The following is a 144,179-nucleotide window of genomic DNA, read 5'->3' as shown; positions in this document are numbered from 1 at the left end:
AGAGGTACATGCTTACACCATCTATACAATATAATCAGAACACATTGTGGGATAAGAGGTAAGTAGAAAAGGGGGATGAGTGAAAACCAGGATAAGTAAGAAAAGGTAAGAGTTGTGAACATCCTTTCATTGTCCATGTCACTGCACCATAAGTACTGGCCAAGGACTCTGTAGCCATTTCTCTTCCAGGCTTTCAGATGTTCAAGCTAAAACTTGTCTCCTGCAGTTTGGAATTTTGATGCTGATTTTCTGATGTATTCTACTTTGATACAAATGGTGTTAATGTATACATTGCAACACTGGATGCTCAAGTCTCACTTGGCAATGAGATGTAGATGTAAATCTTGAAGCAGTGGTGGTGAGAGAGTATGGTGGGCCATTTGAAGTTAGGTACAAATCCTGATTGATGAGATTGTTGATAGGTGAATGAAGGAGATGCATTGCCCCTTGTGAGGTGATAGGCACTATATTGGGAGATGGGATTTGAAGTGTATTCACTGACCATACCCATCAGGGTCAGATCACTGAATATTTTCTTGTACAAAATCTATCTGCTTAGGGCTTAACTCCTTACAATGAGCTTGATTGTTGTCCTCCTACCTCTGCCTTAACTCCAGATGAAGCAGGAATGTGCTTTTCTTAGTTGTATCTTCTCAGTTAGGCCCACTTTTAAGTTGAATCAAATAAGTACCAAATTTTTTAAAAATGGACTAACCTGGCATTTGATGCAAACTGGCATTGTAATTCCAGGCTCATGGTCTCATATTGTGCAATAGAAATCATGGAAAAGAAAATGAAAATGTTTGACACAAGAAATAAAAGAAAAGCAGTAATTTAAAATGCACAATGAGAATAGACTCTTAAATTTTCACAGGCTGTGAGGGCTAAAACCATGACATGGATACTGGTGAAAGTCTTTTCAAATAAAGTATTTATGCAAGAAACAAAAATTAAAAAATCGAAAGGAATATTTCCTCATGACGGAAAGATATCTACTCCTCTTAAAAATGAGTTCTAAATGAAAAGTTTCTTGGGAGGAAAAGATTGGTTAAGATCCAGTTACTCCAATTCCAATTGGTTGCAATAAATTGTTATGATCAAGGCTTCTTCTTGTATTGACTTTTTATCACTTTGCTTGGATGCAGCTTTAAAACATGATATTGGTTGCATCATGAGTCCTGGTTAATAATCAGCTTTTGAGATATATTCATGTTCCAGGTTTGGCATCAAGAACTGGAAATTTTGCCAATTCACACCCAGCTCAAGAGCTGGTAGTCACTGAACTCTCTGTCAGATATATCATCCTATCATTTTACTTTCCCTGATCGACAATGAGGAAAGCCCTTCGAACACATATATTGATATAAAAATAGGAAGTCTGAAAATCTTTTCTCAGGGAGAAGATTATTAAAAAATCTTTCTCTTTCCAGAGAAGTTCTGTATACTTTCCATAGTCCCACAATATTATTCCTCTTGAAGTTATTATTATTTGCTTTGCTTCAGCAGGGAGTAAAGTCCTGAAAACCTGAGTCTATATTCACAACACTCGTTACAAGACTCAAGCAAAGTCATTACATGTAAGGTCGCATTTGGAGTATTGTGTACAGTTCTGGTTGCTCTGCTATAGAAGGAATGTCATTGAACTGGAAAAGGTGCAAAAAAGATTTATGAGGATATGACCAGGAATGGGGGGTTTGAGTTATAAGGAGAGACTGGATAGGCTAGGACTGTTATCCCTTGACCATAGGAGGCTGAGGTTTATAAAATCACAAGGGGCATAGATAAGGTGAATAGCCACAGGCTTTTCCCCCAGGGTAGGGGAATACAAAACTCAAGGGCTGAGGCTTAAGGTGAGAGGGGAAAGATACAAAAGAGATCCGAAGGTCAACATTTTCACACAGTGGGTGATGTGTATATGGAACGAGCTGCTAGAGGAAGTTGTAGAGGTGGGTACAATTATGACATTTAAAAGACACTTGGACAGCTTCAGGGATAGGAAAGGTTGAGAGGGATATGTGCCAAATGCAGGGAAATGGGACTAGCTGAATTAGGCAACTTGGTCAGCATGGACGTTGGGCCGAAGGGCCTGCTTTCCATGCATATATCTCTATGACTCAATGACTCTGCAACCACCCAAAAAAAATTATATAACTGAATATGGTGAGAGCTACTCCAGCTGTAGTGAATTAACTTGTTATTTTCATATTTGTTTGTCATTCCAGACAAGGTCACTGTGTTTGCACTTTGTTCTTTATTACTTTGATGGTTAATTCTAAGCACCAAATGCAGTTTCAAAAACATATACAAGCAGTTCATTGTTCACTTAAATTACTTCATCAACAGTTGTAGAACCGCCTCTCCCCAAAAAATACTTAAAATTGCAGAATGGCTTATACCATGTCAAAATTCCATTTTATTTTAGAAAAAACTGTTTCTGTTTCCTTTCCCGATTTTTCTTAACTGCTGACACTCAAAGGCTGATGCCTATTTGTGCATGCTTTGAAAAGGAGAATAACGTTACACCTGTGCGAATCCCCACAGCATCCAGTGACCCTGTGATCTCTGGCTTGGAGGCTGATGTTAGAATATCCTTCAAGAGGTTGAACCTTCGCAAGGTGTCAGACCCTGATGGTACACCTGGCTGGGTACTAAAAACCTGTGCCGACCAACTAGATGGAGAATTCAAGGACATCTTCAACCTCTCACCACTGCAATCTGAGGTTCCCACTTGCTTCAAAAGGGCATCAATCATACCAGTGCCCAAGAAGAGCAGGTGAGCTGCCTTAATGACTATTGCCCGGTAGCACTCACATCTACCATAATGAAGTGCTTCAAGAGGTTGGTTATGGATAGAATTAACTCCTGCCTGAGCAACGACCTGGACCTGCTGCATTTCACCTACCGCCACAACAGGTCTACAGCAGATGCAATATCACTGGCTCTCCACTCTGCTTTGGAACACCTAACTGCAAAACATCCCTCATCGCCTCTGTACTAATCACCAAGCTTCAAAACCTGGGCCTCTGTACGTCCCACTGCAACTGGATCCTCGACTTACTTTTAGGGTCATAGTTAAGTGTGGATCGCTAATAACATCTCCTCCTCACTGACAGTCAACACAGGTGCACATCAAGGATGTGTGCTTAGCCCGCTGCTCTACTCTCTCTACTCTCATGAATGTGTGGCTAAAGCACAGCTCAAACACCATCTATAAATTCGCAGATGACACCACCGTTGTTGGCAGAATCTCAGATGGCAACAAGGAGGCATACAGGAGTGAGATGGATCGGCTGGTTGAGTGGTGTTGCAACAACAACCTCGCACTCAATGTCAGCAAGACCAAGGAATTGATTGTGAACTTCAGAAAGAGGTAGTCAGGACAACACACACCAGTCCTCATTGAGGGGTCAGTGGTGGAAAGGGTGAGTAACTTCAAGTTCCTGGATGTCAACATCCTGGATGTATCCTGGGCCCAACACATTAATGCAATCATGAAGGAAGGATGCCAGCAGCTCTACTTCATAAGGAGTTTGAGGAGATTTGGTCACCAAAGACTCTTACAAAATGCTACAGATGTACGGTGGAGAGCATTCTGACTGGTTGCATCACTGCCTGGTATGGAAGCTCCAATGCACAGGATCGAAAGAGGCTGCAGAGGGTTGTAGACTCAGCCAGCTCCATCACGGGCACAACCCTCCCTGCCATCGAGGACATCTTCAAGATGCAGTGCCTCCTGAAGGTGGCATCCATCTCTAAGGACCCTCATCGTCCAGGCCATGCCCTCCTCTTGTTACTACCATCAGGGAGGAGGTGCGAGCCTGAAAAGCCAGATTCAACAATTCAGAAACAGCTTCTTCCCTTCCGCCATCAGATTTCTGAACAGTCCACAAATCCATGAACACTACCTCATAATTATTTTGTCTTGCACTATTTATTTATTTTTGTAATTTATAGTATTTTATTTCCTCATACTGTACTACTGCTGCTAAACAACATACTTCACGTCACCTAAGTCAGTGATAATAAATCTGATTCTGATTCTGATTTACTCCTTTTTACCTTAATGATCCCTATTGTGAGGTTCCACAGTGACTGCATGGAACATTGTTGCTGACTCCAACCCTCCACTCTCTTGGCTTCCACAGTCACATTCAGCAGAGATTGTTCGACAACAATCAACGGCAGTAAGCTTTGCCAGTTTTCCTCTTCTTAGCTTTAGGTTGCAAAGACCATTAGTCGTATGTTGATCACTGCCTCGGGTGAGATTGGCTAAAGCAGCAGGGACTCACAAGTAAACCAGACAACTTCATATTTTGTTAAGACACAAGGGACTGCAGATGCTGGAACCTGGAGGAACAAATATATTTTGTGAAGCTCAATTTTGCAAAACTGAATAAACTTATTGAGTCATTAGTGAAGGGCCTTTATTTATTCATTTGTCTGCCTGCTAGAAACAGCATTGCTCACCATCATGTTTTTCTTCAATCTCAAAATAAAAATTGCTGTTATTTATAAGATTAAGAGCAGCACAATGTGTGGTTTCAATCAAACATAATGAGTGAAATAGCTGTACCAAGAATCCATTGCTATAAATGGGATCAGAAAGTAAAGTATATTAGAATATCATGCAGAGATATTATTAAATTTAAAATGTACTTTACATAACCAGAAAGGAGTTCCAGTTGCACTTTTGTGGAAGCTGAAGCCCTAGAGGGATTTGCTCATTCTGCAACTAATTGCTTTCAGGAAATTGGCCTTTTAAATTTGAGATATTTCCCCTGATACACTGAATATCCTTGAACCCATGTAAATACAGGTATGATGCACTCATCTATTGTTAACAAAACTAATGGCAGGCAGAAAAATGGCAATAGCTTGGTGTTTTGGAATGGAAATCCAAATTCCACTGCACCCCGACCACAATTATTTGCAGCACCAGAGCCATTTCCATTCATTGTTTATTTCTGGTCTGCACAGTGAGTGTTCTTGGACTAATAAATTGGCAACATCAGCTAACTAGTTAATCCTTTTGATTTCCTGTTTATTTGATTGTAGTTTTGGTCCAGTTCAGCATGTTACTTTAGAGATGATACCCAGGAGATTAAAAAAAATCAAAGAACTACAAATACTGGAAATCTGAACTAAAAATAGAAATTGCCAGAAACACTCAGCAAGTTAGGCTGTATCTGTTGGAAGAGTTTCAGATTAAGGACCCCTACATCAGAAACAGGAAACAGAGAAAATATGTTAGTTTTAAATTGTACAGAGGGTGAGGGAATGAATAGAACAAAGGGAATATCTCTGACAGGGTGAGAGCACAGTTGCCAAGGTGATTCCAATCCTTATGGAGTTGATTGATTAATAGATAATTGAAGCTAGTTAAAGAGAGAAGAAGAGAGGGAAAACAAAAAGTGGCATGATAAAGCTGTGAAATGCAGGTCAGAGCTGAAACATGAAATCAAAAGGAGAACGCTGGAAATGCCCAGCATATCAGGCAGTGTCTGTGGAGAGAGAAAAACTGAATTAATGTTATAGATGGATAATCTTACAATGATAAGCAGGAAAGGCAAGTTATGTGAAATTATTGAATTCAATATTGCGGCCCAGAAGGAAAATGAATTTCTGTTCCTCAAGTTTACATTGATCTATATTACGAGAGTGCAGGAAGCAACAAACTGAGAGGTCAGAGTGGAATTGAGATGGAAAATTAAAGAGACAGGAAACTGGAATTTTAGGACCACCCCTGCAGACTGAACAGAGGTATTTTGCATAACAGTTTCCTAAACTGAGTTCAGTTTCTTCAATGTAAAGGAGACCCCACCATGAGCACTGAATGGAATACACTAAATTGAAAAAGGTTCTGGTGAATTGCTGTTTCATCTGGAAGGACTGTTTGGGTTCATGGATGGTGGCACAGGAAAAGGTAAAAAAGCAGGTGTTACATCTCTTGAGGTTGCAAAGTGGAGATGGATGAGCAAACCAGGAAGTCATGGAGAGAGCAGTTCCTCCAAAATGATGAAACAGGAGGGGAGGAGAGTGCAGGAATCAGAATCAGAATCAGGTTTATTATCACTGACATATGTCGCGAAATTTGTTGTTTTGCAGCAGCAGGACAATACAAGACATAAAAACATAAAAATTACTATAGGTTACAAAAATAAACAAATAGTGCAAAAGAGGAATAACGAGGTAGTGTTCATGGGTTCATGGACCGTTAAGAAATTTGATAGCAGAGGAGAAGAAGCTATTCCTGAAATGTTGAGTGTGGGTCTTCAAACTCCTGTACCTCCTCACCAATGGTAGTAACATGAAGAGGGCATGTCCTGAGTGGTGAGGGTCCTTAATGATGGATGCTGTCTTCTTGAGGCACGGCCTCTTGAAGATGTCCTTGATGGCAGGGAGGGTTGTGCCCATGATGGATCTGGCTGAGTCTAAAACCCACTGCAGCCTTTTCCAATCCTGTACATTGGAGCCTCCATACCAGGCGGTGATGCAACCAGTCACAATGCTCTCCACCATACATTTGTAGAAATTTGCAATGACGTATCTGGTGCTGAAAGCTCATTAAAGGTGGTGGAAATTGCAAAGGATGATCCATTGGATGCAGAGACTGATGAGGTGGGAGGTGAAGAGCCGTGGAATTCTATCCTTACTCTGGTTGGGAGGGGAGGGGGTGAGGTCAGAAATGAGGTAAATAGAGGAGATGCAGTGGTGAGCTCTGAAAACTGTGATAGAGGGGAAGCAACCGATAAGGAAAAAAGGAAGTCATTTCAGAAACATCTGTGTGGAAAGTCTCATCAGAGCAGATATGTTGGAGACAGAGTAACGGGGAGAATGGAATGGAGTCCTTATAGGAAGCAGGGTGGGAGGAACAAACACAGCACACTAGAAGGACTTGCCGGTTCATGCAGCATCAGTGGAGGCAAAAGGTGTAAGTTGACATTTTGGGTTGAGACCCTGCATCAGGAGTGAAGGGGAGCAGAAAAGATAGTTCATTGCATGACATAGAGGGGTGGGACAGAGCCTGCTGGTGGATCCAGATGGGGAAGTGATGGTGGGTAGATGGAACTAGGATGGGGTGGGGGTTGGGACAGAGATTGGTAGGTGATAGGTGGAGCCAGATGGGGAGGGGATGATGGACAAATATAACCAAGTGGGCAGAAGGGATGGGAGGGATGAACAAAGGGAGAGGAAATCTAGGTGGATAGGTGGGTGGGTGTGGGAGGAGGGCACTGAGGGCGTGGATTACTGAAACTGAAAAGTTAAATGTTCGTACCATTGGATTGTAAGATACCCAAGCAGAGTATGAGACGTTGCTCTTCCAATTTGAACTTGGCCAGTCTGTAGCAATGGAGAAGGCCAAGGATGGACAGGTCAGTGGGGGAGTGGGAAGGAAAGTTAAAATGACCTGCCTTTGGAAACTTGAGATGACCATAGCAAACAGAACAACGGTGCTCTGCAAAACGGTTGCCTAGTCTGTTCTTTGGTTCACTAATATTGAGGAGGCCACTGTTGGCCAGGAAAGAGCTAAATCTGTGAGTCAAAGACAATAATTATGTTAAATCTCTGAGAAAGTTAACTGGGTTCAGTCAAAGACAATAAGTTTGTTAAATCTACAGGACAGTTAGCTGGATTAAATCAAAGACAGTGAGTATGGAACAAGCACCGGCTGCTATGTGAAAGGAGAATAAAACAGCATTTCATTCTTTGTTCTTTATTCACCACTTGGATGAATGATTGGGAAAAATATAAGCAGCTGAAGAGTCCCAATATTCAGCAATAACTCTGGAGAATAACAGTCATGAAGAGGATCCTCAAGCTTGGGGCTGAGAGAAGAAGGATTGACTGTCTGGCCAATGAGAGATCACCTTGGTTGAACAACTGGCATGAATTGGAGTGGTAAGTCAGGTGGGTACCAGTACAAGAGAGAGACACACTAATGTTAGGAATGTTAAGATTACTTTATCCTAATACAAAAAAGAGTTACTTTTTAGAATTAGCTGAGTTTCATGTGGTAAATTGCCTAGCCTGCGTTGCCCTGTGTTTAACATGTGGTCAACACCATATTGCAAGCACTGATAAGATAAGATAAGATTTCTTTATTACTCACACGTACATCGAAACACACAGTGAAATGCATTTTTTTTGACAAGAGTGTTCTGGGGGCAGCCCGCAAGTGTTGCCACACTTTCAGCACCAACATAGCATGCCCACAACTTCCTAAACCGTACGTCTTTGGAACGTGGGAGGAAACCGGAGCACCCAGAGGAAACCCACACAGACACGGGGAGAACGTACAAGCTCCTTACAGACAGCGGCTGGAATTGAACCCGGGTTGCTGGTGCTGTATTAGCTTTACACCTACCGCTACACTACCGTGCATGCCTTTCAGTTTGATGGCAGTTCATGGCCATTCAGTTAACTCAGTTGAATGCAGTTGAATGCAGTGGACCATGTTTGAAGAGGTGCAGGTGAAACACCCGGAAGGGCTGTTTATGTTCTTGAATGGTGGTAAGATTGGGGGGTGGGTAGATAGATGTTACACCTCCTGTGGTTGCTAGGGAAAGTGCCCGGGAATGGGGAATGGTGGGTGGAGGAGGATGAGCAGACTGGAGAGTGGTCTGCCCATCCTGCCACATCAAAGAGAATGGTCCCTGCTGAAAGCAGAGAGGTGGGGGGTGAGGGGGGAGGGGGAGGAGGGGATGGTGGGATTGCATTGGATCTGGCGGGAAGATCATGTGTTGAATTTGGAGACTGGTGAGGTGAAAGGCAAAGACCAGGGGAACTCTATTGCTGTTCTGCCTGGGGGGAATGGAGGGGGAGGGGGGAAGTAACAGCAGGATGGGAAGAAATTTAGTTGAGACAGCTGTTGGAGCCTTTGAGCTTGTAATGGATATTAGTTGCTAACCTAATCAATTAACTCTGCAGATTCATTTCTGTTTGTCCAAGAGAATAGTCTGGTCTCCATCGGTAGCTAAGGGTATAAAGCAATCCTGTTCTCCTATAATTTATAACTAAAAACAAATTGTTTCATTTCATTGTCTCAAGTTTCAGTCGTGATATCACTTCCTCTAAAAAAGACAACTTGAAAATAAAATAGTTGTTTGCCAACTTACAAATCTGGACTCCAGATGAAAAGCTGCTTTGCAGTATTTGCAACAGCAAAATGTTCCTTGAAAAATGATCAAACAATAATTTATAAGGATCACTAAATTCCAAATGATTTCACGGGGTCCACGACCAGGCATTCCTGAGCATGGGATGAAAGGGGGCGGGTATGCAAAAGGCCTCAGCCAGAGGAACCACAAGCAAAACCAGAAGGGTGGGGGGAGGTGGTAGTTGTCACTCAACCCCAAAAGTTAAGAAGTTAAGTTTGTTAGGCCACTTGTAACTGACAAAAGTTGAATACATTATTGACCTCGATTGAAACACTGGGCCCCTAGAGTAAAATTCCACTCCCACTCCCTCTCTCTCCTGACATGAGAAGCTAGATCCGTCATTGAAGGCAACAGCGAGCTTGTATGGATTGTAACAATTGACCTTGTTACTGAGATAGGGAGGGGGAAGTCCATAATACAACTTCAATATAAGAATTATTATTTTTTTAATTTGAAGCGCTGCAGTACCGTGAGCTAATTTAGGTCAATGGTCACACATGTAATAGTTGATGGAGACTCAGTGTAGTTTAAGATGCATGCAGGTTTTGGATGAGCTGGAGTTCACACAAGGCATGGAGGATGGGAGGCCAGCCAAGAGAGCATTGGAAATAAAAGTTTCAGCAGCACATGGGCTGGGATTCAAGCACATAATGTCATGGTGATGGGGAAACAGTTCTTTGCTCCAGAAAGGATATGTGGCTGGAACTTTGAATAGGATATCAAGGTTGTGACATTCCAACCTAGGGCATGTTAAGGGGAGGGGAATAGAACCAATGCCAAGAATACAAAGTCCTTGATGGTAGTTTATGTCTTCTCCATGTTTAAATGGAGGAAATTCCAGCTCATCAAGGAAAATATCAGAAAAAAAGTATTGTCATATTGTCAGTGGAGGACTCACCACAAGCAATGAAAGGTTATTGATGTTGAAGAGTTAAAATATCAAATAGTCAGCTGATGTTGCCAACTGACAGTCCAAGAATTCCCAATTTGCAGGCCAGAAAGAAACAAAATTGTTGTTAGACTAGAAACGATATTGCATGACTTGTTATTCATGAGATTGGCCAATGAATGAATAGATTTTTATTTTCATCTTAATCCATGCAGATGATTTTTATTCCTGTTGCACAACCTTTCCCTCTTTGTTTACTAGTCAAGATTAACGCCATTCTCTTTGCAAAACAAAAAGCTGGAAGCTTTTAGTGAAAGAACATCATGTCTTGGTTGAATGTTTTAGTTTAGTATGGTGTGAATCTTTGTATTTCTGAACGCTTCTGAAAAGTTCATGACACTGTGTGGGATGTTCCATAAGGTTACTCAGTTAGTAAAGCTGAACATGGAGCAAACTTTACTCAGTCTGCAAAGTCTTGTGTTTGACCTACCTCTCAAAATTACAATCTGGAGGAAAATGGCATCAAAACCTGCCAAGGAATTTTGTGCATCACGTGGTTGTAATATGACTGTAGCTAAAAAAATGAGGTGGATGAAGAATTAGGCAAGATAACAATGTCATCAAAAGGAGTCAACACAACTGGGAAAATTCAATAGTGGTAGAAACCAAGGCTTACAGGATGTTTAGATAATATGGTGACTATAAAGTAACCCTCATTCAGGCAGTTGATGTTGACTTGCAAGGTTGTTACATGGAATTGACAGAAGTCAAGTTCTTCATTAAGTCAGCTTCACCTCATCTTGAATATGTCATGATGATTAAGGAAAATGGGTGACCAAGAACAGGAGCTGGTGCAAGCCAGGTTACAGGTGGCAAATTTTAGATGAACTCAGTTTACAGAGGATGGGAGGGGCAAGTAAGGTGGAAGAAAATTTGAATAATTGAGCCTCTGGGAAACAAAAGTAGCAGGTGGGCAGAGACAATATTGGAGAGACTAATATTAAATACGTAGACAGAGATGGTCTTACTGATGAGGTAAAAGCTCAGCTCAGATTCCACCAAAATACCACGCTGGTGAATTGTCAAGTTCAGCCTGAGACAGTGGACAGGGATGAGGAGGAATGTAGTTTCTGGTGGAACAGCGCTCTAGGTGTTAAAAATAAAAGTTCAGAAAATAAAACATGTAACTCTGCGCTTTGGATGCAAACAAACATTTTCTAACTTTCCTTGATCTTAAATAATCACTTTGCCAACTCACATGAGGTTCCAAAACATTTTTCAGAAAGTTATGTCTGAAATCCCACACACTTGGACAGTGACAGATGAAGGCAATCCACCTTTAATTCTTCGACATCCTGTTCCAAATTCTCCAGATGTTTAGAGTCATAGAATGATATTTGCAGAAGGAGGCCTTTTATTCAATTGTTCAGTTAACCTCTTTTGCAATAACCAAGCAAAATTCCCCCAAGTATTTATCAATTTTCCTTTGGAAAATTATAACTGAATCTGCTTCCATAATACTTTTGCAGTGTTTTTAAGAGCATAAAATGCAGCATAAAAACATCCTGAAAAGGACAGCATCGAAGAAAGACATCTTGCCTTTTATGACAATACCGGATATTTTGAAGAGCAATCCAACAAATTCCACTTCCCTACCCTATATCATAACCCTATAACTTTTGGCCCAGATTTTGTAAGGAAATGTGCAAATGCCCTTGGGTTCAGGATTCATGTGAATAATACAGAAGTGCCCAATTTACTAGCAACTCCTCGACAACCTTATCCTGACTAATTTAATACTTCTTGGATAGATAAGGGGAACCATTAAATTATTTACATTGTTTTGAGTTAATTGAGTTTAACTGATGGTTTTTAATTGTTTGTAAGTGTTCTTAAGTTCTTCAGTTTTTTTATGTTTTACATTTTAATAATTTTTCAAACACTTCATTACTTGATTGGTTTTTGATAGTTTTTGAATGTCCCTAAAAGAAGTAAAAATACTTGAAATTAATTGACTATTTCCCATCAAAGGCTTGGCTAAGCTTAGCTGGCTGTCAATGTCTATTGTTCCAGTTGTCTAGTGAGTGGGACTTGTTCTGGCCCTTCTCCTTCATCCTCTCAAGTGATGCCATTAAGATTCACAAAATTCTGTCACTGTGCAAGCTCATTCCACAGAGTATTGGGTTACTGCAGTTGGAAACTTGACACTGGCAGTTCTGCAAAAAATTATACTTTTGTTGTGATCAATGTGAGTGTGGGTAGCTTGCTGCAATTCGGAAGTCCTGGCCCAATGAATTTTATTTTTGAATGCTACTAAGGATTTTCTTTTATTTCATGCTTTCTGAGGACATGGTAACAAAATGGTTAAATTATGGCTTTAGCACTAAAATGCTTCAAGTCTTGATTCAGAAATATGAAATCAAATTCCACCATGACAAATGGAGAATTTAAATTCAATAATTAAATACACCTGGAACAAAAAAGCAGTATCAGTAATGGCAATCAGGAAACTACTAGATTGCGATTAAGTACTCACCTGGATCAGCACTATCCTTGGGGAAGGAAATCTATTGCCTTACCGATTCTGACAATACCTGACTCCAGACACAAAAATCACTCAGTTCAAGGGCCGGTTAAGTGTAGTCAATAAATGCCACATTTTCAGTATCCTGTCAGTAAACAATGAACAAATGCGTTCCAGGTCACAGTGACTCACTATGTAAAAATTCATTTACTCATGTCACCTCTGCATTTACTGCCAGATGCTGTAAGTATGAGTCCTCAGGTCATGACCCTTTTGTCACAAGAAATAGTTTATTAGAGCATCACAATTAAACTTCCTCAACACACCTCAAGGATGTACACAGTAAATGGTAGGGCACTGAGGAGTGCAGAGGAACGAAGGGATCTGGGAGCTCAGATACGTAATTCCCTGAAAGTGGTGTCGCAGGTAGACAGGGTTGTAAAGAAGGCTTTTAGCATCCTGGCATTCATAAATCAAAGTATTGAGTATAGGAGTTGGGATGTTATGGTGAGGTTGTATAAGACATTGGTGAGGCCAAATTTGGAGTATTGTGTACAGTTCTGGTCACCTACCTATAGGAAGGATATTTGTAAGATTGAAAGAGTGCAGAGGAGATTTACTAGAATGTTGCCGGGTCTTCAGGAGTTGAGTTACAGGGAAAGATTGAACAGTTTAGAACTTTATTCCTTGGAGCGTAGAAGAATAAGGGGAGATTTGATAGAGGTTTACAAAATGATGAGGAGTATAGACAGAATTAATGCGAGTAGGTTCTTTCCACCTAGATTAGGAGAGATAAGTATGAGAGGACATGACTTTAGGGTGAAAGGGGAAAAGTTTAGGGGGAACATTAGGGGGAACTTCTTCACTCAAAGAGTGGTGGGACTATGGAACGGGCTGCCATCTGATGTAGTAAATGTGGGCTCACTCTTGAGTATTAAGAATAAATTGGATAGATACATGGATGGGAGAGGTCTGGAGGGTTATGGACTCGGTGCAGGTAAATGGGACTAGTGGAATACCATTTCGGCACAGACTAGAAGGGCCGAATGGCCTGTTTTCTGTGTTGTAGTGTTCTGTGGTTCTATGGATGTGTGCTTAGCCCACTGCTCTACTCTCTCTACACTCATGACTATGTGGCTAAGTACAGCTCAAATGCCATTTATAAATTTGCAGACAACACCGCTGTTGTTGGTAGAATCTCAGATGGTGACCGGTAGGCGTACAGGAGTGAGATAGATCGGCTGGTTGAGTAGTGTTGCTACAACAACCTCGCACTCAACATCAGCAAGACCAAGGAATTGATTGTGGACTTCAGGAAGGGGAAGTCAGGACAACACACACCAGTCCTCATTGAGGGGTCAGTGGTGGAAAGGGTGAGTAACTTCAAGTTCCTGGGCATCAACATCTCGGCGGATCTATCAGGACTGATGCAGGGTTTTGACCCGAAACGTTGACAATTCCGTTACCCCCACAGATTAAAAATTGATTTTAGCTTTGAATACATTCAAAAACTCAGCTCCATTGTTCTCTAAAGTAGAGAATTCCAGAGATTATTTCCCTCTGACAGAAGAAACTCCTGCTCATCTCTGTCCTGAATGGATGACCCATTATTGTGAAACTAAGCCCCTAGTTCTATATTCTGCCATGAAGGGAAATATGTTCTCAGCCTCTCAGAATCTAATATGCTTCAATAAGATCTCCTCTCATTCTTCTGAACTCCTCTAAGCTTAGGATCAACCTGCTCAACCTTTCCATTATAAGTCAATCCCTTTGTTAAAGGAATCAACCTAGTGAACATTCTCTGAACTGCCTCTAATGCAAATATAACCCTTCTTAAACAAGGAAACCAAAGTTATACGCAGTACTCCAGGAATGCTCTCGCCAACACCCTGCATATCTTTATGCACCCTGCATAAAGAAATTTGGCATGTCCCCATTGACCCTTTCCAATTTTCATCCCATCTGGATACATCATGGCTTGGTATGGCAACTGCTCTGCCCATGAATGCAAGAAACTGCAGAGAGTTGTGGACACAGCTCAGCACATCATGGAAACCAACCTCCCTTCCATGGACGTTGTCTACACTTCTCGCTGCCTCGGCGAAGCAGCCAGCATGATCAAAGACCCCACCCAGCCCGGACATTTTCCCTTCTCCCCTCTCCCATCAGGCAGAAGATATAAAAGCCTGAAAGCATGTATCACCAGGCTCAAGAACAGCTTCTATCCTGCTGTTATAAGACTATTGAACGATTCCCTAGCATGATAAAATGGACTCTTGACCTCATAATCTATCTCGTTATGACCTTGCACCTTATTGTCTGCCTGCACTGCACTTTCTCTGTAACTGTTACAATTTATTTTGCATTCTGTATTGTTTTACCCTGTACTACCTCAATGCACTGTGTAATGAATTAATCTGTATGAACAGTATGCAAGACAAGTTTTTCACTGTACCTCAGTACAAGTGACAACAATAAACTAATTCCAATTCCATGTTTTGTAGGCATGCTTCACCACATTTATTATCCATTCCATTTGTAATAAAAGCCAACATTCAATTTGCCTTCCTAGTTACATGTGGTACCTGCATGCTAATTTTCCATGTCTCTTTTACAAGACACCGCAATCCCTCTGTTGCCTCTCTCCACTTAAACATCACTCTTTCTGCTCTTCATGCCAAAGTGAATAACTTCACATTTCCCTGCATTATGCTTTATTTTCACTCATTCACTTAATCTAGCTCTACTGCTTTACAGACGCTTTTGATTTCTCTTCACAATTTGCTTTCCTCCCTATCTTTCTTCTGTTAACAAAAATGCACACATTTTGGGCCCTTTGTCTGTCACTAATATAGACGGCAAAAGTTTTGGCCCCAGCATTTTGCTCTTTAACATACCAATGGTTACAGCCTGCAATCTGAAAATGATCCAATTATCCTGACCTCTGTTTTCTGTGTCTTTTGCCATGGCCAATCTTCACAGCTAAAACATTACTCCCAATGCCACGAGCTCATCTTGCATAGTAACCCTTGATGTGACAACTTCAATGGCTTCTGGAGTTCCAAATACACTGCATTGTAGTGTAGCGGTTAGCATAATGCTATTACAGTGCCAGCGAGCCGGGTTCAATTCTGGCCGCTGTCCGTAAGAAGTTTGTACGTTCTCCCCGTGTCTGTGTGGGTTTCCTCCATGTGCTCTGGTTTCCTCCCACATTACAAAGACGTACAGGTTAGAAAGTTGTGGGCATGCTATGTTGGTGCCAGAAGCGTGGCGACACTTGCGGGCTGCCCCCAGAACACTCTACGCAAAAGATGCATTTCACAGTGTGTTTTGATGTACATGTGACTAATAAAGATATCTTGTCTTATTTACTGATCGCCATTTATCCACCTGGCCTATTACATTCTCAATAGAAAAACTGTAATAAATTTATCAAATACAATTTCTCTTTCATGTAACTATGATGCCTCTGTGTGATTGTCTTATAATTTTTTAAATGTTCTGCCACTATTTCCCAAAATAATGATCATTTTTCATTCCTCATCTTTTATCTTGTGATTTTCTCCTTTTATTGGTGCTTTCTGCCTTGGATAAATACAAAATAATTGTTCAAAGATTCTGCTGTTTCCTTATTTTCCATTATCTAAAATGTTCCCTATGTATGGCCTACCATAATCTTCACAACATTATATGCTCTTTTCTTTCAATTTTATTCGATCATTAAATTCCTCAGTTAGCCCTGAATGAAATATCCTTATCTGTGTCTTTGTTTCTCTATGGGATACAACTTCATTAAGAATCATGAAATAATTCCTTGGATGTCTGCCACTGCTTATCTACTAACTTAAGATTTAATGTATTTTCCCAATTCACTTTAACCAACTCTGCCTTCATAACAAAAGAATCCCTTGAGTCTCATTTATTCTTTTTGCGTCACATCCATAAAGTGCCCCAGTGCTGATCACACATTCAAACCCAAGGTCTGACAATTCTGTGAGCATTTGGCTTTGCCACAGATAAAATCATTACCTTGAGGGCAGAATCACAGAATCACTCTCATCACCTCTTTGCCAAAAGTTTGACTGGATCTTCATACCCTAGAAAAAATGATTCTGAGATCACTTTGAAATCTCTCTCATGGTGTGCACCAGCCATTCCATTCAACCATTCATAGATTCTCTTTCTGCCATTATGCAGTGCAGTCTCAAACACTTCCAGAATTTCTCTGCATTGTGTCAAGTTTTCCTTCCTCACTTATTATAATACATTCAGGGATTGCTCTTTGACTCCTCTTTATCCTTATTTGAATGCCCAATCACCACATTATTTTCTTTGTCTTTTAGAATGCTTCAAGTTACTACCTTTGAGGAAAAGTGCTATGAAATTGTAAGAGCTGAAATCAACACTGGAATTATTTTACAACTATTCCATGGTATAGAGCCATCCAGTGGTGAAAATACAGTAGAATCATAATATACAAAATTATGTTAATCCCTGCTTGATTGTCTTCGTTAATTCTGCTGGAATGATGTTCATTCTTTTTTATATGCAGGAGACCTCCCTGAAAAGTTCTGCATGAAAGCAGCCAGCTTAATCATTTATGTTTACTGCATGATTTCAGTGGCATGGAAACAGAAAGTGTTCTCACAGCAACCGTGCTGCCAACAATGTATCTATTAAAACACACAAACCTGAGATACCTAATTCAAACAGAGCCTGCAGCTGCAGTAAGAACAATTACACAAACTTGTGAAACTCCATCAGTTTCCAAAAACTGATAGACCGAAAGACATACACATATGCAGAGCTAATGATCACACATGGCAAAATCTGTTACTTAAATTGAGAAATGTGTAAAAAGGGCATTAATAACACATTTTTAAAGAAGGAAAAATAAAGCGGTAAAACACTGTTAACATGTTAATTGTTATCAGTTTGCATGAAATTGGCTAGCACAAATGCAAGAAATATCTAGTGGGGTATTGCAAGAATCAGTGCTTGGGCCCCAGCTATTTACAACAATTATTTGGATGAGGGAACTGAATTCAATATTTTTAAGTTTTCCCATACCACCAAATTGGATGGGGTTGAGAGGGGGATGCAAAGAGTCTTAAAGGTGACTTAGACAAGTTGAGTGAGGGGGCAAATACAATATAACATGGATAAATGTGAAGTTATCCATCTTGGTGAGAAAAAAATCTTAGGATATGTTGATGTAATAAAGATCTAGGTGCCCTTGGACACCAGTCCCCGAAAGCAAACATACAAGTGCAGCAAGCAGTTAAGAAGGCAAATGGTATTTTAGTTTTCACTGCAAGAGTCTTTGAGCAAGGATGACCTTGTTGAGACCACATCTCAGCTATTGGGTGCAGTTTGGTCTCCTTACCTAAGAAAAGATGTACTTGCCATAGAGAGTGTGCAATAAAAAATCATCAGACTGATTGTTGGTATTGCTCGTACTGTCATAGGAGAAGTGATTGGGTTAACCAGGCCTATGTTCACTGGAGTTTAGAAGAATTAGAGGAGACCTCATTGAAATGTTAAAAATTCTGATAGAGCTGACAGGCTCGATGCAGGGACAAGGTTTTTCCTGGCTGAGCAGTGCAGATACGGGGGTCACAGACTTTGGTTACAAGTTAAGAACTAAGAGGAAGAAAAATTTCTTTATTCAGGGGGTGATGAATCCATGGAATCCTTTACCACAGAAGGCTTTGGAGGCCAAGTCACTGAATATATTCAAGACAGAGATGGATAGACTTCTAGACAGAAAACAACAAGGTCAATGTGGAGAGAGCAGGAATATGGTATTGACATGGAGGATCAGCCATGACTCGACTGAGTAATGGAGCAGGCTCGAAGGACTGAATATCCTATTCCTGCTCCTATTTTTCTATGTTTCTATGAAAGCTTCAAAATTAGAGGAATATGTCCATGTGGGCAGAGAAATCGTTAGGGGGCAAAGATGAAGAAATACATCTGGGACTAAAATATATACAGAATGATTTTTCTTTGGAAACCTGCTGGGTTTGTATTTCTTTGTAATGCATACATAAAAGATACCAGTTTATCGATGGAAGGAATGAAAGAAATGAGCCAATGAAACCAAATGAGATAGGATGGAGCACATTATGGCAAGGATAGTGAAAGACTGAAGTCGGAGGTAGATAAATTAACAGAATGCATAGGTAGATACAGAGAGATTTGAATATATTTCAAAATGAGAAATGAAAAAAAATGATAATTACATGCATTTCTATCTTTAATGACTAGACCGATGAAGAGCCATCAGATATGGAAAAACACACATAAAGCAATGAATTTGGAAAACAAAATGTTAAGTTTTCTGTCTAAAGGTGTGGATTATATCAACAACAAGGACAACATCACAGATACAAATCTTAAAACATGTTAAAGGTGGCACTTTTTGTTAAAAGAACTTGAACTAGGATTAATTTCAAGTTTCTGCCATCCTAGTACGGAAGGTATTATAGTTATGAGCAGAGAATTCAAAAGTTGGAGTATATTTTACTGGAGGTATGCCTGAGTGGTAGAGGACTTAAAGGTTATCAACATTTTGCACTACTTGTGGAGACTGCAACTAGAAAATATAAACATAGAATAGTAACAAAAATATGGTATAGAGGTTAGAAGATGGTAGGAAATTGAAATTCTCTGCTGAAAATTAGTCAGGTTCAAAAACCACAAAGAATAGAGTTAAATGGTTATTTGAAAAAGAGGAATATTTAAAGTATGGAGTCGATGAAGGAAAATTGGTCTAAATCTAAATTAGGTTACCTGAAGGAAATTGGAAAATGCAGATCTGATGGATCAGAGAACTCATTTCCATACTGGATTCATTTGATGGTTTTACATCTCTAATAGGATTCCCTTTTTCAAAACTCATTAAAACCCAACAGCAACTCCAAACTTGCACAGTAAGATTCCTTCCACGTATTTCTCTGGATCAGAACACTTCATTTCCACAAGTTTTCTGCCTTCCAAACATTTCTTCTCCAGTTTTTGAATGCTTCCTTCTCAAGTCAATGGATCAATCTTTTATAATGCTTTCTCAGTGTCATTGAATTGTAGCAGATTTTGACCAGGAACTTTATAAAGTGTCGTCTTTTCAGCTGATTGATTATTGAACACACCACAAATGGCAATGTAAAAGGCCATCACCTCTGCTTCCAGGAATTTATTGGATGAAGACATTATAATTTATTATTTTATTGCACCAAGGAAGGGTTGTTCAGTTGTATCACTTAACAGTTGTTTTGTGAGTTTGTATTCTACTTGCTTTAATAAAATTTTTGTAATCTGAGTGTTGTTTGAAACTTAAAATTTCTAACTTGTATGATACCTTTTCTGTCCATTCAGAATATGTTGGAGCAACTACACATAATTGTTATTTTATTTCAATTGCAATATGATATCTAAATGAGACACCTATAAACTTAAACAGGAATATTAAAATATTAGTGTGGGTTAAAATAATACCTTTATTGCTATTTTGTTTGCTGGAAATCTTGTATCCTGAAGAAACCTTCTAATTCGACTTCAATCTTGTAATTTTTGATTGCTTAGATTGTCAACATTGTTTCACATGTGATTATATAAAACTGATTTTTATCTTGTAGGGTGTTATTATATACAATAGAAAATAATATTTCTATTTTAGTACTCTCTTTGAAGCTTACAGACTTGACCTCAAAAGTGAAATAGATTTGTTTCTTCATTTGGCAAAATAAATATCATCATTGAAGTTATTTTTATATCTGCTTCCCTCTTGTGTTCTGGCAACACATTCCAGACCATAACAATTCCATGTGTGAAAGCTCAGTACCTCAGTAGTTGAGCTGCAGTATGCGGATGACACGCTGGTTTTTGTGCGTGCTTAGAGGCTGAGCTCTAAGCATTGTATCAGTTTTTACTGAAGCATATGAGAGGATGGGTTTTACTCTCAACATTAACAAGACAAAGGTCCCTTACGAACCTGTCCATGCTGCACTACACTGGCCTTTCACATTAATGGTACCCAGTGAGACCTGTGCACGTGGACCACTTCCCATATCTCAGGAGCCACCATTTGGTGAATGCAAACATAGATGTTGAAACTTGTCTTCAATGTGCCAGTGCAGCCTTTGATTGATTCTAGTGAAGGATATTTGAAGATCAAGGCCTCAGATCAAGGCAGTGATCCTTTTCTCCTATACTTTTCTCAACGCACTGGAAAATACCACCAATGATATCTCCAACGGGTCTACATCAAAATTGACTTCTGGTACTGTCCTTTCTGCCACTGGAAAACTTCTCTCCTTATTTGCTTTATCCTTCATGATTTTAACACCTCTATTAAATATCCAAGAATCACCAGAGAATCATGGAATGATTATAGCACATAAGGAGGCCATTTTTCTCAATGTGTCCGAGCTGGCTCATTACCAGAACAACTCACTGGTTCTCCATCCCCTTCTCTGTAGCCTTGCTAATTTTTCCTCATCATATATTTATCCAATTTCCCCTCTTGAAGACCATATTGCCACCTGCCTCCATCACATCTGCAGGCAGTGCATTCCAGATCTCAATCACATATTACATAAACAGATTTTCCTCACATCAAAATTAATTCTCTTCCCTTTTGTTTTGTAACTGTGATCTCCAATTAACAAGGCAAGCATTAAGAAGGCAAATAGCATGTTGGCCTTTATTGTGAATGGGTTTATGTTTAAGAATAAAAAGATTTTGTTAGAGTTGTACACGCATTGGTAAGGTTACACCTGCAATAGTGTGCACAGTTTTGGTCTCCTTACCTAAAAAATATAGTAGCATTGGAGGCAATCTAAAGGAGGTTCACCAGGCTAATTCCTGGGATGAGACGGCTGTCCTATCAAGAGAGGCTAGACAGTTTGGGTCTGTATTCTTCGGAGTTCAGAAGAATAAGCGGTGATCTTATTCAAACATATAAGGTCCCTAAGGGGGGCTTGTTAGGGGAGAAGTTGATAGCAAGTTGATAGAGAAGTTGATAGGGGAGAAGTTGTCGACTGCTTATTTCCCTCCATAGATGCTGCCTGACCTGCTGAGTTCCTCCAGCATTTCGTGTGTATTGCTCCAGATTCCAGCATCTGCAGAACCTCTTGTGTCTCAGGAGAGAAGCTGAGATGTTTTCACTACTGGGAGAGTCGTGAACAAGGAGACATAGCTACAAAATAGGGGGCTGGTCACTTAAACCTTGGGTGCGTAGAAATTTCTTTTCTCAGAGGGTAGTGAATCTCTGGAATTCTCTGACCCCGAGGGTGGTGGAGGCCTGATCATTAGGTATATTTAAGGTGGAGGTTGACATATATTTGGAAGATTGAGGAATTGAGGGTTATGGGGACCTGGCACAGAAGAGGCCAGCATAGATCAACCATGATCCTATTGAATGGTGGGACAGGCTTGTGAGGCCTGGTGGCCTACTCCTGCTCCTCTTTTCTTGAGTTCTAGTTCTTAGCCCATCCACCAACAGGAACAACCTTACAGTATCCCCTCTGTCCACACCTCTCATCCTTTTATAAATTTCTATTAGATCTCTCCTCAGACTTCCTTCTTCAAAGAAAATAGTCTGAGCATTTCTAATCTTTCTTTGTAACTGTGTCCTTCATCTGAGGAATCATTCTTAGAAACTTTATTTGGGACCTACTCTACATTCTTCCAATAATGAAATACAATACCTGAATTGAGTCTGGACCAGTGTTTTCTAAAGGTTCAGCAGTGCTTCCCTGCATTTATACTCTGTGCCTCTAAGGATAAAATCCAGAATTGTGTATTCCTTATTAATCACTTTCTCAACCTGCCCTGCCACCTACAATGACTCATGTCCCCATATTTTTGGTCCCAGTGTTCTTTCTTTTACATTGTTTCTCCTCATTCTTCCAACCAAATGCATCATCTTATTTTTCTCTACATTAAACTTCATCTGCCATGCATTTGACCATTTCACCAGCTCGCTTATATCCTACTGTAATTCATCAACATCCGCTTCACAGTTCACCATGTTGCTAAGATTTGTGTCACGTGCAAATTTAGAAATTGTGGTTTTCATCTCTCATATTAAGACATTAATGTAGGTAAAAACAAAAGCAGTGGCCCTCACATTGATTCTGAATGCCAGCATTTGTCTTCCCCCAGTCTAAAAAACTACTCACCACCACCCTTGTCTGTTATTTAACCCACTTTGAAGCAGGAGGTGCCTGACGTGAAGAGCTATGCTCCTTCTATCATTTCCATAGGGCTTCTTTGTGCTGCTGATGCATTGAATCAAGATTCCGAATACCATCCTGAAAGGTCCTTCTTCACTTTGAGCAGTCATGGGGTAGAGTTACTGGAGATGTTGTATTTTAATAGGGAGACTTATAATAAGGAATCTTTCCTCTATCCACTTGGTAATTCCCATCCTCCAACTAACCTCAGAATAGACTGTCTGTTTTGGGAGTCTCACTTTGGGCATGTGAACAATATAGCCTGCCCAATGGAGCCTGGGAGAGGACATAGACATTGGTTTAATCATCCTTTCAATGGCTTTGGAGGATTTTGTGGAGACAAGAGTGGTGGTATCTTTCAAGTTTCTGAAGTGCCTGCTCAGGTAGATCAAGTATCAGAAGTATATAGGAGGGCAGACCTTATTCTTCAAATACCCTTTCCTTAACTGACCAAAGACTGTGTTGGTGCATTGAAATACAAGGTTGTGGCTCTTGAAGTGCACATCCAAGTGCTTTTAACTGTTTATTTTCATATCATGGTAGTTTTAAGTATTTCATTTAATATTCCTGTTTCTTCTGGACATCTTGGAAGATCTATCCTGGGCCCAACACATTGATGCAATCATGAAGAAAGCATGCCAGTTAGGAGTTTGAGGAGATTTGGTATATCACCAAAGATCCTTGCAAATTTCTATAGATATATGGTGCAAAGCATTCTGACTGGTTGCACCACAGCGTAGTATGGAGGCTCTAATGCACAGGATCGCAAGAGGTTGCAGAGGGTTGTCGACTCAGCCAGCTCTATCATGGGCACAACCCTCCCCACCATCAAGGACATCTTCAAGAGGCAGTGCCTCAAGAAGGCCCTCACCAGCCGTGACATATCCTCTTCTGGTTACCACAGGAACAGGAGCCTGGAGACCTACACTCATTGATTTAGGAACAGCTTCTTCCCCTCTGCCATAAGGTTTCCGAACAGTCCATGAACACAACCTCGTTATTCTATTTATTTCACATTATTTATTTATTTTTGTGATTTTATAGTAACTTTTATGTCTTTGCACTGTACTGCTGTTGCAAATTTCATGTCATATAAATCAGTGATAATAAATCTGATTCTGATATTCAGCATTTTCAATGGTGTTAATTCTCTCTTCCCCCCCACCCCCTTTCCATCAGGCAGAAGGTACAAAAGATTGAAAGCACACACTCAAGGACCAGGCTCAAGGACAGCTTCTAAACCGCTATTATAAGAATATTGAACGGAGCTCTTGTACGACAAAGATGAACTCGACCTCACAATCTACCCTGTCATGGCCTTTGCGCTTTATTATCTCCCTGCATTGCACTTTCTCTGTAACACCGTAGTCTGCATTCTGTTATTGCTTTTCCCTTGTACTGCCTTGTTGTAGTTATGTTTTGAACTGATCTGTATGGATGGTACGCAAAACAAAGTTTTTCACTGTATCTCAGTACATGTGACAATAATAAACCAATTACATGAGAAGCATAACAGCTACCCTTGATTTGAAAATAACCTATTTTGTCAAGATATAAATCAAAAATTCAGTTTGATACAAAAATAATCAAGTTCAAGTTACTTTATCGTCATTCACCCATATGCTATAAACACACGATCGAAATGTCGTTTCCCCCAGACTCACACAACAGAAGACAAACATAAAACAGAAGACCTACAATAAACACAGACAAAAAATTGTGCAAGTACAAATAGTGCAAAAGACAGTATATACAGAATACAATTTAGTGCAAAACCGAGTTAGACGAAGAAAATACAGAACTCAGTGTGTTACACTAATTGTATAAACATGTTCAGCAGCAGCCAAAGTTCTTGTACGCCGTTGTGCAAACCAGGGCTTTTGACGCGGCATTTGTCTGAAGCTGTCTCCAGGGTATTCAGGAGCCTGACAGCCTGGGGGAATGAACTGTTGTACAGTCTCATAGTTCTGGCCCGGATGCTCCGGTACCGCTTACCAGACGGCAGTGGGACAAATAGGTGGTGGGAGGGATGAGCCTGTGGACTTTGTTTCGTGTATTACACAGGACTCAGTATCCAGTGTGTAAAGGTTTTTTTTAAATAATCGCCACTATAAAGCACACTATCAGTATTCCGCTAGAAACAAAGCGACATTTACTGGCACCAAGCGCCGGAGCAACTCAGCGGGTCGGGCAGCATCTGTGGAGGGAAATGGACGGTCTTGAGTCCAGATGAAGGGTCTCGACCCGAAACGTCGGACCGTCCGTTTCCCTCCACGGATGCTGCCCAACCCGCTGAGTTGCTCCAGCGGACTGTGTGTTGCTCCAGATCGCAGCACCTGCGGTCTCCTGTCCCTCCGTTTCCTGGCTCACCACCAGGTCACAACAGGACACCGGCGCCCCGCAGCCGGGGCGGGGCGGAGACCGGACCAGCGCTGCGGCCGACAGCCCGACCCCGGCACCCGGAAGGAAAACGCGGAGGCACCCGCGGTTGATGCCGCCGGCGGGCGGAGGGATTGCGTTTGTTGGGTCTTGCGGTGCGTAACTTCCGGTGCCATCGCCATGGTTTCAGTAACGGCTCGCGAGGGCTGTTAGCGCTGCGCGCGGGAGTGCGGGAAAGGGCGCGAGCGCCGATTCCGTTGGTGAGGCGCCGGCGCGCGCCACCCCCCCCCCCCCCGCGGCACCGTCACCGCCGCCCCCGCCCCCGCGGTCCGGCCGCCCCCCTCCCGCTCCCGCGGTCCGGCCGCCCCCCTCCCGCTCCCGCGGTCCGGCCGCACTGAGCGCTCCGGCTCCTCCGAGGTGAGCCTCTTTTCTCTTTATAACTTGCGCTTCTGCTTCCTCTCCATCCAGGCTGGACGGTGGGCCCGGCCCCGGGACCTCGGGTGGGTGTCCAGCCGGGTTGGTGGTCTGAAGGCTGGCGGAGCTGGGGCATTTCCTCCGATCCCTTTCTCCCTCCCTCTGTCGGTCCGTCCGATCCACCGACCAGTGAAAGTAAACAGTGTGTCCTGGGGGGAGGAGCTCCCACCCTTCCTTCAGCCGGGGTTGGGGGGGGGGGAGCTCCCACCCTTCCTTCAGCCGGGGTTGGGGGGGGGGGAGCTCCCACCCTTCCTTCAGCCGGGGTTGGGGGGGGGGGGAGCTCCCACCCTTCCTTCAGCCGGGGTTGGGGGGGGGGAGCTCCCACCCTTCCTTCAGCCGGGGTTGGGGGGGGGGGAGCTCCCACCCTTCCTTCAAGCCAGGGTTGGGGGGAGCTCCCACCCTTCCTTCAGCCGGGGTTGGGGGGGGGAGCTCCCACCCTTCCTTCAGCTGGGGTTGGGGGCACTGGGTCAGGTGAGTTCACCCACTCGTGTGAACGAACAAAACCTATTTCCTGGGGCAGGAGATCGCAGGATTTCTTCTGGCTTTTGAAGGTTGGATTCCTTCATTCGGCACAAGCCCTTGATTAAAAGTATATCACTTGCTGGAAAATTCTTGTTTAATTTGGAAAATCATCTTTTTTTTGATCTGTCAAATTTGTGAACTAAAATGCTTTTGTTTAATTAGTTTCTTAGATATTTGTCAACTGTTTTGCATTGTGTGAGAAGATTATATATATTTACTTGTGTTTGTTGGGTTCTTTCGTACAGCATTTTTTCGCCCCCTAATCTTGGCTGTGAGCAGTTATGAACTGCTTCACTACTGTTGTAATTTAGGCAGCATAGCAACCAACATAATAACTGAAATGTCTAAGAGCAATAGTGCTTCAGGCATAAATGTGGCATTTCTTTATGTTGTGCCTAGTGAAAGTTTACATCTTCTGAAAGGATTCTTTGCCCTGCTATCAAAATTGCACCCGCAGCTAGGCAGATGTGTATGAGAATCTTGATCGAACTTTTGTGTTCAGATCTCTAGATATTTTTAGGTAAATAATTAAATTAAACGATGATCTTCAAGTGCTGTGCAAACAAAAACTTAAACTTGCTTTGTCTCTAGTACTTGAAGATGGCAACCGGTGGTGCCCCATTGTTTGAGGAATGTGCTGAAGATCAAGACTTAGCCAATCATACTGTGAACAATGGGAGTCTGGATGATCAGTTAAATAATCGGGTAAGTTGTCATTCTAGTTAAGTTGTTGAGAGCGTGGGCAATGCCAAACTGCTGGAAGTTTAGTGCTGTGGATGTTTCGTGTGACGCTGCTGGTGAAATGCTGCATTAGTCAATTTGTTTATATTAAAATCTTGGCACACCTTTTGAGGAACATGTTGGAAGGGGGTATAAATTTGATAGGCCAGAAATAAGGTAACTGGATATTCTATGTGCAAGATAGAAATCACTTCTTGGTTCTTAATGATTTGTTTTGTTTTTGTAGATCATGCATTATTTTTGGTGAAATTTATAGAGCTTTCGATATAAAGAACGTTTCATGGTAATAATCAGGAATTCTGTTTATTGCGGTCATCTTTCTCCTAACATCTTGATACAAAAAAAGTAAACCAGGAAGTAATGGAAATATTTGCATCAGCTACTGTCTGCAGAAAGAGAGGCTGACTTAAAACTTATAGAATCATAGAAATGCATAGACATGGGGATAGGAGATTGCAGATGCTGGAATCTGGAGCAACAAATAAACTGCAGGAAGAAAGCAGGTCAAGCAGCATCTGTGGAGGCAAGGGGATAGAAGGTGTTTTGGGTCAAAACCCTGCATCAGGACTGAGAGCGTAGAAGGAAAATGGTCAGTATATAGAATTTGAGAGGGAGGAGTGAGATATAGGCTAATAGGTGGAAACAGATAAGGGGGGGGGGTGAAAATTAGGTAGATGGAACAGGGTGTGGGAGGTGAGAGGGAGGGTAGAGTAGAGACAGAAGCTGGTAGATAATAGGTGGAACTGGGTAGGGGAGGGGATAGGAAAGGAGAACCAAGCAAGAAGAAACCCAAGTGGATAGGTATATAGGTGATTGTCTGATGGAACTTGGTGGGGGAAGCTAATGAGTCTTGGTATTGAGGGGATAGAAAGGTGTATAAAGGGAGAGAATTGGGGAGTGGGAAAGAAACACAGGGGATGTGGGTTTTCTGAAATTGGAACATTTAATGTTCATACCATTGGGCTGTAGGTTCCCCAACTGGAATATGAAGTGTAATTCTCCTAGTTTGTGTTTAGCCTCAGCATGGCATTGGAGGAGGCTGAGGACAGAAGGTCAGTATAGGAATGGGAAGGGGAGTTGAAGTGACAATTCGTTGGATGCTTAAGGCTGCCATTGTGAACAGAGCTCAGTTGCCCTGCAAAGCAGTAACCTTGTCTATGCTGGTGGTGGGGGTGGGGGGAAGACAGAGAGCAGATGTGTGGGAAATGAAGGCAATGCATGTGAGGGCTCCATCGACTATAGCGGAAGGGAAGCCCTGTTTCTCGAAGGAGGTCCTAGAAGGGGAAGCCTTGTATTGTGAACAGATGTGGTGGAGATGCAGAAACTGAGAAGAAAGGGATGGTGTCCTTATATGAGACACATTGGGACAAGGTGTGGTTGAGGTAGCTGTGGATGTCCATGGGTTTATTGTAGATATTGGTGGTTAGTTTTCTTTCTGAGAAGGAGATGGAGAGATCCAGAAAACAAAGAAACACAGAAGTAGTCCCTTCTGGACCACCTCATCCATGACGCCTACCTACGCTTATCCCATTTGCCCACGTCAGACCAATATCCCTCTCCACCTTTCCTGTCCAAGTACCTGTCCAAATGCCTTTTAAACATTATAAACATTATCAAAGAGTGGACTGAGCTTTGATTTTTAATGTTTTTCTGAAAAAATTACAAAAATTTTGTGGTAGCAGTTGGAAGTGAGGGAGTGCCAATCTAGTCTTTTTTTGTGTATTCAAGTGTCTTAAATGTGTATTCAAGTTGGACTTAAATGGAATTGTTACTAATGGAACCACAGCTGACGTCGAAAACATGTTTATATATATTATAGAGAGAGAAAGCAGTGAGGGAAGAAACAAAAGATGATCCACAATTGGGTAAAATATACAATAGGTTATATACCTGGGATGACTGTGCAAGGCAAAACAGGTGATTATGAAACAAATAAAGAAGAGGAGTCTACACTATGTGAAGATGTGAACGATGAATCATTATCTGATATTGTAGTCATTGATGAATCCATTGGGCTGTCATGTGCCTAGTGGAATACTGATCTGCCTTTCCTTGCACTTAAATTGAGCTTTCATTTGAACAGTGTAGGAGGCTAAGGACAGAGAGGTTAGATTGGGAACAAAAAGGAGAATCAAAATTACAAACGAAGGGACGTTTGGCTTTATTGTTGCAGACTGAATGGAGGTATTGAATAAAATAGTAATCTTATTTCTGGTCTTTCCACACTGTAAGCAATGAATGCAGCATACTAAATCAAAATGAGAAGTAAATGGATATTTAATTTGGAAGGAGTATTTGGGGCCTGAGATGGTTGGAAGTGACAGAGCAGAAAGAAGTTTGTTCATTTCCTATAAAACATTCACTGACAAAAGCAGAAAATGGAGGGCGTGAGCATAACTAAAGTTACAGTAAACAGACATTATATGACTACTGCGTGGAAGGGTGACAGAAACAAAATTATGGTAATGTTGAAAGGACAGTTGGCTGCAGGGAAAGAGCAGCATCGTGGAATCAAGTGCTGACGTGCATAATTTTCTAAATCGGCTCCTGCTATCAATCTGTGATTCTTTGCAATTCTTTATTATCTTTTCTGTGATGGGATGCCCTGAACAATATTCCAACAGTAGCTTAAGTAAGATTTTGTATGAATACAACGTGACCTCTGTATTCCATCAGTCTAAATTTAAGATTTGGAGTTCTCTTTGTACAGTAGAGTATTCTCCAGAGGTCAGTCTTGGTTCATTTTTTTTGATTTACATAAATGACCTGGATTTTGGATATGCAAGAAATAGTTCAAAGTTTGCAAAACTCTGGGATGTTTTAAACATTGAGTTAGATGGTATAGTATTCAGAGGGAAATGGGTAGCTAGTGAAATGTACAGACTTAAAACTCTTCTGCATTGAACTGCACTTGACTTTTGCTATCCTGGGCCTCTTACAATCTTTTCTGTATTTGTTTTTTTCTCTCTTTCCCCACTTTACCAAAACATCTCCCCTCCATTCATTAAGGTATTAACAGCAAATACCTGTTTTATTCGCTCAATTTCTAATGACAGATTTAGACAAAAATCAAGTAAAAACTTCAGAAGTTGAAAATCCTGAAATAAAAATAGTAAATGCTGGAAATACTATGCAAATCAGGTGGCGTCTATAGAAGGAGAAGTGGAGTTAACATTTCAGGTTAAAGATACTTCGTAAGTTTGTTTTAAGTTGTAGAGTGGCTGATGTAGAGTAGGATGGATAGGACAAAGGAAATATTTCTGAAAGGACCTTGGGGATTAGTTGTTGAAGTAATTAGTTTGGTAGATTGATGAGAATAATTAGAGATAACATGAACATAGAAATTTAAAAGTTGCATCATGAGTACAGTTGAGAAGAGAGAAAACATAACAGTGAAATGAAATGCAGAGTTTTAGGGAATGCCAAGCAGATCTGGTCCAGATAGTGGGAAGAGGAAAAACAGGCAAAATTATAGATCTTAAACACTTGTGAAAACTGTACACTGCATTTTTGTATTTTTTTAACTTTGTGAAAAATAGCTCTTAAATTTGATCACATACTTTGCCATTTAGAAGTTCACGAAGATTGATTTTGATCAATCTGTATTTACACAAGTGGTTGGTAATTTTATCATAATTAGATTCATTTTACCAATAAAATGTGAGGAAATTTCTAAGAAATTCATCCTTGGTCAGACCTGTTAGATATCTTCCTCTTAGGCAGATCCTTGAGATTGAGGATGACTTCTGCTCAGGTTTTCTGGGTAATGTGGTGTCTAATGAGACAATCTGTGAACTGCAGACCCTTTCACAGGTGGGGAAGGAGGTGGCTGAAGGGGTGGGCAGATGCATCGTTTATGATGTGATGCACTCCTTTCACCATTTACACATGGCTACTGTGTGTTCCCAATTACTGTTAAATGTGCTGTGTGGTAGTGGATGCTGTGTGTTGCACTCCAGTGGAACCATATTTCCAAAGCAGAAGAGAATGTGCAGCTACTGCTGTAGAGATACTGACCCAGGATTAAATTCTAGGCCAACATTTTGCTTGATTTTCTAGTTTACTGCTGCCTGCTTTAAGAAAGTAGAAATACCGATCACCCTTCAGCAATCTGACACAATTTGCCTTGCCGCATAAATGAACAGTATTTAAGGTCTCTAGTCTTTTTGAAATTTTAGAGACTTTTTGGACCATTTTTCCTTAAACTAGAGCCTTGCTTACGTGTGCCAACTTTAGTACAAAGCTGTTTTCTCCTCTGTGGGGAAAAAAAACCTGAATCTAATTGCTTCATTTACTTCTACTGATCTAACACTGAAGCCTTAATTTCTAAGAGATTTTTGATATGTTTGAACAATGGCTTCACTCTCTTTAACCAATATTCTGAGTTGTTTTGCATTAATTTGAGAGCAGTGATTTGTTCCTGACTGTCTTGAGTTTTAGAAAAGTCGTCTTTCCCAAAGTGCTTGCTTCCATCTTGGTAATTTTTGTTCATCTTTGTTTATGGTAAGTACAACTCCTAGTGGGCCTGTCTTGCTCATCAGTCTCAGTCAGTGAAGTTCTCAGAGTGCCAGAGTGATGTTTTTGGAATAGGTTCTGCAAAAAAAAAAGGCTTCAGAATTCTGGTATGCTCGGGACTTTGGTGCCAGACTGACAGATTTTCCTAACTATTGGATGTTATTTCTTTTAATACCTCAACACTTGGTAATTTTTTTATATATATGTTACACAGTATGATAGATTTTCCAGTGAACAAAGTAGCTTGAAGGGGAGCACGGAACTGGGGCCCAAGTGACTGGAAAGGAGGTGCAACAAATGTTACCTGGTCAGCCAGATGTTGAACAAGTGGTATTTCTGAATAGTCAGATAGTGGATTATTGGAGTTTTACTGTACTTGAATTTCTACGGTGATATGTCCATCTTGATGAAACTTGATGGGATTGTGTCGGGTCGTTGCCGTGCAAAGGTCAGCAATTTTTGAACTTGTGTGCCTGTGCATTTCCAGTACATTTGATCTCCAGCTCTGTTCCTGAACTCTGCACTGAGCTGAGGGGTTCAAGGCACTTTGCATTTGACCCCTTAGCCACAGCTGGCATTACCAGCACAGGCACTTTATTTGAATGGGGTTCCTCAATTTTGTGATGTTGATGAAGCTGTGTGTTTTTTTTGTGATTTTTAATTAATGTTAATGTTTATGTAATTGAATAATATTTAAAAATAAAATTTAAAATATCTAAGATCGCAGAGGGAAAGGCTTTTGGATAGCATGAGCATTATGTGGATGGGGCTGCAGTTTGCTTCACTTGAGGGCTAGTTGCTGCTTGCAGACTGACTTGCTTTGTGGGAGAATTGCAGCAGTGAGGCCTTCAGCAAATTGAGAGCCTAAAGGTAAGTATTCCACAGCAAATGCTGACGTGCACAATCTCGCCATGTGTTATAGATAATGCAAGTGATATAATGCCATTATCATCCAACGTGAAACAGTTGTACTCTTCTTTGCAGGATTGGAGTCTTCAGTACAAGAAGGCCAACAAGTCATCTGAAAAGAACAAGAAAAGGTTAAGTGCAGGAAGTGAGAGCCGACTTACAAATGACATCTCTCCTGAGTCCTCCCCAGGTGTTGGGCGCCGAAGGACTAAAACCCCTAAGAGTTACCCTCCCACAAAGCATGCTTATCGTTTCTCTGTTCCAGACCCTGCAGAACTTGAGAGACTGAAGCAGCGTATAAACTTCAGTGACTTAGATGAGGTAAGGCAGTAGTTTGTAATTTGAGCAATCATTTTCATTAACTTTTCTTAGAATATTACATGAGCTCTATTTTCCACCAAACCAGATTGCAATATTTGCAAAGTTCCAGAACCACAAGAAATGAGTTGAACTGAACAAATTAAATTATTGTGCTCTCCTGATAAACTCCAGCCCACCTGAGGAAAAATGCTTCAGAAACTTCAGTTGCCTTTTTTTTTAAAACCCTTAACAGCCACACTGTGAATGGTATAATTTATATCTTATGTCGGTTAGCTTATAATTTTTGAAAAAACATGTTGCATTTTAGGATTTAACTTAAAGGGCTGTCATATGTAAAAGTATAACTTGGAGTGACATCTTGGCGCCACAGGGATTGGCACTTGAAAACTGGTGTTGTACAACAGGAGACTTGCATTCATGAGAGGAGACCAGCATGCAGTTGCTGTACAATAAAAACTCATTGAAAGACAAATTCTAGATCTGTCTTCATTTGATCCAGTGAATTGTTCCTGCTCTCATATAACAAATTAAAACTATTTTAGATGATTGGCTCTGGGTCAGAAAACCAGTATTAGTTAATGAGATTTCAGTCTCCATTGTTATTCATGTCATGGACTGTCTCTTGAGCATGATGGTATTGTGTATTTCTTTATTGCTGTATTCAAATTCTGTATTTATCTATCTTGCATTACTTAAGTGTGCTTGCAGGCCAAAGGTAAAAAAATGATGCCAAAAATACTGTGGTTAGGGCAATGTTGTCCAGGTCTCAAGTGTTCTGTTTTTAAAAAGAGATGTTTACTTAACTATGGAATGAGGTATTTTGAGTATAGATTATCATTATCTTAACAAATCTTTATAACTGAAAAATACAAAGGAATTTCTCATCTTTTTAAGAAAATTAGTGTTGCTACTTTCATAAGAACTGGAGCAGGTTATTCACCTGAGGTTGTGTATCCAGTCTCCGTTTGCAGCTTTGCCCTATATTACTTAATGACTTTGCTTTTAGTACAGTTTTAAGCCAGTGTAGGATACTAATTAGCTTGACGTCATTTGCCAATTAGTTAAAGGCAGCCCAGATGCCACCTCTGTGTAAGAGTTTTTTCTAACCACTTCTGAAAGGTTTGACAGTAATTTTTAAGCAGGCCAAGAGGGCATCTCGTGGACTGGGAATAGTTTATGACTAACCTTTGGATATTCCCCTAATATCTAGAATAAGTTATCCTTTAAGCAAATACATTCCTAATGTATTTAGTTTGTTTGACCTCTCTTCAGGAATTTAACCCTTGGAGCCTAGGTTTCATTTGGATAAATCTGTTGCATAGCCCCCAAGCAAGTCATACAGTTATATGGCATGGAAACAGGCCCTTTGGCCTAACTCATCCATGCTGACCAAGTTTCCTATCTGAGAGTCCTAATTACTTGCATTTGGCACATTAGCCTCTAAACCTTTCCTATGCATGTTCCTGTCCAAATGTCCTTTAAACATTGTAATTGTTCCATATACTCACGACCCTCTGTGTGGGGGAAAAAGTTGCTCCTTGGGTCCCCTTTAAATTTCTCTCTCTTTAAATCTATGCCGTCTAGTTTTAGACTTCCCTGCCCTGTGGATTAAAGGACTGACCATTCACCTTATCTATGCCCCTCATGATTTTATATGTCATCCCCTCAGCCTCCAATGTTCCAGGGGAAACAGTCCCAGCCTATCCAGTCTCTCCTAATAACTCATCCCCTCCAGGTCTGATAACATCCTTGTGAATCTTTTCTGTACCTTTTCCAGCTTAATCACGTCCTTCCTATAGCTGGGTGACCAGAACTGCACACAATACTTCGTGCAGTCTCACCGAAGTAGAGTTGTAATTAGGAAATTTACTAGGATTTTGCAAACTATTATTTTTGTTGCATTGTAAATTATCCAGGAAATTCATTGATTAAAAATAATGGGTTGTCACTTTTCTAAATGAGATCTGAGTACAACAAAATATGAATATTCTTTACACTAAACATTGTGATGTTTGATTAGAGGAGCATTGGGAGTGATTCTCACGGCAGAGCCATGGCTGCAAACAACAAACGTCCACCTGTTGAAAATAGGAAGCCATTCAACTTTCTTCAGCAGCAAATCAATAGCAACAAAAGCAAGGATTCCGATTTAAATCCACACAGACAAGAAACCAAGTTGGCTGCTTCAGGAGTAGATTTATTTGCATCCATAATAAATAAAGATTCATTGCAAAGTGATCAAGTCTTACTCGGAGATATCGGAGGAGAATCTGAAATAGAAAGTAGTCAGGTGAGAAACTTTGATCTCTTGCTTTATTATGACTCTTAATGGTTTGGAGGTGAGAAAAATATACAAAAAGCAATTTTCATACAAAGGTAAATTCTATTGGTATTTGAAAGCATTGTTAACATGCTCGTCTGTGAATATTTGGTGCGATTTAACTGATATAAATGAATAAATCCTTAATTGAGTTGGGCAGCATTTCTTCGACAGGTATGTTTGAGATTAATCAATTTCATTGAAATATCTGGACAACATGACCACATGTAAGAATTTCTAGAAGTGCTGCTTATAATATGGTTTTACTTGCCAAAATTAAATATAGAAACAAACTCTGAAATAGATAGGAACATTCAGTTTTCTAAGCCTCTTTAAATCCAGTTTTCTGCATTTTTTTTCCAAAGTAAAGTTACTGAACTATGTCATTTATTCATCCATTGAATGTTGCTGGTTTCCTTCAAATGCTGAGTATTGCAAAAAATCTTGCCAGTAAACAATGCAGTGTTTGCCCATATCCTAACTTTTGTTTTAAGCATTTTGCTGGAACTACAGCTTACTTGTAACTTGTGGTCCAGGGATGCACTTATTTTTTTCAACTTTTGGGTGTTCTGAAGCACATTACAGTCACCACAGTATTATAACAAATCCAGTAGCCAGTTTGTACACAGCAAGCTCTCACAAATGACAAGCAAGTAATTCTTTTGGTGATGCTAGCAGAGGGATGTATATTAGTTGAAATATCATGGGTAACTGGTGTTCCTCTTCAGATTAGTGCTGTGGGATGAGAGAGCAGGTAGGTTTTCGTTTGACATCTCATTGGGAAATTGCCATTTTGACAACGCAGCACTGTACGAGTGTCAACTTGAATCTTCTGCTCAAGATTTTAGAAGAAAACCGGTGACGTTTACAATTTTGAACAGAATCCACTTGTCCCAAACTTTAAATTGTTTATTCATTCGATCAGAGGCACTACACCATGGAGTTCCATATTTGTAAATTTGTCTTGCCTTTGAGATAGAAACCTGTGGTTTGAGCATGTCATCCCGGTGCAGCATTGAAATGTATAGTTTCAGTTGACAAGTTTATAGTGTGTCATTAGGCACTCAGCAACAAAATGCAGAGCAGTCTACAGATGTCCTGTTCAATTGTTATCCCTCAATCAACAGCATTAAAATGGTTTTCTGATCAATTTGTTAAATACTGCAAATTGTAAATTGGCTGCAATATTTTTATACATTACAACAGTGACCACAATTCACAAGTACTTAATTTATTCCGGTATGCTTGGGAGATCCTGACATTGTGGAAAGCGCCATGGAGAAGTTTATCTCTATTCTTCAGTATTTTTGCCCAATCATTACTATTGTCAGATATGATTTTTGTCAGATTTAAACCATGACTTTATTTCTTGGTTTTTGTGATGGGATGAAAAGTATATTAAAAAAATTATAAATATTGCAAACTAGTAAAAATTTTTATGCAGAAGGATTGGTTTTCCCCCAGCAGGAGAGTCCAGAATTGGGGTATTGTCAGCCGTTTAACCCTACTTTGGGGATATCTATTTTCACAGAAGTTAGTACATCTTTAGATTTCCCTCTGCCAAGGAGCCTTGGATGCTTAAGTTTTCAGTAATTTCACAGTTGAGGAAGGTTTTTGATTGGCTCAAGGATCGCCAAGGTTGACTCTTTCAGTTTTTTCATGTCCTGATCAATTTGAGCTACTTGGTCTCCGCCACTCATCCTGAGAGACACTAGATAAGGCAGCTAAAGTAATTATCTCACATGGTAATGCATCTAAATGTGTTCATGCTATACTGAATCTCCAGTAATGCAGAAATTGTACAGAAAGTGGTTCCCATGTATTTGTTTTAATAAATAGGTTGTGAGCAGACTTATCCAGATTCGGGATTATATCAACAAGGCTCGATGCATGCGGGATGACCTTATGGAGAAAAATGAAAGATCTGCTAATGTTGAGCGTTTGACTCAGCTGATAGATCACTTAAAAGAACAGGAAAAGTCATACATGAAATTTTTACAAAAAATGCTGGTATGTTTTGGAGCTTCCACTTAATTATATTATTTGTAGTTTTCCAGACTTAAGTATTCAGTTTGATTTTATTTACCATAAAATCCAGAGCAGGGCATATTTAGTCTCCATTTCTTGTATCTGCATATCTTTTGTTGAATCATATCTAAGTATGAAGCATTACACATGACTGATATCTGAACCAAGGACTAAATGATCTGGTGTGCTTAATAGATTTTTTGGTTTTGGAAGAAATTTGTGTTCGCTGCTTTTGCATTTGAATGAGTAGCACATTGACTTCTGGCCATATTCTTCAAATTCATAATTTGTGATTCCAAATGGTTAAGAGGAGGAAAATGAGTGGCTGAACTGAGCCACACTCCATAAGAAAATTAGTTGAAAATTGCCAGTAAATAAACCCAGGACAAGGTCTCAAATTATTGAATCTGCTAAATGGGGTCAGAGTATGCAAGTAAAGGGGAAATCATGATTTATGCAACATGGTTGTGAGATTGCTAGATCCAGCTTTGGCTGAATCATTACTGAAAAGGTTTGAAATTCATAGACATTTGTCAGGGATGTGAAACTTGAGGAACAAAACCAGATTTTTAATGCTGTTAGTATTTTTACTGGAGCAGATGAGACTAAAGGTGTTCAAGACATATTTTGATAATTATGAAATGATTTGCTGGAGATAGAAGGATAAGTGATTTAGCAGTGATAAGTATAAATTTAAAGCCAACACTGAATGGGGAAAGGGATTAAAAAATTCTTGGTGGATTGTAGAAAAATGGAATATTATGCCAATATCTGTAGATTGGGCAAAGGCACATTTTAAAATAAACTTTCATTTATGCTTTAGATATTTATCAGAAGTCATTGTTTGACAGAGTGGTGCAACAGAATTAGATTTCCATTGCACCAACAAAACTGCTAAATAGTGCTGAATGAATCTTCGAAGTTGTATATCCCAATGTTTATATTAATAGATATTTTGATTCTTTTTTGCTCTATTGTGACTGAAGTATTGTGCATATTATAATCAATCTTTTAAAAGTGCATTTAATAAGGTTTGGACTCCACTGCTGATTTTACTTTTGTTAAATGTATTTTAAAAACTGTTTCAGGCTCGAGAGAATGAGGAGGATGAAATCGGCACAACTGACTCTGCTGTGGGATCTGGTTCTGTTGCTGATAGCACTTCCTTAAACTTAGATGTTCAGTCTGAAGCATCAGATGCAACGGTAAGATGATGTAGTAGCAAGTACTGGTTTGATTACAAAGGCTGCTTTTGTAAGTTGAACTTAAAACCCAGTACCTAAACATTTTCTATCTGTATAGTTTAAAGTTTTGAGATATTGTTATGAATGTTATCCTCAGAAAGAAGGGCATTAAAGTTAGAGCAGAATTTGTTTAAAAGCTGTTTGTCTTGGGTTTCATTAGCATTTTAATCATAAATGTCTTAACTAAACTGTTTGATAAAGGAGGCATCTCGTAGTCTGAGAGTTCGGCCCCGCATTGAGGACAAGCTAGGAAATACAGCACAGGGCTCTTCAATTACATCAACTCCAAAAGGGGAAACTGACAGGCTTGGTCTGAATGACAGGAGAGTCTTTCATAGTGGGAGTAATGGCAAGGAGCATGGAATTTCCTCCAAGGTACCATTTCATTGCATAGTCCTTGAAACTTGTAATCTATTCACTTTCAATTCTGTGATCAACTTGCCTTTCGTAGTATTTCATTTTAAACTGATCCCATTATTTCTTTGGTCATCTTTGAATCTTGGCAGTTGTTAAAAATGCTTGTTACCATCATATTTGAATTAAGCAAATTTTAAGATGTATTTTTTTTGGGGTGGGAGAAAAAAGATTTGGAACAACCTTGATTCAAGGTTGAATGGTTAATGTGATACATGGAACCAATCATGTATATTCTAGTTTGAAATTTTGTTTTGAACTGAGAAACGGTTTTATTATTAAGGTCTATTTATTATTAAGATCTAACTTAAGTCCAACCACAGCACCAATGATTCTTTTATTACTATTTTATAAAAGATTAATTTGCTGTGTTCTGCTTAATTTGCTCTTTCCCCCTAACCACCCCCTCTTCCTCCCAATGTTTTAAAATAATTTTGTCTGTTAGATTGTAAATTGCGTTCTGCAGTTTTCCTTTTCAGGCTACTAGTCTATTGACATTAAATTAGTTCAGGAGTATCTGAATATACTTCATGAAGTCTTAATATCTGTGACAGATATTCATTTGTGACCCATGTTTACTATTTTGATTGCATGTGGTGTCCAAAGTTTATTGACAAACCCAGGTGGCATTTGTTTGGTTCTATCCCTAGAATCAAGTTAAAGTATGTTGATCTCTTGCTGGATAGCATCCAAGTTGATTTTAAATGATATTCTTCGCTGCTTGAAGTGCTTTTATGATTCTCACAGGTTTTAGTTTGGGAGATGTTGGCTATGTTACAGTAGTGATGTGCATAAACTTGATGTTTGTGTGTGTTGAAAACTAGGGATGAAATTTCTGTTGTTGATTGTTTTGAACCTTGACTTTTTTTGATGAGATTGATGTGAAAAATTTTATCTGCAGTTCTGGTCACCTTAGTACAGAAGGGATGTAGAGGTTTTGGAGAGGGTGCAGAAGAGGTTTACCTGGATGCTGCCTGGATTAGAGGTTATTAGCGACAAGGTGAAGTTGGACAGACTTGGATTGTTTCGTCTGGAGCATTGGAGGCTGTGGGGAGACCTGACAGATGTTTATAAAATTGAGAGGCATAGAGTACACAGAAGGTAGAAATGTCAAATACTAACAAGCATAGCTTCAAGGGGGAAGTTTTAAGGAGATGTTTGGGGTAAGTTTTTTTTTACACAGTGGTAGGTGCCTGGAACGTGCTGCCAGGGATGGTGGTGGAAGCAGATACAGTAGTGGCATTTAAGAGGCTTTTAGATAGGCACATGAATATGGATCATGTGCAGGCAGAAGTGATTAGTTTAATTTGGCATCACAGTTGGCACAGACATAGTGGGCCAAAGGGCCTGTTCCTGTGCTGTACTGTTTTATGTTATATGTTCTTAAGTGTCTGTTTGTGTTACAAAGGCTGAAAAACTTAAGCCCTGAAGAGTTTAGAACTATAGTTTTATAGCCTTGGGACTTAAAAATAGAGGTCTTTTCGGACTGAATTTAGGAGAAAGACCTTATTCAAGTCTATGGATCTTTGGAATTCCCTATCCAAGTGGTTGCTTAATATATTCAAAATGTTGACAGATTTTCATGCACTTGGGAAACCAGCTTTCAGCAATGGTGCTGGAAAGTGGAGATAATGTAGAAGACGTGACTTAATCTGAACTGAATAGTAAAGGAGGGTCTGAGGGCTGTATTGCCAGTCTTTGCTTTTCATAAGGTGAGGTACACTTCTTTTTGAAGATGGCTAAGACTGCAGTTGCTGGATATCTGAATTAAAAACAAAAAATGCTAGAAACACCCAGCAGGTCAAGCAGCATCTATGGAAAGAGAAACAACAGAGTTAACATTTCGGGTAGAAGACCCTTCGTCAGACCTAAAACGTTTACAGTACTTCCTTGCTTTGCTTGAGAACTGATGGGTCATCATGGTGTCAGATTTGTGAGAAGCAAATGCTTTTTTTTAAATAATGTTTACTTAATCTCTTTGAATTCCTGGGCAAAAGGAAAAATCATGATGGAGAGCAGAGTTGTAATCTTAATAATCTAATAATCGTTTCATAGGGAGTTCTTTCCAGATAACACAACACCAAAGGTTGCTTCTTGGATTGAAGTTATCGTAAGCAGTAGGAGCTGTTCATTTTGGATAATGAATTTAATGACAATTGATTGTAGCAGGACTGTCCTAACATTTAAGTGACATTTGTGAGTTCTTTCCTTTGTTCTGTCACATTGTAACTTGGTATTATAGTAAAGCAAAAAAAAACAACATGCTTGAGGAATTCAGCAGAAGCAGCATCCATGGAGAAAAACAGTCAACGTTTCGGGTCAGGATCCTTCTTCAGGACTGAAGATAGGAAAAGGCCTTGCCTCTTTTCTTCCCTTTCCTAGCCTGTCTCTCTTTTTCCCTTTGCCATTTTTTTCTCTCCTTTTCCTCTCCTCCCATACTTCTGACCCATACCCAGATGGATCTCCTCCCCACTCCCCTGCATCAGCCTAGCACTATCTCTTTCCTGCATTCACCTATCAACACATTGTGCCCACCACCTCCCCTCTTTTGTCTGTCTATCACTCTCTTTGCCCCCCTCAACCTATATATTAGGCTTCCCCTTTTCCATCTTCAGTCCTGAAGAAGGGTCCTGATCCAAAACGTTGACTGTTTTTCCTCTATGGGCGCTGCCTAACCTGCTGGGTTCCTCCAGCGTCTTGTTGTTCTTTCTTCTAGATTCCAGCATGTGCAGTCATTTGTTTCTCTTCCTTTAGTATTATGGTAGTTTAATATTGTAATCAGAATCGCGTTTATTGTCACTGACATATGTCGTGAAATTTGTTGTTTTGCGGTAGCAGTACAGTGCATAAAGACATAAAAAAAAATTACTATAAGTTGCAAAAATAATTAGTGCACAAGAGGAATAATGAGTTAGTGTTCATGGGTACATGGACCATTCAGAAATCTGGAGGAGAAGAAGCTGCTCCTGAAACATCGAGTGTGGGTCTTCAGGCTCCTGTACCTCCTCCCCAATGGAAGTAATGTGAAGAGGGCATGTCCCGGGTGATGAGGTTCCTTGATATCAGAACTTAGTTTACAGAAGAAGCAAATTTGCAAGGCTCACAAGCTTTCTGTATCTGGGGGGGGGGGGGGGGGGGGGAGAAATTGCTATTTTCAGCTACATCTGAAAGGCCACTAAGAAAAGTATCTCATTGTTATTTATGAAGCCTTTGATTGACATTTATATTGTAATCCCATGGACCTGAAATTCCACAGGAATTTTCCTGTTCAACTGTAACTTAGTCTATGTATTTCACAGCATAACTTTTCTGACTAACTTTAGAATGATAAAAGGAAGACACTTGATTCATTCTGTTTGTGCCAGCACTTGCCCCATTCTCTTGTTCTGTCCCTTTAGTTCTGTATTTTTTTTATTCTCCCCTTTTACATATTTATCCATTTTCCCCCTTTGTAAATTGTTACTGAATCTGCGTCTGATACCCTTTTCTGGGCAGTGCATTCTGGATCTAAAAGGGATAACAATTTGCTGTATTTATGAAAACTATAATTTCCTCAAGTCTGCTCTCTTTCTGGCAATCACAAATCGGTTTACTTTGCTTACTGCTCTGTCAGTGAAAACATTTGCATTCCTTTCTTGTCAGAATTCTTTGATGCTTAACATCCTCGTTAGACATCTTAACTTCTCACTTCCAAGGAGAATAATCAAGAACTTCTGCAGATTTTCCACTTAACTCATCACTGGTACAATTTCTAGTAAATCTTCTCTGTATCATTTCATCCACCTTGATATTCTTTCATCTCAGAGTGGTGCCCAAAATTAAACACAGAAGTACAACTGAAGGCCAAGCGTTACATTTCAGAGATTTTACATAACTTTGTACTTGTGCCAAATACTAATAAAACCAAATATGCTTTGTATGCTTTTTAAACGTATCTTTAGAGATTGCATACACACATTTGTAAAGGTAGTTCAATCTCTGGTTCTCCGTTCCACCATTCACCTTAAAAGTAGACCATTTAGTTTATATTGTCTCTTATTCTTTGTCTAAAATGCTACACTTCACGATTCTCAACTTCTGCTGTGTTTGCACATTTTGCTAGTTTTCACCCTCTTGCTGTGCATTACTCTCTACCTTGATGTTTGTTTCATTTCATACTGAAGTTATGCACTGTATATTTAAACCCAGACCATTGAATTTACACATCAGGGCTGTGGTCCTATCACTGTACCCCAGTGAACACCATTCTCTGTTGTGGAGAAGGTGATAGGTGGAGGTTACAAAGGACTGAAGATGATGGAATCTGATAGGTGGGGAGCTTCTCACCTGGATCCTCCACCATTTGCTAGTTCTTGTGCCACTCCCTACCTTCACCTTTTTAAACTGGCTATCTCTCCTCTTATCTTTCAGGCCAGATGAAGGGTCTTGACCTGAAACGTTGATTGTTCATTTCCCTTCAAAGATGCTACCTGACCCAGAGTTCCACCAGCATCATGTTTGTTGACAGAGAACTGTGTGCCCTGACTACTGCTGAGGCAGATAAAACAGCAGTCATGCTATCTCTCCTTTCGAAGTTGATGTTTTAGAGTCTTTTTGTTGTCTATTCCCTGCTCCTCATACATGCTATTGAAACAAGAATGTACATTATAACATATCATGCTCAACAAAAGTTTAATCCAAATTTGAATTTAGAACTCTTAATTTTGACCGGCTTTGTTTGATACAATTGGTTATTGAATGTTCTGAGTGTCAAGTTGCATACTTCCTTCGAGGTAAATGTACATTAACTTTTTTTTACAGGATGGTGATCAGCATCAAGAAGCAAAAGAAGAGTTGGAAAATCTGAAAAAGCAACATGAGCTTTTGAAAAGAATGTTAGAACAGCAGGAACAGTTGAAGACTCTTCAAGGAAGACAGGCAGCACTTCTGGCACTGCAGCAGAAAGCAGAACAAACTGTGGCTGGAATGGATGATTCTGGTATACCTCAAACATTAGCCTGGCTACTTGCCTTTAATGAAAGTTTACTTGTGTTCATGAGTATGAAAAGGATTGTGAATTTGACAAGAGGAAAGAGAAAGAAATTGACTATTTCAGCACTTAATTTTTCCTGAATTGAAATCTGCCTGATGTGTTTTAATTCTGTGGATTAATTAGAATTGCTTCAAAATTTAAGTTGAAAACTGAAAATGGACATTATTTTTCTTGATTCCATTTCTGTTTTGGGTCAGAATGTTAATTGTCACCAATCATTTGATTATCCTTTTGTGTATGAGTTATTGTCAGTTGGTGGAACAAAATTTTTTAGGCCTTTAATTTGTCAATCATATGTTGTCATTTTGTTTATTTTATAATGAAGCCCACTGAAATCATAAGTATTTAGCTGAGTCACCATTGCCCCAGTTTTTTGTCCCAGTTTCTGGCCAACAAATCAATGGAACTGGAAAACTAATGAAACGGTGGGGTTATATTTGCCTTTTAAAAACATTACAGTTGACTCAGGCCAACATACAGCGCACAAATGAAAACTAGCTTTTTTTCCACTATGTAGTTGTTGGAAATTTTGTCATTCATGTTAAACCATTTTTAAGTAGACATCTGCACTTCGATTTTCTTTTTGACACTTGGGTTTACTTGTAAACTTGTGCTGTTTATTTACTGGCATCTCAAACGTGACTGTTTCTCATGTAACTATTTGACAAGCAAGAATTTGGCTCTGCTTTGTATGCTTCTGGCTTCCTTAAAATGAGCAGTTGTGTATTATTGTAATGCCTCACACAGCAACACAAAAAGATATGAAATGTCTGGGGAAAAAAAAACCCTAATACTTCCTCTTCTGAGCATTGATAAATCTGCAACTACAGATTCTCTTTGGGAAAGGAAAAGAGAAAGTAAATAATCCAATCAAGTTAGCCCACTGACTTAAATATAGACACTTATTTACCACTTGGAATTACTTTCCTTGCCAAGTTTCCTTTTCAATAGTGTGCTGCATCTACCTATTTTGCCTTTATGTTCTAGAGAAAAATGTCTGAAGAAATACTTTTGCAGTATTACTAACAGAAGGGAGTGAAGTGTTTAATTTTAAATTCACTCTAAATTTACTAATCTAAAATTTCATAACAAACATTTTTTTTGGAGCATTTCATATCTTTTGTGTTGCTGTGTGGGGCATTATGGTAATACACAGCTGCTTATTTTAAGGAGAGCCAGGCAATGCTTTTGAAACCCCAGTAAACCCCAGTCAACCGCCTTTCCAACAGTTTAGTGGCCATATAATTAGTCATTTGTACCAACTTGGCTGAGGCAGAGGAATAAAACAGTGCTTGCAACATGACATAATGTCCCAGTCTTTATAGAATATCATCATTTCACTAGCATTTTCTTATGTCTATCTATCTATCATCTATCTATCTATCTATCTATCTATTATATATATAAAAATAATATTTATATGATTAGCTGTCTTTTCCTTCACCCAAATTCTAAACTTAAGCCTTTCAGTTTTTACTTTTCCCAAAACAGAAAGCACTCTTCTTGATAATTTCATTGTTCTTGGACAAAGCTACAACTTGTTCACTGACTTTCATATATATTAGAGCAACTAATGTGTTAATAAAAGTCAGTTTAAAATTAGAAAGAAGTTGCAATATCATTTGGATTTTGTATATACATTTGTTAACAACAATATTTTTTTTCCTCTGATAGTTGTAACTGAAACAACCAGTAGTGTTTCAGGTCTAAGTATTACATCAGAACTCAATGAGGAACTAAATGACTTGATCCAGCGTTTCCACAACCAGCTGCAAAACTCACAGGTATTAAACTTTGAAGAAGAGCGCTTAGTGACAGAAGTATTGAATTGTTTGCTCAAATTGCACTCTGCTTTATGTAATTTCCAATGACAATTTGTTGAAGCAGCATGTAAGAAAAGAGAGGAAGGAATGTATGTAGGAAAGGTAAGAAGATAAAGGGGTGATGAGCAGCGGAGGGTCACGAGAGAATAGATGAGGGGGAGGAGTGAGAAAATAGGGCGAGGTGATAACAAGGTTGAAGGGAAGAAGATAGGATGTGAAGAAGAGGTGAGAATTTGAAATTGGGTGAGGGGAAATAAGAGGCTGAGAAGAGATCATGATGACTGTGATAAGGTACCAGTTTTTTTCACTCTCAACTTCCCTCTCTCATTTGCCTTCTCTTTACACTAAATATTTGGCAAAGCAGGATTTTTTTATTTGAATGTTTATTTATGAATAAACTTTATAATACCTTAGAAATTAAGCATTTTGTTTCTCTTTGTGTGACATTTTGAATCTGAGCAATGTATATCCTTTTGCAACGGCAGTCTGTTCCAGACAACAGGAGACAAGCAGAGAGTCTGTCACTGACACAAGAAGTTGCCAGGAGTCGAAATTCCTCAACTTCAGAACATTTGTCAGAACAAAAAGCACAGCTGGTGAATAAGCTGCAAGTCTTACAAGGAAAGAAGGAGAAAATGGATAAACTCCTTGATGAGTTGCATACATTAAGAGACCATCATGTCAACAACAGTTCCAGTAAGTGCCAAGATTGCAGTTTTGAAAATAAAATGCAAGATGGTTATTGGTGTTACATTTAAGACTTCAAAAATATGCTTGTCCTGGTGTGTTCTCTATGCAAGTCAGCCTATAATCAACCAGCCACTAATGCCTGCTGCTATTTACTCTGGTTGATCTCTGTAAAGATGAATAACTTCCAGGCCTCTTCTAAACTAGCATCCATTTATAGTCAAATTTATTGTTGTTGTTTGATTTTCTTTGAAGACTGTGATATAGACAATTGTGCAGCTATATCTTAATAAATGGAATTTTATGCTGCTTTATTACTTCTGCCAACTCTCTAAATTAATAACCATAACTTACTTTCATTCCCATATTTTGCAAAAAAACTTTTGCAGAGTAGCAGAATTATTTTTTAAATATGCATACAATTTAAGAATGCCATTTCAAAGCTAAATTTTGTTGCCTGTATGCTTCAAAGGACGTTTTTACTGTTGTGTCCTTTATCGCTTAAGTTACATTGCGCAGTAAAGGCAATTACTATTGTTGGAGGATTAGCAGAGACATGTATTTTGATGCAGATGCTGAAGTTTGGCTGATTTGCAATTAAAGTATTTGCAGACAAGATGTTTTGTTTTCTTCATTTGCTTCTCTTTGCTCAAGTGACATTCATATCGCTCACAGAACTTAAATATTCTTTATATACAATGCTGTTTGCTGTTGGAATTGGGTAAATGCATTGGTTGATGGTGATAATAATGCATTTGATGCTGTCTATGTCCCTGCCATCCAACACCTGATTAGACTTATTTAGGTTTTTAACCCAAGCTTTTCAAATTTAGCAGTTTTACCACTGTTCAAATCATTTGATGATATTGCTCGTACTAGCCTCTTTTAGCTTGACAACTTGGACCCCATATCCAACTCTCATGCCCATTCACTCATTTAATTGCCTTAATTCTGTTTTCTTTTGTGCACTCCCTCACTATTCAATTGTTGGTGAGTGTACCAGATAGGATTATCTTGCTAGTCTACCCACCTTCCTGTTTTCCTTTAGTTATAGTAGAATCTTAGAATGACACACAAAGTTGCTAGCATGCCGTTGATGGCTTTTTTTTAAAACAGCAACCTATCCAATTAGTGTCTCTCTTGCACTTTTTCCACATTGCCTTGTAACTGTTTCCAGTTAAAGCAGTGAAGTAGCAGTTTCTCATAGATGTCGACTTTTGAGCATGCTGTCTGGTGTTTCTTGACAGTTCACCTTTTTTCTGATGATGTCTCTAGTCTTTTTCCACATAAAAGTCGCTGTATATATGCAGTCATTTTTGAAACTGATTTAGACAGTCTATTCAAGAATTAACCCACAAATATTTCATTTCTTGTCTGTTAATACTATATGTTATGTTCATTGCTACAATTGACTACTTGTTTCTTATGGCAAACTAGCAACCTTTTAGTTTAATGTGTTATTTTTCCATAAATGTGTCATAGAAGCTAATGTTTAACCTTTTCCATTCAAGTAACTGGATGTGATAACACTTCAAGTTTTGTCACTTTTATCATAGTCTTGTTGAATAAAATTGTGAGGGCCTAAATATCAGTTTTATTTTCTAGCTTCCTCTAGTGTCCCTGGTGTGCCTGGCTCATCTCACAGAAGTGATCCAAGAGTTCCTGTTCCTGCACCAACAGATGTTGTTACAGTCAACAGGGAACCCAACAGCTTGGCATCCTCAGCATGTGTTTTGGATTCCATTCCCTCACGGCATAATAGTGATGCAGAAGATAAAGCTAATCCAAGGAAGAAGTTAAAGTATGATTTAAAACTACATGCATTTAAAGCCAATTGCTTGCTTCATTATGGAACGGTTAGAGTGTTGTATTCACCAAAGTACCATGATAACTTGTGTTGTAGTTTGTCTTGTCTTTAGAAATAATATATTAATTATACCTTTTTGTATGTCTTAATTTTTTAAGCATATCTTGGAGGGCCAAGTTTAAGAATTTTAAACATTGGACCCCACTTTGAGGAAGGCAATGGAGTTAAAACAATAAATGTGTAGTGCCTGACTCTAGTCTGCCATAAATATGCCCAAACAATTAATTCTCAAAGAGTTATTCCATAATATCAGGACATAAGTGAGATTCTGATCCTGATATTTTAAACCTAGTGCTCTCTAGCTTTAAATTTCCAATGTTAAAAAAAATTATTGGAAGTAGGTAGATCCAACGGTTAAATACTTTTTGCAATGGCTTACACCATTCCTTTACTCTCTTAATTGTTAATGCCACCCCACAGTTTCCTATTAAATCTCTCCCCTCTCACCCTAAACCTATACCCTCTAGTTCTTGATTCCCCAACCCAGGGAAAAAGACTCTGTGCATTGACCCTATCTATGCCCCTCATGATTTTATACACCTCTATAAGATCATCCCTCTTTCTCCTATGTTCCAATGAATAAAGTCCCAACCCACTCAACTTCTCTCCATAACTATGCCACTGATGCTGGGGGACCTGCACAGGACTGGTAGACTCTCCTTAGAGGCCAATGGGCAGTGCATATTTTTGCAGTTCTCTCCACAGCAGAGCATTTGAAGTGCATGGGAGGAAATGGCTACTGACAATAATAAATAGGCTTTTGATTTAATTCAGTTAGTTTTACAGCATTTAGTAGATTCTGGGTGCATTTATTAATTATACTTGCAGAAAAAATATTTTGCTAAATACTTAAATGTTTGTGAATGTCAAAGATTTTAACAATCACTCAACTTCACTGACAGCTTTGATAACTATAGACTCTGGGGGCAGGGACTTGCTGGCTCTGAGCCTTTCTGGGAACATGGCTGTCACTTCATTGCAGACATCTGCTGTTTTCCCTGGGACATGCTGCTGAGTTGGGAGTTGACCTTTCTGTGGAAGACAGCAGCAAGAACAATGCAAGAACCAACTGCGTGGTCCAAAGGCAGACAGCTAGAAATCTTGGGTCAGTGCTAGATTTGACCCATTCTGTAGGGTTTCCTTCCCCAACTTCTTAACTTCACATGTGGCTGTTTTACATAAGTGACTGTAGCTTATTCATGTTCTCTATATAATTTTCTGACACTTATCCAGGATCAGATACAAAAATATATTTTGCAGTCTTGATGCACAAGGAACCCTATCCAGCAAATGATGAACACTGGCAGGTGTAATTGTGGAAAAATTCAATTTAAAAATTATTTATTACTAAACAAAATTTCAGTATGAGCCTGGAAAGTGACAGATTTGAGCCTGGTCTGTTGTATATCTACCATCTTGTACAAGCATTAGTTTATCTCCTTTAGGAGAATGAATAGAAAATATGCCATATTCATTATAAAATTATTTTCCTTCAGGAAACTAAAGGAAGTTCATAAGAGGCTAAATGAATTGCGTGAATTAATTGATTACTATCAGCAGACTTCAGATATGATGACTGATGCTGTTAATGAAAATAAAAAAGAGGACGAAGATGAAACTGAGGAAGAGTCTATGTACTGCTCTGATCAGGAGAATCCAGAAACTGTCACAAACATCAGGTGGGAAGATATAAGTGTTAGGGTAAGTGTTGCTGTTTAATGAGACATTTTGAAGAAACTGCAAAAAAAAGAGGATGCACAAACTACGTTGGATGCTGTGAGGGTATAGATTTATCTTTAGTGAAGAGCATTAAATGCATGTGAGAGTCTCATTTGCCAATTGTATTTCCCTTCTAAGTGCTCTGTTTCATCAATGTTGAAGCAATAAATTGGTATGCTCATTGGCTTTGATTTAAGCTGGTATATGGACATAAAATATTTCAGGCATTGTTTACATATATAATCTATTATCTATTGTGTCATTACTATAGAAACCCACAAAGGTGTAACTGGACAGATATCAGCAGTGCTTCCAGGGTGGTGACACAAAATGGATCCAATAATCGCAATGGGAGACTGCTGAACACAGACTGTGAAATCAATAATAGACCAACAAATGTACAAACTTTGAATGTGCTACCTCCATCAGATGAGCCTCACGTAAGCTATGACGAATGTAAGTTCATTTGTTAACCATGTGAGAAATTGATATTTTATCTCTTTATTCTTGCTGCTATACCATGCAGGAAGATCTTAAAAACTCAAACCAAAGTGGCACTCAGTATAAAAGAAAAACTGGAAATTTAAAACCAGAAAGAAACTCAGCAAGTTTCACAGATCAGGCAGTGTTTCCGGGTATAAACAATGTTAAGTTTAAAGTTGGCAGTCTTTTATTTGAATAGGAAAAATTAGAAATAATACGACCTCCAATGGCAAGGACCAAATGGTAAGATCTGTGAATGGGTGGAGATTAGGAGAGAGATAATGGCACAAGTGGTAGCTATGCTGACTGAAAGAGGGTGAGAAAGGCTAGTAAATATTTTTTTAAAAAATCCATTCCATATCCTTGTCTCTACCCCCAATTAGCTCCCTTTTGCCATGATGGACCTGCTTAAAAGGAAGGTGGATGCTAAATGTGTTAGAAAAAAATAATACTGCAGTTGTTGGAAATCTCTTGGGGGGTGGAGGGAGGGGTGTGGAGACAGGAAATGCTCAAAGTACTTAGCAAGTCAGTGGGGGAGATCTGTTGGGAGAGAAAATGGAATTTGTGTTACAAGTTGAAGGTCCTGAATCAGAACTGGCCAATTCTGATATAAATGGGCAAGTTTGGTTATTTAAATTTGTTGCATTCAGTGTTGACTCCTCAGGTGTAGTGTGCCTTGTCAGAATATGTGGTATCTTGAGCTTCAGTTGGGTTATGCTGGAACAGTGTAAGGGACCAAAGATATGGGTCAGATTGGGCTTGGAATGGACTATTCAAGTGATTGGCAACTGGAAGCTGAGGTCAATCTCGCAGACAGAAGTGTTCTGCAAAGAGGTCAAGCAATCTGCATTTGGTTTCTTCAATGCAGATTTGGTTTCATTATTTATCATGATACATAAAACTAATGAATTGTGCTTCACCTGTCAGATATGTGTGGGTTCATGAATGGTGAGAGTATTTAACAAGGCACTGGAAGGTGCTAACTTGTCTGTGAGAGGCTTGGAGATTCCTGGGTAACTTGCTGGCAATATGCCAGCAGCCTTGCCATTTCCTATGTCATTTTTACACTGTTGATAATGTTGGTTGGGAGAGAGCTGAATGCTGTAAATAAAAGCTTTCAAGTGACTTGACACCAAAAATAACAATCTGAAATAGTTTGTACATACAGAAGTGCAACCTTTTTGCTTTTCCTATGTGAAACTCAGATATCCTTCTATTTTTGTTTTGCTCTCATTATCTGTTAGCTAAAAATGATGATGTAAAACAGCTGATTGATTACTGTGCAGGTTCTCACTACAGTGACGAGAAAGATGAAGGGAAGAATGATGCAGTACAAGAAGACGAGATCCAAGGGGAGTGTGCAAGTGAAAGTACTATGTCTAGTCGCAGAAGTAGTTTTATGGAAGAAACTGAACAGGATTTTGAAATTCAACAGAAAATAAACAGATTAAATGCAGCTAAACAGAAGCTTAAACAATTGCAGGAGCTTGTAGCCATGGTACAAGTAAGTACATTTTTATGCAATGTATAAACAATGTTGGACATCTAAATGAGTTGAAAAGTCATGTGATTTTCATCTTCACAAAAGGTATAAAGGAAATATATAATTTGCTAACACTCCATTGTAGTGAATATCACATGTATTGAGTGAGGAGCCATAGTTTGAGTGCCTTTCGCATTCTGATGATTTCCTGCTTCCTTTCTGGCTTCTTTCCCCACGTGTACCTCTAAACCAGGAGGAAGTGAGTAATCAAAACTGGGATAATGAGGGAAAAAAATGAGAAATTGAGTGATGGAACATTTGAACAACTGCATTGTTGTAAACATGGGTTTGAAAAGCACCTTTGCCTCCGAATTGGTACGTTTCCTATGGTAAAGGAGAGCAATAAATTTTTCTGCTAAATATGTCCAATTGTATTTGCAGGAAGTCCCAGATGGAGTTGGTATTGATGTATCTAACTTTTCTGACTTATCATTGACTGGAGATGACCAGCATAGACAGCAACCAAACAATACAAGAACAAATGCATCTAGAAATTCGAGGGAACTGGCATTAGATGAAAAAGAGAGGTGAGAATTGTCACCTTTCCCCTACTGTCTCCAGCCAAGTCTATTTTTGTGTTTAGAGTTGAGACTTGTTATTGAGTCTAACCCCCAGTATCAGATGTACCAATCTAGCTTATTTGGTTACACTTTTTATTTGTCTTTGCCATTGAAGATTGCAAATTTGATTTTTGGATGCAGGTACAACTTTTTATTTTGACTGTTGCTCTGGTGTAGAAATGAGAGAATGCTGCATCGTCATGGATGGAGACATTAAACCAAAGCTTATTTGCTTTCTCTCTCCAATTTCTCGCTTTATTTGAAACCTGTTTTCGTGACTGGGCAACATTGCCTGCCAAGAACACCTAAAAAAAATGTTAGTAGGCAAGTTGATGTTATCTACATGCAAAATACTTGCATATTTGACTGTACAATGTGCATATTAAAAAGTATCATCCTTAATTATTTTCACTATCTGCAGTCAGGAATTTATAACCACCCGTTCTTCTGCAGACTTTATTACCAACAGCATTTAATATCAGGCTTTATTTATAGCAGTTTGATTTGGTGACCTGAATGGGAGACGTGGCTGCAAAATAGCAGACCAGCCGATGGTATATTATTTCTTTCTTAAAATCTTTAAGTTGCACCATAGAAGATCTAGCCATAAAATAAACTTAAGTAATTCTTGTGAAAATTTTTGACTGAAATAAGTCTCTGGGTTGGTACTGGCAAGCATTAATTGTTGTAATAAGACAATGCCAGGCAAACAGTAACATTTCGCCATTGAATTTTTTCTGATTCCTAGAGAGGCACCATCAATTATGCATGTCTTTCATTTAATATCTCCATCCAAAGAATAACATATATTTAGATTGCGTATTCGTTCACTTCTATTTTGAAATAACAGTCAAAATAAAAACAGTTATGCTTACAACCAAAAATTAAACTTGCATTTTTTTTAAACTGTAAAGGCAAAACAGAATTGCTACTGAATTGCCCAATTCAGCACAATTGAGATCAAGACTGAGACTTGTGCCTTTCAATAACTTTGCTTCTTTAATGAAACCAAAACCATTTTGTTTCTTCAAGTGCTTTTTGCAGTGAATGAGTAGAATTGAGCAAAACATTTAAAACTGTGCTATGTTCTATTCATATGCCCAAAAGTTTGCCTTTCTCCAGCAAAGTAGTAATGTTTCATTTAAGTTTTTTTAGAACAGTGTTTTGTTATGTGGCTTGGTTGTATTTCCAGAAATTTTTTGAATTTTAGCATATGTGCCCAGTAGTTTTCTTTATGGTATTTAGAAATGTTGGTACTAATGGAGGATTTTTTTCATGAATGAATTTTTTTCATGAATCTGCGATAGAGAGAAGTTCTATGAAGCTAAACTTCAGCAACAACAGCATGAACTGAAGCAATTACAAGAAGAAAGAAAGCGCTTGATTGAAATTCAGGAGAAGATTAAGCATCTGCAGAGATCATGCCCTCATCTGCAGGTTGATTTTTTTCTTTGGGGGTGGGGGGGAGGAGGTTGCAATTTGTTTACATTGATTTGGAATAGGGAAAAATATTCCTATCCACCATGTAAGATGAGAAATTTTCAGAATAATGTTCATGTTGCTTATGTTATTGAAGTTTAAAACAATTAACTTAATGTAAAAGGAAAATTGTTATTTAGATCAAATTGTTTGATTAAATCATTCATATTGCAAGATTTAATCCTTTCTGAAAATACAGTAAGGTTTTTGACTTTTGTTATAACTGGTAGTTAAAATTCATGGTTTGGTGTGTGACAAGTACCTTTTACAGATTACTGAGTCCCATATATAAATGTATATTGACTTTGCTTACTTGCAGTTACCAACATCTAGTGCAAGAAATTTGTCGAAAATAAAAGTCCCCATTGTTGCATCTACTCCTGCGGTTAGTGTTCAGGGTGCAACAGCAAAGGCATTGCCTGACCCAGTTGCAGCCCCACCTCCTGATAGTGAGGTAATAGCTGTAAATTTATCCTTGTGTTTAATTACATAATTATCAGTAACTTGTCTTTATTTGTTTTAAGTGGAACAGTACAACATTAATTTGAAATTCATTCAAATTCATTCATTCCTTTTAAATATCTCATGATCTTTATAGGAAATCTATGACAGCAGAGTAGGGAAAATGAGGAAAAATTAGTAAAAAGGAAAATCAAGTACTGGTTAATTTTGAAACACACTAGAAGCTAGGAAGAGTGACAAAGAGAAAGCATCAAGTAAAAGTATTTAAGAGCAGAGTCCTAGTGGTGGTGATGTGTATCATCACTATGCCAATGTTGCAAGATAAGAGAATCTAGGTTTTTGGTGGGGAGGATTGATGCAAGCTGAGCATTAAAGACATGGGCAATGGCAAATGAGTGAACACTTTCAAGGTTTTGCATTGAGAATGGACCCTCTGGAACTGGCAAGGAGGTATCATTACTATGTGGGACATGAGATGGGATGCAGCCAGTAATTGGTTTATTATTGTCACATATACTGAAATACACTGAAAAGCTTTGTTTGCATGCCATCAAAACAGATCATTCCAAACATATGTACATCGAGTTAGTACAAAAGACAATAAGAGAATTAGTATATAGTGTTACAGTTATGGAGAAAGTGCAGGTCAGGTAAATAGTTAAGGTGCAAGGGCCATGATGAGGTAGATCGAGAGATCAAGAGTTCATCTTTATTGTACAAGAGGTCCGTTATCCAGATGTTCCAGAGATGGGTGTAGGGCCAGGGAGATGGTGTGTGCTGTGGACCTGTTTCAGCGGTAGGCGAATTGCAGTTGGTCTGAGTGCCTGGGAGGCTGGAGTTGATGTGTGCCATGACCTGCCTCATGATGATGGATGTCAGAGCCACCTGGCAGTACTTACTAAGGCATTACTTGCTTATTTTTCTTTGGCAGCAGGATGATTGTGATTGTCTTAAAGCAGGTAGAAATTTGCATGTGAAGGCCTCGGTAGGGATTTTGTTACTGGTTACTAAGAAGGTGATTTAAATTTTTCTCTCCGTCAGTGGATTAAACTTTATTGGAGCTTAACTAGTTGTACAGTTTAAAACTTGACTGCAGATCTCGCCCTGTAAAGTTTGCAGCTTCCTTTTGTAACTGTGGATTCTCGTCCAGTTAATTGTTTTTAATGCATTTTGTTCATTGGATGTGTGTTGTTGGCTAGACTGATATTTATTGTCTAACCCTGGATTGAGAACCTTGTTAGGCCATTTTAGAGTGCAGTCAAGAGTCCACTATGTTGCTGTGGGTCTGGGAGTTGCACATGGATCAGATCAGGTAAGGATTGTCGATTTTACTTCCCCAGCTGCCATGGTGGAATTCAGACTTCTGTGTCTCGGTCAATATTGCAGGACCCTGTATACTAGTCCATTAATTTAACTAAGTTCTCCCTAAACAGTGTTGAACTGCAAACAACACGTTCACACCCCAAGATTTCATATAGCACCACAGCATTGTGCATTTGAAGTTGAGGTGAAATTTGAGATAGGCTAATAGTAATCCTGCAGAGATCAGAGTTGATTACTTTGAGGGGTAATGGCAGTTTTGAAATGGAAGCTGAATAGTATTTGAGAAAATTAAAAAGTATTGATACAATACTGGAAAGTTTGAGTAGTTATGAGGTGGTTGGGAAGAAGGTAGGTTGGTGATTCTTGGGGGGTGGAAAAATTATGTTGATGAAGCCTTTACTCGAGATTATAAGGACATATGAAATAGGAGAAGGAGTAAGCCAATTGTCCCTTAAGCCTGCTTCACCTTTCAGCAAGATGCTTAATCTTTTTAACCCCTATCTCCATATCCTTTGATTTCTCTGCTATCCACATATCGATTGATCTGTTTTGAATGAAATTGATGACTGAGCCTCCAAAGTAAAGGATTTCAAAGATTCGCAACCTTTTGTGTGAAGAAATAATTTCTTATTTCAGTCCTTTTGCGACTGAAATCCCTAATTCTAGTCTTCAACCAGGGAAACTTGCTCTCTGTATTTACCCTGTTATGCCATCTTTTAATAAAGTTGTATATTTCAATGAGGTAATTCTCCTAAACTAGAGATTAACAACCTTGAATACTCAGACATGACATCCCAGGAACCAGTGTGCTGAATCTTCAGCAAATATATCCTTTGGTGAGGAGAACAAAAATTGTACATGAGGTGCAATTTCACCAAGGCCCTGTATAATTTGTAGTACTTGTACAATATACTCTCGTGCTCAAATCTTCCAGCAGTAAAGGCCAACAAACCATTTGTCACATGAATTGTCTGCTGCTCCTGCATGTTAGTTTTCAATAACTTGTGTACAAAAGTACCAAGATTACTTTAAACATCAACCCTTGCCTCACTATTTTAAAAAAAAATCGCATTTTTCCACAATGCCTACCTTGTTTCCCACTTGTTCAGTTTGTCCATGTTCTCTTGAAGCCTCTGCATCCTCATTAGTTAAATCTGGATGCTCAGGTAAATCATTAATGTAGACCGTGAGTACTTGGTTGTGATAACTGATCCCTTTGGTGGCCAATGCGAGAAGGACTTGTTTATTCCTAATGTTTGTTTTCCATTTTGTTAACCATCTTCAATCAACATATTATCCCCAATTCCATGTGCTAAAATTTTCAGAATCAGATGTATTATCACTGACATATGATGTTAAATTTCTTGTTTTGCGGCAGCAGTACAGTGCAAAGACATAAACATCTATAAAGTTACGAAAACAAATAGTGCCAAAAAAAGGAATAATGAGGTAGTGTTCATGAAATTCCAAATAGAACATGCTCACTGGTTCTCTCTGATCTTTTCTGAGATATACCTTCAAAGAGCTCCAATAGATGACTCAAACATGTTAGCTCTGCTTAAATGTATTGTTTCCCAAGTGCCTTTATTACAGGTTCCATTATTTTCCCAATTATTGATATAACAAGCTGGTATTTTCCTGTTTTCTCCCTCCATTCTGAAGTAATGGGGGTCATATTTGTTACAATCCAATCTGCAGGAACTATTCCAGAATTTCTAAAATTTTGGAAGATGGTAACTAGAGCATACAGTATCTCACAAGCCAGTTTCAGATCTCTGATATGTCATCAGGTCCTTGGGGTTTATCATTTTTCAAGTTTTAAGGATATGGGTTGGGACATAATGGGGTGGAGCATGCTTTTTGAGCTAGAAGAGCTGGATTTGGTTACAACAATTGTGTAACGTGCTTGATGCCGAAGGTGAAGATTAAAGGGGAACCAAGGGATATTATCCTATCAACAGATTGTGAAATTGCTGTAACACATGAATTCATTTAATTTTTGAAAGATCATAATTAGTATCAATTAGCCTTACATTGAGTGACTACTGCCTTGCACTTATCTTTATTAATTATGAATTAGCTGTGGTCCGAGATGCGTAGGCACCAAATTCTGCGAGAAGAATTGCGCCAGAGAAGAAAACAACTTGAAGCGTTAATGGCTGAGCATCAGCGACAAAAAACATTGACTGATAGCAACTCCATTATTGCTACATCTGTCAGGAGTGAAGAGACAGAGACACTGGGTACACATCAGCTCAGCCGAACCGAAAGGTTAGATCAGGATAATTAAGAAAATTTGCTGGATTCTAGTTTGAATAATTTCCTGTTTGATTGAAAATTGTTAATTAACTATTTGATCATCTCTGCTGAATAACTAACATTTTTACCTGCAAAACAACTTTTTGAAAATATGCCATCAAAGGTATCATCTGTTTTTCTAGTGGGAGTTACATCAAACATGTCATTTTGAGAAGTAAGTAGGATAGGTTTGCATTTCAGTTTTTACCAACAACTACCTATTCCTGTATGGCTTAATGGTCTTGATGTGATATTTTACTTTTACTAAATTCGTGACTTTTTAAAAAAAAATCATCAGGATGTCAGTGATGCTGAATTATTTTTATATTTTTGGCAGAATTGTCCACCACGTGCACTCCTTCTTAGTTAAAGCTTAGCAGGGGCAATGAACTAGGTTCTCGTGTACTGGAAATTTTAAGTTTGTTTTTGATAATAAAGGGAAAAAAACTGGCATCTATATGTTACATTTCACATGCGCTAAAGTCATTTTTGCATGAATAAAATTTAATTTGTCAATAATTTGATCTAAGCATTGTAAGAAATAAGGTTAATGTGAGAATTCAATACTTCAGCATTTTAGTTATCAGAAACTTGGAGTCAAATGGAATTAATTTCCTGCTTTAAATCTTTGGCATCTCTTGCTCTCATGAAAGGAATTCGTCTATCCATTGAATAGTTGGCTACTTGAAACACTGTCAGAAATTTTGATAAGGCGAATGTAGTCCAATTTTGTTTGGAACTCTTGTGACCAGGAGGAAAAAAATTACTTTCAAAGCATAATTTTGGGCTTAATTCAGAACAAGATCCCAATGTCCAAATGCTGAGAACTTTATTCACCATTCTATCAAATGACTTAAAGCCCCAAAGTTTGAGGGAAAAATTAGTTTGTGCTTGATCTATATGGACAAATTGTCCAAATAGTCTCTACTGGCACAATTTTTTTTGGCCATGAGAACTTTTCTTTGTAAATATGAGTATTGAATGGATTGTCTAAATTATGATTTAAACTCCAGATAATCTTGAGACTATTAATGTTTACAGGACTATGGCCACTTGGGGTGGTTCTACCCAAGGTGTATTGGATTATGAGGAGGATGATGATGAAGAGGAGGTGCATAATGATGCTGGTAATGATATTGATGAAGATGATGATGATGAATATCAATCTGAAGGGATTACACAACCAGAAGAAATTCTTGAGACGAGTTCCCGTGAAACATATACCACGTATCCCAATCGTAGCCGATCCCAAGGAACACACAATTCAAGAGAGAGCAAGAACAGGTTAGTTACAGTTGAACAAGCTACTAACAATGTATATGTTATATGTATATGTTATATGCATATAACCAAGAGAATCTTAAAGATTTCCTCAACAAGTTGTCACATTTCACCGATTCCTGCTAGCATAGGCCGTGGAACAGCCTGAAGAACCTGAAAAAAAAGGTGTCCTTGCGGTAGTTCTTTGCAGCGAATAATCAGATTGTAAATACATATCCACTTTAATCAAACTGGTTATTGGGTTGCTTCCTTTGCTCCTGAAAAATATTTGAGGAAATATGTATGAAAGAATCTTATTTATGAGAATTTCCCTTCAGAGCAGAGAGAAGAGTTTACCATACTTGTGCATTTTTCATAATATTTTTCACAGATGTATGGGGATCAGGTTATTTTTACTCTGCTGCTAAAGCTGTGTTCAATGAACATGCAGTTGTAATGTCATTATGGGGTTACTAGTTTTCTGATTGGCTCAGCTTGAAGTTCTTTATAATCCATTATGGAATTTAACCTGTATTTAATTAATTTTTCAATTGAACTTTCAGAGAGTAAAATTTAGTGGAATATAATTATTTAGTTTGAAAACTAATTAACTAACTAATATTTTTAATTTGTATTCTGATTTTAAAAAATCATACATTTGATTCCAGAAAAACATTTTGCAGCCCTACTGCAGAGAATGACACAGTTGATTTTCACTGTTTCTATTAAAACCTCAGGAACTAGAATGTGCTCTGGGCTATCAGAACAGAAGCACAGTGTGCTTGAGGTCAGATGTAGGCACATCCTATCTGCTGTTCCTGTTGCTAACCTCACTGAGTCCACAACATATCCTCCTCTTTATGCCACCCATGGCTGTCACATCTAGTATGGCCCCGTTCATTTGAATGGGTTTACTGATCAAATGGAAAAAATGTAAACTATTTTTCTGTATATTTGTGTTTAATAACACTATTATATGAATTAACTTGCATTTTTATACATGTTCCTGTTTATCAGACACGTTTAAAATGAGTAAAACAGACCTTTGTAAGCACAGACCGAGAAAGGTTCTTGGGGAACTGAGTCTTTTGGTTACATAATCTAGAGATCTGGTTCCTGCTTGTCACCCGATCACTTGTGGGGATTGCTTTAAGGTGGTTGGAATCCACATGCTGCAAATGGTTAGTGCAGGTACTCTGCCAACAGAGGAAGTGAGTTGGATCAAATATGATCTGGCCCATTGTTTAAGAGTGGGTCTATTCTTTATACTGGGTCTTTTCCTCATGGAGCCTGTTAACAGCTAATTGAGCAAAAATGTTAGTATTAACTTTGGCAGTCTCTCCAAAGTAGTAGATGTAATCAAAGCTTTTATGTCACCTATTTGGAAGACAAAATCATGTTGATCAACCTTTTATTTCTCTTAGAAGGTGGCATGTATGTGAAGAAATCATTATTTTGGAAACCTGCCTTTTAAGGGTAGTGAAATATACCAAGTTTCTAGTATTACATCTTTGCAGGTCTTTTGATCACTGCAGGAGGTTGGGGGGGTGGGGGGGAGGGGTGGTGAAGTGTACTAACTTTTAATATTTCTAATAGCTTAGCTTTGTATAATTAAACATTTGTGTATATCTGGAGCATTTGTAATGGAGATTGTTGATATCAAGTTGATCAGAATAACAGGATATTTGGATATACGGGATGGAAACTGGGCAGATGGATTAAAAGTGAACTTTAATGAAAAAATGCGTGATTGGTGGTGAGGGGAACATCTTTAAATGGAGAATCTTGCAGAGAAAATTAGAATCTGGTAGCTCATGGTTGTCATAACTTGAACCCTATTGAAACAGTAAATGAAAATCAAAAAAGTATGGATGCTGGTGATATTAATCAAAAATCCAAAATGCTCGAAACACTCAGAAGGTCAGGCAGCATACGTGGAAAGAGAAACAGAATTGATGTAGCAGGTCAAAAACTGCAGAACTGGGGAAGAGAGAAAGCAAGTTATTATCAAGCTACAGGGAGGGTAGGGGAGGAATGGATGAGACAAAGGGGATATCTCTAGAACCATAGAAAACTACAGCACAGAAAACAGGCCATTCAGCCCTTCTAGTCTGTGCCGAAACATTAATCTGCTAGTCCCATCTACCTGCCCCCAGCCCATACCCCTCCAGACCTCTGTCGTCCATGTATCTATCCAATTTACTCTTAACAGTTAAGAATGAGCCCGCATTTACCACATCAGATGGTAGCGCATTCCACACTCCCACCACTCTTTGAGTGAAGAAGTTCCCTCTAATGTTCCCTCTAAACCTTTCCCCTTTCACCCTAAAGCCATGTCCTCTCGTGCTTATCTCTCCTAATCTAGGTGGAAAGAGCCTACTTGCATTAACTCTGTCTATGCCCCTCATCATTTTGTAAACCTCCATCGTATCTCCCCTCACTCTTCTCCGCTCCAAGGAATAAAGTCCTAACATGCTCAGTCTTTCCCTGTAACTCAACTCCTGAAGACCCGGCAACATTCTTGTAAATCTCCTCTGCACTCTTTCAATCTTACTGACATCCTTCCTATAGTTCGGCGACCAGAACTGCACACAATATTCTAAATTTGGTCTCACCAATGACTTATACAACCTCACCAAAACATTCCAACTCCTATACTCAATACTTTGGTTTATAAATGCCAGGATGCCAAAAGCCTTTTTTACAACCCTGTCTATCTGTGACTCTACTTTCAGGGAATTATGTATCTTAACTCCCAGATCCCTTCAGGCAAAGCCTGAGAAAAGGTTGAAACAAGGTCATCTGGTCACTGGGTTAAGGGAGGCAGGTAGGGAGAGGGAACTTGGTCTTTTGTTTACAAAAACTATGAAATGAGGCTAGTTAGTGTGTGAAAACAAAAACGTGTTCCATCAGAAGTTTCTGAATGGATAATTTTCCACAGCCTTGATCCAGACAGAAGGTATGAGACAAAATGAGAGGAATTGTCCCTGATATTATCACAGCATTTAACCAACATGGACATAAGAGAAAGTCCACTATTAGTTGAAATCATACCTGACACACAGCAAGGTGAATCAACATAACATCAGGCTAGTTTCTCGGGATTATCCATGGCTCAGACAACTTCAACTTCTTCAATAAAGATTTTTTTTCTGTGCCATAAGGTTTTTTCTTTTTCTAAAATGGGCTTTTTGCAAATAGTTCCACAATGCTGAGCTCCAGTCACAACTTCTTGGATAATAAAGCAGCCCCTGTTGACCTTGATACAAATGGGGTAACATATGGGTTTGGGTTAATGTCTGGCAGGTAATAATATGGACCATTTGTAAAGGCCACACAATTATGGTTTATAAAAAGAGCCAGTTAATGCACAAAGCCCTTATTAGCTCTGTTATAATCAAGTTTTTCACCATTAATGCTGCAGAAGCATGTCATGATTGGCTCATCACTTGATCACTTCATGACTGTGCAATCTGCGGAGCTCAAGTTGGGAGGCTACTTACGATAATCCTTTAGAATAGGATCTAGGAAAAAGAAATCGTTTGGTTACGTCTCCTCTTCTGAACTCAATATTCTACCATTCCATCCTCAATTGAGCAAATTGAGTGCTGCATAATGTGTGTAATGTGCATAATGCTCTTTTGAAGAAGCGCAGCATCCACACTGCCTCCTGGAGGTTTCTATCCCATGACCACTCTAAGTGGAGAAGGAGCATTTGGGATAGTATTGAGAAATTCAGGAACACATGCTCCCTGTGAAAGGAGCAGATTACCTCACAAATTAACTGGGCACCCACCCTGTCAGCCACCATCTGACCCATTTGTGGGAGAGTCAAATGGCCTCATTAGCCATTTTGGAACCCACCCACAAAACTGAAGTGGAAATAAGTCATTTTCTGTTTTGGCAGTTCCTAAGAAATAAAAGCATAGGGTGTACTGCAGCAACTTCCCAAAGTTAATTTTGACAGCGTTCCACTTCTAACAAGAATGTTAGCAAGGTTGTTGAGGAAAGACTATACTCTCCATAGATCATACACCATCCTGATTTAGATTTGCATCATCTTACTACTTTAATCAATATTTTCTGAAATTCTTTACCCAGTACCACTGTAATAATTTACTGCAAAAGGAATGATTGCAATTCTCTTCTTATGGTCAGAACTTGCCCAAGTGATCCGCTCCTCAAGTCCTTCAAATGCAGATACTGATGTTATCAATTAAATTTAATAATGAAATATTTGTTGCTCAATAAATCTTCTTAAAATTGAACTACCATCTGTTAGCATATAGAATGGTGTTACTGAATATTGTTTGTGATTATTTATAAATTTAAGAAAGAAGGAAATAATAGAAAGCTTTTCCTTTGCCTTTCACAACCTCAGGATACTCTAAAGCATTTTTTATCCAGTCGTGTGCTTTTGAAGCATAGTCACTATTTTAATGTTGTAAAGTTAATTAACTTTTACTTTGTGTAAGATCTAATTTTTTTCAAGTGTTAAATTTCTAGACCATAAACTTCCAACAAGTGCTAAGCTTTGTGCTACATGATTTTCTATCGCATCTTTTCTGTAGATGGAGGGATAAACGAACGTCTTCTGCAGATGGGAAGTATCATCCATTTCTAAAATACAAACAACAGAATGTTGGTGTGCGCCGACAGGAGAATCTTCGCTGGGCAGCTGATCTCTCCTATGTGGAAGAGAGAGAACACTGGCAAGAACAAGTAAACCAACTAACCAGGCAGCTGGAGTTCAGTACAAATATGTGCCAGAGCCTGATGCAGGACCAGCAGGTAATATTTTTGGAAGATCATGTTTTTCTATGAGCAGAGGCAAGCTTTTAACCAGCAACTACCAATTTGTCAATTGGTTTAGCGTATCATTTGAGGATCGGGGGGAGAAGAGAATGATGAATGCTTTTAATGATTTAGAATGGGAAAAATAATTATTCCAAATTGTCTGTCTGGTAATCTAAAGCAAACTGTAATAGACTTCTGGAGAATATGATACTTGTGTAGAATGTACAATCAGATGAGAGATGCTTTACAGTTCTGCATATCAAATTATAATGTATTTTGGAGGAGGGATCCAAAAAAGTGGGTATTTGAGCAGCAACAAAGCACTGAAGGATTTATCTAAGCATTGAGTGCTTAAAGTTGTAAAATTCCTTGGAAGAGTTAGTTGGATGAAGATATAAAGAGAGTATTGAGCTTTATAATAAGGGCCATAAGTTCAAGAGCAGAAAGTTTATGATAAATTTAACCAAGGAAATAATGAGGTTACAGTTTGAGTCATTTGGATCCTAAAAGGATAGTGGGAACTTTTAAATCCATCAGAGTGAGAGAGACATGTCTAAGTTGGTTGCTTTTTCTACTGATGGTTATGTTTTTGTTTTAAGTTTTATATTTGGCTGAGGAATAATATATTGTTTTGTGTAAATATAAATAATGTTCTTTTTTTCTGTCCAGGCGCTTTCATACCTTCTGCAGACATTTCTTACTGGCCCTTACAGTGTAATGCCCAGCAATGTTGGATCTCCACAGGTTCATGTCATCATGCACCAATTAAATCAATGTTACACTCAGTTGGCTTGGCAACAGAACCATGTGCAAAGGTGTGTTGATGTTCAAAATGATTTATAATGATGCTTACTGGAAAATGAAGTTAATATGCTACTAATTTATAATAAAGTAAGTAATTTTGCAGAATAAATGTGCAGGACTAAAGATTTTTATGAATGAGCTTTGACTTTGTTTACTTTTTAACTATAGTGATGTAATGAACAGAGGTGCATTTGCAACCTGAAGGAGCAAGTTCTGATAATTTTGAGTTGGCGTGTGAAATTCCAAATCGTTGATTTTAATAAGATTTTTTACAGCTTTGCTACTGTTTTTCAGGGAAGGCAACCTGACTGGTCTGTCCCACTTTTAACTCCAGTCTTGCACTACTTCATTGACTCATGGTACTTTCTGAAATGAGCAGGCTAACTATTTGTATTTAGTATAGATACTGAAGAGATGATTGCTTTGGCTGCAGAGCACTGAACTGCAGAACACAACCACAGAGATTGTGCTCAGCCCCTTTCGGATGGAAATTCGGAGAAATTTCTTTATACAGGGGTTGCAAATGCTTGAGATAGCTCTGTGCATGGCGCACATACATCTATTCAATGAGAAGAACTATTTACTGACAGTTTCACTGTTCAGCACAATGAACTGATTAATATCAGAGCTTAGAAAGACCTGGGCAATATTTAGGCCTAGATGTGAAAGTGACAAATGTAGTGTATTGAACCAGGGAACATTTCTCATGACAGATAGGTCAGTATTCTGGCCTTCTGTAACTAACATCATTGTGGGAGCATTATCACAGCAATAGCAAAACCCTGAAAGTCTAGCATTGAGGTAGAAGGTGGCCTTGGCATTACCCTTACTCCAAGAACAGATTTTTGGACTTGTATTATTGAGGCTGAAACCATTTTTATAACCCTTAACATTTTATTCTTAACTTTCTTAATTGTGGAGTAAAACTTTTAGAGCGAAACTTAACTTAATTACGGATATGACATATGTGCACTGAGAGCTGTAGCTGTAGATTAATTTGTATGTGTCCAAAAATATCGTATTTTGATGCAAGTTCGTATTCCTCACTGTGTTAAATTGTGGCAACTACAATTGCTGCAACTTAACGTATATAATCCATATTTGCTCAATGAAATCCGCAAGTTATTTTTCATACAGATCCAAAAGCCTTGAACTGAAAAGAAAAGTTGTGAGTAAAATTGTGGTTGGATTTCATTTACATTGCACAACCTTGATGTCCAACTAGTTCCACATTTCCTTTTTTTTGAGAAAACAATGTGTTCTGAAATAATTTTTTGCTGTTGTTCATTTTGGTGAAACCATCACACATCAGTTTTTGACAGTAAAAGGCACAGAAAGCGACCCATTATGTTCTTTAGGTTGAAACATTCTTTGGTTGTATCCTGGCTCATGCTTAGAGTGTATATTTACACTGTACTTCAGTTGAAAGAATAATTTGTGCATTTTAAAAGAACATTAATGCCTCAGTCACTCAAAGAGTAAGCCTGTGTGTACTAAACTGGTTTGCTATTAAGCCTTGGAGAAATGTGTGTCAGTTTCCTGCATAAGAAAATAATTGCATTAATTGTAGATTAAATGTGAGGAACTTTAGTTGACAACATGGATCAGCTGACTCATGAGATGTTTGGAAATTCCCAACGATATTCCATAACTTTTGAGTGTCTGTGTATCTCATTACAGATGCTGCCATTTAGATGCCTCGAGTTGCCAAATGTGCTTGTGTCAATGATATGTTTTCTGCAATGGGCGCATTCACATTAACATAATTCTTGTGCTTTGCTCCTTCAGAGTATTGTCAGGGAAATTTGTCCACTTGGTTCTGAGGTGTGACTGTCAATGGCCACACTCAGCATAGTACAGTTTTTTTTTAAAAAATCACTTGATGTGTCAAAACAAGATGTAAAGCAGTTTCCTTGAATAGGTGCCCACTTCACCCTGAGTTCCCAAGTCCAGAAAAAGGACCTTGTGGCCCACCAAACTTGTACCAATCATCAACCATCCATTTACATCTACCTGACACTAATCCCGTTTTATTTCTCCCTGCGTTCTCATCGACTCTCCCCGGATTCTACCACTTGCCTGCATACTAGAGACAATTTACAGTAGTCAATTAACTTACCAATCTGCATGTCTGGGATGTGCAAGGAAACCGGAGCACCTGGAGGAAACCCACTAGGTTGTAGGGAGAACACACATAGACACACAGCACCCAAGGTCAGGATTGAAAGTGGGTCTCAGGCACTGCGAGGCAGTGGTTCTATTAGCTGTACCACTTTGCTGGCTCACGTGACCAACCCAAATCCATAGATCATGTTAAGTTTACGAATTTAATCTGCACTTTTTCAGGACCCTAGAATTTTGCTTTGAGCTATATTTTTGTTTCAGTCCTCTTGCTGTGCTGGCTTTATGAAACAGGGAAAAAAAGTTCAGCAGAACCTCTTTTTCAGTAAAACTTGGGGAAATCCCAGAGGGATTTTCAAAAAAGCTGTCTTATTGGTAGCTTTTCAATTGCTACCATCTGAAGGACCCAAACATCAAGTGACTAATAGCAATAACCCTCTGCTAAAACTGCTTTCAAAGTAATTGTTGCCTAAGGCTGAAAGATCTTTGCATTTTTTAGATTTTTGTTTTGCTTCTGCGTCTAAAATATACATCTAAAGCACAATTGTAATCTTATCTGATTTGTTATTGGTAAATACTAAATATTTGTCTATCGTTTTCTCCTGGTAGACTAAGACAGATGTTGAATGACGTTCTGCATCAACAGCAGCAAGACAAAAAGTCAGAAAATCAGAGAGATAGTAGTGTGCCACCTCCTTCCCCCAGCAATTTTGTCTTCCCTTCATTTACCTTTCCTTCTCCATCCTCTAACCCTTTAAGCGCCTCAAGATTTCAAAATTGTTCTCCTTTTGTTCATGGTAAGTGCTGACATTAGTAGAAATATTTGTTTTTGTGTGGACTAAGTAGAAATAGTTGTTCTTGTGTGGACTAAGCTTCACATTTTGATGTGAATAATATTTGATTTAAAAAAATTAACAAATGAAGAGGGTCTTGTCAAAGTGTAATATAAACTGGGCAAGGAATGAACTTTAAAACATTAGTGGAAACGGTCTAACTGGAAGCCAAACATTTTTAGAGTGAAGGCAATGCTTGAATGTGCTAACCTGGACACTGGACTGCATAACCCATTGTTTTTGTGCATTGAATAGTTTAAGTTCAAAATAAAAATAATCGCATAAGATGATAGTGGAGAATTGAGTTCCACAAATTCTGTATTTCCTTCAGCTTCCTCACTGTACTTGAGATGCCACCATTTCCATGATTTGGCCAATGGGGCATGCAGGTTAATGTGTTTTACTCATGCAGAAGCTGACCTCTATTGTAATGCCTGCTGTTTCATTCCTTAGAGGAGACTTGAGGTGGATTCTAGCTTGGAGAACTCTCCCTGCATAGGTCTCTCTTGATCAAAATATTTAGTTGTGGCAGTGGGTCTGCCTCTCCTTTCAATAATCCCTCATCTTTTCACACCACCCATCCCCCAGTGCTTTTAAATAGTCTAAGCACTATTAATTTCAAGAAAAACTGGGTAAGACAGTAATTGTTTCTGACAAGCTAACTGAGTAGAAAGTGAGCAAAGCAGTCAAAAATGATTGTTTTCTATTACTCGTTTTGTTGCAACATTGTAGTTAAGCTCTCAGTAATCAATTTATCCTTCTGTTTCAAACAGGTTTTAATGTTAATCCAATATTCCCTCCTGGGTTTAGTGATATATCTCAAAATGTCAGTGCCCAAAGCGGTGATCAGCAACCACTTGTAAATGAGCACAACACTTCTGGAAAAACAGAGTACTTGGCTTTTCCAAAGCCATTTGAAAGTAATTCTCCAAAATGCAGAGAGAACAAGTGGTACGTATCAGTGTATTTGGCTTTCAATCTTTCTTTTCCACTAAATAAAAAAACTTAGTGTTTTCTTTGTAATTTTCTAAATATTTTATTTCAATGACAAGAAATTTGAAGTTTGCATGCTGATGGTATATTTCTAATGTTTGCCATGTATGTTTTTCTTAAAAGATTGTGCATGCTCTTTGGCTCACTGGAGTGAAGAAGAAACCATTCCTACAGTTTTCCAATAATTGAAAAGTTATTGGAGAAATTTCAGGCCAGCAAACTTGTTAATGTTCACACTGAGATGTAGAATTCTCTTTCATAAATTTGGAGGCCAGCTTAATAAATACTTATATTTAGGGAAGTAATTCATTCTGAGGAAGTGTTTTTTGAGGAGCAGCAAAACCATGGGCCTTCTGTGAAACTGACCAAGAAATATTTGCTTTTCTTCCATTGGCCTTCCATTACCGAGAATGGAGACTGGGGAATTGTGTGTTGGGAAATGGATTAGGTTAAGGGCATAGGCAGGGTTGAGATGGGAAGTTGGAGCAGATGATCACTAACAGATAATGATTAAGGAACTTGATGTTGAATGCATCAGATTCCTCAGTGGTAGCCTGGGTACATTGCATCTTAAACTAATGTCAAAGCAGATCTTTATCATCTAGTTAAGACCTGCATCAGTGTCCAAGATCCCACGCAAGTAGCATCAACTGAGCATTCTGCTGATTCGCAGCAGTCTCTGTGTGTGTGCAGAGGATCCAGGTCAAATCTATGCAAGTGCATACAATATGTGATTGGACTTTTGATTCTTTTAGCGAGGGGAAAGAGAGAGCATAAGAATGCTGTGCTGTGTAATAGGATTTATAGGCCAGTGTCTATTAAATTTAAATAATTGCAAGTTATGTCTGTTAGCCGTTTATACTTGAGTGATGGTTAGAAGCAACAGCATGTATCCTTTATAATGCCTTCAAGGTAGTATGATGTTCCAAGGCACTTCACATGAGTAATGTTAGAGATATCAGTGTCAATTTACAAAATCCTGGAGATGGATTTTAACTTTCAGGATTAACTTTCCCTCTTTGTCTTGTACAGACTTTAATTACCTCCTTTGACAAAGTTTTATATGTCCAGCTCCTTGTGAGCTATGGCTATTAATGTCTGGATTGACTTGGTGGGAGAGGATTTGAATGCATCCCCAAAGCAAGCTGAGAATAGTGCGAGTAGTGTGAGTTTTCTGAACTCGTGTTAAGCAGTTGTACTTCATGCAGGGTCTGTGACCAATCTTTATTTTTCACCAACAAACAATCTGCTGGAGGAACTCAGTGGGTCCAGCATCATCCGTTGGGGGGGGGGGGGGGGGGTGGGAGGGGTTGGTGGTTGAGGAGGCGGAGGAATTGTTGACATTTCAGGTTGATACCCTGCATCAGAATTCTTCCAGCAGATTTTGTTGTTCCTAATTCCAGTATTTGTAGTCTCTTGTGTCTCCTCTTTATTTTTCAGCAAACTTGTATCCAAACTTCCTGTCCAGTAGGCAATGTTACATGACATTAACAATCTAAAGGGCTAGAAGTAGTTCACCTAAGGAGGTGGGTGTGGGTTTTGAACATGTGGTGTCGAAAGTATTATATGTTAGAATCTGCATTCCCTAGCCTTGCATGAACATTCATGGCTTTGTTTCTTTGATCTTCTGGAGGATGATCAAAGGTCAACTGTGGGGCAAGGATGATGGGAAATCAGTGTGGGCTGGAGAGAAGATGATGGGGTAGCAGGAAGATTAGGTAAGAAGGGTAAACTAGTGTGCTTGAGACAGGATAAATGAGAAGACTGGAGTGGTTTTGGATGAAATTGTTTGGACCAAGACTGTTTAAGTTTTGGAACTGAGTGGTTCTGGTGTTTATTGATTTATTATTGTCACTTGTACTGAGGTACAGTGAAAAGCTTGTCTTACAAACCAATCGTACAGGTCAATTCATTACACAGTGCAGTTACATTGAGTTAGTACAGAGTGCATTGATGTAGTACAGGTAAAAACAATAACAGTACAGAGTAAAGTGTTGCATAGGTGAGCAGATTATTGGTCAGTAAATGGCACTTGATAACGCTGCCAATAACATCTCACATGAAATCTTGAATGCGGTGCCTGAGGGCATGATGGAGGCAGGTTCTATCTCGAAATATCAGTATGATGTATCAAATCTCAATATCAGATGAATTCTTGAAACTTCATGGCATAGAAGGCTAAGGGCCAAGTGCTGGGAAATGGGGTAAGTACTTGATGGCAAGCATGGACATGGTGGGCTCGAAGGCCTGCTGTATGACTCTGACAATTGGATCAATTATGTCCTTATAAATGGGGGAGCAAGCTCAGAGGGCTAAATTGTCTATGACTTCCTAATTCGTGTATTCTTCTGATTCATCCATGTGTGCATTTTGTCCTGCCTTATTTGTGGACATTAATTTGAGATCACTGAGGTAATACGTTTCAGATTTGATAATTATGTCCTTTTTCACTTAACACATCAGTTGCAAAAACTGTTAATTGTTTTTTTTTGTGAAATAGGATCCAGAAACAAGCTGATGATGGAAGAGAGCAGAGTGAGATGGTTTGGTTGAATGATACAAAAAATGGATTGATGCAATCACCCAGACAAGGGCAACTATCCACTTCACCACCACAAATGAATGTAAACAACCCAAAGCAACAGACTCCAGGGAAAATTAGAAAGAATTTTGAAGAAGAATCCTTGGAAAGTTTTAGTAGTATGCCAGATCCAGTTGATCCTACAACTGTAACAAAAACATTTAAATCCAGAAAAGCCTGTGCACAGGCCAGTCTAGCTTCCAAGGACAAAACTCCAAAAGGAAAAAGCAAAAAGGCCTTCTATCAGAAGAACCACTGGGAAATAAGCGAAGGTATTGTGCTGTTGTTTATTTAGTGGATGCAGTTTTTTTATTAGTAGTAGATGGATATCTTTTTCTGAATTTTGGAGTAGGAAATCTGGTGTACGCTTTAGGTTTGGTCTAGACTTGGCAGAGTCCAATCTCATGCACGTGTTAGAATAGACAATAACTGATCCAAAGACGAATCACATTTGCACCTTCTGAGTTTTCAGGAAGTTCTTTTCTTTTAATCAGTTCTTTTGCATGTTTTCAATCACAGGAATAGTTTTTGTGCCAGTTTACTTTTAGAGCAACATGAAATTGATCCAATTTGAACAATGTGAATCCAGTAAGCTGGAGCAAAGAAACATCTTGGTGTTAATTATTTATGACAATAAAACAGTTCAAATCTTAGTAAAACAATTTCAGCAAAATTATGCTTAAATTCCAGTTCAATGTTTAGTCAAATCTTAAGTTTTTGTGACCACTTTAAGAGCTATGAATTGTATGTAATTGCATGATTTAAGAACTATTTATTTTTGTGTCACGGCATTTGATATATGCTTATTGTACAACTTGTGTCAGTCCTAAAGGCTAATAGTTGAAATCACTTAAGCTAGTTATTATTTTTCCCTTTGTCATAGTCACGGAAAGATACAGCATGGAAACAAACCCTTCAGCTCATCAAGTCTAACACTGACCATCAAACACCCATTTTGCACTAATCTTGCATCAACCCTATTCTTTATTCTTCCCACATTCTTTCAACTTGCCCCCCCCCCCCCCACCCCAATGCTAACATTCTTCAACTCTTTTTTTGCTCTCCCCACCACTTGATTTTTACCATTCACCTACATGGCAATGTATAGTAGGATGTGGAAGGAAATGGGAGCACCTGGAGGAAACTCATACCATCACAGAGTGAGTGTGCAAACTCCACAGAATGGCACCCGAGATCAGGATTGAATCTGGGTTTCTGGCACTGAGAGGCACTAGCTCGACAAGCTGTACCACTGCTCTGAAATACAAACTTAGCTGATCCTTCTGAACATTTTTAACCTAATCTTTTATTATTTGCTTTAAGATGGGCATTGCCATAGTGCAAAACAGTTGTTTTATTTATGAAATGAAAGGAGTCCAATGTGGCCAAAAATCATGTAAAAATGTGAATATTTCACAATTTTGTTAATGCCATTTTCACTTGCAGTTCTTAACTACAGGATTCCCTATTATGGATATTGATAGAGACAAATTCTCCCCTGCAAGAGAAAAATCCTACTGATAGTTGCACAGTCTTGTTCAAAACCACCAAGATTAAATTCTCTAATTCTCCTGAAATACTACATTGTGAGAAAATCATGAAAGTAGTATTCTTTTGCCTTTCGTTATTAAAATAGAGCACTTTTCTATTAGGTTTTGAATCTGCAAGCATTTCCAGTGCTAGTGAATGTTGTAGAGAAAAAGTCTGCCACTCCACACAGACAGAAGAGTTATTGAAACCTAGAACCTCCATTACAACCAAAGATGAATTGCAAGAAAAGTCAAAGCGAAAGAAATCAAGTGATCTCTCCTCTGGTATGTTATTGCGATAGGACATCTGGTGTTAGTTCATGTTTCCTTTATCCATATTTCTAGATTTCCTGTATAATTGTTTAAAACATTTTCTTGTATTAAACTGTAAAAACTTCTATGACCACTGTAAAAACATCCTCAATTAGAAAATGTTATGAAATTATTCCTACACTCAAAAATACAATTAATTTTGTAGCAATTCCACATTGGTAATGATCATGGGATTTTAAAAACAATCAGTTTTGTAACTGAAATAGTCAGATTAGAAGACAATTTTTGGTGTAAAAGCTATTTAACTGATGTGGATTTAAAAATATTTATAAATTTAGTGTACATTGATTGGTTTATAAAATTATAGAACAGTACAGCACAGGAACAGGCCTTTTGGCCCAAGATGTTGTGATAGAACTAATTAAGTTAGTAAATAAATGCCCAACTGAACTAATTCCTTCTGCTTACACAATGTCCATATCTCTCCATTTCCTGCACATTCATGTCCTATCTAAGAGCCTTTTGAACAACTCTATTGTATTTGCCTCCACCACCACCCCTAGCAGTGCATTCCAGGCACCTGCCACTCTGTGTATATTTAAAAAAAAGTGTCCTGCACACCTCCCTTGAACTTGCCCCCTCTCACCTTAAATGCATGTATTAGACATTTCAACCCTGGGGAAAAAAAAATACCAGCTGTCTATCTATGCCTTTCGTAAACCTCTATCAGATCTCCCCTCAGCCTCTGCCACTCCAGAGAAAACAACCCAAGTTTGCCCAACCTCTCCTTATAGCACATGCCCTTTAATCCAGGCAGCATTCTGGTAAACCTCTTCTGCACCCTCCTCAAAGCCTCCACATCCTTCCTGTAATGGGGTGCCCAGAGTTGAATACAATACTCCAGATGTGGCCTAACTAGAGTTTTATAAAGCTGCAACATAACTTCCTGACTCTTGAACTCTCATTTCGTTGACTAATAAAGGCAAGCATCCCATATGCCACCTTTACCACCCTATCAACCTACTTAGTCACTTTAAGGGAGCTATGGACTTGGACCCCAAGATCCCTCAGCACATCACCACTGTTAAGAGTCTTGCCTTTAACTGTGTACCTTTACATTTGATCTCCTAAAGTGTAACGCTTCACATTTGGCCAGGTTAAACTCATGTGGCAGTTCTCTGCCCATATCTACAACTGATATATATCCTGCTGTATCCTTTGGCAGTAATCTCTCTATCCACAACACCACCAATCTTCATATCATCTGCAATCTTGCTTATTTCTCAAGACTTTTGTGATCATAAGCATAAAAGTGCTTTAGCACATTAGGTTACTGATTATGTTGTTTCAGAGACTTTTTGCAGGTCATCTGACTATTCTTGTCATTTGATTAATTCAAGTTGTGAAGCTCTTAAAATTTCATGAAAGGAAACAAATGTCTCTATGAGAGAGGATGTTCTATTTTCATAAGCTCTTTATCTTTAAATATTCATTGTATAGATTTTGGATCACTTCTTTAAAAACAAGTTAAATTTCTGGAATAAATATTGCAGGTTGATTTATCTGATGAAAGAATGATGATGAGTTGCTTTAGTCAGAAAATCACCATGTGTGAAAAGAAAAGCGCAAATTTAATTCCCAAAACGCACAATGTCACGTGCGCATACATGCAAATTATTAGAAGCAGTTGATGGCATAGATGTTACATTTGTACTTGAGTACAGATATTGTATTTCATTAATATATGAAAGCGTAAGAAAGTCCAACCGTGTATATTATGTTCAAAGTATTCCCTATTAAAAATCCATTTTTTTTAAAAGGTGTCATGGAGACCCTTCAGTTTACCTTATCTCTTAGTGCAGATCCTCAATAAAACATTTCTATTGAGTAAGAAGGTGGTGTTCAAGCAAACTGTGATGATAGCCTTATGATTTTAATTTCTCTGCTGCCCTTCACTTTCTAGTACATCCAAAGACTACGCTTATGGGATTGAGAAATGACCATATGGGAAACTCTGGGTTCCAACTTGCAACCTATTAAGTTGCTTTTTCCTAACTTTAGTAAACTAGAAGGGAAGATTCTGTCACAAACTTGGTTTATTTTCATAAAATTGAGCTGAATGCTACTTTCATTTCTATTTTAAGCCAAATGTTAAAGGAAATTTTGCTAGGGCTCAAGTGCCAGATGGGATTGATAAAAGATAGAATACAATGATTAAGTAATTAGCACTAAAGTGTGTATTTTGTATTTAAAAATGAGAAAGAAAGTCAGGGCCATTTTTAGGGGAGTTTTGTGAGCCCAGTCTTCTAATGCAAAAGAGCAAGATGGATTAAATGTTAGTAGTAGTTTCTGTCTGTCATTGGTTATCCCTTCATACAAAAAGTCCATTCTGTTAGCCTGATGATTCTGTTCATGTCTGGCTGGACTGACAAAGTACTTGTAAAGGGAATGCTCTGCTGAAGAGAAATATTTAATTCTGCACTTCAACAAAGATGGAAAGAAAGATATAAAGTGTTGTCGTTCATTTCACCCTCTTCATGCTAATGTGTCTATCCAGCTAATTTGAAATATTTTGGCAAGTTTCAAATTTAAGTCTATCAAAAGTGACATCTGCTTTATTCATAATATGCATGTGAAATTGAAGTAAATGGGTACTTTGAGGTGGGAGAAAAGGTTAGCTTAAAAATTACTTGTTAGTAGTTTGTATTTAGGTAGGAAATGTGTATTACCAACAGTACACTTGGAAAGTGTTCTGTAATGAACGTTTAAGAACTATTATTTAAGTGCTTTCCTGTTGCTGCATAATTTTCAAAATGAGCAAAGTCGAGCTCCTTTTAATTTTGTGTGTGCATGTAATGTTTCTAGTTTTATTTTGCTTAGGGTTCATTTTGCACTCTTGATCCCTTTTCTGCATTGCAATAATTTTTCCATTAAAGTACATGGTGTTTAGTACAAATTACTACTTGTCTGTCCCCCTTTCCTACAGCACATACTAGGGGAGCACTGCTCGAATCTAACAGAAATGCATGCAGTGAAGCACCAGGTAATTTAACTTTTAAGCAAATAACTGAAGAAAGTAGCTGCTTTGGGCTGTGGTCTGTTCTGTTTTGCTTTTAGTTACGTTGCTTCTAATAAGTTTGTTCACTGGAGAACTTCCAGCTCACATGAAAGTATTATTTTCTCTGTGACTAGCTGTTACATCAAATCATTTTTAAAATTGAGGCTTGATGAAATAGATTTCTAATTTTGCTTGAGGTATTTAAGAAAGAAACAGAATTAGCATTGGATACCTTGGATTCTTGATGTTAATGCCTGCTCTACTAAAACAAAATTTAACTTGTATCTGAGATAAGGATATCATTAACGTTACCAGCATTTACTGCCCCTCCCTAGTTATCCTTGAGAAGGTGGTAATAAGCCACTGCTTTGAACCTTTAGTCTGTGTGGTGACAACAATGCCACTCTGCCTTTAGTAAGTCCTTAATTTTGACCCAGTCACAAAGAAGGAACTACAGTACACTTCCCAAATCAGGATGGTATGTGACCTGAGGGAATGTGGCTGGGTTGCTATTCCCTGCATCTGCTGCCTTTGTCATTCTGGATGTTGAATGTCTAACATGTGGGGGGATACTATGCAAGTCCTTACTAGTTATTGCAATATATCCAGCAGACATTTTCAGGTTACTAAATTGTTTAAAGGCAGACACTTTCTCCATTGCTAAATATCAATAGTATTGGTGCTCGGTGATATTGCTAATGACTAGACGTTTAACTAGGCAATAGGTTGTATTTTTTTTGGGGCAAAGGTTTTTGTCTTGCGTAATTCGTTGGTAGTACCGACTTATTGTGAAGTATACAAAGTAAAATGATTTGAAAGATTTGCTACAAAAAATATTGCAGTTGATGAAAATGTTAAAGTTAAAATATCTGTAAATACTTAGCAGGGCATGTAACATCTGATGAACTGATGACTGTTCCAATGAAAGATCATTGATGTGAAAAAATTAACTCTGGTTAATTTTTTTTGAAGAAGAAAATGATCTAAAATTTCAAACTTTGAATGAGGAAATTAGCTACTGAGTATAATTAAGATCAACATTGTTTTGAATAATAGTTCCCCTAATTTGTTTTTTTTTACTAATTCAGTGAAATTTTGATTTCTCTGTTGCAGAAACTGGTAGTGACTTTTCACTTTTTGAAGCGCTACGTGATAATATATATTCTGAAGTGGCAACTTTAATTTCCCAGAATGAATCAAGGCCCCATTTTCTCATTGAGCTTTTCCATGAGCTTCAGTTGCTTAATACCGATTATCTTCGCCAGCGGGCTCTTTATGTTTTACAGGTACAGTGTAATTAAATAATGAAACCTACATTATGGTTGTAATACTTCATTCTTTCTTTTTAAAAAAAAGCGTTTATCATTCCAGGATGTAGTAACACAACATCTTTCAGAGAAGAGCTGTAAAGGAGGAAAGCTTACTTTATCACAGAGTTCACCTATCTGGATGACATGCAATTCAGAACTGACTCCTAGCGAAAGCCTGGCCACAAGTGATGATGAGGTTAGTGTTTCTTATGTGCTGAACCAACATTGCCAAGTTTGATAGTTTGTGTGAAACAAGGTGGTGTGATCTTAGTTTTGAAAGGGCTCTTTTTTGGATTCTGTGTTAGAATTTAGAAATCCAGTACTGGAATAAAGAAATCAGTGGTGTAGCGATGTGTTTTTTCTTGGTTTACTCTGGGTGCTCGTAAGTTATTTTCCTCGAAGTTTCAGTTGTTTGCCCTGCTGGTTATGCCTTGCAAGTAACAAAATTTAAGAGCAAAGAAGAAAACAGCAGCATATTAAGTTTACTTTATCAAAGATCCCATGCAATTCCTAATTTAAGCAAACAACAATGAGTTTTGCTACTTCATAATCTAGAGCTTTATGGACTTACTGAAAATATTTAAATGTACTTCTGACATTTCATTTTCTGTCATGAGAAGGTTAACAGCTTTGCTGTTATGGATGAAACCTTGATTTTTGTTTTTCAATCAGTTATTGTATTTCTATCTAGAAAAAGAATAAAACAACTTCTCTTGCTGCTTCTCTCTGCGAGTCCTGCTCTGCAAAAAAACAAATGCTTCAAAATCCTCACTCAGTCATCTAGTGCTCCATGCTCAGATACAAGACTAATGTGAATATCAGAAATGCACAAACGTTGGAGTTAGTTTTCTACATAAATTACCTTTTTACTGAGTTCAGGATTGTGTCACTGCTCTTAGATCTTTATTTGTGGAACTCGTATAGATGATGACACCAAAAAATAAAATTTGACAGATTAATTCATCTTTTTAAAGTGAAGATATCACTTTAAAATTCATGGGAAATCCTGTTCACTATAAGTCTGGCAGAATGTCAATGTATATGGCCGTTGGTTTTCTTGCAAATTTACTGTGGGGAAATTTTTTTCGATGACAAAGGCTATGTATGTTTGCTTCATGGTATCTTTCAACCGTTATTGTCAGGCCAGTTTAGTAAAATTACATATGGGTTACAGCTAACAGTATAAGAATTGAATCTTTGATGCTGGTGCTAAAAACAGAACAAAAATCTATATGAACTCTAGTTTCTTTTGAGCTTGGCCACTGGATTTATCAATTTTAGCTGATGCTGCTAAGGATAATGTTTCAGCAGTTGCACATTGGTGGAGAAGGGAAGAGTAGAAACATTTAACTGAGACAAGAAGTAACATTTCAGAGGATAAGATCAATTGTGGTGGAGCAGAGAGTAGCAAGACAAGTAATCAAGAGATGGGATTAAAGAGAAGAATTTGAAAGAAAAATGAGGGTGCATTAACAATGTACATTTATGCAATATCTTCCATATGGTAAAGTGGCCCAAGATGCTTATTAATATTATTAAGCAGAAAGGAAGAATTCCAGGGCTTAGAGCCTTCATGCATAAATGCACAATTGTTAATAGTGAAATGCTTAAAAATTGGAAACTTGCATCAAACTGGAATTGAAGAAACACTCAGATCTTTAAGGATTGCAGAACCTGCAAAGGTAGGGGATAGGACACGGTTGTGGATGGGTTTGAAAACAAGGATGGGAATCTTGAACTGTTGTCAGATGATTTTGATTCTGAAATGATAAGCAAACCGGATGTACAAGTTTAGGATAGCGACAACAATTTTGGTTGATCTTGTTTATGGAGGGTGGAAAATGGGAAGCCTGTTAGTGAGCAATGGAATAGTTAAATCTAGAAAGCAGCTGCTTCACAGCTGAAGGTTTCGTAGTACACGAGCTCGGATAGGATCGTAGACGGTTGATACAATATGTTTAAAAAATGAAGAACATAAAAGATATCAGCTGAAAAAGGAATAGGGAGAAAGAAAAATGTGGATGAATGGAAGAAAATGTGGAAACTGCAAGTAAAGCTAGCAACTAAAAATTAGTGGAAAAGGGACATGACTGTTAATGAGTGTGCTGCAGATAAATTGGATGCATTAAAGAAAGTGTTGATCGGATGCCTCATGATATTGCTGACCACGTTAAACTATATAGCTTCGGCAGCAGGGAGGAATGAAAAGAAGCCTATTGTAGGGAAAATGGAAATAAGATATTGTAATATTCCAACAAGAGACTTAAGAAATTAAGCAATAAAATAAAAGTTTATAAATTACCTTGAGGATCTGCTTAAAGTGAGTGTATAGGGATGCTTTAGGACAGAAGGATTGGGGTGGGAGAGAAATAATTTTGCATTCATCTCATACTACTAATTTCAATATGTCCTAAATTACTATGCCACTAAATGAAGAGGTTTTGAAATCAGAAGAAGGGTCTTCAAACTGAAACATTAATTCCCGATGTCCTGAACTCTGATGTCTCAAGTCCTGATGCAGGGTCCTGACCCGAAATGTCAACCATTCCGATGTCTCCACAGATGCTGCTTGACCTGCTGAGTTCCTCCAGCAGTTTTTCTTCTGTGCTTCAGATTCCAGTATCTGCAGTCTCTTGTGTGTCCTGAAAGATTAACCCTTGTTTGTCTTTCCACAGATGATGCCTGACATGTTGAGTGTTTCCAGCATTTTCTGTTTTTATTTTAGTCTTGTAGCATCTGCAGTGTTTGATTTTTCAACTCTTAATCCATTTGTTCCCTGAACAAACAAGTGACCTATATATGCATAGCTAAGTCTCAGGCATTGAGATAAATGAACTGTTTTTATCTGCTTTGGTAATATTGGATGAGAGGAGAAGTGCAAGCTAGAATACAGATTATTCTGATATTAAGTAGTATGTACATAATTTCAATTGATACCTGCAATAAAAATGTCTTTCATTTCTTCTGCTTAAAATGTTATAGGAAACGTGTGACAAGACCACTGAGCAACAAACTCTGAAAGAGATTCAGCAGAATGAGAATGCAGAGTACATGGAATCTTTGGATAATGCCAGTTCATTGTCCACTTCCTCTAATTTAGAACCTTTTGCCAATGACGATCTAGGTAAACTTCTTTCCTGGCTGTTGGTATAAATTCATTTCTATCCAGATTTTTATTTCAATTTACAAAAATTAACATATTTCAATGATTTTTACTATATGCAGAGGCAGAAAATTTTCACTTTCGTCTTTCCTATAATGTGCTTTTTATGCATGCAGGTAATACTGTCATACACTTAGACAAGGCCCTATCCAGAATAAAGGAGTATGAACGCATGAAATTTGAAGTTGAAAATAACCAAATTACAGATGTCTGCACCAATGCCATCAAATGTGCTGACGGTAACCTGGGAAGAAAAAAATAATATCAAATGAAAAATGTTATGCAATAATTTATGCTTATTTCCTCAATTGATTTGGCAATTGGTAAATTACCAGAATATAATGGACTTGTTCAGTCAATGAATGAAAAAAAAATTAATTTCTGGAAATACCATGTCAGGCAGCATCTGTGGAGAGAGAAACAGTTTCAAATCAAAGACCTTTCATTAGAACTCAAAAGTTAAACACGTTTTATGTTACAGAGAAAAATGAGGGACAGGGCTACAGGGTGGTGGAGAGCATGAAAAGAATATTTGATAAGGTGAGTGACCCACATAGTGTGGCGCTCGCTGAGTGAGGGTTGTGAAGGCTTGTTAATCACAGTCTGTCTCGAAGTGGTGTGAACAGATGATTAATGAAAGAAAATAGAGAAGAGAGGAAAAAGGTAAAAGTAAAAACATGAATGGAATTGAATATTTTCCTTTTAATGTCATTTGCAGAGAAATGTTGGAGTGAGACAGTGTCATTATCTAGAATGCTGATTTTGGTAGCCCCTTGAATTATGGAAGTTTAATGATTGCCTTACATAAATGCCTCCTCCATGTAGAACTTGACTTCAGGAAGTGACTGTAAATCAAAAGTAGTATTACTTGGTGTTGGTGCAGCTTTCAATTGTAATTGGCCTCTGTTTCCAGCCATCTGTAGTTGTCCTGACAGTATTTCAGTCATATTCACCACATCTTTGAATATGGATTATAAATCTTAATTAGACTAGTGGTCCTAGATATTACTTGTCTGAGTGTATTGATAGAGCAGAATGGCAGAAATCTCAAAGATGTTATGTGTTCCACTGGGGAATATAGGCCATTAGATTGAGGACCTCTTGTCACATGAGAATTTAGAGAAGGGTATTATCCACTGAGTATTTTGCTAAGGTAACAATACCAAAAGATAACCATGGTGATTTTTTTTTAGGTAACTTTGGGTAATTCACCAGAGTTTGTTAGTTAGCAAATTTGAAAAGGTATTTTCCTGCTGGATTATTGCAGGAAAGGCCTCCAAATATGCTTTCTCTCCGAGGGCACAGGAAGAACATTCTTTCTGAATGCACACATGAATTGAAAATTTTTTCGGGCTGTCTTTTAAGTTGTTTCCAGTAGCTCCTTTTAATGCCACATTTAGTCTTTTCAGTAGTTAAGTGGATTTTGTACTGGACAAGATCTATACTTTGTTTGCATTTGACATCCTGAAGGTCCAAACAAAACACAATGTTTGTTTGCAGAGTGTTTTGATGGAAGAAATAGAAGTACCAGAGTTTGAGGCCCTTACTGCTGAAAACATACTCATTTTAATTGCTCTATGATTAGCAGCTATGAGCAAGAGACCAAAATTGGAAGAATGCAGAGTTCAGTGGATGTCTTTGGGCTGTGGAGCAGAAATAAGAAGGGTGAAACAATTTGAATATAAAGGTGTGAATTTTACAATTCAGGTGTGGATGAACTGGGAATCTGAGTAGATTGAGCACAACTATGATGGATTTCTGAAGCTTGGTGCAAGTAAGGAGTGCAAATCAGGTTTCTGAAGAATAAACATTGGAACTAGGAATCTGTTGGAATAGCCATTTCAGAAGCAGAAGAGCTGAGACAGGGGAGAGAAGGGTGACATTATGGAATAAAAACAAATGCTGGAAGAATTCAGCTAGTCAAGCAGCATTTATAGAAAGAGAAATCAGTCGATGTTTCAGGTCAGTGCTACTTCCTAAAAACTTGTCTTCCATTCAGCAATATTGTGGAATTTGGAAATAATGATCTTAATGATTTGTAATTGGAAACTGGTATTGGAATTGGAAAATGGTAATGCTGGATACCAAGATAGCTAATGGTCTGGTTCGTCCTATCTTTATGTTGAGGAAATTTCTGTTCATCCAGTACTGACATTAGAAAAGCCATATGCCAACTTAATGACCATGTGTGGGGTTGAGTGCTGAGGTATACAGATTGTTTGCCCAGTTTCATGTCTGCATGAACGTGGGATTGGGGTGAATTTTTGGATCCAAAAAAGCAGATTTTGTCATTTGAAAATAATTTTAAGTTGCTGTGGGTTTTTGTAACTGCTTATATCTGCAATAGTTCAATTTTTTATTTTCCTTTTATTAATTCAGGTGGATGTGCAGCTGGAAACAGTTATGTGATGGATCATATCACTGATGCTTCTGACATTAATTGCCCTCGCATAGACACTCAACAACTGGACAAGCAAATAAAGGCTATCATGACAGAAGTAATCCCATTTCTGAAGGTGCGATGCAGGTGTTTCTGTCAACAGTGAAACGTGATATTGGTCCCCTGGATTTCCCCGTCATGCTATGCAGTTCTCCAGGATGAACCAAAAGGCACTGGGTAGCATTCTATGCTAGATTCCAAACGTCTCCATGGGAGCTCATGTAATTGTGCTCCACAGTATGTCCAGGAGCCTGACCAGAACAAGAATCTAGGCTAGATGGTTAACCCTTCTCTATCAAGAACAATCAATCAGTCCATTTTCTCAGCTGAAATGTGGTGACCACAGCAGGCTGCCCAAAAATGAAGGCATTCGCATGCTTCTTGGATGCATAGTTTTCACCATGAAGATATTTTGCTAATGGTTACATACCTTTTCTGTGTTTAGGAATTGTTGGATTTTGGCATTATTGAACAATTCAGCATTCATTCCTTTCAGAAACCTGCAGTACAGGCAAATTGACATGTCTGCAATGTCTTTTGCCTAGAGAGAAATTTAATTCTCCTCCCCTTGTGGAGAGAGCATTTGTGAATTACCATTGCATTTCGTTCTTTTTTCATCCATGGAACCTTAATCGCTTTTATTTTTTTTTCCTTCGGGTCACCACTCTTTACTCACTGTGAGCAATGTAAGTTTGAAATATGTGGAGTAGAAATTTATTTACAGTCGCTTGTGCAAATGTATGCAGTTCAGGTTTCATTAAAGTCTAGGTCAAATTTCTGCACTGTTTGCAATGTAGAATCCTGTTAATTCTATCCTGATGAAGATGATGTAGATCTGTGATTTATGCTTAAGGTCTAGGAGCAGCATGGAATAGTGGGTTGGAAGGGGAGGACCGTGAAGAACCAGATAGAACTGATCTATCCAAGCATTTAATTATCCAAAAATGCAAATTTATGTGTTCTACTGGTTGATTCCTTTCAGGAACACATGGATGATGTGTGCTCCCCACAGTTACTAACGACTATTGGGTGCATGGTATTAGCGCTTACACAGCAGAATGATGAAAGCAAGGAATTTGTCAAGTTCTTTCATAAACAACTTGGTGCCATACTTCAGGTTTGTACTTACCTGAGTTTTTATTTTTACACATGCTAGTATGTTCATTGAGTGTTGGGAGAGATTAGGGTCAGAGTATCCTGGGTGATGTGCTAAATCCTTGCTGTAAACCAAAGTACAAGATGAGGAAGGAGGACATGTGAGCCAAGCAGATTTAGCAGTGCAAAAGGGACATGGCTAAAAGATGGGCATAAGTAGAAGCTAAATATTCTAGGCTGAATATTGATATTAAATGGTAATATTGATAAAGACAGTATAACTGCAGTAGAAAGGCAGAATTTCAAAAAAAATTGATCAGGGCATGTATAGGTTAAGACGTGTTAATGTTTGCAAGTTTTTGACATGAGTTTGCAAACCTTCTGTTACTGATGTAATAAATACAAGGTTTTTTTAAAAATATGTTATCCACAGGATGTGATGCTGCTACTGCCCACTGTATATCACTATAAAATTAACAACCTCTTGCATATCAGTGTTGCTATAACAGTGCATTCTCCTAGGTTTTATATTTTTCTTGGTTTCTGATAGATTGCTGGTATGTTGATGATATCAGGGATTATGGAAGGATGGTAGGTAAAGTGCTTGACAGTACGGATTAGCCAGCTTCAGTGAAATGTTTGAGGGGCTGCGTTAGCTTATTCCTGTTCATCTGTTCTGAAGCTGAAGCTTTGACTTTGTCCATGTAGGATTCTCTGGCAAAGTTTGCTGGTCGAAAACTCAAGGAATGTGGGGAGGATTTGCTGGTAGAGATTTCGGAGATCCTGTTCAATGAGCTTGCATTTTTTAGACTCATGCAAGACCTGGATAACAGCAGTGTCGCAGCAAAGCAAAGGTGCAAAAGAAGGCTGAAAGAAGTGGCATCTTTTAAACATCGTTATTCAACAGAGGTGTGGTAATATGTTTAATACTTAAGTTTTACAAATATCATTTGCAAGTGTGAATTTTGTTGAGCATTTGGAATAGCTTTAAGAAAAACAGCTTTTTTGTAGATCAGTATGGTGGTGCAGCAATTAATGCTGCTGCCTCACAACTCAAAGTACTTGGGTGCTGCATATGTGGAGTTTACACATTCTCTGCAAGCACATGTGGGTTTCTATCTGGTTTTCTTCCATATCCCAACATACTGATAGATTAATTGTTAAAAGTTCTGATTAAATGATTAAAAGTTGCAATGCTGATGAATTGCTTTGCTGGCATGGACCTAATGGGCTGAATGGCTGCCTCTTGTGCTGTAATGAGTAAGAAATTTTAAATAGTAATAAAATGTTTTGCATTTGGAAAACAGACCAATAATTGTTTGAATATTGAGGAAGTTCAATATGATATGCAACTTCTGCAATTTCTTCACTGCCATGGTGTTGAATTTTGCAGGGTTTCCAGACACGAAAATATATTCTGTTGCTGAAATTTTCTTTTACTAGCTATGTGAAGGAAAAGTTAGTTAATTATGGTATTTAAGTAACCAACTTGAATTGTTGTATTTCGTGTTATAACTGTTTAACACAGTCTTGTTCTAAAATTTCTTATTTAATAGGAAAAGGCACATTTCAAAGAGGATGATTCCTCTGCAGAAGAGCTTGAAGATGAAGACAAAGTAAGTCTGAGTGTTGTACAAAACAGTGGGAGATCTGGATAGACTCTGCAATTGCTCTGTTGGCTCTGCTCTTTTTTTCATATATTTTTTTAAGTGATGGTGTTCCATTGAAATAATGATTTCCTGAGTGGTCATTGATCTTTCACAAATTGTTTTAGATACTTGTTCTTTGCTCCAGCTGCCTTAAAATAGTATGCCTAGTTGATAGTTTGTTTTGGAAGTTTGTAATTATGACAATTTTTTTTAAAATTGTTTAAATCTGAAACCGCTATCTTCTAACTAACAGTTTTCAAGTCAGGTATCTCCGGTTCATATGCTCCCATCTTAAGTAATTTTTTTTCTACTTTTTTTAAACTTGTAGGACAAGGATGAAAGTGAGGCAGCTATTGCAGATAATCTCAAAGCAAATGAGTCTGTTGAAGCTGAGAAGTTAATGAAAAGTGGTTTGTCTGACAGAGAGGAGGATGATGCTGACAGCGAAGTCATGGCCACTAAATGCGTTTCCATCAGTAAGAAACTTAATTGCTAAATTGTTTGTATAATTTTAAAAGCATTATTTTTTGTTGAACTTCTTTGTATGAGTAACCTAGGTGTTATTCTGCCAAGGTGCCTTAAAAATTTGTGCCATGTATGTACAGATGATCCTGTAGTCCTGCCCTATCCAACTGAAATTTGACCTATTAGAGACATGGAATCTGAAATTGCTGTGTGAGATGAAAGTAGGAAGTGACCTCAAGCTACAAATAAGATGCAGAATTTGAAGTGAGACCCCAGCCAAACAATTTCCTGTTTCTTTGAAATAGCTCCCACAAACACCACTGAGGGATATGCATGTCAAACTTGCTTTACTTGTATCTTAAGTAAGTACAGGGGTGAGTTTTCAAGCTAACCATAGAATCTTTGTCCAGTGGCCCATCCAAGTTGGTTGATATATTTTTTAGTGTTTCTGTCTTTCAGGCCATGTTTATTTAACTGTTATGTTTTCTTATCAGTGGAATTATATTGGGAGTTGGATGAGACGATTCCGGCTCTCATCAAATTACATCTTTTCCAGTTAGCAAATCATATGACGGCTGCTTATGTTTTCCATTGTGAATTTTTAAATTGCAAAGTAATTCTCCAAATTCAGTACATGGCTTTATCGTGACAGATTAATTCGCTCAGATCTAGTACTGAAGCCATCTTCTCTAGTGAGATAACAAAGTGAACATTCCGATAGTGTCATTTTTTTTATTTCCACACAATAAAGACGAAGAACTAACTGATTATACCTATTAGAGACATGGAATCTGAAATTGCTGTGTGAGATGAAAGTAGGAAGTGACCTCAAGCTACAAATAAGATGCAGAATTTGAAGTGAGACCCCAGCCAAACTGGGATTTGCTAACTGGAAAAGATGTAATTTGATGAGCTGGAATCGTCTCATCCAACTCCCAATATAATTCCACTGATAAGAAAACATAACAGTTAAATAAACATGGCCTGAAAGACAGAAACACTAAAAAAAATATATCCACCAACTTGGATGGGCCACTGGACAAAGATTCTATGGTTAGCTTGAAAACTCACCCCTGTACTTACTTAAGATACAAGTAAAGCAAGTTTGACATGCATATCCCTCAGTGGTGTTTGTGGGAGCTATTTCAAAGAAACAGGAAATTGTTTGGCTGGGGTCTCACTTCAAATTCTGCATCTTATTTGTAGCTTGAGGTCACTTCCTACTTTCATCTCACACAGCAATTTCAGATTCCATGTCTCTAAGGTATAATCAGTTGATGAAAATAGTCTGAGAATGATAAATGAATATGAGATTGAGCTCGTGGGTATAATTCTTATTCAGTTTATATTTAAATGTTCACAAGACCTAAAAAATTAAGCTGAAAATGTTGAAACAATTATTAAAGTGCAATAAATACACAATCTGAAGGTGAGATCTTTGGAGTTATGAGAAGAATTATGTTTTAGTTGTAAATAAGCAGAACTAAAAACTAAATTGGGTTGTGGAAAGAAATTGCATCCTTAAATAGAACCCAAAGAATTCTGAATCTGATCAGCCAAGTTTGAAAACCTGAATGGCTCCTGCCATAGTTAACTAATTACAATGCAAACTTAAAATGAATCAAATAATTTTTCTCACTTTATAAAAGACAAATAAAGATGAACTCTTTTATTGCAACCATCAGGTCTGTCAAAAGCTGAAACTCAGGCATTGACAAATTATGGTAGTGGTGAGGATGAGAATGAAGATGATGAAATAGAGGACTTTGATGCCTGTAATATTGACGTGCAGACATCTCTTCAAGCTAATAATGAAATTGCAGATGAGAATGATCATGAACAGGTAATGTTTGCAATGATGAACATTGTTGACTTCATTGATTTGTGCAGTTATGAGTTGATTTTAAAATGTCTTCTGAAGTTTGGTGGGAACTACTGAGTTTTAGTGATTTCAATGTAGGAGAATGTCCCAAATCATTTTTAATTATCAATTGATATGATGAATAGGATTTGAAATACTATTTTCTACGTTAGTTCAGAGTTACAGTACATCACTGTTTGGGTGTAGGGTCTGCATTCTGACATCCAAGGTAACTTGTTTGGCCACTTCTTTTGAAAACTTTTTTGCCTGTTAACATGAGCAATTAACTTTAAAAAGGTTAATTATTTATTTGCAATCGTGTTACTCACAAATGTTACTGCATTTTAATTGACATTCCTGTTTGAAATATTGAACATTGGGGCTCTCATTGTTTGTTAAGTAATGCACATTCATCCTGCGGATAAAATGTGTGTGTTTATTAATGAGGGACCCTTACGATCACTTTTCTAAATTTGTCCATGCAATTTGGTCTTGGGTAGTGAATGTCTTTTTTCCAAGTAAAAGTATGGCATCTCTTTATCATTCCCTTTTGGATTTCCTTCCTGTTGTATGCAAGGCTAGTTTTGTGACTACTCAATTCGTCTAGCTGCCAAACAAAGCTTCCAGCCCTTTTCATGCCGGATTGTTACTCCCTGTCATTGCTTTTTTTTTGAACTGTAGCTTTGTTCTAACAACTTTGATGCAGACAGTCATAGCATATTGCCATTTATGTCACAGCAGTCTCCTGCCTTCACACTGTCTGTTGTCATGATGGAACACCTGTATTCAAAAGCCCATGTTTGCTGTTACTGAGTGCATGTCCTAAAATCAATTACTCATTATTGTTATCTTCACTGAAAATAAAAGTAATGTAAAAATAAATCACGCTTAAAGGAGAGAAAAAAAATTAACTTGAGGTAATTTTTTTTAAAGATTCTGCAAGGAATTGACAGGATATAGGCTCATGAAACAGTTTCCTCAGGCTGGAGTATTTAGAATTGAGACATGGTCTCTGAATAAAGGATTGACCATTTAGAATTGAAAAGAAGAAACAATTTTTATGCATTGGATTGTAAAATAGCAAGGTTATTCTTTATCCTAAAATGTTGTGGATGGCATTGCGATAAATAGAACTTGACATTCAACATTATCGGGGAGTAAGGAGTTCTGGAAGGAAAGTGGATGAAGTACTGGATCAGCCACAATCTTAATGAGCAGCAGAGCAGACTGAGGGGCCATATAACTTTCTGCCACCTTAAGTTCTAAAATTTTGTATAGCGCTTATTGTCAATCAGGACTTTTCTCTTTTATAGGATGTTCTTACCAAACCCAATCAGGATGATGTGGTTAATCAACTTGAGAACACAGTCACTGCAGGTAGAATTTAACCCTCTATATGTCTTTATTGAAAGTAACAAACAATGGAACTTGACCATAATTGTGCTTCTTTTATTATCAGATTAGATAAATTAAAGCTTTAAACAAGATTGTTGTATACCTCGCTGTAAATATAATAATTGTAATCAACTGACTTTTTTATTTTGTAGCTGAAGATGAATGCAGCAGGACTGCAAATCTTCCTTTTGAGCCTTCAGCAGCATCAAATCAAGTATTATTTAATGAAGACACCAAGAGTTCAAAGCTGCCCTTACCTTTATGTGACTCTGCTATTCTGGGAACAGCTCTGCAGATGGAAATAGAAAATGACTTGCAAGGAACACCAGACAGCTCATTGGCTGCCAGCCCTGACACAGAATCTCCTGTGCTTGTTAATGATTATGTAAGCATGTAAAATATCTTCTTTTGCACCTCCAGGCATAAGTATCCAGCTAAGTTTAGAAAGCTGAGAATATGATGTCACCACCTATGTAAAACATGACATGCCTCTGTTGCAGAAAACCTCAGACCTCAACAGTTACAGCTGTTTGTTTTTCCCTAATTACTTTTATCAGACCTCTTAGTTAAAGTTTTAGTTCATTCTATTTCCCTTCATTGGATAAAATAAGTAGGCAGAATATTTACCGTTCTGGTCTTTCCAGAATTGTGTTACTTTTGCAGGTCATTATGGAACTTAAGGTGCTGACACTGAGTGACAACCATTCAGAAAGGGTTATGCCTGATTATTTTTGTTTTGGAAAAGCATCCAGGAGAACCACCAGACAATCCTTTTTTTGCTTTGCAGAAATGCATTGGCATCCAGGGGTTTATTTTTCATTCAAGACAGCATCTGAGCTGTGTTGTATAGTAAACTTTGGTACTAGCTCAAGGATCAGATCAAACTAAATGGGTCTATGTAAAAGAAAAATGCTGCAGATACTAGAAACCTGACTGAAATAAATGCGGAACATGTTTGACGTACCTGGCACATCAGGAATTAGAGAGAGAGAAGGGGAACTGATGAAGTGTCATTGGCTTGACTGAACCTTTATTTCTTCGCAAATAGCTTTTGGGTTGCTCTGCAGATATGCTGACCATTAGCCAAAGACAAGAGACTGCAAAATCTGATGATCCTTGAGCTACTATTGATTGGGATATTTGCATTAGCTGGTCTGCATCTGTACTTGATGCATAATAGTGGGGAGAAAATCTGGAGATTTACTGACAAAATTGGGTCACAGTCTAGCCTGTTGTTACCTCTGTGCTCTTCCTATAGCCATGGGTGCAATTGTACTAGCCTGGGTGCAGTTGCCATTAAATGAGGATTCAATACAGAATCCTGAGGCCCTTCTCCTAAGCTGCCCTAATAGTCTTTTGACAACTCGGTGCTTCCAAAGGCCATTGAAAAATGTTTAATTGTCTTTTGATAATCAGAAAGATTTATAAACTCTTCAATTGGATTTAAATAATTAAAAAGAATTGTAATTGGGTGAAAAACTTGAAAGCATTCTGGAAGTTAAAAACATAAAGTAAAATAAAGAAAAATAAAACCGCTAACCAGCACATCATCTCAGTCAAGGCGGTTTGAATTGTGACCTTGTACTTAGCTGTCCCTTGTGTAAAAGTAGAGTCCAGTGGTGGAGTGGGAGAACAGATTCGTCAGCCTTTGACACCTGCCACAGAAGCATGGATGTCGAGAATGAGTTGATATGCAAACTGTAGATAACTCTGTTCTGTATGAACGGTCAGCTGAAAATCAGCATGTTCTGGCCCAATATTCTAATGCTCAATATCATTGGCCTCCAAAGGAGATCTGAATACATTCCCTTTACGGGAATGGTCTCTCACTACTCTACCTGGTTGCATACTTGCATCATCCAGAGTGGAAACAATGGTGATGCATTTTGGGATCCAATGGTCCTTGCTATGGTGTATTCAGTCTGTTTCAACATGGGTGGACACTTGGATAGGTATGCGCTGAGACAGATCGGTCTATGGCCTTATTTTGTAGTAAAGTGAAATGCAATTACTTTCAGAAGCTGATTGTTTTACATAAAAGTATGAAACAAAGAACTTAACAACTGACTTGAAGAAAAAAAATTCTGATTTTTGTTATCTTGGTTTCATGGCCTTTGCTGCATTTTGTTTAGGAAAACCTCTCTGATTGCAAGTTTCAGTGTGGCTCTTTTATTAAAAAATTGCCAACACTGTCCAGCAGGTTATATAATTGGGGAAACCTCATCAATGTTAGCTCAAGAATTTTAATGACTTACTGGAGTCTTTTTTTGCCCCTAAAATGTGTGGTTACACTACTTTTAAAAAAAAATTGCATGTGATTTTGTTTTTTTCCTCTCAAATTCTTTAAAGCGAAAAATAATCTAAAGATTATAAAATACAGAAGTCATATAGATTCATATAAAAGTTTGCCAGATTAGAAAAAGATATTGCTGCTTAATGTATGTCTGGCATTTCCGTGCATAGATTTTTGGTTTCCTTTATTGAAGAAAAATTGGAATTTGTATTCCACATAATCAAAAATGGATTGTAGATGCAAGATTGTCCCTATTTTTATTGCTTCCTTTAGTGAAGTTAAATTGTAGATTTGAAGCGAAGTTCTAACTATTCCAAAATCCACAAACTTCCTGCCCCATTCATTCATGCCCAAAGGTTTTGACAAGCAAAATTGCAGAAGTCATTTCCCTTTTTTTTACTTTAACAGGAGGCTGGATCTGGTAATCTGAGCCAAAAATCAGATGAAGATGATTTTGTTAAAGTAGAAACCTTGCCTCCAAGACTCACTGTGCTTTCTGAGGTAATGTCTGCAATGAGATTACTCAGTGTTTATTGCAATAGAAACACAATTCAGTACAACAGGTCCCAGCAGTTGTTTATGGCCAAAGCAAGCCTCTGCCACTCCTTCTGCCCTGTCATCTTATTTTCTTTCTTTTGTTCTCATGCTTTTTGAACTGCTTAAAAGCACTTATGCAAACTCAACACAAAGCACCGGAGGTCAGGATCTAACTTTGAATACTGGACCTGTGAAGTAACAGCTTTATTAACTGCTCCACTGTACCACCATTTTTTTCCATTTTGGAGGCTGAGGGGAGACCTATTAAAAGTTTATAAAATTATGAGAGGCGTAGATAGGGTAGATGGCCAGAATCTTTTTCCCAAGGTAGAAATTTGAATATGAAAGGGCATAGCTTTAAGTAAGAGGGAATGTGCAGGGCTAGTTCTTTTACAGTGGTAGGTGCCTGCAACGTGCTGCCAGGGTGGTAGTGGAAGCAGATATGATAGTGGTGTTCAAGGGGTTTTTAGATAGGCACATGAAAATGCAGTGAATGGAGGGATACGGATCATGTGCAGACAGAAGGGATTAGTTTAATTTGGAATCATGTTCGGCACAGACATCGTGAGCCAAAGAGCCTGTTCTTGTGTTGCACTGTTCTGTGTTCTATGTTCTAATTGCCTCAACTACACCTCAACTGTAACCACACTTTAACCATTCTGAGAAAAGGAACTTTCTTTGAGTTTCCTTTACTATTTATTTGTGTATATCTGGCCTTTGTGGCTCTAATTATCTCTTTATACTAGTGGAAGCATAATATCTATCCCAGCAAACACTTGTGTGATAATAAAACCACTATCAGACTAGTGTCTTTTCTAGAGACAGGATCTTTCCTTGTTTAACCCAAGAGATTATTATTTATCAGGAAAGAAATTTCAATTTTCTTTAGATCTATTTATAATATGGAGAAAATGGAATTCCAAGGTAGTCTAAGATTCCATACTAGTTATCATAGTCTCTGCTTTTCAATTTTCAATTCCATCCCTCTAGAAATTTATCTCTAGTAGTTTGTTTGCTTTTTTTATTGTCCTATTAACCTATGATTCTGCTTTTATATTTGTTTGCCCTTATTCGTGTACTTCATTTGGAAAGAAGAAATGGTGGTAAAATGGAGCAGCTATTAGAACTGTTGCTTCACAGGTCCAGCAACCTCTACTTTTCTGTTGAGTTTGCACATTACTCCTGCAAACATGTTTCCTCAGTGTTCAGGTTTCCTCCCGTATCCAAAAGATGTGCACATTGGTAGGTTAATTGATCAATGTAACTTGCCCCTAGTGTGTGGTAGAAGCTGGGAGAGTTGATCGGAATGTGGGGAGATAATAGGATTGGTGCTCAACAGTTGGTTCAGATTCGATGGGCTGAAGAGCCTGCTTCTGTGCTATATAACTCTACGACACAATCTATCACATCACACATTATGTTAAAAGCTAATATATTTAGTCATCCTCCTCCTGAATTTACCATTTTTCCCAATATGTTGTCATTTAGAAATTGTACATTTGGATAAGATGGCATTAATTCAAAATAACCTTTCCATCATTTTATCAAATCTACAAAGGATGAATTGATGAAGAGAATTTCTGAAGAGGAACAGAATAACAATATAGCCAGTATGCTGCTGGATGCAGATGGAGCACAAGAACTTGCTGGCAGCTTGGAAACTCTAAAAGAACCAGGTATGGGAGAGATTACTGCTGACTTGCAGTTGTCTGGCATCCTCCTTGTTTAATCAATCAGTAGTATTCCAGATAGTATTGTCTGTTTGATTTGCAAAACTGGTTAGTTTATTATACAACTTGAAGTTGTAAAGTTTGTAGAGAAAGTTAAAGAATGCAATATTTGGAATGAAGGAGAGGAAGCATACTTGGTGTCAAAAGTTCTCAAAATGCTTAATATCAATTTTTAAAAAATTAACTCATTTTTCATTCCTCTTTAATCCTAGAAATTATACTTTTATATTTTTTTGAAAGTAGTGTTTTCAGTTTTTTTTGGGCTTGGTCTTTTGGGAGACACTAAGTACATTTCTGTAAAGAAGAGTCTCAGAATTAAGGACCTAAATCTAAAGAGGTGTGGCATGTTGGGTTTTTAATTTAGAAGAGTCCAGGGATAATATATTTTAGTTAAAATACCAATTTGTTTGTGACAAAATATAACTTTCCAATTTGTAAAATGTAAATTTTCTGACATTTTTATCCTTTATTTTTGCCTTCCTTTGCTTTAATGAAGCTCTAGTTTTGTCATGGATTGTGAAAAGTAGCTTGGGCCATGGATTGGTTCACTGTGTTTCACTGAGGCTTCCACTGCAGTTTAACCTAGAGCTCATTAGGACCCATAATACCCCAGGCTATTCCTTCAGCTTTGAATTATACTACTGTTACACATATGCACTTTGTATTGGAGGGGTTTAGTGGTGGTGAGGAAAATTGTGACTAAATTCAGTAATTAAACATGATGGGTGTTTAGCTCCATTTTTATTAGCCTTGATGATTCGTACAATGTCAGTAATATTTACTTTTTACTCTCTTTGTTATAGAAAATGGTGGAGCCCGAAGTGCATGAATGGCAAATTACTGATGTTCATCACTATCTCGTTTTTGTTAGGAATAAGTTAATGAAATTTTATTCCTGTTAATTGCTAAATTTATTTTATTCAAGTAGCCTTTCAGTAGAATTGTTGTCCATTTTAAATTGGTCAAGTCTGACCTGGAATTTTTGGTCCATATTTAGTATAGCTGCAGTACATCACAGTAACTTAAATACTTTTATCTCTGAATTGGCTATAGTCTGATTTTTCAATTTTTAATGACACCGTGTAATTCTGTTTTATACTGAAATGTATCCACTTTTATAATGAGAGGTTCTGATTCCAGTACTACTGTTTTGTCACTAACAAGTACATCACTACCTTCTGAGACTTATCATTATGATTTACCTAAACTGTAATTCTGTTTGACCCTTATCATAGTACTATATCAACCATCAGCCTATTTAAAATAAGGTTTAATTGTGCTTGTTCAAGGTGGAGTAATTTTTTGTGACTCTGTACCATATATGCAAATTGTTTTGATTTGGACATCCTATGCAGTTTGTTAGAACTCTGCTGTCTTCAAACTTGAGGCCCATCTCCTAAGCAAGCACATTCCCTTCTGCTTAGATTGGTCAAAACACTGAATGGAGTTTTGACATTGAAAATGATATTTTAAATCTACCTGATTCATCTGTTGTAGCTAAATTCCTCTAGACTAATATTCATTATCTGTCTACTTTTTTACCTGTAAATTTGGTACATGTCATTGGAAAATAGATTATGCAAGTTGCTTATGACAACTCTATTGCAAATTAGAAATCCCTAGAGCTTGCAGATGTTGTAGGTAAATTGATCTCAGACATCAAATTACTGATTTTATTTAGACCTATGGTTTGTTTTTGGCTTTCATTTTCTAGTATAAAAATAAATTATGTACAGACACCAAGATTGATATTAAATGGAACTAAGAAAACTGATTTCCCATTCTTGTACTGGCATTTGCTTGAAATTCTCACCTCAGTCAGTGGACTCTTTTTTTGCAGATCCTAAGCAGGTGAGATTCATCTATGATCACTCAACTGAATTTAAGCTTTCCTAGAACATTAATGCCAAAGGTTGTTTTGTCCAAAGCCAAATTTTAGTTCTGCAGTTACATAGTTGGCATCATTGGAAAGCTAAGTTCAGATGGTAACCAGTATTTCAAGCAATTTTAAACAGATTTGTATTATTTTTCATTAAAAGTCACATGTAAACAAATTTCTCTTTATATTTCAATATACCACAAAGGCTAATAACTAACAAAGATGCATTTTATATGTTTGCATTGTTGATAAGTGCTTTCTCAGTTCTTAAGTCATTTAAAGAAGCTCATGCCTTGATAACATGCACCCTTTCAAGATGTATTTATCTCAGAGGTTGTAATAAAATATGAATTAATTTCAGTTTAAAGCATTGTGTTCATAAACTTACCAGGTCTGTTGTGCAGTGTATCTTGAATGTAATTTAAATAAATGGAATTGTTCTCTCTGATGCACTGGGGGGAAAAAAACAAAATATAGCTGAAAATAATTACAGTTTCTTAGAAATTACATTTTATTCCACATTCACAATCATCCTTGAATTTTTCTAAAACAAAATAATGCTTGCTATGGTGAAAATGGCAAACAAAATGTTAGTGTCTACAGCATGCTAAACTACACTCAAGTTGGAGTTGATTTGCTTTTAATTCTGTGAGCACTGCCTGAGGGTGATCAGGAGTAACTCTTGCAGTAAACAAATTCACATGAAATTGGATAAAGACATTTTGTTTTTGACACTATAAATTTAGAATAGATGCACTATTTCTGCTAGTGGCAGCACAAAATGTTTTTGTAGAATTAGATATGCTCAGCCCTATTTCAGTGCATTGCAGTTTTGTCTTAATGTTTGTGTTTTGCATTTAATTTTAATTTAATTGTTTTGACAGGCATGTTGCTGTGTTGTGTACTTAATCTGCATTTTTAATGTACAATTTTAAAATGTTTACTATGCAATTTCAAAATAAAAGAACACTTCATTTGTGTTTGTCAATGTTGAGTGAGATTATCAGTACTGTTACATCAGAAAATTGATTCGAGTGTACAATCCTTTTAAAGAATGCAGTGCTGCATCTAGGCTCCTATAATTCCTACCAGAAATAGTGTAACTATAATAATGTTGATTTAAGATGTGGTGGGTGTGCCCGGAGTAAAGGAATCTTGTTCTAATATGTCGATTATAAGGGCCTGCTATTGGAATTGATTGGTTGTGATCAAACCTGTGTTGTGTGGCATGCTTTTGGCCTGGCAGAGGACATGAATGTTGGTTCATTACTTCCTGCTGGAAGTTCAAAATATTCTACAAGAGCACTTCACAATAAAAGCAGCAGAAACATAAGCCCTAATATCTCTCAATATTAACTTGTTTTGTGTATCCAGTGTAGTAGAGAGGACAAACAGTGCTAATTAAATAACAGCATTATAATGTGCTCATAAGAACCAGAAGTAGGTCATGTGGTCCCTTGAGCATTCTCTGCCAAGCACCAAGATCAGTGTGAACTGATCTTACACAGCTCCATTTTGTGCCTTTCTCCCTATTATTCTTGGCTCAAGTCCAAAACTATCTTTGCCTTGAATATATTTAACAACAGCTTCCACAGGCTTCTCTGGTGAAGAGTTCCTCCTTGGTGCCACCTTATTCTGAAATTGCACCCTCTGGTCTTAGTTCCCAACCACAAGCTGAAAGTGTGTTCTTGGCCCAGCCCCTAAAAATTACATTTCAATAGCCAGATTTTAGCCCATTTACTTAACCCTGTACATGCTGCTTTACAGTTTCTTCACAACTTTAACCTACTTAAGACTACTTTAAGTCTAGAGCACTGCAGGTGAATAGCTGTTGGAACTATCAACAGGAAATTGGTGTAGACAAGGTCAGTGGAACCTTAAGGCAACTGTTGGAAAATTAAAGATTGTAGGACAAAGTTACCTCTCGAATTAGTTTAACAAAGGTAATGGCAAAAGTGGAAAAGTTAATGATTTCCACAAAAGATGTAGGTACTAGTCATTTGAGGTTTGTGAGGTTGTATTCTTTCTCTACAATGATTAGTATTGATTAGAAATTTCAAATAGATTGCAAAAAGAGTAAACATTGAGCTTCTACCAAGAAAACATGGGGCTTGGTAAAATTTAACAACTTCAGGAAACCCATAAGATTAACCTACATGAAACAGACAAACCCTTAAGCTCAGGTGTACCAAGAACAAATGTTAAAGTAGATAAAGTTATTCTTGGATTCACTGACAACTTGATTTTAAAGCATCATTTTAGCATTAATAAAAGGAACAATGAGAGGTTTCTTCAGTTAGTAATCTTGACACTTCAACAGCTTCAGTTTTTCCACTATGGCAAGTGGTTTAGTATTAGAGTCCAATGAAATTTCAGTACTTACTGAAAAGCTGATTTGCCTATAAGTTACTTTTTAAATCTCCCATCAGATTAGTGCAAACTTGTGAAAACAAATGCACATTACAAATGAAATTTAAATACTAGAGTTTAATCATACATTAAATGGAACATTTCTTGGCAAGTACTAATATAGCTCTCCTGCTCTTCTTCAGTCATCAAAGATACCAATTCAGGCCGTTGACTAACTTCACTATAGAGATATGGTTTTCCAGCAACCATAACTGTAGGTTTCTCCAGCTCAGATTCATCTTCCTGAAGTTCTGGTTGTGCGACTTTTGTATTGAACTCTTCTTCAGATTCACTGGTGTCACTATCTGGTTCACTCGGATTGGCATTTGAAGTGAAGGTTGTTCCAGTTGCTGCTCTTTTCTCATGAATCATAAGTGTTTTTATTACTTCGCAATTGAGAGTCTTGCTCTTTGAAGTTGTATCTTCATCAAGAGTTTTGGCATGTTCTAAAATATGTCAAAGTGAATTTGACTTGTCAATCTCAAATATTTCACACAAGTCATGTGCACATTCTTAATAACCTTGATTTTATCCTTTCCCTACCCACCAGCAAAAATTGATCATAAAAAAAAACTGGTCACATAATGCCTGGCTTTCCTTTGGGAGAAAACAAGTGGGGGTTAAAAAGTTAACTATTAGTCTCAAAGGCAGATCTAGCATTTTTAAATCAACTAGTATAGATTAATTTTGTTTGGAGCTGGACATGGGAGGGAAGCTAGCAGTAAACAAAACCATTGCATGTTAAAAGACTCATTCATTTGCCAATAAGGAAAAATAGAATGTAGGAAATGGAAGAAGTTTCACCCAAGTAAAAGAGTGCTCATGGGTCATTCCACTTATGTAGTCTAAACAAGCATCTTACTGCTACTAGGCTATGTTACTCTGACTACTTGATCTTGAAATGGGAATGCTATCCTGTTAAATATTTGGTCTGCAAAGCTAAAACCTTATTTTCTGATTCTCATTGTGTCCTCTTGAAATGATGCAATACTAGTTGGTTTGCATATTGCTGTTGGAAATATGGATAAAACAAAACAGAGCACAGGAACTTCAGCCCACAATGGTTGCCAGTTTAAACTAATCCCATCAGCCTGCACATGGTCTATAGCCTGCATTCCTTGCCTCCTCATGTGCCTGTCTAAATGCCTTTTAAATATTGCTGTCATATCTGCTTCCACCACTTTCCCAAGCAGTGTGTTCCAGGCATCTACCACTGTTTAAAAAGCTTGCCTTAGTAAATCTCCTTTGAATATTTCCCCTCTCTCCCAAACCCATGCCAGTGCCAGCAAACCCATGTTCAATTCCACCATTGTCTGTAAGGAGTTTGTATGTTCTCCAGTGTCTACGTGGGGTTCTTCTCGCATTCCAAAGATGTGAAGTTTAGGAGCTGTGGGCATGCCATGTTGGCACTGGACAAGTGGCAACACTTGGCTTCCCCCAGCACATTCTCAGTAACGCAAAGATGCATTTCACTGTAGTTTGATGTACATGTGACTAATAAATAACTCTTGTATATCCTGTCCAACACTCCAGTGAAAACAATCCAAGTTTGTCCAACCTCCTTTGAGAGATTTCTAATCCAGACAACATCCTGATGAACATCTTCTGAACCCTCTCCAAACCCTTCCTGTAATGTGGCAACCAAAACTGCACACAATGCTCCAACTGTAGCCTAAACAAAGTTTTATACAGTTGCAACATGACAGGGTGGTGAAGGTGGCTTTTGGCACACTGGCCTTCCTCAGTCAGGGTATTGAGTATAGAAGTTGGGATTTTGTGTTACAGTTGTACGAGATGGTGAGGCCACATTTGGAATATTATGTTCAATTTTAGTCACCCTGCTAGACAAAAGATGCACTAAACTGGAAAGAGTGCAGTGGAGATTTACAAAGATGTTGCCAGGACTTGAGGGACAGTTTATGGAGAGGTTGGAACCTCATTTTCCATTGGAGCACAGGAGAATGAGGGATGATCGTATAGGAGGTGTACAAAATCCTGAGGGGCACATATTGTGCATTGACCCTGTCTTTTTCCCAGCATTGGGGAAATCAAGAACTTAAGGCCATAGGTTTAGGGTGAAAGGGGAAAGAGTTAATAGGAACCCAAGGGGCAACTTTTTCCTCCTGGAGGGTGATGCATGTATGGAATGAGCTACCAGAGCAAATAGTGAGGCAAGTCCATTTATAATATTTAAGAGGCACTTGGACAGGCACGTGGATAGGAAAAGGTTTAGAGGGATATATACAAAACACAAGCAAATGGGACTAGCTTCGATGGGAATCTTGGCATGCATCCATTGGGGCAAAGGGCTTGTTTCTGTTCTGTACAACTCTGAAATCATGTATACAACATCCAGTGCCCTATCCTCGTCAACCATCTTCGTCACCTCTAAAAACTCAATCGTTTATATAGCACAACCTTCTCTACACAAAGCTTTGCTGATTAATAAGCTATGTTTTTCCCCAAATGAGAGTAGATCTGATCCCCAAGAATCTTCTCCAATAATTTCCCTGCCACTTGATGCAAGGCTCACTAGCCTATGATTTCCTGGTTTGTTTCTACTGCCCTTCTTAAGCAGAGGAGCAATATTGGCTGTTATCCAGTCCTCTGGGACCTCACCTGTAGCTAAAGAGGACAAGGCCCCAGCAATCTCCCATCTTGCTCCTCTCAATAATCTGGGATAAATTCCATCTGGCCCTGGGGACTTATTCATTTTAATGCTCTCCATGAGACCCAACATTTCCTCCTCCTTGATAACAAGCTGCCCTGGAATGTCAGCATAACCCTTCCTGATCTCTCTAACCTCCATGTCATTCTCCTTGGTGAATAGTGATGCAAAATACTTGTTTAGTACCTTCCCTACTTCCTCTGGCTCCAGGCATAAATTCCCTCTTTTGTCCTTGAGTGGCCCAACCCTCTCTAGTTGCCATCTTGTTTTTCCAAGTACATACATAAAATGCCTTGGGACTGTCTTTAATCCAAGGACTTTTCATGGCCTCTTTTAGTCCTGATTCCGTTTAAATTCTCTCCTCCATCTATATTCCTCAAAGGCCCCATCCAATTTTAGCTTCCTAAACCATACATATGCTTTATTTTTCTCTTCGACTAAATTTTCCAACCTCTCATCATCTCGAGCCTTGCCATCCTCATCTTTGTGCTTCACAGGAAGATGTTAGTCCTGAATTCTGACCAGCTGGCCTTTAACTGACTCTCACATGTCAGATATGGACTTACCAAAGAACAGCTGGTGCCAATCTACTCTCCCCAGCTCCTGCTAATACTGTTGTAATTAGCCTTTCCCCAATTTAGATCTTCCCCACCCCATCCAGAGATTCAGTCTTAACCTTACTCATAACTATCTGAAAACCTAGAGTTATGATTTCTGTTCCCAAACTACTCTTCCACTGAAACTCTGATCATCTGCCCAAGCTCATTTCCCAATACAAGATTAGTGTGGCCCCTTCCCAGGATATCTCAGAATGACTGCACCACTGTGCCACCATTTGTTCCCCCATTTCAGAGGCTGAGGGGAGACCTGCTAGAAGTTTATAAAATTATGAGAGACATGGATAGGGTAGACAGTCAGAATTTTTTTCCACAGCAGAGAGTGGTAGATGCCTGGAACGTCCTCCTAGGGTGGTAGTGGGTGGCTTTTAGATAGGCACATCTGAGTTACAAATGCTAAATTAGGAAGCAATTAATATTATACCCCTTTAGTTGCTTGGGCCTAGGATTTCTTTTTGCACAGTACCTACAATCCTTTGAAGACATTGTTGATAGATATAAGTTTATGTGTTGTCTTTTTTTTAAAATAACAGCTGCTAAAAAGGTTAGACTACATTTTCAAATAATTCCCAAAGCTCCAGGGTGTGACTTTTTTGGTTGTATTCTCAAATTGTACGTGTTGTGAAAAATGCAGAATGGACTTACCAACTGAACTTTCCGTCATACCCAAACCTGTTCCTTCAACAGTACTTGTGGTCATCCAGATGGGCTGGGATTTAATGGGCTTTTTCTTGGTTTTGGCTTCAGATCCTTGGACATTTACCGTGATATTTTGTTCATAGAGGTCACCGTAAGTGGTTTTGTTTGACCATCTTTCTGGATGAGCATAACTTGCAGGACATTCTGTCTTCTGCCCCTGACTGAGGGAAAAATGCAATCATAACAAAAGCTGCAATTATTCAAGTGTTGTGTTCCTTTTACTAATTATCTACTGATATAATTGGTCAAAGTCTTTACATACCTAGATTGCAATAAAGTGTATACAAGTTACACTTGTACTTCCCTGGAAAGTAAGCTGTTGTTCCTGATAGCTTAAAATAGCTGACATACACCAACAAATAAATCATTAAATTCAGGCATTAGTTAGGGAGTCAAGGCTTGTGGGGAACAGACAGTAGTGGAGTGGAGTTAAAGATCAGCCACAGTCATATTGAACAACAGAGCAGTCTCAAGCTTTTCGATGTCCCATTTATGGTGCTGTCACAAGGAATTACTCCCACAACCATCCAGTCTAGAAATGCATCTGCATCTTAGTTACGAGGGCCTCTTTGCATTTATCCTAGGCGTGTACAATACTGGATGGAAATATCTCAAAAATGTATCCATCAATAAGGAGGCCTTTTCTTTTGACTGCTTTTAAATAAGGACATTGAAAATCATGGAAGTGTCATTTTGGATCAGCAACATTAAAACCTGTCCATGAATGTTCTTGCAATGTTTAGCTATGATCTGGTCCCTACATAAATGATTTAAGCTACTTTGGAAGCACATGCAACTTACTTAGGGTTAACAGGGAGATTAAAGTGTTGCCATTCCAAATGGATTCAGGTAGGGATTGCTTACAAATCTCACTTATCCTCTACCAGAAAATATTGAAGTGTAATCAAGAGTATTGTGGCAGAGAACAGAAAACATAATAGAAAAGGTTAAGAGAGTTTCAGCTTTGCATTTATCAGACATACATTACCTAAGTGCCAGTTCTGGAATCTCAGTTGGTTGTGGTTCCAGAAGTTCATGTGGTAGAGCAACATCTTCAGTTTCATGCAAAAGTGCATAAATTGGTTCGACCTGCTCATTAAAAGTTGCCAGAAGAGTTCGAGCATCCCGTTTTGGTATTGCAGAGGCATCTTCTTCTACTTCAGCGTGACAGTAAGTACAGTTAAAATTACCTGTAGATTTTTATGGGAATAGCAGAAGAATGACTGCAGAACAGTTACATTATACAGCATGGAAAGGCCATTCAGTCCATTGTTCTTCTGTTTATTCTCTACAGCCCCACCACTAATTACAGCATTCAGAGCAATGTGTTTTATCAGGATCTTGCAGAAACAGCAACGTTAATAGTGATGCATGCTTCAGGAACCTTTCCAGTGGCCTTGCTTCTCCTGGTCCCCTATTATTTCAGCATACAACAGAAACACTGTGGCCTTGCGTAAATACTCACCATCTTCACCAGAAAGCATTAAACGGGATTGGCCCAGTGGTGTCCAGAAATTAAGCAAGTAGTAAAGGAAACAGGAATTGCCTCAACATCAGATTCTTTCCTCGTGTATTTCTGCTTTGACCGTGTCAGCACAGAGATTCTTACCAAGTTATCCTATTGCTTTCACGGGAATTGGCAAAGTTACTACATTACATTTAAATCGTGCAAGCAAAGGAGTCAGACAGTGTAATGTTAGTTATTTAAGTCTGTAGGTTAGCAGCAAAACCATATATTTATACCCAAAGCAAGGAATGAGTGAAATTTGGGCTCCTCATGAAAGCTTTAGAGTATACCTTACCTGTGCAAGGATCAAACAAGTGATTGACTTCCAAATCACTAAATGTACTGAAACAAACTGGACATTTAAAAGAAGATCTTGTTGTGGAATTTCTCTCATCAGTTTCAATTTTTCTGCGCATGATGTCCAGCTTGTATTTCACCACATCCACTAGTAGCTTATAGTTGATGTGATAATAATTGTGTCTGGAACTCTTCCCGTCAGGACTTGTTTCAACTCTAATGCGGCTCTTAATAAACTTGTCAGCTTTCAGTGTGTTGAGGACAGCTCGGAGCTGCTTCTTCTCAAACTTCAGCAGTTGTTGCAGATCATCCTCCTTCACACAGGGGTAGCGAACAAGAATGTCTAGGGTGAGGAAATATTCCACCCCATAGAATCCACGCACTATGTATTTTGCCAAACGTTTTAAAGCTGCAGGAATTTCAGTTATCACTTTTTGGTCTCCCATTGTACCTTCCACCAAATCAGAAAAGAAAAAGAAGCTTTTAAAAATTAATATGAATTTGATTAGCTGAAAGTAATCCTGTGAAGGCATAGATAGACAAATGCCCTGTATTGTCTTTTAATAATCTGGCAATAAGTAAACTAAATGCAGGAAACAAATTTTCCTCTGGCTCATTGACAATCTATAGTGATGAACCCGTTCTGAGAGAGCTATTTTAAATTAACCAGCAACAGCAGTTGTAATGACAACTAGCTATTTCAATATTAGAGTCTGCATTTTAACTGGGCCAAGCATGGTAGTGTAGTAGTTAGCGCAACGCTATTGGGGCACGAGCGACACAGGTTCAATTCCGGCCACTATCTGTAAGGAATTTGTATGCTCTCCCCATTGCCTGCATGGGTTTCCTCCAGGTGCTCCAGTTTCCTCCCACATTCCAAAAAGACATACAGATCAGGAGTTGTGGGCATGTTATGTGGGCACCAGAAGAGCGGTGACACTTGCGGGCTGCCCCCAGCACATTCTCAGTAATGCAAAAAGACCCATTTCACAATGTACATGTGACTAATAAAGATATTGTATCATATATACAGCTTATCAATCCCAACTGAAACACAGTAGCCCAGAATTTGAATCAGCATTAATAGTTAAATGATTTTAGGTACCAACTTTATCGCATCACAGACACCTCCCACAAAAATGTAACAATTTCTGCAGCAAGCAGCTATGATGTTAATAAAGGTGGCTAAGCAGTCAATCACAATAAGGAACACTTGCAGGCAACATACACAAATGAAAAAACAAATGATTTGTTTTTTTTTAAAAAAGCATTATGTATGATGCCAAGTTTGGAACATTCATATTATGGTGGTAGTTGAAAAATGGAGTAAACTTTTAAAAAGTATTTCAAAATTCCTATTTTGATGTGTAATAGAGATAAAGGACATATTTAGTGTTTTTTTTAAAAGAATGAAATAGTCTATTAAACAGTTAATGATGGCTCAGTTTACCATTAGAAGTTCACATATGTAATCAAGCAGAAAATTTCAGTGAAATTTACATTAGCAGTAGCTTGTATTAACATATTCAGGTGATTTTGATCAATTACAGAAAACTGCAACTATTAACAACTGCAAGATGTCTACATTAAACTGTGCATGTGTAGAAATCCCAAAGATGCTGCCAGTTTTGCAGAGTGCAAATTGTCTAATTTCATCATTATTAGCACAAAATCTGGATCATTAACCATCTGCTGCTCACTGATGAATTTTCAAAAGCCTGGTGTATTTTAACATCACACTGGGTCAAAAGGGCACAAATAAATTGTCAATTTGCAACTGTAGTTTGAATGAAAGATGCTTTCTGGAAGTTTCTTCTCCACTTTGTTTCCTGGGGATAAAAAAAGCTTTCAAATTATTTAAGTTTCTTTTGGTGTAGCTCATCACAATCAAGGTCCAGTGATTTGTAATATTCTGGGAAAATTAATTCCTTACCCCGCTCAGCCGCACAAGGGGACACTGCCAGGATGGAATGTGTGGATCCAAATCACAGTAAGAATTGTTTCTTTATTTCATTTTATGAAGCTTTGGCAAGGTAGTTTGAAGGAAGAGAGTGCATTCAATCTACTTCAATAGCAAGACCAATTTAATAACATTTTAATTCAAACTGTGACCTTGCAGCCACCAAAGGTTAACTAGTCAGTAGCTGTGTGGGAAAGTAACATTCATACAACTGATCAATTGGGAAGCTAGCCTTCATGTCAATTTCAACACTACAACAAACATCCACTCAATATAGACAACTGTGATACCCTGAAAAAAAACATTAAACTCTTCTAAAGGGAGATCAACAGGAGCAATAAAATAGTCATGTTTAAATGTCTTTCAAATACATACATGTGAAAACAACCGAAGGTTTTTCAACTCTAAAGTAGATTTAAGCATCAGGTTTGATTTCTCATTTAGTTAACTAAATGAGAAGGCATCAAATACTTACCTTCAGTATGGTATGTTAAAACCCATCTCGTAGAGTTATACTTATTTCTTTAAATAACAACTTTGTTTCAGTAACTCAAAGGATTAAGAAACCATACTAGGAGAACCTTAAATAACAAAGAAGAAGCTCGAAACAAAACTAAGAAAAATATCAAGGTATAGAAAGGAAAAGCCAATTAAAACAAAAGGATACCACACAGAAAGTCTGGTAAATAATACAAGCCTATGTCATCTAAAACTCACATCATGTAGTTTAGCAGATATTAGACACAAACACCAGCAACATGGATTAAAAAAAACTTACCAGAAATTATCACTGCTGACCAACTGATCTGAAGTAAGCAGCTGGTCAAGAAGGGAGGATTGAAGTACAAGTGAAAAGAATTAGGAGATAATCAGGTCAATTAAATTGTATAATTAAGTGCAGAAAGGTGTGAAGGTTTCAGTTGGACACTATCCTGAACTGCTGTACTTGGCCCAATTGCTCCATTTGGATATGGGCCAAATGTAGGCAAATGGGACTAGCTTGGAGAGATGTCTTGGTCTGCATGGACGAGTTGGGCTGAAGGGCCTGTTTCTGTGTGGTATAGCTCTGTGACTATGATTTATTGTGATGAAAGCTCTCCTGCAGTGCTGTTACCTGTGGAGTTCCAGGATTTAGACCCAGAAGGATGATGAATGTGTTCCTATGTGCCTACTGCCATTGACCTTCCAGGTGACACCAGTTTGGGAGGTGCAGTCAAAGAAACTTTGGTGTGTTGCTGCAGACTATCTTGTAGGTGGTACGCACTGACTCACTGTGTGTTGGAGGTGAAGGAAGTAAATACTTAGAATAGTGGATGGATGCCAGTCAACTGGGTTTGCATCGCCCTTTGTGGTGTCAAATTTCCTATGAGATGTTGGAGCTACATCTGTGCTGACAAGTGAAGATTGTTTCATCACATCCTTACTTGTGGATGGTGGGAAGGCTTTGGGATATCAGATGGTGAGTTATTAATGGCTGGATACCCAACCTCTGACAAACTGTTGTAACTACAGGACCATACAGGATTTGGCAAAAGTAATATCATCAAAATTCGAAGGAGGTGATTAGACTTTATCTTGATGCCCGACACTTGTATGATGTGAATGGTACTTGTTGGTTGTAGCTCACATCTGAATGTTGTGCAGGCTACAGGCATGAACTGTTTCCATATCTACGGAGTTGGAATAGAATTGAAAACTGTGCAATTGTAAGCAAATATCCCCAGTTCTGATCTCCTGATGGAAGGCCATTGATGAAGCACCTGATGATAGTTCGGGTGACGACCAATGCCTTAAGGAGCTCTTATGGTGGACAACAAACAATCTGCTGGAGGAACTTAGCATCTGTGGAGGGAGGGGAGGGGAGGGGAGGGGTAGTGGTAAAGGAACTGTTGACATTCTAGGTTGAAACGTTGTACCAGTCCTGATGCAGGGTTTTGATGCTGAATGTAGACAATTCCTTTCCTCCCCACAGATTCTACTCAACCCACTGAGTTCCTCCAGCAGATTGTTTGTTGCTCCAGATTCCAGTATCTGCAGTCTCTTGTGTCCCCACTTTACAACCCACACGGTGATGTAGTTTGGTTCTGATAATTGGATGCCAACAGCCTTTGTACTGCTGCAACTCAGTTCTTTGTTCACCAAAGAATTTATATTAATATGTGGTGAATATTCTTCAGTTTCCTGGATAAGTACAACTGCAATAGCATTTGAGAAACTTGACACCATCCGGGACAAGGCAGCTGACTTGATTTGCACCCAATCCTGCGCTCTGAACACACACTCTTTCCACACTGGATCACTGTGTCTGCAGTGTGCACCATTTATGAAATGTACATCTATAAGGCCAACAGGATCATACAGCTCCCCTCTGAGTTGTATACTCTCCTGACTTGAAAATACACCATCATTCTATTAAAATCCTGGAACCTCCTACCCCAGAAAGCCATAGAAGCACCTCCTCCAGAAAGACTACAGCAGTTCAAGAAGGCAACTCGCCACGGCCTTCTCAAGAGCAATAAGCATCACAAATAAATTATGATTGAATTTACTATCAAGGGATGGGAAATGGGAACAAAACTGAAGTTAGTCTAAGAACTGGTAGCCAAGGTAACTAGCTGGGTTGGCTGACATTTATTAATAGAGGGCAAGTTATTCATCATCAAAACCAGCTTTCACTTTGCTAAATGCTAAGACTTTTGCAGCTGTAATTCAGATTAATGCTTATGTATTCACTTTAGTACTTCTATTGTGCTATGTACGGTGTATTTATGAAGTAAGAATGCAGTAGGACAAGTTGAAACTTGTCTATGAGATTGAATTATATCTTGTTCGATGCATAATTACTTTAATTCACTTTAAGAATATGCAGCAAAGAATGGGCTATTTACATATAAATAAAGAAGTTTCTGCAATTCATATATTGGGGAAATGCAATATCTAAGAAGTCAACCATGCAAGAACAACAATCAACCTCTTTTGGGTGAAGAAGGTTATCTTCTGATGGCCACATCAAATTGCAATGAGGTTTCTTCTATTAAAGAGTATAGTTCTGAAAGTAACATTGAAACTGTAATTCCAAGAAAACTAAGCAATAATCATTCAAGAATTCCTAATTGTTGACTTGATTAAAGCTGTTTTACATCTGATTCACATTGTTCATTAATGCTTTACTTACTTGGAATCAAAACGTATTCAATAGTTTATCCATTGTAATAAATCTATAGCTCATTATTTAGAAAGAAACCTTAGGAATCTTTTGCAAAACTTTGGGTAAAAGGAATGAGGAAAAAAGGAATGCCTCTTACACAACCCATCACACCCACACAAAGGAAGTGCCACATTGCAATAAATTGAGTTGCCACAGTTTGAGTTCCAGCAAGACAGAGCAATATTTACAGTGCAGTGTTTGACTCTTACCTTGTTGGCTCTCTAGTTGACCTGTTCAAAAGGATTAGTGGCTGGTTCCACAGAGACTAAAGGAATTTGCACGCAGTATTATAGCAGTGTATTATTTAATAAAGTTATCTGGTCTACCCCAATAACATCTCCTAAACCCACAGCCTCTATTACCTGGAAGTAGAAAGGCAGCAAGTACATGGGAACAGTGCCATCTGCATGTTCCCTTCAAATCACACACTGTCTGGATTTGGATATCTATTGCCAATTTTTCATTGTTGATGGGTCTAAATCCTATCCAATAGCACTTGGTGGTACCTTCACCCCATAGACTGCAGCAGGTTTAAGAAGGCAGTCTACCACACCTTCTCAGGGAAAAATCCCCATATCTATAACTGAATTGTATGGCTGAAGAACAAAGTTCAATTGGTTTGTCACAGATAATGGAGAATTATTTTACTACCATGGATATTAATCCAGAGGTGATAATGGATTGAAGGATTCAAATTTAATTATCTTTCATAATGTGCATTTAATGGTCCTCCGAAGCCTGGTTATTGCCAAGTGCTTCATTTCACTGGAGTTGAAATGACTGGAGTTGGAGTTGAAGTGCTTCATTTCACTGATTGAAAACTAAATGACCGTATTGTAGCGGCCTGGACCTGCAGGACTCGAACCGCCATTGGCGGGCGCATGCGCGGGAGCATGACGCAGACTAACCGTGGGGCAGGCCTTCCGGCGGGGACCGCACGTCACGTCCGCCGGAGAGGCTCTCGGTTACTTTAGCGAGTGTGCACGCTTTGTTTGATTCAGTAAAGTGTGCTCCAGTCCAGCCTCCGCGTTTCTGCATTTTCTTTTCTGCCACGCGCCGCGTATGGCTACATTTGGTGACCCCGACACTCCCAGACGGCATCTGGAACCCGCAACATGAATCCCAACGACTCACACAACGCAGTCTCCCTCAAGCTCCCGACTTTCTGGGCCGCTCAGCCCCATGTTTGGTTTGAGCAGGCTGATGCCCAGTTCAGCATCAGAGGCATTACAGCTGACGTCACGTGGTACTACTACATGGTCAGTGCGCTCGACCAGGACATGGCAGCACGGATCATCGACTTCCTGCACCATCCACCTACGGAGGACAGATACGTTAAAATCAAGGCACTCCTCCTCCGCACTCTCGGACTCTCCCGCCGTGAACGAGCCGCGCGGCTCCTGCGCATGGACAGCCTGGGCGACCGCAAGCCATCTGAGCTGATGGACGACATGCTGGCACTCATGGATGGCCATAAACCCTGCCCCCTTTTCGAGCAGCTGTTCCTCGAACAACTGCCAGAGGACATTTGCCTCTTCCTCGTGGGTGATTTCAGCGACCCGCACAACCTCGCGGTCAGGGCGGACATTTTGTGGCAGAGTAAGCAGCGGGGAGCGGCTTCCATCTGCCTAACCACGACCGTGCAGCCGAAGGCTAAGACCCCACAACCGAAACCGCCGAGACCCACGGGGGACATAGATGAGGGTTCGGACCAATGGTGTTTTTACCATCAGAGGTGGGGGTCAAACACGCACCGCTGCTGTCCACCATGTGCCTTCCCGGGAAATGCTGGGGTCAGCCGTCACTAGTGGCTTCGACGGCTGGCCATCGCGACAGCCTCCTGTTCCTCTGGGACCGACACTCCGGGCGATGTTTCCTGGTGGACACCAGGGCCGAGATCAGCGTCCTTCCCCCCTCAAACATGGACACCCATACCGCGGCCCCAGGCCCCAACCTCATCACCACGAACGGCACCACCATCCGGACGTACAGCTCGCGTACCATCCCGCTGCGTTTCAGCCCCAGCTGTTTTACCTGGACCTTCACGATAGCAGCGGTGTCATGGCCATTACTAGGGGCGGATTTCCTACGGGCCAACCGCCTTCTGGTTGACCTGAAAGGCCGGTGTTTGGTCCACGCAGAGACTTTCCACACCTTCCAGCTCAGGGAAGCCCAGTTCCCAGCCCTTCACCTGGACTCTGTCATGCTCTCGGGTGACGAGTTTGCCAGGGTGCTGGCAGATTTCCCCTCCATCGTCACCCCACAGTTCTCCACTACCGGTCCCAAGCACGGCATACAGCACCACATTCCCACACAAGGACCACTGCTGCACGCCCGGGCCCGTAGGCTCCCACCCGACAAGCTCTGCCTCGCCAAGGAGGAATTCCGGAAAATGGAGGTGATGGGGATCATCCGCCACTCAGACAGTCCTTGAGCATCACCGCTGGCACATGGTGCCCAAGTCCGCAGGAGGTTGGAAGCCCTGCAGGGACTACAGGAGACTTAACGACGCCACAACCGCCGACAGATATCCGGTGCCCCACATCCAGGACATCATGGCCAACCTCCACGGGGCGACCATCTTTCAAAAATCGACCTGGTCCGAGGTTATCATCAGATCCCCGTGCACCCCGACGATGTGCCCAAGACAGCCCTCATCACCCCTTTCGGGCTGTTTGAATTCCTAAGGATGCCCTTCGGCCTCAAGAACGCCGCTCAGACTTTCCAGAAGCTAATGGACTCGGTTGGATGAGGCCTGGATTTCGTCTTCATCTACCTAGACCTATCTTGGTGGCCAGCGAGCACGTGGCACATTTACGCCAGCTCTGCCAGCGCCTGAGTGACCACAGACTGGCAATCAACCAGCGAAGTGCCAGTTCAGGCTGCCGGAAATCGACTTCTTGGGCCACAGGGTCAACCAGCATGGAGCCGTCCCTCTGCCAGACAAAGTTCAGGCCATCCGCCAGTTTCCCAAACCCAGCACGGTCAAGGGCCTGCAAGAGTTCGTGGGGATGGTGAATTTCTACCACCAGTTCGTGCTGGTGGCCAGCAAGGCCAAGGAGGTGAAATGGGACACGGAGTCCATGGAAGCCTTCGAGCAGACCAAAGAGGCATTGGCGAAGGTGGCCCTCCTAGTACACCTGAGAGTCGATGTACCCACGGCGGTCACAGTCGACGCTTCTGACACGGTGGTTGGTGGAGTCCTGAAGCAGCTCGTCGAGGGCCAGTGACGATCACTCGCCTTTTTCAGCCGACACCTGCGACTGCCGGAGATGAAGTACAGCGCTTTCGACAGGGAGTTGCTAGTGCTCTACCTAGCCATCTGGCACTTCCGGTATTTCCTCGAAGGAAGGGATTTCACCGCGTATACGGACCACAAGCCCCTCACCTTCACCCTCGCAAAGCTATCGGACCCATGGTCGGCTCGGCAGCAGAGGCACCGCTCGTTTATCTCAGAGTTTACCACCGACATCTGCCACATCACGGGGAAGAACAATGTGGTCGCCGACACAATGTCTCGTCTCCACGTCCACTCAGTGACCACCTCAGCCCTAGGGGTCGACTACACGGCACTGGCGCAGGCACTACAAGCGGACACCGAGATCCGGCCTATCACACCATCGTTTCGGGACTCCGGCTGGAGGATGTCCCCCTCAGCCCTACAGCGGTTCGGCTCCTGTGCGACACGTTGACTGGCAGACCTCGGCCCATGGTACCAACAGCATGGAGGCGGCGGGTGTTTGACACGCTACACGGCCTGGCACACCAATCCATCCGGGCGTCCATCAAATTGGTCTCAGACAAATTCGTCTGGCACGTTCTGCGCAAGCAGGTTGGACACTGGGCCAGGACCTGCGTACATTGCCAGACCCCCAAAGTCCAGTGGCACATGAAGGCTCCCCTCCAACAGTTCCAACTGACGCTCGGCAGGTTTCAGCACATCCACGTGGATATCGTCGGCCCCCTGCCCGTCTCCCAGGGCGCCAGGTATATCTTCACCATGGTTGACACGTTCACCGGATGGCCGGAGGCCGTGCCACTAGCGGACACATCCATGGAGTCCTATGCCAGGACGCTTATCGCAAACTGGATTGCCAGGTTCAGACTTCCAGCGGACATCACCTCCGACAGAGGGGCACAGTTCACGTCAGGGTTGTGGACAGCACTGGCACAGCTCCTGGGCACCCGTTTACACCACACCATGGCGTACCACCCATAGGCCAATGGTTTGGTCGAGCGTTTCCACAGGCACCTCAAGTCAGCCCTGATGGCGCGCCTCAGAGGGCCCAACTGGGCAGATGAACTTCCCTGGGTTCTACTGGGCATCTGCATGGCCCCTAAGGAGGACCTGGGCACCTCCTCGGCGGAGTTGGTTTACGGCAACCCCCTGACGGTCCCAGGCGAGTTCATGCCGGAGGCCCAAGGTCCAGCAGGGACGCCAGCAAAAGTTCTGATGAAGCTGCGGGACAAGGTGGGGAGCCTGGCATCGGTTCCAACCTCCAGACATGGCACTACACTGTCTTTTGTTCTTAGGGATCTCAGGGACTGTGAGTACGTTTTCATTCGCACGGGCATGCACAAGTCCCCTCTGCAGAGGCCGTATGAAGGACCCTTCAAGGTGATCCAGCACAATGGATCTACGTGTGTCGTGGGGGTGGGGGGCCGCGAGGAGACCTTCACAGTGGACCGCCTCAAACCGGTGCATTTGGACATCGGACAGTCCGTGAAGGTGCCCTCACTGCGCCAGCGGGGCAGGCCACCCAAGGGGGACACACAGACTGGGGATCCCACGCCCCCGATGGGCGATTCGGGGGGGGGGGGGCGCGGTGTAGCGGCCCGGACCCGCAGGACTTGAATCACCATTGGCGGCCGCAGGCGCATGCACGGGAGCGCGATGCAGACTAACCGCGGGGCGGGTGTTCTGGCAGGGATCACATGTCACGTCCGCCAGAGAGGCTCTTGGTTACTTTAGCGAGCGTGCGCGCTTTGTTTGATTCAGTAAAGTGTGCTCCAGTCCAGCCTCCGTGTTTCTGCGTTTTCTTTTCTGCCACGCACCGCGTACGGCTACAGTATCTTGATGAATAAAGATTGTAAATTGTCAAAACTAAAAGCTTCCAAAAGGATAGCAAGTATGGATTCAGAATTAATGTCATTGTATATTCAATCTTCTTCTCTAGACCTACACAGTACTGGAAAATCTCCTCTGCTAATATGTGATGGTCTCACCTCTGAACGTGAATGTTCTGTGTTCAAGTCACATTGCAAAGACTTGAGTAGGCTCTCCACACTGATGGGTGAGTCTAGAGGGAAACCACCTTGAGATCAGAATCAGATTTATTATACTGACATATGATGTGAAATTTGTTGTTTTGTGGCAGCAGTATAATGCAAAGACATAAAAATCTGGAAGTAGAAAGGCAGCAAGTACATGGGAACAGCACCATCTGTATATAAATAGTGCCAAAAAGAGAAATAATGAGGTAGTGTTCATAGGTTCATGGATTGTTCAGAAATCTGATGGCAGAGGGAAAGAAGCTGTTCCTGAATCATTGATTTTGGGTCTTCAGGCTCCTGTACCTCCTCCCTGATGGTAATAACAAGAAGAGGGCATGTCCTGGATGATGAGATCAGAGGTCTTGTCTGCTCTTGCAGTTTGATACAAAAGATCTCTTGATATCCAGAGTTTTCCTGCCCAACTCTCTCCCTCAATCAATACGATCAAAACAAAATTACATTGTCATTTGTATCAAGGCTATTTGTTCATCTTTGTTTTACACAAATTGGCTGCTTCATTTTCCTAATTAACAGCACTTCAAGTGTACATCAATGACTGTAAAGCACTTAGGAATGTTCTGTGGTCATGAAAGTTGCAATAGAAATGCAGGTTTTTCTTTGGCCACTGTGATTTAAAAGATGAACCTCCAATATGCTACCTGGAAATTTATTTGTAATGCTCATTACTATTTGAGAAAAAGAAATTACTGAAGCACTTTGAATGTATGCCTCTTTTAAAACAGGCATCTTTCTCAAGCTCACTGGTTTCACACTTTTTCTCTAAGGATGGTTCTTTTCCTGAATTAGTTTACAACCACGTGGATCACACACCCAGATTGAAATAAAATGAGATTCCAATTGTTGTCTAACACTTGAAATTTTCTGAGGGGTACAGACACTTTTGCACACGTACTTTAAAAGCTTTTTTTTCATATCAAAATGTAGTTAATTTACTGAAAAACTGAATAGTGCAAAACGAATGAGAGGGCTCAAGATAATTTTTTTAGGGGTTTTACAGTAACTGAATCAGTTTTCCCATAGTGGAGGAATGGGCACCTTAACATTTATGCTAATAAACTCCTTTTCAGTTCTATTAATGAAACTTAGATTGCCACTTTTAAATACATTAAGAAGTACTTTATAATTGGAAGAAAATTATATTCCTACTACATTCTCCAATTATTCTGATTCACAGATGTTACTTTTGATTATCAAAAGTGTTTCATGTTCTACATTTGTGATTATCAATCTTTTGGCTGAGGTTTAAAATATGTAATTTCAAATAGAATTTGGACTAATTCCTCACTGTGTCCAAAACAACAATTCTTCCTAAGGTTTTTTTGTCACCTGTTAGTAAAGAGTTTTCATTTATTACCATGAGAACTCACACTCCAACTTTTAACTGAGATTGTCAGACTGACAGTGTGTCTCAGGTCATTCATTAGGAAACAATTTCTCCTGCATGATATACAATGCTTTCCCCTCCACTCAGTGCCTCTTTGCAGCAGGATAGAGATCTGATAGAGTCGTTGCTTCTGTGTGTGCTCTGCGAGTTAGATCACAAAATTCTAACAAATCTCCAAAGTTACATGATTACATTTCTTCCAGGAGGAGGCACTATCTCACTTCCCAAGGAAGGATTTAGAAGTTTAACGCTGCACTTCAGCACAAGCAGCTAAACTGTGAGCAACACACATAAAATGGTAAAGGAACTCAGCAGATCAGATGGAGGGAAATAAACAGTTGACGTTTCGGATCAAGACCATTTGTCAGGACTGTGTCTCAGTTAAATTTTGAATTGCAATTATATTTGTAACACATCTGTAGCTGTCATTTCCCTTGCCACTTCTGTAGACTAATAAGGGAAGAAAACAGTTTCCTGTCATATTTGCAATGAATTAAATAAAGGTAAAAAAATAACAAGTTAATTATTGAACAAAACAAAGTGAACAGATGTGCTTATAAACTCTGTTCTAAAAAGCATCCCCTTGGTGAGCTGTCAACTATTCTTTGTTTTGCTGATTAGTTGTTAATTAGTGCCCAAGGCAGAGTTTTGAATGGCATGTACAGCTCAGAACTACGTGGAGGACCAGCTACTCTGAAATTCTGATCTCTATGTACATACATAGTCGTCCTTATTAGTAGTAATAGAAGTGGGGAAACTAATGTGCCAAACTGGTGGTATTGACAAGAAAGAAGCATACTAAAGTTATGTCTTTTGCATTTAACATCTTCAGTTAATTAACTCTCACCACATCTGTTCACTTCAGAATGCCATTTAAATTCACCCCATGGAGACCAGGGGCAGGGCAATTGCCCAGCTTGGGAATCCTTGTGATCCTGCACCAAGGTGGACTCCGAACAAAATCAGAGAATGCTGGAAATAGTCAAGAGGTCAGGCAGCGTCTGTATGGAGGAAAACAGAGTTAGCATTGCAGATTGATGACCTTTCATCAGAATCAGTTTGACCTCCAGCGATTTTAATGGATAAGAAATCTACCTGCCGGTTTTTAAGATTAATTGTTACCCTGATAACTTTGTTCTTCACCCTACCACTGACAATCCCTCTGTTCTTTCCACCCTCTCCTCTCTGCAAATTTAGAACACGTTTATTTAGTCAGTTTTCTGGTTCTGATGAAGGTTCCCTGGCCTTAAATGTCAGTTCTGTTTCCCTCCCCATGGATGCTGCCTGACCTATCGAGTCCTTCCAGCATCTTTATTACTGTTTTGGAGTATTTCCTATTTGTCCAGGTTGGTGAATCTGTAGTAACATCTCTGCTGTTTGCCTTGGCACCTGCCACCTTGATTGGTAGAGCGGTGTGGCTGTTGTACACATCATAGACTTTAGTCCGTGCTCATCAAGGTTGAACTTCAGCCTCCTTCCCAGCAACCACTAGCACTGCGATGAAGATCAGACCACCATTACTTCAAAGTCACATGACATTCTGATCAGATTCTTATGAGATAAAAGGTGGCCATTCAGTAAGATCATAGTTTATCTTTTATTTCTGTGTCACTTTTCTGCACTAACCTCATATTCCTCAATTTCTTTCACAACCAAAAATCAATTGATCTCTGTCCTGAACATATTCAGCAACCAGTTCTCCACAATGCTCTTGTGCAGAGATTTAGTACCATCTGGGAGGAAATTTCTTCTCTGTCCTGAAAGGCTACCTCCTTATTTAGAGGCAGTGGCTCTGGTTCTGGATTTCCCAGTCTGGGATAATTCCTACACCTACCCTATTAAGCCCAGTAAGAATTTTGTACATTTTAATGCGAGCATCTGATTCTTCTAAACCTTTGACGGTATGGGCCCAGGCTGCTTAATCTTTCCTCATATGACAAACCTGTCACCCCAATCTGGTGAACCTCTGGAACACCCTCTTTATCGAAAGTGTGTACTTCTTTAGGTCAAAATACCAGGCCTGTGTACAGTATTCCTTATGTACCTTCCAGAGCCCTATGTAATTTGAACAAGACATCTCTACTCTGATACACAAATCCTCCTTCAATAAAGGCCAACATGCTGCTTGCCTTCCTGTTTGCCGTACCTGCATTTAACTCTGTAATCTGTGCACAAGGAAACCTAAATCCCGACGAATATCAACATCTTTCATTCTCATAGCATTTAAAAAATCATTACTATTTTTTCTATCAAAATCGATAACCTCACATCTTTCCATGTTATATTCCATCTGGCATGTCCTTGCTCATTCACTTAAGCTGTCTATATCCCCCCAGTACCTCTGGATCCTCCTCACACCGTGCATTGTCACCTGACTGAATCATCAGCAAACTTGGCTAGGTTACATGCAGTTCTCTGATCCAAATCAACTCTATTTTTCTGTCAATTCACAAATCTCAACCTATGGCACCATGTTACCCCTTACAGAATGCACTAGTTTTGTCTAATAATGTGTGCAGCACCTTACTGAACATCTTCTGATAAATCAAAATACACCGCATTGACTGGTTTGCAATTATCTTCTTCCCCCACTGTTGCAAGGTTAATGTTATGGAATTCCATTACTAACATTGTAGAAGGATTAACACTGCAAGATCTGGAAATGTTTGATGATCTGGCCAGAAATGGCTTTTAGATTGCTAAATGATTTCACAGCGCTAGTTACACAACCCTGGGTGCCCATGGATAACATTTTGGAGTTATACTACAGCAGCAAAATAGCTTTAAAAAAAAGGACACCACACATTAACTACAAAAGGAGAAATCTTAAAAACAAAGTTCTTCCCTGTTTCTACCTATGCCTTGCTATTTAGGCCCAGGCTCAGGTACAAATCAACAGATTTTTGCTATGTATGTGTGCAAATTAGAAAGACATTCTTGGGATGCTGGATCTAACTCCTAGATCTATATTATTACTCCTCTAAAAGATGATTCACCTAAAAGTATCTGAAAGGAAAGAAATTCCAGGACTACGCAGAGGATGTGGCGGTATGACCAGCTGGATTATTTTGTACATGTAGCTGGTACAAATTCAATGGGCCGAATGGCCTCCTTCCATGCTGTGATATTGCAATCAGGAATCTACAATGCTTTGTTGTTGAGAATTTCATCCGTCCTCTTTAAGTCCAGGTCCTATATTACTTTACTAAACTGGACTGACCCAGTTATTTGCAAACTTGTGTTCCAGAAACCAAATCAGTGATCCAAAACTCCTCCATTCAGTATACTCTTCATTCAAGTTAGCTGCTGTTCACTGCTTTGTCTTGTAACCCAGATTGAAAGTCTAATTCATCTACAACACCTGGCTGGAATTTCATGCAAGCGTACTAACCTAGAAATCACAAGTAAAACTGATAGCGCAAATAATCTAGAGGAACCATTATAAAAGGAGTAACAGTAAATGTAGTGAGATTTACTCAAAGTTCTTTGTTAAACCTCTTTGCCAAAGTTCTTTATTAAAAGAGAAGACAGACAAAAGGCCACTTTACAAATAACCACGTTTGCTAGTTTAAACAGTAGCAAAATGACAACACAAAGCATTCTCTACAACTTACATTCTGAAGACATGTGAAGCTTTAGTCTAATTCATTAGCTTTATCTACAGCAAATTAACAGTAAATCAGTAGAGTTATAAAACAGCTTTGCTGCAGCTCAAATTTCCTGCACATATTCAGATGCAGTAGTGAGATCCCATTCTGCATATCTTGTGGAGAGTTCTACCACGGCATACATGGGTCTGGACAGTCACGTAAATACGATTCAAATGTTCTGGCAGACACATCCATTAGGGTGGTGTATGTAGTCAACTGTGAAATACAAAAAAAAATAATCTTTTGTGACTTTTGAGGCTACATCACCAGAATTTTACAGTATTTCTTCAAATAAATTCGGGAAGTAAAAATCATATAGCTGAGTTACCAATTCAAAGGTTCAAGTGTGAACGTGTGGTATTCCACATTCAAGGAGAAATTCACTGGCTGCTCCTCTACTCTGAGAGAAGAGTTATACCATTCTTCCACAAAGATCTATTAGAACCCTTTACAAAAGCATTTCACAGTCCTAATGTTCTGTGGCTTGGTCACTCTGTGAGCATTTGAATCTGTATTTTCTCTTCCTAACTATTCATTCCATTCACATCAGTTTTAAGGGTATGCTGTCTCAGTGACCAGTACTGCACAAGGTGTGGGCTGACACAATTTTCTCCAGCCTTCCCTTTTAAGTGTCTTAGTTATGGAGTCTTAATTTATAAAATTAAAAATCTCCTAGGAGGATTGTGTGTTGTGGTAAAATATTTCTGGCTGGGCAGAATGGAATCAAAAGTATTCCTGATATATATGCACCTCATTAACCTGGACTGAGAAATGTAATGAAGAATTCTCAACATGAATCAAGCTCAGAGTACTAATGCTTGAACATGGCTGGATAGTAATGATTAACGAGATAACTGGAGACCAAAACTAGAAAATGCTGGAAAGGTCTTCAACCCGAAACAACAACTTTTTCCCCTTCCACAGATGCTGCCTGACCTGCTGAGTGTTTCCAGCATTTTCTGTTTTTATTTCAGATTAATAGCAACAGCAGTTTTGTTTTTCATTTTTATGACTGGCAACTGTTCAGCTGTGACAGCACAGATTTTTAAATTGCTGAGCTCACTAATACTCTAAAAGGGGAAGGGAACAGAAAGCAATGATAGGAGCTTTTTCTTTATATATATGTCAATTCTACTTTGGTTTTGAAGTCAACATTAGCATTCAACACAAATATTACAAATGAAATTGGTTCAAGACTGCCAAAAACACTTTTATCTTTGCAGGCAGGCCAGTAGTTATTGCCCGACTGTTGCTGCTTGGGAGAGCCGGTTTTTTGAAGCACTGTCTGATGAAGGGAAATTGTATTTAAACCAAAACACTAATCCAATGAATTGAAACAAAGCAATTAAGTCTGCTGCTGAAAATAATTATATTATTTAATCTTTTTGTGTGTGGGGGGTGGGAGGGGTTGGGAGGAAGGAAGAAGATGGGACTTATTTTATTTTCAACTCACCTTATTGAGAACTGGCTTTGTAGATAAAACATCATAAATAGTTTCTAAAGAGATTTTCTGAAATGCACAGAATAAACAATGAGAAATACATCCCCCAATAGTCAAAGATCTTCATCAAACAAAATTATTTGTTGATAGATGCCACTCCAAAGCCATAAGAAGTGTGTCCCAAATGTTATTAACTCTGCTTGGAAAGCTATTATCAACAACTGTGAATACATTTACTCATTCCTTTAACAGACTTAAAATTCACCTCTTCCCACACATGGTTCAGTCAGTAACTTACAGTCCTCGAGTGGCTTAATGTATAAGTGTCTTCATTTACAGAAAATACTGATTTTCAAACACGATTACATCCATGTTACAATACAATGCTAATAAAAATGTCTGGGGAAAAAAGAACCTACAGCCTGTGTTGTTTGATTCATGCATTTCATTGCAGGAGTTCTACGATCATCCAGGAACAACGGCTCCTTCCAGTGGTCATAATTTGTCTCTAGCACATACCATCCGCCACGTTTAATGTCAAGCCTAGTTTATACAAAAAACAAATTGAAATTAAACATTAAGAAGCTTACTCCAAACAAATTGTTTGCTCCTTTTAAAAGTAGAGCAGACAATGTAAACTTCACCTTCGATGTGATTTTAGGTAAGTGTACTTGGTGTTTTCCTCCGTACATTTCCCTTTGAATAGTTTTCAAGTTCCCCATTGAACAATATAATTGAACCTTCCTCTGGTATTCTAGGCCTGGCATCACTGCTTTGCATCATGTGTATTAGTGACTTGGACCTGGGTCAAAATTGCCAAATTTGCAGATGACACTAACCTTGGAGGTGCAGTGAACTGTGAAGGGAGTAGAAATAGACTTCAAGGAGACATAGACATTCTGGTGGACTGAGCAGATAGGTGCCAGATGAAGTTTAATCCTGAGGGATGTGAAATGTTATCCTTTAGCAAGAAGGACGAGAAAGGATGATTTAAACAGAGGGCACAGTGCAAAAAGGGTACAAGAACAGTGAGATGTGTGCACGAGTCCAGGTGCATAGTCTGTTGAAAGTGGCCAGCCAGGTTAAGAAAGTGGTTGGAAAAAGCTTTCATGACCCTGAACTTAATAAACAGAGGCCGATTTATTGGTCTGGCCATCGCCAGGATATCGCCTCTAATTCTGGCACCACACTTTTGGGGAGATGTGAAGGCTTTGGGGTTGCAGAAGATATTTACTAAAACGATTCTAGGGATTTGCTTATATAGATAAATCAGAAAAGCTGGGGTTGTTCTTCTTGAAAAAGAGGCGGTAGTGCAAGGATCTGACAGAGGGATATAAAATCATGATCAGACTGCATTTAGAGGGCAAATTTCCCACTAATGAAAGAGTCAAGAACAGCAGCAGCTAGAAGGAAGGAGATTGGCAAAAGGTTCAGTGTTTTTTCCTATGCAGCAAGTGGTTAAAGTCTGGATTGCAATGCCAGGCAAAGTATACTGGAGGAAGATGCAACTGTAATGTCCAAAAGGGAGCTGGATAAGTATCTGAAAGGAAAGACTTTTCAGGGCTATGCGGAGGGAAGTCGACCTCTCTGGATTGCTCTTATGTAGAGAGCAGTACAGACTGAATGGAACAAACACCCTCCTTCCAAGCTGTAACCTTGTGAAATACTTACTCCCAGATATGGAGACTAGCTGTCCTTGAGCGTGTGATTACACAACCTTCACCCGACTGGTTGCCGCCAAGAATGAAATACGCTGGAGCTAACATTTCTGTATTAGCTAATAGCTCCTTGGCTTGTGCATAACTGCAAGACAAAGGCCATTATTTTTGGTAATTAAAAGCAGTCCATCTGGTTCAAGTTAAGACAGTTTACAGATTACAGCATTAAAATAAAGATGATGTAATGTGAAAAACAAAACCATACAACTAATGTAGATACATTTCGCTCTTCCAATGCTGCTGAGCGCCAAGATGTGCTTGAATGGATTATTTGAAAGTTAAAAATCAAAAGATTTAGAAGTTATATTTCCACGTTGAAATAGTTTACTGACAATGTTCGGAAATAGTTAGATCTGGAAGGAGAAATTATCATCTTCTAAATGTTATGCAATTTAACCTAGCACTATACCTGGTGGCATTCTCCAACACTGATCGAGTGAGGAAACTCATCCATACACCATTCCTCTTTCCCAGGATCCATTCAATGATGCCTGTAAAAGAATTCCGAGAAGGCTAAAGCTGCCATAATGTTTGTGTGTATACAATCAAAGCTTTAGTTTATTTTCCTAAGTAGGAATATCTTACAATTATACCTTATGTAAAACGTGAGGCAGCTCTTTACTGAATACAATGGATATGATACTTAGACCATTTAAAATGATGATGTTTATTTATTCATTAATGTTTCTGAGAAGACCAGCATTTATTAATGGCAAGTAGCTCTCTTCAACCCATGAAATCTTGTGAAGGTACCCCTAAATGCTAATAGGGAATTTGAGAACTTTCTCCCGGCCTCACTGAAGTAGTGACATTATATTTCCAATTAGAATGATGCACAAATTTGTACTTGATAGATCATGGGATTTCCAGATGACTGCCATCATTTCCTTCTATGAGACTGTAGATTTAGGGAGGGACTGTCAAAGAAACCTTAACAATTGGAGTGCATTGTGTAAGTGGTAAACAGTATGCAAACTGTGCATTAATTGTGGAGGGAATGAATGCTTAAGATGGTAGATGGAGTTTTCTTTCATAGTTCTCATTTGTGCCTCGTAGATGGCTCACTTGATTCTCATTTGTCTCTCTCCGTGTCTCCCTGTCTGTGCTTCCCTGCATTTACACCTCTGTGCCTGGCTGGCTAGTTAAGCTTCTAAAATGACAGCAGAATTTGGGATTTAAACAGAACACATGTTGTAGGTTTCTATAAACATTTCATGCAACAGTGTTAGTTTGTGTATAATGTTAACCAACAGGTGCAATAAAGAAAAAATAAATGCAAGGTTAAACTCAACAGTTTGATTGTTACTATCTAAGGGTGATAATTACCAATATATCCCCCATCGATGCTGAAACGTTCATTCATCGTGAGTGTAAATGTTCCCTGTGAAGATACAGATCTGGGTTACCTGTTACAGCAGGTATCTAAATTCCATACCACACTGCCACATGATTATTTTTAACCTTTTAATATGGCTGTTGACAATGGGCTGGGACATTCAAGAGAAACAGCACCACTACCATCAGCATTCATCTCAACAGGGAGGAAATCTGATAAGTTCTGGTGCAGACATAGGGTTGTGGAAAACTTACTAAACAGGAGCCAGTCATTCAGCTGATGGCTGCATCAAAGGCAAGAAATATGCTGACTGATCCCTCCTTCCACCACTGGGTCCATAGCTCTGCCTGTCACCATGCTCCAAGGACACTTCCAAATACTTAATAAATATGATGATAGTTTCTGTTCCTGGCACCATTTATGGCAGTGAGCTCCAGACATCTAGTGCCCTCCAAGTGAAATGTAAATCCTCATCCCCTGTCTAGTCTCCCTATGGTTTGCATTAAATCTATGCCCCTTCACATAGAGTACTGGAGGAAGATGCCCCTTGGCTTTTGATCGAAGGGAAACAGTTTCTTCCTATTTATTTCATCCAAGTTCCTCAATTTTACACACCTCAGTTAAGTCTCCCCTCAGCCTTTTCTGTTTCACAGAAAACAATCCTGGCTTATTTGATCTTTCCTCATTGCTACAATTTTCCTGTTCTGGCTGAAGGAGCATCTGGGAAGGAAGTGAGCACCTCCCTTTGCTACGGTGGGAGCACCTGCAGGCCAAGCTTGAGCAGTGTAAAGAGCACACCACATCCCAAACAACTCAGCTAACCAAGCTATCAAGCTCCACCTTTCCCCACCTGTGGCAGCGTCTCTGTGCAATATCCCACAGGGAGGGCTAATAGCAATGGGGCTTAGTCCCAGTGCAAGCAGATAAAATACAGGAAAAGGCATTAGGAACTGGCCAAGTGTGAGGTAGGCTTTTGGTTTGTATTGAAGCATTTTGGTTAAATGTGCCTGTAACCTTAACACCACCCCATCCCACTGTATGGGGTGCACATTACATGCTACTGAGGAAATGAGTGTCAAAAGTCTTGGGTATCACTATCATGGACCTTTAGCAACACTACTCCTCTTCTCCCACCTTCCCTTAGACAAAGCTTTCCATACTATCCGGGGGAACGTAACGTGATTGGGCATTGTATTCCTCACCAGTGGATCACCTGCTGTGAACAGCTTACACTTTGAGCTACTCAACTGTTACTCTGGGCTGGAAGAAGAGGAATACATCTGCCTATTCTAGTGAAAGCTTGTAGCAGATTTGTATCTGTAATCCCAGATCAGCTCCTTCGGTAAGTGTAGTTTTCTTAGATCAATTTTCCAGTACTGTTTAGCCACGGTGGAGGCTGCAAGATGTTGGGAAGTTTTAAATCATGAAGAGACTCTACAAGTCACCAGCATGCAATCCCTTCATTCTCCAGTCAAAAGAGCTTCTCCAAAAGTCAGTCATGGGGCATTGGCAAGGGGTTAAGGAAAGACCCAAGCATCACAAATGCATCACCACAGGAAACAGGATCCCAGAGAAAACCTCTGACAAGATGTCTTTGTGATCTCATATCAAAAGAAATTACATTTATGTAGTCTCCTTCATACCCTCAGGATGTCCCAAAAGCATATAAAGTGAAGTTTCTTTTGAAGTGATAGGGATCAGGCAGGAAAGTGGTGTTGAAACCAATGACCAAATGATGTCATTGGATGTCGGAGGGGGCGGCCACAGAGCCTCCTGCTGCCACTTAAGTTCCTGTGTCACAGCTGTAATACACTAAACATGGTAGTTCACTTGCAGACAGCAAGCTCCTACAAACAGTACCGTAAATGTGTGTTATGCTAACAAGAGTGAGGGATAATTGTTGGCTAGGATAATGCCCTGCCCTTCCTCAAAAAGGGCAATGGGATCTTATACACCTACCTAGGAGAATAAGTTAGTTTAAACTTCTTATTAGAGTGATTCTCCTTCGGTACTGCAATGGATTATTGGTTTAGAATTTTTTGTGCCGATTGGTATTGGGAACTGAAACCACAACTTTCTAAAGAGTATTTCCGACCAAGCCACACCTGATACAGATTTACACTCAAGACTAAAATCACTGTCCTCTTCCTCTTCCTCTCCCCCCCCCACCCCTCACAGGTTATGAATTTCTGATTGGCTTGTTCATTGAAATAGAATGTTTTATCCTTGGAAGGTGTTGAACACCATTAACAAATAAAGCATCACGTTGTAATCCCACAAAATATTCAACAGATGCTGCTGAAACAATGCAGCCTAGAACTTCTTGAAATTATTAAGAGGGCTTGAATTCAGCAATAGCCTACCGGTTTCATGCCAGTCAACATTCCTACATATCCGGCAAAATTAGTAGACTTAAATACAGTTCTGTTGTTTCTCTGGAAATCTAGATTAACTGTTAGAGGTCTAAGATATTCCGGAATCCTCCAGCTATTGTTTTTTATATCCCAGCTGCAACAGAAAGAAAAAGCATAATCAATCATTAAAGAAATCATTTTATTCCCCCTCCAACCCCCAAGATACTGTATGACTATTAAATGAGATTAGTGTAGATGGGTAATTGATGAAATTGATGGTGAAAATAGACATATGGGCAGAAAAGCCCATTTCTGTGCTGTATAATTATGACTAGCATAGTATTGCTAATAGTCTAAAAAACCTTCTTCCCCCAAACTTTTATATCAAGATGCTCAGTTACATATGGCTGTAATTTTTTTTAAAAATTGTTATGACATTTCACAAGATATAAAGTAATTTAACCAATTAAGATTCTGAATGTGGATAAAATCTAACAAAACATTTAATTTATTAGTTGTGGAATAATATTTAGGATGATAAATGAAGGACTAGGTTAAAAAGAAGCTTCAGGATGTTGGCAGACTGTTCATCTTGACTGCAGATGGGTGCACCAATGACTGCTCAACAGATCTATCTTGGAAGTTATTAAGCAACTGATTCTTTTCTCATCTCTTCTTATCTTCTAACTGAAAACATTACTTCTTTCTGGGATGTGGCAACACATTCTATGGTGTGTCACCCAAGGAGCCACATCCCCACATGCACTTTCAGGAATCTGTAAGACTGATGCAGAATATTGATGAGGAACAAGAACATTCGTCGATTTCTACTCCTACACTTAGTCGGGGACCTGTGATCAATTTTAATACTCCAACTTCCACTACAGCCAAGAGTAGGTAACTCGAAACAGGCTTGGGTTGAACCAGTAGTCATTCAGGTTAACCTATTAGCAAGTTCAATATAAAGCAGTTACAATCCTATTCGTTCTAAAGAATGATCTTAAAACCTATTAAAATAAGTCATAAAGATGATTATCTGAAGGAGGTGCCATCACCAAAACCATTACTGTGATTTTTAAGATTATTCACTTTCAGTGCTTAATTCAAGGTCACCATTTCACACAGAAACTCACAAACACCAATATTTCTCTACTTCTATTGCTGCAGTAAACCATTTCTGGTATCAGTTTACTTTTTAGAACTTGAAATACAAATTGAAACAGACACCAAATCTAGCTATTTGAAGCAATGGTTTAAGTAAGTTGATTAGATCCAAAATCTAAATGCACCTATTACTAACATCTGAAAAAGTTTTAAAATATAAATCAAACTCTTACCCAAGGAATAATCCAAAATCCAGATTTCTAGCATGATACAATTTCCCTGGAAGAAAGAAGGATAAATTTGCTTAGTTTTTCTTTTATATCGATCTCAACAATGCCAGTGGCATTGACAACTTTGGAATCCATTCAGTCCACTGGCTCATGCTTGCAAAGTTGCCTCCCACCGTAAAAGAAAAAATCCACTTGATATAGAAAAACATTAACTGGAAAACAAAACAAAGAACTAAAGATTTTGTCATTTCAGATTCTGCACATGCTCTGACAAAGGTGAGTAAGGTTCACTTAAAAACAAAATTCAAACAGTTGATACACATCTTGCTCTAAAGATATGCAGGAATATTTATACCCAAGAACTGTTAATGTCTTCACAGTTTACTCTTTTTACTCACTCCAATAAAACAGACCAACACAACCGTGGTTGAGAAATCATTATTGTTGCTGACATACCTGTTTTATCTTCAGCTACAAGTGACGTGCACACTGTAAACACTTCGTAGAAGATATTAAACAACATAATTTCTCCTGATAATGGAAAAAAAAAGTGGTTTAAAAATAAAGGCAATCCATCAGTTTTATATGTCTTCGCAAATTCAGCATATCTGCACATTTTCCAATCTGAAACTGTACTCAGATTTTTCCTTGGGTTTTCTGGCAACTTATATATTCATGAGACAGCATGATCCCCTTTCCACTCTGGGAATGCTGTATTAGCACCACACTCCCACATCATGGATGGAAATTAGGCAAAACTCCACACTGTCTCCCAAAAATAGGCATAATTCCAACCTCAGCACCATCTCATTCCAAAGAGACCCTCTGTGTTTTCAAAACCAAGCTTTTTCAAGAGGTGGTCTGAACGACATGATAATTAAAGTGACGTGAAAGTAGTCAAATACTGAATATAAACTAGATGGAGACAGCCCCAGTTTAATGTGCCTGCAACAATTATGGGTGAAGAGAAGTTAACCTCCAATGAAGTTAAGCTAGATTCAAAGCCACTAGGGTCAAAGCTTAATTTGCAATAGTGATTCAGCACGTGGCAGAAAGAACTATTCAATAAATCTGTGGAATTATGATCACTCCTCTTTGACCATAAGCACTTAACACAGCAATCTCATCGTAAGTGAAACACAAATCTTCATCGCTATATGTGACTTCTTGATATTAGCTAAATGCTAATAACGTCAGTAACTGTAACTGGGCTGAAACGTGGTGGAAGTCTGCAAAGATATCTCTGGTTATGTTGTGAAAGTAAATCATTATCTTCAGAAATGTGGTTAAGAAATTAGAACATATTTAATTGAAATTAGTACAGTACAAGAATGGGTCCTTTGGCTCACCATATCTATGCCGACCATGATGTCAGTCTGAGTAATCCCATCTGCCTGCACATGGTTTGTATTCCTCTATTCCCTACCTGTTCACATGCCTGGCTAAATGCCCCTTAAAGGTTCCAATTGCATCTGCTTCTACCAACTACCCTGGTGGCACGTTCCAGGTAGTTACCACTCTCTGTGTAAAAAAACTTACCTCACAAACATCCTTTAAATTTTCACCCTTTCACCTTAAAGCTATGCCCTCTAGTATTTGACATTTCCATCCTGGGCGGGCGACTCTGACTACCTACCCTATCTATGTCGCTTATAATTTTATATACTTCTATCAGGTTACCCATCAGCCTCTGATGCTCCAGAGAAAAGAATCCAAGTTTGACCAATCTCTGCTTATAGCCAATACTCTCCAACCCAGGCAACATCCTGGTGAACCTCTTCTGCACCCTCTCCAAAACTTTCACATCCTTCCTGTGGTGTGACAACCAGAACTGCACACAAGAGTCCAAAGATTGCCCAACCAAAATTTTATACAGCTGCAACATGACTTGCCAACTTTTATACTCAATGCCCAACCAATGAAGGCAAGCATGCCATATACCTTCTTTACTACCCTATCCACTTAGGTTGTCACTTTCAGGGAGCTATTGCACCCCAAGATCTCCCTGTACCTCAATGCTCCTAAGGGTCCTGCCATTTACAGTACACTTTCCTCTTGCATTTAACCTCCCAAAGTGCAACATCTCACATTCGTCCGGATTAAACTCCACCTGCTATTTCTCCGCCTACACTTCCAACTAATTCATATCTTATTGTATTCTTTGACAACGTTCCTCATTATCCACAACTTGACCAATTTTTGTGCCTCTGCAAACTTTCTCACTCACCAACTTTTATCGATGCACCATAGAAAGCATCCTATCTGAATGCATCACGGGCTTGGTACAGCAAATGCTCTGCCCAGGACCGCAAGAAACTGCAGAGAGTTGTGGACACAGCCCAGCGCATCACAGAAACTAGCCTCCCCTCTATGGACTCTGTCTATACCTCTTGCTGCCTTGGTGAAGCAGCCAGCATAATCAAAGACCCCAACCACCTGGGTCATTCATTCTTCTCCCCTCTCCCATCAGGCAGAAGATACAGGAGCCTGAGGGCACATACCACCAGGCTCAAGGACAGCTTCTATCCCACAGTGATAAGACTATTGAATAGTTCCCTTATACGATGAGATGGACTCTTGACCTCACAATCTACCTTGTTTGACCTTGCACCTTATTGTCTACTTGCAATGCACTTCCCTGTAGCTGTGACACTTTACTCTGTATTCTGTTATTGTTTTACCTTGTACTACCTCAATGCACTGTGTAATGAATTGATCTGTACGAACAGTATGCAAGACAAATTTTTCACTGTACCTTGGTACGAGTGACAATAATAAACCAATACTAATCAGACGTACTAAATTATTTATATATATTACAAACAACAGAGATCCCAGCACTGATCCTTGCAGAACACCACTGGTCACAGACTTCCAGTCAGAAAAACACCCACCCACCATTACCCTCTGTCTTCTATGACAAGCCAATCTTGTATCCAACTTACTAACTCACTGTGGATTCCATGTGACTATATCTTCTGGACCAGCCTACGATGAGGGAAGTTGTCAAACCACCTTTGTCATCTCCTCAAAAAACTCAATAAAATTTGTGAAACAGGACCTTCCCCACACAAGGCCTTGCTGACTATCCCTAACAAGTCCAAATGTGAGTAAATCCTGTCCCTAAGAATCTTCTCCAATAATTTCCCTATCGCTGATGTAAGGCTCACTGGCCCAAGATTTCCTGGATTATCCCTATTGCCCTTCTTAAACGAAGGACCAACATTGGCTGTTCTTCAGTCTTCTGGGACTTGCCTGCAGTTAAAGAGGATACAAAGATCTCAGTCAATCTCCTCCTTTGTCTCCATGAGTATCCTGGGATAGATTCCATCAGGCCATGGGGACTTACCCACCTTAATATTTTTCAAGATATCTCCTTCTCCTTCTTAATGTTGACATGTCCTAGAATATCAACATAGCCCTCCCAAGTTGATCTCACCATCATCCATGTCCTAATCCTCAGTAAATACTGATGTGAAGTACTCACTTAGGACCTCACCCACTTCCCCTGGCATGCATAAATTCCTTCCTTTGTCCTTGAGTGGACATACCCTTTCCCTCGCTACTCTCCTGCTTGAAATACATGTACAAAATGCCTTGGGATTCTCCTTAATCCTACTTGCCAAGGACTTTTCACGGCCCCTTTTAGCCCTCCTGATTCCCTGTTTGAGGCTTCATTAATATCCCTCAAGGGCTCTGTCCGATATTCTTAATAGTTCAGAATTTTTCATTTTTACAAGTTGTTTGGTAAATAGGATTATAAAATGATTATTATTGGTTTTCCTTTGACATACATTAGGGACAACATCAGTTTATGCCAAATTTCTAGACTTTCATCATTGTGAAGCTCTAACATTAGATAAGGTACAATTTAAAATGAGAGGCAAACCAAGGCTTCCAGTACATCTGATATTACAGTTAATTTCAAAGAATGTTTCACTAGAAGAGCCAGACTGTGGAACAAACAAAGGCTTAAAAAAAGGACTAAAATTTAAGTTCAGATGTTAAACACACAGAATTAGCTAATAGGGGACAAATGGTTGAGAATAATACCCATAAATTCATCAAAGCAACAGTGAAGTGATTGAGGAATCAAAGTGAAGGGACTGGTAAACAGAAATATGGGGTTTGAAGGGGGTTATGGTGAGGAAAAATCTGAGACAAAAGATAAGGAATCCTTTTTTCGTAAGAAAAAGAGCAAGGATTACAATGTGCCAAGTCTGGAAAATAGATTTGGAGCTGAAAATTATTATCTTACAGTGAGATTTCTATTTACATGGCAATTAAAGAGGGCATTGATAAGACTACACCTATAGATCATTGTGTTTAACTTTGACTCATTATCTAAAAATGGATATACTTGTCATAGAGAGAGAGCAGCGAAGATTTACCAGACTGGTTCCTGGGATGACAGATTTGTCATGAGGAAATATTGAGTAGACTAGCCCTGCATTCTATAGACTTTAAAAGAATGAGGGGAGATCTCTTTAAACCGTAAAATCCTTACAGGGATTGACAGGATGTTTCCCTTGGTTGGGGAGTCTAGAATCAAGGATCAGAGTCTCAGAATAAGGAGAAAGCTTTTTAGGACCGAGTTGGGGAAATTTTTTTTCACTCAGAGGGTGGTGAATCTTTGGAGTTCTCTACTCTGAAGGCCTGTGGAGGCTCAGTCATTGAGTTCATTCAGACAGAGCTTAATAGATTTCTAAATATGGATATGGGGATGGGGCAGGTAGAGAATACTGCGGTAGAAGGCCAGTCGGGATCTTGATGAATGGCAGATCAGGTGCAAAGGCATAGAAGACCTACACCTGCTCCTAATTCTTATGATTATCATAAAGATCTAGCTTAAACCAGATAAGCATTAAAGGGAATAGATTTCATAAGCCATATACTTCCTTTCCAACTGACATACTATGTGAAGAAGGCAGTAGCTTTGTTCAATCTGCTTGAGGGTGAAGAGGTCAGGTAAGGATTAGTAATCATGAATGATAATTTTTTTTAAAAAAACAATCAAAATAAAGTGTACAACAAAAATCAGTTCTAAAACTGGAGCACAAAATTGCATCAGAAGAGATTTTACAAAGATGAAAGAAGTGGAAGAAGAATTTGTCAGATAAGACAGTAGAACCAGTCCGTTACTTTTATATATTAAGATAGATTGCAAAGGTATGCGGTGTGCAATTTATATCACATAGTGGTTTCAAGAAGCCGTGAATAGAAGTTAAACAGCAATTAAAATTAAAGAGGTCTTGCAAGGATAAATAAAAATATTAAGAGAACCAGAAAGCAATGTAGTCAGCGCAGGTTTCAATGAAAAATGTTTTAAAGAAATTTTGTTCAGCTAACCTGAAAATTCTTTGGGAACTAACAGACATAATAGCTGGGAAAAGTGCAATGGATGTAATGTGACATATTTGAGTCAATAAAATTAGAAAGTAACAGTATCTTTACTTAAAAAATCACTATGATGCATCTGATCCAATAAAAAGTTTCAATGGTGAATAACTTTTATTATAAAATAAGTATCGTACCCAAAGCCACACCAGATACATCTGCAATTCCCTTTAGTTCTTCATTAAATGGAGAAGGAAGTGTATCAACAAGTGGAGCCTGGAAGTAAAGATGCATTTAAGATATTAATATGATACTGACATCTGAAAAAGTAAAGGTTCATACTGCCAACTTAACCCGTCCATTTAACTCCTAAACTGGACAGCTAGGAATTAGTTAACTGGCAGTCATGCAGTTTAAAATTCATTTACTTGATGAGAGGGGACTCGTGATATTGGGATTCAAGTGGGTTTCCAACTTGAACACCAGTTTTGCAAACGTTGATGGCAGCTGTAATGTAGGTCTAACCTAATGCTAGTCCATAGACTTCCTTGTCTCCAACTAACAAAATCTGACAAGTAATAAATCATCTGGGGCTTAGAATCACAACATTTCTACAGGCAAGTTAATCAGATGGATTGTTAGAAATCCTAATCATTTTGAAACATGGAACCATAATCTAAAAACATCCTTACCAAACCTTTATCCACTAGTTCAATTAATTTTCCACTGGGGAAGAAATCAATTGCCAAGTCCTTGATCACCTGGATTAAATTGGTCAACTGAAATGAATAAGATAACATGTTTATAAGATTAAATATTATTTGGATTCCCTTTAAAATTAGAAGCTGGTTAAACACTTTGTAAAGTCATTGGTGCCATGGGTGCTGGCAGCCTTTCTTCACATTTATTTTTCTACAGATTAACACAACTAGGTTTTGTGAATTTGGAGTCGGGGGGGGGGGGGGGGGGGGAGGCAGTAATGAATGGTCTGTGCAAAATAGAGGGATGGGATAAAGATTTCAATTAGATGGATTATTTTAGAATGGCACAATTGAGATTTTTAATGCCATTCCTACACAATACCAATAAACCGCACCAGTTTATTACGAAGAAAGTTCACTTTAACATTTTCATATTTGTGCTCATCTGGAATAGGTGAAGTAGACTAAACCAAGTTCATTACCAGAAAAAAAAGCACAAGGAATGCCATTGTCACTAGTTACAGTGGTTAATTAGTAGATTTTATTTTACTCATAACTAAAAATATGGCGAAGACAATTATAATTCAACAGATATATTTTCTACACAAATTATTTCCCTTTTAGAATGCATTTCAGTAAAATACTGCTGCTGTTTTATCTTAGTTTTTCTTACCTTTTCCCTCTGGAGTAAAGTTATTGGGTGCTGGAGGCTACGGGGTATTTTGTGCTCGCAAACATTATTCACAGCTGAGCCCAGATTGTGAATATTATTTGTTTGATTGTAAGGAACCACATTCACGAATGAACCCGCACAATATTCACAATGCATTTTCAAACCAGGTGGGAAGGGAGAGGAGGTTAGGAAGCAGTCAAGGTAGCAGATACCAATTAATACTGCCCTTTATACCATCCTGGTTGACATAATTTAATTTTGTTGTGGGGAACATTAAATCTGGGTCTTCCTAGTTTGTGCAATTCAGAATTAAGACATTCTCAATAAACGAACTGAAAAGTATTAACAAAAGAAAAATGTTTAATTATGTAATAAAATATATATCCATAAAATAATTATAGTCACATACCTCCACTTTTTTATCATTAATCAACTGATTCCATCTTTTACGTGGAGTTGCATCAAGATCTATCTTGTACCAAGGAACACTTCCCTTAAATCTGTAAACATATGGCAGAAAAGTTGGAGCAAAAAAAAAGTACAGCTGCTGGAAATCTGAAACAAAAACAGAATGTTGGAAGCTCTCGGCAGGTCATCAGTGGGGTGCAAAAAGGTCAATATTTTGGGTCAAGGATTCTTCAAAATGGTAAAAAATTTAGTACAATGTGGTATTAAATAGAAAAGTCTTTATTTCACAGTAGTAAAAACTGATATTATAACCAGAGAGTGACAAGTCAAAAATACAAGATAATTTATGTCATGTTTTGATATCCATTCAATTGTTGATCTCCCTAATTAGATTTAAGATATAGTCTTATTTGACTAAATTACAAAAAGTCAAACTGAATGAAAAACATCAATTTTCCACATCATCTATGTTTGCACTTTTGTTGCAAAATAATTCAATCACTGAATCAGGTTTATTGAACATCTCAGGAGGTGATAGTAGGCTCACATGGGGCTGAATACAAAAAGTGTGCATTTTAAATGTTGAATGAATGAGATACTCAAATGCTAATACTGATAGTGATGAAAATACCATAATTCCATACAAAAGACTATCAGGGCAAAGTAGGTTCTTGATATCAACAGAGGTTAATTACAGATGATATTGCCAGGTTCAATTTAGTACTCCAAAATCCCAGAAACAAGCTTTAGAAAGGCAGGAAAAACTTCTGTAAAATTCTTATTTATATTGGCCACTTCCACCCAACAAAAAGATGGGAAAAGTATTGCAAAAAGATGTAATTCTATAACCCTAAGAAGATATACTAAAAATAGAAAGCTCAAATTTTCTCACATTACACTTTACTCAAATAGCTGTACAGAGGGAACACTGAATTTTTTGGTGAACTGACATGACCAATCGGTTATGTTAGGCAGAGATTATAAAACTGAATTCTCACTTGAAATCAGTAAGCCTCACCTGTGGTTCAAATGTTGTTAAAGAAAAGTAGGGGCAACTCAAATGCACTGGTTTTTTTTGAGTGGTGTCCTACACAAAACATTTCAGAAGTGAATTTACTAACAGTAGTTTAATACGTACGTGGGGCCTGTTGGTGGATACATGCCTCTTCTGCAATCTTCAGTATACTGTCCAAGAAAAATAAAGCTTCTGAAAATGATGAATATACCCTTAACATTATAGCAAAAAAAATAAAACCAGAATGATTTTTGCAAATCTACGTTATGGCTTTCAAAACATTCTCGAAACACAAGTCCAAAATGTGAAAAAATAATTTATTCTGTATAGTACAGAGGCCAATGATGTTTTATAAACCAATACAAGCAGTGAGTAGCAGAAAACAAGTGACTGATTGATAAAGCAGGAGTCCTGTTCCATATGTGGAAATGCAGGACAAAAGGGGAATTTACATAGGCAATTTGCTAGGTTAGAAATTGCAGGACAATATTACATAAATAGACCAAAGATTCACAGAATTCCCAAATGCAATTTACTTGATACATTTTTGGGTTTTAGTACCCATTACAGGCACAGCAAGTATGTCTGTACCTCACAACTCTTTTGCAAAATAGAGCCAGAACAGGTGGAATTTCTCATAAATTATATCATTCTTTAGTCCTCTCATTTCTGTTGACATCTATGCAAGGGCACACAGATCAGATGTAGTATGTCAATGCTTTAAGGAAAGTGGAAATATAGTAGAACTCACAACCAAATCCTCCAATGGCCAGCAAAAAACCAAAAGTTGAAAACTTCTGGACCTTGGAAATCCATGGCCTTGTACCACTGACATCCACCATCAATGAAGTGCTTTGAGAAGCTGGTCATGGCACACATCAACTCCAGCCTCACAGACAACCTCAACCCACTGCAATTTGTCTTTTGCCGAAATAAGTCCACGGTGGATGCCATCTCCCTGGCCCTACACTCATCTCTGAAGCATCTGGATAGTAAAGACACCTATGTCAGACTACTATTTATTGACTACAGCTCTGCCTTCAATACTAAAATTCCAAGCAAACTCATCTCCAAACTCCTAAACCTGGGACTCAACACCTCTCTTTGCAACTGGATCCTTGACTTCCTGATCAACAAACCACAATGAGTAAGGTTATTCATCAACACCTCCACCACAATTATCTTCAACACTGGTACCCCACAAGGCTGTGTCCTCAGCCCCCTACTCCCTATACACTTATGACTGCATAGCCAGGTACTGCTCTAACTCCATCTGCAAGTTTGCAGATGACACCACCGTCATGGGCTGAACCTGAAATAATGATGAGTCAGAGTACAGGAAGGAGATAGAGAGCCTAGTGGCATGGTGCCATGACAACAACCGTTCCCTCAATATCAGCAAAACAAAAGAGCCTATTTTTATCAATGCACCATAAAAAGCATCCTATCTGGATACATCATGGCTTGGTATGGCAACTGCTCTGCCTGAGACAGTAAAGAGCTGCAAAGAGTTATAGACACAGCTCAGCATATCACAGAAACCAGTCTCCCCTCCATGGATTCTTGTCTACACTTCTCGCTCCCTCGGTAAATCAGCCAGCATGATCAAAGACCCCACCCTGGATATTCTTTCTTCTCCCCACTCCCTTTGGGCAGAAGATACAAAAGCCTGAAAGCACGTACCACCAGGCTCAAGGACAGCTCCTATCCCGCTGTTATAAGACTATTGAATGGTCCCCTAGTATGATAAGATGGACTCTTGACCTCACAATCTACCTTGTTATGGCCTTGCACCTTATTGTCTGCTTGCACTGCACTTTGTTTGTGACTAACACTTTATTCTGCATTCTGTTATTGTTTTACCTTGTACTACCCCAATGCACTGTTGTAATGAAATGATCTGTATAGATGGCATGCAAAACAAAGCTTTTCACTGTATCTTGGTACATGTGACAATAATAAACCGATTATCTCAATTATTTGCTTTAAAAGTTTTAATACTGGAATCCAAGTTAACCAAATCTGGACATTAACCATGCACTTCCACTCTCAGCTTTGCCCACTGAGCTATATAAATACAAAATAAATTTAAAAAGTCTTGAAGTTATTGCTATAATGAATGAAAGAAATATTAGATCTCCTTTCTATCAGGCAATTTTATGGAGGATCCGGTTATCAGGTGGATGTGAGAGATGAAATAAATTGATTTCCAAAATGTAGAAATTATGAGGGACATTAACCAAGTGCAAATCCAACAGGAAGTAGTTCAAAAATTCCACACTGCCAACCACTCCTGAATTAGGAGGTTATTAGAATATGCTTTGTTTGGCACAAATCATGATTGAGGCAGTTTGAAAGGAACATATACAGAACATAGGGCAAGGACAAAGAAACAAGACTACACTATATAATTCCCTCTGAAGAGTTAGCAATATTACAAATAGATTGGAAGAAGTCAATTGCCCTATTGCAATCTTTCATAGTTCTCATTTTATGTTCCTACATCATAATTTCACTTCCTCATTTCAACACATTTGCACATTTTTAGATTCCCCAACTGAACAAGTCCAAGTTGAAAACAGGTGATTCTCGTTCCTAATCCAGTAGTGCAAACATTAGCTCAGTGAATAGCAGCCTTATTCTGGATATCTTAATTTCAATTGATTCCAGGATTATAAGTGTACTAATAAATAACTGCAAAAAGTTTCATTCACCAACTGCACGGTTGAGAATTCATTTATTTTACAGTGAAGGCAGTATGAAAATCAAACAAACTGCAGATACTGGATATCTGAAATAAGAACAAAAAAATGCTGGAAACACTCTGCAGGTCAAGCAGCATCTGTGCAAACTAAAGCACCTGCACTCAGTCCGCAAGAGTGACCCTGAGCTTCTGGTTGCCTACTCCTTCAGTTCATAATTTGCCCTTTCTGTTGGTAGCTTCCTGTACTGTTATAACTAGGCCCAATGCAAGACTGAGGAATGACATCTCATCTTGCAGAACCCTATATTGAAATCTTCAAATTTAGATAACTAACTCTTTCTTACTGTTTGTGTGATAACTAGCCATTCTTGCCTGCCATCATTTTGGCTTTGTTTTTCCTGTTTTGTTTGTAATAGCCTTTCCTGTTGGGCAGGCTCCAAAGCCTTAACAGAACACAGACAAAGAAGCTTAGTCTGATCTTAACTACCCCAATATCTATACCAACTTATTTCTGTTTTCCCAATTCTGACAATAGGTATTGGATCCGAAGTGTTAACTGTTTCTCTTTCCACAGATGTTACCAGACCTGCTGATTTTTTTCCAGCATTTCCTCAGTAATACCATACTCAGATTTTCCCGATTTTTTCATCCGTGTAGAAGAGAAATAACTATCAGGCATATAAAATGAAAAATGCTGTAAACACAGTTATATTGGTAGAATAGTCAACTGCTGATTTGCCATTTTAACAATTCTTATTTTATATTCCAACATTAGAATCTTTTCACTACCTTATTTCAATGTTTTTGCACATTTTTAGATTCTATCTCACTGAACAAAAAAATGAGTTAATATTAATTAATGAAGTCTTCATTAACATCTGAAATATTAAAACCAGCTGCTCTCAAAAAACAGATTAACCTCAACTATTTACAGGATTTTATGTTTTTGTTTCATATTTCCAACATCCCCAACTGCACTGTAGTATATATTACATACAATATCTCAGACAGTTTTATAGGATGGTAAATAGTGACCAGATATCAAATAGAATTTTAAACTGTATGTTTATCTTATCAAGTTTATTTCTATATGGTTAAGAGATACCGATGTGTAAGGTCTGAGAGATCTAAACACAAGGAGTCAGTATAGGTCAGTGAACAAAATGTTGGCAAGGATTAAAACTAGGATTCCTAACCTTCCCACTTTGTATAAAACCCACCAAAATGAATGGTAAAGAAAGCCCTTGTTTGCATTACTTGAGCAAGAATGCCCTACTTGTTTTGGCTTGCAGTCTATATGTATTGTCTGTGACCAGCTGCTTATCCTTTATTCAGTGTGCACCACCTCCTTACTGGCTGCAAGAATAATGGCACTGGATCCAGTAAAAATTGTCTGGAAGTTCCATGTATCTTGAGAGAATATTACAAATCAGAGGAGGTGAGGAGGGTGAAGAGAGGGAAACAAACTGGGGAATGAGAAATGAGAGGAAAAAACTGGGATACAATGGGAAAAAGAAATATAGTAGTGTAGTGGTTAGTATAACGCTATTACAGTGCCAGCGACCCAGGTTCAATTCCAGCCGCTATCTGTAAGGAGTTTGTAAGTTTGCCCTGTGTCTGCGTGGGTTTCCTCCCACATTCCAAAGACGTACAGGTTAGGAAGTTGTGGGCATGTTATGTTGGTGCCAGAAGCTTGGTGACACTTGCGGTCTGCCCCCAGAATACTCTGCGCAAAAGATGCATTTCACTGTATGTTTTGATGGACATGTGATTAATAGATATCTTAAAAAAAACTGGGGAAGACTGGAGAAAAACAAATTGGGAGTGTTTGGAGAGGTGGAAAGTTTCCTGTGATATACATTGTTTTATAATGTGTTAGTTCCAGGAGACAGGCAAGTGCGAATATTATAAAAGTAGTTCCTCAAACATCACCCTTTTCTTCTATTTTTGTGCACTTTTCTTTTAATTTATTAAATTATTTTTGATGAGCGATGTGCCAGAACTTTTTCAGGTGTTGATGGTAGTGAGTCACAACTAAGATAGATCACACTTCTATAAGCAGGAAGCAAATGCCACAAATGGCTTATCACCTCAGATCATCCTAAAGTACTTTACAATGAATATTTTCAGCCTAGTCACAAACAGTAATGTGAAAGTGACCATACACTATAATCTGGTTTGCTGAAATGAACTTGAGGGTAAGTACTAGCTAAGACAACGGAGTAAATTCTCTACTCTTCTCTGAAATACGATAACAGGATAAATAAACTTCGGTTTAACAGCTCATCCAAGAGAAATCTGACAATGTAAATCTCCATAGGGCATGGTGGATCAGGTGCTGTAGCGCCCATTATAAAACCATCACTATTTCAAATAAAATTGAAACGAAACTCCCCCCTCCTCAGCACTACACAGAAGTGTCAGTCTTGAGTTGCGTGCTACCTGGGAAAAGTTTTCTAATGGTGAGTTTGCTACTAACCAAAGCAGCGATATCACCATATGATGTGGGATCTGGTCATATGATAGACCACATGACCAAAACTTGGGAAATCACTTATTATCATGCCACAGACAGCGATTCTGGTTACATTTCTGGATTCTGGAAGGAGATTTAGTCACAAGATATGGAGGTCAAAGTGGCAGCAAATAAGCCATCCACACATATCAGGGAAACTACCAAATGAGAACCGCGGGCCAGTTCAAATCAACTTCTAAGTATAATAGTTTTTATTGTAAATATAGAACTACTTGGAAAAAACTTGGTAACAAAAAATATTCCTGTCTGAAACATTGCCAGCCCTTGTGCTCAGCCGCGGGGAACGACCCAGTCGGCGCCAGAAACCCGGAACCATGACTCTGCTGCACGGACAGGGCTCACGGCCCCCGCCGGCCCTGCAGTCACTCACCGGCGGCACAAACTGCGCGGATGTGAAGACGGCGAAACCAGCCAGCAGCGAGCACCAACCCACCGCCCGCCACTTCATCCTGCACCTCGCGTCGCCGCAACAGCTTCCGAATGCGGCCCTGGGAGCTCGTGACGGCGGGGCGGGGCCGGGCCGGGAAGGGGCGGAGTTCTCCCTATCACGGTCAATGGCATCGGAGTGATCTCCAACTTGACGGACACTGTCTGTTACTTTCGGAAATCTGTGCGCTAGCCGCTTACCCCTTTTGCACGCAGCCAGTCCGAGGCAGTGACGCCTGATCGTATCATTCCAGGGTTTTGCTCCTTGACTGAGCTCCCCAAATGACATGGCATTATTTCATTCCAGGGACTTGAAGAATATCATAAGAAGCTAAATGACCCCTCGAGTTAGCTCTGCCATTCAATAAAACGAAGGTTGATCTGATCTGTGACTTTATTGGTATTGGCTATTCCATCAGCAAGGCTTAGGACCAGCTAGATTTTAGCCACCAGCCATGACAAAAGAGATTTGATTCAATCCATTGTTTGTGGGGTCAATTAGGTGTCAACTGCATTACGTTTGGCATATATATTGCAGATTTACCACATTGGCCCATCAATTTTAGGAAGGCCTGGTGCCACTCCTAGCACGCATTCCATTGAATCAGAGCTGCTCCCCTGGCTTGATAGTTATGATGGTGAAATATATTAGACTTTGAGATTAGACTGTGGTGGAATACAATGCTTCTACTTAAGATGGTCCACAGTGCTGCATTGATGCCCAGTTTTGAGTTTCCCGATCTGTTCAAAATCTAATCAAATTTGGCACGATCACTGTCACACAACACAATGAAGTGCCTGCTCAGTGTGAACACTGAACTTTGTTTCCATAAGGACTGCATTGTGATCATTCCTATTAATACTGCATAGACAGGTGCACACAAAATAGGTCGTGTTGACTTGGGCAAGCAAACCCATCTCCTTTGCTGAGCACTTACCATCTGTCACAAACTAGGTGTGCCACCTTCATGCTTCAGGGCTCAGTCTACTTGGTAAGCAGTGGTGTTACTGGACCACTCTTGGTGAAAGGTACTGAAGTACCCACCCAGATGTATTCTGTACTTCCAAGTATTGTTCAACATACAGGAGTATTCCTTCATCAGTTGAGGGTGAACAATAGGTGGTAATCAAGGACATTTCCTTTTTTTTCGCATATGAATTGATGCCATGAGGCTTCACAAACCAAAGTCAATGTTATTCACTCTTGGAGGCACTTCCCTCGCCTAACAGTATACTACTGTGGCAAGTCAGGATGTACCCAAGGATTGTAAAGGATGACTCTTGTCAGTTAAAATGTACAATTCTGTGAGTCAATTACAGAATTTCAATTACGTCCAGCTGCTGTTTAACTAGGCTGGGATAGCTCTCCCAATTTACACCCCAGTCTCTGGTTTCGGTGAGGAGTTTACAAGGTTGACTGGGCAAGGAGTGAAATTCCTGTTTCCAAATCTTGTGCCTTAATCAATGGCAGGTACTCACTGAGACTAAGAACTATTTAAAACAAAAATCAGATTGTCTAATAAAAATAATTGACTAAATTTAAAATTTCCCAGCAGCCACAGTGGGATTTGAACTCTGCTAATCATTAGTTCAGTGATTTAAACCAATTGGTTTACATAATTTGCTGGGTGTTAATGCCTAAACTTACATTAGACCACACCACTGCTCTCTTTATTTCTCATTTATCTTAAGCCACACATTTACTAGATATGTGCTAAATTATTTTGCAGCTTAAGCCTGATAGTTAGAATAGCATAAACTTAATAATTTGCTATATATTTTAATTTTATATATTTAATACTTTGAAGTACAACATTAGGTGACTTTAAAATTTTTTTTTAAATTTTAAATTTTATTTACAGCATGGTAACAGGCCTTTCCGGCCCAACAAGTCCACGCCGCCCATTTTAAACCCAATTAACCTACCTGTACGTCTTTGCAATGTGAGAGGAAACCGGAGCACCCGGGGGAAACCCACGCAGACACGGGAGAACATAAAAACTCCTTACAGACAGCGACGGGAATCGAACCCCGATTGCTGGCGCTGTAATAGCGTCGCGCTAACCACTACGCTACCGTGCCGCCCCTAATTTAAGTCCCAAATTTGTGTCCCAAATTTAAGGCTTACATCACTGATTGCGAATGAATAACTAAAAAGGAACCAATAATAGAACACAAAGATTTTATAAGTATTGTGCATAGAAAGATGCTGTTTATATAAAAGAATCAGGTTCTCTTTTAGAAATAAAAGCATAAAATGCTGGAAAAGGCAGTATCTGGAGAGAGAGGAAGAGTTAATATTTCAAGGTTGATCATCTCTTTGCTTCTCGATTTCTGTTTCTGAGCTTCCATTTCAATGTTCTCTTCCTTGGACGAATTAAAGTAATGATTTGTTTAAAATGCAGCATATTAAGTCATCACACTGAGGCTGAAAACTATTTCTTTTTACAATTTATTCATACAGGAAAATTAATCTATAACAGT

The 144,179-nt window shown here is 39.0% G+C and overlaps 4 protein-coding genes across 13 annotated transcripts in view; 1 reads left to right on the top strand and 3 right to left on the bottom strand.

Moving 5' to 3' along the window:
- Positions 1 to 25,323: 25,323 nt before the first annotated feature.
- On the top strand, positions 25,324 to 96,945 carry pcm1 (pericentriolar material 1). Of its 8 annotated transcripts, XM_052035174.1 has the most exons (42): positions 25,419 to 25,448; positions 25,657 to 25,688; positions 26,776 to 26,889; positions 32,425 to 32,670; positions 34,691 to 34,960; positions 36,830 to 37,000; positions 38,107 to 38,223; positions 38,464 to 38,637; positions 43,477 to 43,654; positions 45,383 to 45,492; positions 46,017 to 46,227; positions 47,824 to 48,019; positions 49,582 to 49,764; positions 50,076 to 50,260; positions 51,574 to 51,791; positions 52,212 to 52,357; positions 53,698 to 53,827; positions 54,189 to 54,323; positions 57,735 to 57,925; positions 58,994 to 59,236; positions 63,784 to 64,003; positions 64,679 to 64,824; positions 67,544 to 67,731; positions 68,541 to 68,718; positions 71,261 to 71,613; positions 72,994 to 73,155; positions 76,130 to 76,186; positions 77,315 to 77,487; positions 77,573 to 77,707; positions 80,494 to 80,635; positions 80,791 to 80,913; positions 83,054 to 83,190; positions 84,097 to 84,231; positions 84,918 to 85,118; positions 85,766 to 85,825; positions 86,187 to 86,334; positions 88,009 to 88,166; positions 89,498 to 89,561; positions 89,732 to 89,964; positions 92,281 to 92,373; positions 93,968 to 94,085; positions 94,943 to 96,945. In XM_052035174.1, the coding sequence occupies exons 3-42, from the start codon at positions 26,785 to 26,787 to the stop codon at positions 94,966 to 94,968; spliced, it is 6,459 nt and encodes a 2,152-aa protein (XP_051891134.1). In that variant the 5' UTR covers positions 25,419 to 25,448; positions 25,657 to 25,688; positions 26,776 to 26,784; the 3' UTR covers positions 94,969 to 96,945. The 8 variants fall into 8 exon arrangements, with proteins under 8 accessions (XP_051891140.1, XP_051891111.1, XP_051891150.1 ...); XM_052035180.1 differs by lacking the exons at positions 25,419 to 25,448; positions 25,657 to 25,688 and adding an exon at positions 25,324 to 25,343; XM_052035151.1 differs by lacking the exon at positions 25,657 to 25,688 and having other exon boundaries at positions 25,364 to 25,448.
- A 48-nt stretch (positions 96,946 to 96,993) lies between these two features.
- LOC127581161 (general transcription factor IIE subunit 1-like) lies at positions 96,994 to 106,944 on the bottom strand. 2 transcript variants are annotated; one of them, XM_052035221.1, is made up of 5 exons: positions 106,893 to 106,944; positions 104,214 to 104,666; positions 103,400 to 103,601; positions 102,358 to 102,572; positions 96,994 to 98,873 (listed from the first exon to the last, which is right to left on the bottom strand). In XM_052035221.1, the coding sequence occupies exons 2-5, from the start codon at positions 104,659 to 104,661 to the stop codon at positions 98,506 to 98,508; spliced, it is 1,233 nt and encodes a 410-aa protein (XP_051891181.1). In that variant the 5' UTR covers positions 104,662 to 104,666; positions 106,893 to 106,944; the 3' UTR covers positions 96,994 to 98,505. The 2 variants fall into 2 exon arrangements, with proteins under 2 accessions (XP_051891181.1, XP_051891191.1); XM_052035231.1 differs by lacking the exon at positions 106,893 to 106,944 and adding an exon at positions 106,651 to 106,731 and having other exon boundaries at positions 98,124 to 98,873.
- A 12,600-nt stretch (positions 106,945 to 119,544) lies between these two features.
- asah1b (N-acylsphingosine amidohydrolase (acid ceramidase) 1b) lies at positions 119,545 to 141,934 on the bottom strand. Of its 2 annotated transcripts, none has more exons than XM_052039528.1 (14): positions 141,640 to 141,934; positions 136,153 to 136,199; positions 135,016 to 135,106; positions 133,925 to 134,011; positions 133,430 to 133,508; positions 128,352 to 128,426; positions 127,899 to 127,944; positions 126,571 to 126,715; positions 124,198 to 124,252; positions 123,281 to 123,362; positions 122,825 to 122,956; positions 121,573 to 121,696; positions 121,166 to 121,222; positions 119,545 to 119,928 (listed from the first exon to the last, which is right to left on the bottom strand). In XM_052039528.1, exons 1-14 carry the CDS (start codon positions 141,715 to 141,717, stop codon positions 119,839 to 119,841), a joined length of 1,188 nt encoding a protein of 395 aa, XP_051895488.1. In that variant the 5' UTR covers positions 141,718 to 141,934; the 3' UTR covers positions 119,545 to 119,838. The 2 variants fall into 2 exon arrangements, with proteins under 2 accessions (XP_051895488.1, XP_051895497.1); XM_052039537.1 differs by having other exon boundaries at positions 136,153 to 136,221; positions 141,640 to 141,764.
- A 2,199-nt stretch (positions 141,935 to 144,133) lies between these two features.
- frg1 (FSHD region gene 1) overlaps positions 144,134 to 144,179 on the bottom strand; it is a 19,253-nt gene continuing 19,207 nt past the window's right edge. The window contains exon 9 of the mRNA XM_052042674.1: positions 144,134 to 144,179. This exon is cut by the window's right edge and continues 215 nt beyond it. The gene's annotated coding sequence lies outside the window, so the exon portion shown is untranslated.

Source organism: Pristis pectinata, chromosome 2 (genome assembly GCF_009764475.1).
Source record: "Pristis pectinata isolate sPriPec2 chromosome 2, sPriPec2.1.pri, whole genome shotgun sequence".
Lineage (NCBI taxonomy): Eukaryota > Metazoa > Chordata > Chondrichthyes > Rhinopristiformes > Pristidae > Pristis > Pristis pectinata.
Note: the sequence above shows the minus strand (reverse complement) of the source record. Positions and strands in the feature narration are given on the sequence as shown.

Bases quoted from the DNA above. Each gene is read 5' to 3' on its own strand.
- pcm1 (XM_052035180.1), top strand. From the start codon at position 26,785: ATGGCAACCGGTGGTGCCCCATTGTTTGAGGAATGTGCTGAAGATCAA. The intron at 48,020-49,581 runs GTATGATTTAAA...ATTTTCCTTCAG, and splicing joins AATCCAAGGAAGAAGTTAAA to GAAACTAAAGGAAGTTCATA. The intron at 89,965-92,280 runs GTAAGCATGTAA...TTACTTTAACAG, and splicing joins CTGTGCTTGTTAATGATTAT to GAGGCTGGATCTGGTAATCT.
- LOC127581161 (XM_052035221.1), bottom strand. From the start codon at position 104,661: ATGGGAGACCAAAAAGTGATAACTGAAATTCCTGCAGCTTTAAAACGT. The intron at 102,573-103,399 runs GTAATGTATGTC...TTTTTCCCTCAG, and splicing joins ATTCCAGAACTGGCACTTAG to TCAGGGGCAGAAGACAGAAT. The intron at 98,874-102,357 runs GTAAGTCCATTC...GACATATTTTAG, and splicing joins TATGACGGAAAGTTCAGTTG to AACATGCCAAAACTCTTGAT.
- asah1b (XM_052039528.1), bottom strand. From the start codon at position 141,717: ATGAAGTGGCGGGCGGTGGGTTGGTGCTCGCTGCTGGCTGGTTTCGCC. The intron at 136,200-141,639 runs GTGAGTGACTGC...TTTCTTGGACAG, and splicing joins CCGCGCAGTTTGTGCCGCCG to TATACTGAAGATTGCAGAAG. The intron at 135,107-136,152 runs GTACGTATTAAA...ATATGTTTACAG, and splicing joins TATCCACCAACAGGCCCCAC to ATTTAAGGGAAGTGTTCCTT.